The sequence below is a fragment of the Coturnix japonica genome, chromosome 2 (genome assembly GCF_001577835.2).
Source record: "Coturnix japonica isolate 7356 chromosome 2, Coturnix japonica 2.1, whole genome shotgun sequence".
In the NCBI taxonomy this organism is placed as follows: Eukaryota; Metazoa; Chordata; class Aves; order Galliformes; family Phasianidae; genus Coturnix; species Coturnix japonica.
In genome coordinates, this window is record NC_029517.1 from 83,307,054 (window position 1) to 83,451,232 (window position 144,179).

The window sequence follows — 144,179 nt, forward strand, 5'->3', positions numbered from 1 at the left end:
AGATCATCAAGTTTGAACCCCAGTGTCACAGGCAGAGTTGCCAACTGCTAGATCAAGTACTAGATCAGGCTGCCCAGGGCACTCCCCACCCAACCTGTCCATGAACACCTCCAGGGATGGGGCATCCACAGCCTCTCTGGGCAAGCTGCTCCAATATCTCACTGCCCTTACAGTGAAAATCTTCCCCCTAATCTAATCTAAACCTTCCCTCCTTGAGCTTAAAATCATTCCCCCTTTTCCTGTCACTCTCTGCCAGTGTAAGAAGTTGATTTTCCTCCTGTTTCTAATCTCCCTTTAAATACTAGGTCTCCCCACAGCCCTCTCTAGTCCAGGCTGAACAAGCCCAACTCCTTTAGCCTGTCTTCATAGAAGAGTTGTTTCGGCCCTCTGATCATCTTCATGGTCCTCAAGATTTTTTCCCAAAGCTCAACAACTTTCCTGTGTTGCAGGCCCAAGATCTGGAAGCAGTATTCCAGATGGGACCTTGTGAGACCAGGGTAGAGAAGAACAGTCACGTCCCTCACCTTGTTGGTCACCCATGCAGCCCAGGATTTCAGCAGCCTGCTGGACCGCAAGTACTGCTGGCTTACATTAAGTTTTTTATCTGATAGGACTTGTAAGTCCTTCTCAGCAAGGCTATTGTTGGTTTGTTGTCCACTTCTGTAAAGGAAAATACATTTAAGAAGAATATACTGAAGGCAAATATATATATATACATATATATATATATTAAAAAAAAAAATAAAAATGCCCAAGATGCATTTGCCATGTAGTTGGCATTGATGTTACATCTTGATTGCCACTGTTAATAAGGCTGCTTTTGTAGTTTAACACTTATATAAGTCCAGATGGTGGTATGTTTATGTTACTAGGCAATGTTAGATAAAAGTACATAAGGTGAAGGGGAAAGATCTCCACTTACTGTTATGCCCCATACATTCTGTTGGATTCTTTGTCAAATGACACAGAGTTGGTTTGAACATGACTATATTTGATTATTTGATGATAACTCATTTGATTTTCTTTTTAGTTAAGAGAGATAAGTTGGGCATTTGCTGAAGTTTGTTTTACTTTCCCGTGTTTTCAGTTTGCACAATTTTCAGGATTTTTAATGTAAGGCTCATCTAAACAATGTATTCCAAAGCTGCTACTGTATTTTATTTTTTTCTTTTGACAATAAAATAGGATATTTTGATATGGAAATGCTGACCATGGATTTTTTTATTTTTTTATTTTTTTTGTTCAAATGCTATATATTTTTTTGGCAGTCTGTTTGTAATAAAAACAATCAATAAAAAAGACGATCCACTGGAAGATAGCTAAACAATAGATTGAAATATTACTCATACATATATTGTTATTTAAATTCTTGGTTGCTAACAGTATTTTACAAGGTGCATTCATTTTATCTTGGCAGAAATTTAATTCTAGAATACTGTGCTTTCAGAAACCTCATATCTACATGGAAAATTAAAAATACTGAATCTAAAACCTGAATTACTGGAATGAATCAATCTACTACATAAAAGTCACAGTTCCATGTAGTTTTACAATAGGCTAGTTCCTGTGTTACTCAAACTTCTGGCTTTTTGTTCAGAGACTACTACCAAGAGCTCACACCATTTACTCAATGACATAATGAAAAGCATTTCTCTCTTCATTGACTCTCCTGTCTTTATAATGTCTTCTCTTCTTCATTTCTTCTTTTTAAATGTTTTTTCCATGTTTTATTAATAATATTTATTACTCTTTTTCCCTTTGTGGGGTTCTATTGGTCCTATTGATTTCCTATATTCACTTTAAACTTGGAATCATTTTTGTATGCCCCTTTCAATGATTATTTAACCTATTTTCCAGGATTTTACATATTTTCTAGTAAATTTAATAGCTATCTTGTGAAAAAGTATGACCACAGAATTTACATGTCATTGCACCCTCTTAAGGCTGTAGCTCATTTTATTTCTTCCTATATCTAATCCCTACATAACTGATTAGACATGGCTCTCCAGCGTTATCTGTTCCACATTCTTCAATGTTGGAAATTCCCATTTCCCATTTCTATTCTTTTTCCTCCTTCTAGTATACTTGGATGTGTTGTTTCTTTGCTGACACTTGCCAAAAAACATTTTGGTATTCAAATTCTATTATGTACTGTATTGGAGTAATTCCAAGTATCAAATTTTTCTTTTTTTTTTTTTTTTTTTTTTTTGTCTTGTGTAATGCTGTATATACTCTGTGGAAAGAAAAATGCTGCCATGTTTGCACAGTCCATAGGACCTCTTATAATCTCTTGTTTGGGGACTCTATTCTCTTCCTGGAAAAGAAACAGTGAATCAATAAATAGAATAGTATGGGTTTATTTATTTACTTATGAATTACATCTTGATCAGCATGTTTAATTTATTCCTTCTCTGCTGGCCTGTGTCAAGGTTGGCAGGGGTGTAATTTCTTCTGTCTTTACAACTTCATAGGTAGCTGAAACAACATATTTAAGGCACGACCCATTTTTTGGTCTTCACTTGCAGCATATGCCTAAATGCTGAATATTCCCAACCTGCATATTTGCATTTCTCTTAATATATATCTCAGTTTTTAAAATGTGTTCTTCTTCAAAACATAGGTGATTTGCTGACAAACATTCTTGGGGGTGATTTTTGTTGTTGTTGTTGTTAGATTGTTTTTTTCCTCTTTATTTTTCTTGTGGATAAAATTGGCTTAATGCAAAATTATGCTTCAGAATTTAGTTTTAGTACACTGTCACTGCTGTCATTTTCAGCTTCAGAATTTGAGTATTTTCTTTTTGTCATTCTTACTAAAAAGTGTTTTTAACACAGTTGTGGGACTGGCTGTGCATACTGTCAAGTTTCACAGAAAACTTACTGATACATGCTCAGTATTTGTATTGATACTGCAATTTTATTAGCTTTTGCAGTGACAAAAATTAAGCTATTGTGTTGGGGTTTTTTTGTTTTTGTTTTTTTCCCTCACAGCATCTCAAGTATACATATAACTTTTAACACCTATATCTTCTTATATGTTCATCCTTTTTCCAGTATGGTTACCATATACTAAAAAATAGATGCATAACATCTTGGTGTTTTACATTTTTATGGTTGTTTTGTTAATGGTCTGCATCCACTTTCCATGTGCAGGAGTTAGTGTTCTACTTTCAGGAAGTTATTGAGTTCCTTTGGAGGACAGATTAGAGAGACTCAGTTGCATAATATAACAGCATAATATAATATAACAGCATAAGAACAAGGTTTCATCTAAAACGATCTTTATTTTTGTACTGTTAATTTATTGTGATAGAAAGCTTTGAAAATTGTCTTAATTTAAGTAATGAATAATGAATAGTGTAATTACATAGAAATAGCACTTAATTATGATTTTTTCCATGCACAGTATGAACTATTAACAATAGTTACTGAGGCTCATTAGACTGACAAAAGCATTCACATAGTATATCGTGGTTGTGCCAGAAACATTTTGTACTATTCTGTACTGCTTGACATTGCTTTATTATGCTTGAATGACTGCAATGAAATATGAACTCTATTGTAGCTGAAATTAAAAATTCAAAACCAATTAATATTTGAAATAAATCTTTGTAATCCTAACATTGATCCAGAATGTTATTTCAATATAACTTTCCAATGTATCAAAACAAAAGGAGTAATAATTTATTAATGGAAAAGCATATGGAAAATTAAACACTAATCATAGGCAAAAAAACACCCTTTGCCCCAAATTAGGACAATCCATGAAAAATGTATGGGACAGCAGATAGTTAATGAAATCTCAAAATATGAATATTTAAATGAATGACTATCCATTCAGAGTCACAGGTATCAAATTTAGAAAATTAAAAGGCTTTTATGTACAGAGGAAGCAACCATATGTAGTGCAAGGATGAGTAAGGAACCTTCTTGAATTGGTAAGTAAGAATTCATTCAGTCATATTAATGAAAAATGCTGAAGAATTAAAAAGAAAAGAAAAAACAACCAAACCTTCAAATGAACTGCAGAGCTGAAATATAATAAATGGCCAATCTACAGAAAGTCAATGCCAGTGAAGTGCTATGAGTAATACTCTTCACTGTCTGCCTGAGAGAATCTGATTTGATTTCTGGATTTGTTCTTTTTCCATATCAGGCCACCAAGTAAATGCAGGATTCTAGCCAACATCCCCTTTGACTAAATCAGCCTATGTCTTTGGATGCTGTCCAGCCTTTGCTGAAAGCATAATGACTGCTTTATTTTTCCATACAGTTTATGTCCGATCAGGACTTAACCCGTAGTTGGTAAAAAACCTCTGACTATCATGAGTATGAGAAGAGCTACTTATGAGTCTATCTCTTCCCTTTGGTTGCTTATGGGAAAGGAGGCTGCTCTATGTGGTATAATTCCAGGGTGTGAATACTCAATAAAAATGAATGCAGAAAATCATAGCCTGATTTTATTGAGAGCAGGAAATGTCATGTATAGCTTCCATAATAAATGCTGTGATACAAACTATAAGGCTGCTATCACAAAAGTATGTTCAACTGTAACTGTACCCCACAGCTGAGTTGGCATGCCAAGCTTCACAATGTTTTATTTATTGAGGGTACAAAGAAGCTAATACACAACAATAATGTGAATAAGATTACACACTGTCCTCAGCACCTCATCTCACTCCACCTCTTTGAAGGCCTGATGCTGCAAGCCTGGCTGACACAAACAGCCTTTTTAATTATGGCTAGCCCCATCCTTTGCAGTGAATGTCAAGCACAGAGGAGGAACAATTATTTCTGTGAGTAGGGTGCACAAATGTTTAAATCTCTCATTGAGACACAGTTGCTCAAAGTGAGCTGAAAATACATGGAAACCTTTAAATGTGGTCATTAAAATAAGTAAAAAAAATGCAGAGATAGAAAAATCAACTTAGAGGCAACTTTGCAAGGTGCTGGAACCATACCAAGTATCTTAAGGATGAGCTACCTACTTGAAGTGAAATAAACCAATGACAACAAATATGTACATATCTTAAGCAGTGCAGCCACATTATTCCAGTCTTGTTTGACATACAGGGAAGAATTAAGAGCCTGAACTTTGATTAGAGTATCAATTAAGTTATCTTTATTTTTGTTATTAAAAAGTAAAAAAGAAAAAAAAAACAAAAAACAACAACAAAAAACACCCTAGTTATATTGGAATGTAATCTTCAGATTGGTCAGTGGCAGACTAATATCTTTCATTTGCAACTTAATTTTTCCACTGCATACTATTGTGCTGGAGGTAAAGCAGAATGTTCAGCAGGAAATAGTATTTATGCTAATATGAAACAATGGATTAGCACTGCTGCCTCCAGCAGCACATGCAGCTGTCTGGAGAACTACTGTTCTCCAGTGTAGTGCTGAGGATATGAAGGTTGAATGAGGATAAGAATTTCCTCTCTTTCAACAAATGTGCAAGTATTGAATCAGAATTATTTTTAGGGTATCAGTATGTTCTTGAGAAATAATAGTTCGAAAGAGTAAGATTGTCGCACTTGCCAGTTAATTTTAGGAAAAAGCACTTTAAAAAGTCTGGGAGAATCTCTCGTCTGATTATCTTTTCATTTGAAGAGCAACAAACCAAAGTCACTTGTAAAAATGTTTGGCAGCAATATCAGCTGGGATCATTAGAAGCTTTAAAATCCCAATGAATTCTTGCTGCTTGGCAAGCTGCCAGTATGACTTTCCAAACTCGGAAGCTTAATGCAGGTTATGTAAGACAAGATACAGACAGAAGACTAGATAATTCCAACTGTTTGACACAATTTACTTATAGAATATGCGGCGATACTGTACATGACATTTAACATTTGGGACACATTTAGTATGCTGCAGGTGCTTCAGTTTAAAGTACAACCTTCAAATAACAACAGCTATGATGCAATCTGGTATGCAGCAGCTGCTAATGTGTATTAATACTGCACAGGAAAAGCAATTGTTTTTCTTGGCCTGTCAAGCTGGCTTTGAGTAGAGAAATGTAGCAGAAATACTCAGTTAAATGATTCTGTCAGAAAAAACTGCTTCTATATCACATTCTTTGCTCTGCTGATGAGTGTTTCCAGTGTGCAACTGAACCTCTATAATTTCTTGTCAGACTTCTTAAGTCCTGTTCAGTTTTAGTTTTTTACCATTCTTTCCTTAAATATTTCTCTTTTATTAGCTTTCTAATAAACTGAATTACTGTGTCATTGCTGTTGAGTGAATGCAGTCACATCACAAGGACTACAGTAGAGGGTAAGGAAACTGTGCTAGCAGCTATTGCAAGGAGCTATGTGTTTTTAGTCAAATCAGTCTTGTCCAAATTCAGTTTTGTTTATTTTTATAAACAGTGGATGAAATGCCTTGTTTTAAGATGTAGAAATTATGACAGTATAAATATTTCTCTTACCTCACCTTCACTATTCCATTGTCTTACATTTCCTCTAAAGTGAGAAACTCTCATTTAAGGATCTGACATATGACTGACACAAGAAGCCAGTAAAAATGTTAAAAGGTAGACACAGCAGCTGCTGTCAGGAACAATAAGCAGCCCCTTGCTAGTCCCTGCTTGCCTTGCTAAAAGATTTGAAAGCTAAATTCAGAGCAACAATATTTCACCAGTTTCTGTTATCAATGACTGTGAATTTACAAGGATTACTGAACTGCAGCTCAGTGCCTCGGTTACAGAAAGATTTTGAACAGAGATGAAACAAAACTCAGACCCTTTCCATGTTCCTGCATGGCACATTTCTCTTCAGATGTTAACAGAGATAAAGAGAATCAGCTGCTACCTGTGATCCATGACCCCTTCCTGTAAGCTGTCATTCCTTGTATCGGGGAAAGCATGGGAAAAGGCAAAGAGCAAGACTTTACTCCTTCACCTTGGTGAAAAGCTCACATCACAGTCACTGGCAAACTGGCACTAAACCTGCTGACCTAACTTGTAATACAAAGGCCTGAGCTTTTAGAAGTGTGTGCTTTATACAAATTGTACAAATAATTGTCTGTTTTCATTCTCATCCATCATACCCAGAATGAGTAACTAGTGGATGCCAAATTCAGAGGAATGAGAGCAAAGTGTGGCTGTAGCGCTGTGGATTTGCAATGGATAGCAGTTTTATTTCTTGAACTTGTTAATTTATTTGGAAATCTCTATTTATTTATTTATTTACTTATTTATTTCTACCAGACATTGGAAAAGTCTGGTAAATGGAAAGTATCCCCAAGCTGCGGTGGTCTGAAGAAATCCTATGCCAGTTACCACGGCCATTTCTTTCTGAGTCTGAATTTTCTTTGAGGTATGTTTTTAACTCTTTTATTTCTTAAATAATACCTCTACTCAAATCACATGAACTGTGGAGACATTTACATTTATTTTATCCAGCTTTGATAAATTTGATGAGCAAGATGGGGTGAAGGATGCTAATTCTGGGAGAGATCAGCTGATGAACTCTGTTATTCCTGAATAAAATTGGTCATGTGCTTAAGCCCATGAAAAGCACAGGAAGTGATGTTAAATAAATAAATAAATAAATAAATAAATAAATAAATAAATAAAATAATCTTGTTTGTGAATTTGTGGCAGTAGATATACCATTTTTTTTTTAGAGCAGCCCAAATCTTTCTGCTAACAACTCTTTTCATTTCCTTTATTTACCAGTCATGTAAATCAAGGAAAAAGAATTCGAATCACATCTGTATTGCGTAGATTCCCCCCTGCTACTTAACATATGTGGAGCACAACCTTGTTCAGAGCACCACAGTATATTTGCTAGTATGCATATAGAAAGGGTAGAACTGGCTGAAGTCTCATTTCTTTTGGTCCCCTTCTAATTTACACGTGCTAAGGAGAATACAAATCTCTTGAGGCATAAATTTTTCAAACCCTTTTCTCACCAGTATGGTATAAAACTGAAAAGTGTTCTTTTTCATTTTTTTCAGTTACCAAAAGGCTTAGGAAATTTTAGATTCATTTACAGTGAATCTCTCAGACAGGAGTGAGTCCTAATGAACCATAAAAACTGGAGGCTTGATGTCTTTATGTGAAAAGGTGCCAAGCCATTTATTTGAAAATTTTGTTCAGTAAAAATCCTAAACTCTGTATTAAAAAAGAGTTAAGATGTACTTCCTTAAAGTCTTTAAATTCAGCTGTCTGTCATGAAATGTATTTGCTGCTAAAACCTGAATCACTTTGAGCCTATGCAGACACTCAAGATGATATCTGAAATAGTCTCTATAGAGTCATTATCTGTAGATCTCAGTTTCTGATTTTTACATGGGTTTTAAGGCAAGTATTGAAAGGAGGTGCACTTTTTCCTGGAGCTGGTCATGGGCTGTTGCATTTGGAAGGATTTTACAAAGTATTCTATTATTGGTTGGTCAGTGTTATTATCTGAAGTATATCTTAGCCTTAAGTTGATGTACTTCAGTCTTTCCCATCTAATAAACAGTGCCAATATTCCCAAAATGTTTGCAGATATGAAAAGATCTCAGTAGTAGAAAGAGTGCTGTAGAGAAAGCAGAGCAAATACTGCTAACTTAAAATGAGGCTTTCTTGAATCAAGATTTAACCTTACTAGTTGTAGAAGTGAAACTAATTTCATTCTAATTTTGCTTCTGGCATCACAGTTTTGGAATGCAACCTGAACAAAGAGAATTGGACAAAATACTTCTTTTAGATTTTTCAAGTGTTCCTAAAATCCTTGTATTTTTAATTATTAGTTCATTCAAAGTCTCATCAGTCTGGTTACCAAGAGACTGTGCTTTTTGTTCTCTCATCCTAAGAAACAATTTCTTGTAATTTTCTTCATTTCTTTATATATATATATATTTAATATTAGTATTCCAACACATTGATCAGAATCAGAGTCATCTAGGTTGGAAAACACCTTGAAGATTATGTAGTAGTTCCTTACATTCTTTCTTATACACCCAAACAGTCAATTTCTGTGAAGGATTTCTGCAAAATATTTATGTAAGAAATCCATGAAGTGTTTACTGTCAGCTTCTGTAATCGTATCTCTGCTGTCAGGCTTCAGTTAGCAGTAGAGATCATTGAAGAAGTTGTACAGAACAAAAAGCGAAAGCCTTTGTTAATGCAGATTTGAAATAAAATTCTGGTCATTGAAATCCCACAAATTGATGTAGAGATTCAAACTGACCAATGGCACTGAACTATGATTCCCTATGTAAATCTTTAATACTGAACTGATGTACCCTGCATATTTCTATTAAATTATTAGAAATTAACCTTAACAAAACCTATACTACAACATAGAATTTATAATTTTGGTTCCCTGGTTATGTTTTGTTTTGTTTTGTTTTTCTTAGGAGGATCTAAAATCTAAGTAAAGACACAAGCAGCTTTAAATTTTGAGGGTACTGAAGTATAAGTCTATAACTAGACTTCTCTGAATTCCAAGCATTTCACAGAATCACAGAATTGTAGGGGTTGCCATACTTATAGCTCTGGACATTAATATAGCTGCTTGAACTGATTTCTGTTTCACTGAAATTTGTTGATGAGTATAATTATTTAAGTTCTCTCTCTCTTATATTTTCTTCATCCATCTTGTCTTTGTCATTGACCATTCCTCATGGAAATGGAAAGAGCAAAATGTAGAAAAATAAGACAATCTGTTTGTCAGTACCTGATTTTTCTTTTCTTTTCTTTTCTTTTCTTTTCTTTTTTTTTTTTTTTTTTTTTTTTTTTTTTTTTTTTTTTTTTTTTTTTTTTTTTTTTTTTTTTTTCCCCCGCGAAGCTTAGATCTGTAGAAGAGGGTTAGTCAAAGAATTCTGTATAACATGGGAGCTGCCATGAAATTTTAAGTTGCATCACATATTTGAAGGTATATTTTAATTTTAAATTTTCAATTTTATGGATGCAAAGTGTGCTTTGTGTTATGATGTTCCTCATCTCCACTGTGTTCTATAGGAGGAAAAGTGTTTTATCACCCCTCCAGAATTCATTAACAGAACAATACCTTAATAAAGTTATAGTCCTCAATGTTGTTGTTTTTTTGTTTGTTTGTTTGTTTTTGTTTTGTTTTGTTTTGTTTTGTTAAAGAAGCAAGAAGAAAAGCTGATGTGACCTGCTGCATCATCACAACTGAAAGCTTCCTAAAGAATTGAGTTTGATCATTAAAGAGAAGTTACCTCTGGGCTAAGATCAGAGAAGTACAAAGTATTTAACTTGTTCTTTGTATGCAAGCAGAGGTCAGTCTGTTGCTGCCTGTTCTTTTGGGAAGCTTGGTGCTGCCAATTTTGTTCTGTATGACAAATACAAGTGAAGATAAATGACCTTCATTTCCAGAGTTTAACTGAAGTGGTTTTTCCAGCAAACTAAACTTCAATTAAAGAAAAACAAAAGTCTGGTTCACAGCTCTCTGCTGTGTTATAGCAATTGATCTGAATAATCATTACCTGTTTTATTTCTACTGATTCAGACAGATTTCCAGAAGTACAACACACAAAAACAAGAAGTCTTATCTACTTGTGAAATTGTTTGTTAGGCCATTAGACAAGACAAAAATTGCATTAATTGCCACAGATAAACAGATAAGCAGGATTGAGTAAGAAGGAAATTAATGTTTTTGAGATTTTAGGAAGGAAGGAAGGAAGGAAGGAAGGAAGGAAGGAAGGAAGGAAGGAAGGAAGGAAGGAGAAGAAGGAAGGAGGAAGGAAGGAAGGAAGGAAGGAAGGAAGGAAGGAAGCGAAGGGAAGAAGGAAGGAGAAAGAAAGAAAGAAAGAAAGAAAGAAAGAAAGAAAGAAAGAAAGAAAGAAAGAAAGAAAGAAAGAAAGAAAGAAAGAAAGAAACAACTACTACAACGAACCACTAAACTTGTTTGTTGGTTTGTTTCTTTGTTGTTTTCACAAGGAAGGACCTAAATATTCACAGCTTCCAGGAATAAAATTCCCATTCTACTCAAGCCACAAACAAAACTACAATTCTGGTATTCTAGGAAGGGCTCTAAATTTTAAGTTTGGTGGCTGTTCTGGTTCATTATGTGTAAATAATTACTCTGAACAAATGGGCAAAAGTCACATGTCCCTGTCTAATGTATTTGGCTTAATGAGTCAGCAGTACATCTTTTATGAGTCTTGCCTTGTCAGCTTCCCTTACTTTGTCTAGAAGTACATGAGGGAACAATTTATTTTCCTGTTAGCTACACTGTTGACCTTTGCTAAGTGAACTCAGAAGGTATTTCCTAATTTTGAACACTGTAATAATATTTTCAATCTTGATTTACCCCCTAGCTGGATCAGTTTTACATTCACATTATTGGACAGTATTTTCAATGAACAACTTTTATTTATAATTAATCTCAAACAGACTGTAAAAGATGCATTGTTATCTCTTCACAGAAGATGTGTTAGGATATTCCAAAGTTATTATGGGTTAGTGCTTTGATTACATTAATTAAATTACATTAAACTAATATGTAGAGATGCTTATTCAGAACCACAGGGTTTTAATTCAGATTAATGTGTTTTGAAGTGAATTGCACCAAATCAATTATGCCATTTGAATTCAGAATGAACATGTTCATGTGGGTTGTACATAAGTTGAAGTAATCTACTTTAAAATCATATATTTAGTTAACTTCTTTGAACATGTCCACACAGCATGGTAAATGTCATGGTCTCTAAGTCAATTTCAGCATTTATACAAGCACAAGCACACTTTTATCCAGGCCAATATTTGAGAATAACTAGAGAAACTATAGATTTGTTTTTGAATGAAAACCCTTTCTCCCTCTAACATCTTGATTAAATCAGATCAAAGAGTCATTGAGCATATTTCACAAGTTAAGTATTACAGTAATTATCTCTTAGGTGCTTAATCTTAAAATAACTAAAGAAGTTTGCCTACTTAGCAAGTGATATTCATTTAAGTTGATAGTCAAGGCAAAAGCCCTTCTTAATAGTCTCTACACTCTTCAAAGAAACTTTAAGTGCAGAATCTTCTCTCAGTAATTCTCTCCTAGTCAGTTTAGAGCCAAGGAAATTCAACCAATATATATAATAATATATTGCCAATTAACATTACTGATTATCCCACTGAAAAATAAAAACAAACAAACATTTAGGGATATCACTTCAGGTTCTCTCCAGGCCCTTCTCCTCCCCTCTTCCTGGCTGCCCACTTCCTTGCTGCAGGCCCGTCAGAGAGCTGATGAAGATCAGCACCTTGTGGTTCCTGCTGCTCCAGTGTGGTTCCTCCACCTGGGTTTCCAATTTGTCTCCACTCATCTGGCTGTCCTGCCCTGCTTGGGGCTGTTAGCTTTCCTTCAGTGATGCTCCTGTTCTGCTGTCCTTCCTGCCTTGGTTTACTTCTTATTTGTCTTGCACCTGCTCTGATGGTGTTTTTTGCTCTGTTTTGCAGTGTCCTTCCTGCTCTGATCCCTCCATTGTGTGTCTCCCTATCTATCCCTCCTGCTCTGGGATTGTTTTCTCAGCATTTGATGTCATTACTTAAATGCCTTCACAGAGACACAATAAGCTTATCTAATTGTTTCAGTTCTGCTGCACAGTGTATCTAGGCTGTCTGAAGGCAGACAGAAGCTTCTGTGTTCAGCATAGTTCAGCCCTTGATTGTACTCATGTGCAGTTCTTTCCTATTCCTTCTTCATAACCAACACCCTGCCAGTTACGCCTTATTCTATAATGGGCTCCTAAATTTCTTGTTTGGTCAGACTCAGACAATAAACTTGTCAAGATTTTTCCTGTGAAAGACCTTTAGAGATCCAAAAGGTGCACAATATAAATGACAGATATCCTGTTATTTATTTTACACCCTTGTAAGCCTGAAGTGATTTTGCTCCTGTCAATGACCAGTTTAATAACCCACTGACCATTTTTTATAGTCTTCACCAAGACAAAATTTTCTTGGCTGCTGGCAGGTTGGTGTTTCCAAAGGGACACAGCAGTACCTCCTGCAATACAGGCAAATAATGAAGGCCTTGCCATGTTTGTGACATTTGCTTGCAAAAATGGTATCAACTCGTAAAACTTGATCTGTCAAGAGCAACATGTTCATTGATTCCAATGTAGAAATCACTTCATAATATATATATATTGAGTTTTAGTTAGATCTTGACAGTCCCTACATAAATTAAAAGAACAAACATTTCTTGAGAGGTCTGCTATTCTTCACATCAGGCTTTCATCATGTGTTGGTAGGTAACTGATGAACTGATAGAAAATACAATATATATCCCAATCAGTACCTACATTGACTTTAGTGTTGTACAAAGGCATAAATGAGTTGCTAAAATGAAGAAAGTGCATAACTTTTCATGGAGATAGTAAAAACCCATATTGACTAATGCTTTCATGAAATCTGGAGCTAAATCTTCCTGCTGATCCTTGGCACATTTTCATTTTTTCTTGCATTTTCAACAGTAGATTGAGGCTCTGTAAAGCTCCTCAAAGCAGCCCATTTGGTACAGGAGGAAACTTCTTTGCTCAGTATTTTTGTTAGGAAATGTATTTCTATCCTGTTTACTCATCCACAAAGACCACAATATTTTCTCACAAGATAAGAATTTGGAAACAAAAGCTCTTGTAATAAAATCTGATCGTGAATCTAGAGCAAAGCATAGTTGAGGCAAAAGGAGAGAATAGATGTGTTTGAAAAAGTATGCCCAGAGGGCTTCAGCTTGCTTTAAAACTTCAGAAATGGAAATTAGTTATATGTTACTGAATGTAAAATTAGAGCTAGACAACCAGAGTTGAACCACTTGAAACTGTCTGGTGGTGCTTCAATCCATATATATATATATTTTGCATCTCATACTTAAGTTAAATCACTTGAAAGTAATGTTCCCATATTAAAAGGCTGAAGATTACAAAATTAAATTTTGGTCTACCGGTCCCAGAATATCTGAATGAAATGTCAGAGAAACATTCCTTAATTATTGGCTGTCACTACCTGACTAATGTTCTAAAATATGACAGGTCAATAACTTCCTTTGTTTCTTCATTCATAAAATCCATTCAAGGACATCTTAGGTCATTTTTTTATTGAAGTTAAACAATTCTAGAATCTGCAAATACTACTCCTGCTTAATTTAGATATAAACACTTTTTTTTGTATTAACTATAACAGTTCACGTAACTATGATCTTGAAAGTCTTAATTCAAGTGAAAAAAATATGGCTTCTTAGTTTTTTCACTACTATGTGAATGATTAAATATAGGTTAGATTAACTGTATTATATATTCATTATTTTTTCACAGCTTTTAAAAGTGTTTACAAAATCAATTTTAAAAGTTTTCTCAGCTCTTCTCAAAGAGTGACTACTAGTTTATAGAGCTGCAACCAAAAAGGGTTTTGTAAGGAAAGTTTACAACATGTGAAAGAAGCAGTAAGTGTCATTATGCAGATCATCATTCAGCAGCCACTCATGTCTGAACAGATGGTGAAATCAATTCAAGTGAATGTGTGAACATGTTTTCAAAGATCACCGCACCCTAAAGGAGAGTGATAGAATTTATTTATCTTTAACATTTCAGATATCTTAAAATAAGACAGAGATAAGACTACTGAGGCAAATATTTTCACTGATGTTCAGCATTTTCAATGTTTAAATACAAAGTTTAGATACTGGTCCTTCACTTTTTTTCATAGCTTCAGAGGTTTCAGAATTTCCTAAGTGCCATTTTTGTAATGTCACATTACAACTAAATTTGTTGGGGTATATCCATTAAATTTTATCATTTAATGCTTGATTTGCACTAAGGGTCAAGGGACATTCACAGATTGAGTATGTATATCTCTTTTCTGATGTTAAAGACATGACTAGATATACCCCCTCTATTCCTTCATAGACCCAAATTTTGAGAGGATGCATGCTTTTCTTACAACCTACAGTCCACCTGGAGAGTTTACCTGGAATATGAGAGACACAGACCTTGCCTTTTTCTTATCTATATTTCATATGTCTTCCCTACCCTTTCTTTCCTTTCTGTTTTCTAAAATTTTATTCCCTGATTTTAAAAGCCATTTATGACTGACTGGAATCATAAAGCTGTTTCTTTCTTAGGATGATAGGCTTTAAGTGTTACACTTTGTCATTTTGTAGCACAGCAAGACTCTGGCCCTGTTAAGAACACTCAGTTGTCTGAATCCACCCTATCTTTTTTTTTTTTCTTCTTTTTTTTTTTTTTTTTAAATCCTTTATGGTAGAAATACAATGAAACTGTATCGTTTTGTATGGCAGTGATTCATCTGAATATCCAAAGCTTATCTGGTCCCTGAAATATCCAAGCACATGCAATCATTGATCCAGAGATTCCTAATCATAATAAAACTGGTTTTGATACTCACTGAGTCTGAAGGACCAACAACTATTTTAAGTTTGCTTGTGTACACTTAACAAACTATTTACATCATGAAAAATACCTGTGATACCTCAATATTTTCACAGAACTATTGTTTTTTAATTATAAAACAAGGATATCTACCTTGTTACTTTCTCTTTCTAGGCTGCAATGTAAACCTTTTGACTCATATGTCTAGATGTTTGTGTGAGAATTGATTCCATTTTTTGTTTGCATATGAGCTCTTAGATTCTTTAGAGTCTTGTGGCCATGACGTATTTTGCCAGTCAGATTAAGGAGCCCTTTCTTCCTCCCCCTCCCTTACCTAATCCCTATTTACTTCTACAGGGCTCCTGAGAAGAAATCAAGTACCCAACTTGTTGTATATCAAAATGCACATACAATCATGCACAGTCTTTGTGTGAGTTGCTAACAGTCAGAACAGATAATTTAACCACTATGGTAACCTTTTAAAGTGTAACTGACTCATATATCTTTTCCATCTCCTCTGTGATTTCAGTCTTATCTAAAACACGTCTAGTCAACAGGAACAAAGAGTATCCTTAAATCCATCTTGTCATATTCTTTTCATCTCCCAGTGAAACAAGAGTTCCAATGCTAATTTAGTGCATCTTTTTTTTTTTTCTTTTTCTTTTTTATTTATTTATTTTTTTTTTCCAAATCCATGTGCTCCTTCCCCCCCTAAAACATTGCAGCTGCAAGCACAGCAATTCAGCAGAAGCTGGTCATAGAATTTTTATATGGAAAGACAATAGTAGTCAAAGAAAATTGCTTGAAATTATTATTTTTTTTTTCTTTGCAGTGGTCTTTGCATCTACTTTTGGCTGAAATGTTTCACTCTTAAGTGTTCCTGTGCAACAAGAAGCTAGAAATTCTGATCACAATGACAAACTGTATTTATGAAAACACTAACACACACATGTTTATATAAATGGGCACCAAATATATATCCTAGATTGAAATAATAATTGCTATTAATCATCAACTATAAAAGAGCATGATCCTCATGACAATTTACCTTTAGAACATCTTATAGAATACTTGACTGGGGGGAAAATAAACAAACAAAAACCAACCAGGAAATTAAGTTTTTTTCCTACTCTTCCACTATAATTAAGATTTTAATCAAGCCATTCAGGTTCATCATTTCATTTGTTAATGTATGTTTCTGCAATAGTCCTCACAGTAGACAGAAAAGTGTCTGGAGATCTGCTGTGTAACTTGACAGAGTAATTGTCTCAGGTTATGGAAAGCTCAAATGACCAAAATTGTAGATTGCAAAGGCTGAAGTATTTTGGAATTCTAGAAAAAAAATATTAAGTAAAATAACTCGAGGGAATAAATCAAGGAGAATACATTCACCATTTATATCTTAGCAATCATAATAAAGAAACAGATATTTTTAAAGTATACTTTTTCACTCTTCTCTTTGTTGCCTTCTCACAACTTTCTTTTGTATCTGATGGAAAAAAGGCAAATCTCTCATATCTTGTAAGGCTGCTGTATCTGTAGCAAAGCACTATTGAAGCTCATCAAAGAACAAGAAAATCTGAAATGGAGAAAGATATACATCATAAAAAAGAGAACTTCTTTATTGCTTGAAACTGTGCAGAACGTATATTGTGTGTTAAAGGATGATACTACAGAAATATCTTTGGCTTATGCACCCAGCTGGTGATCCAATTTATGAAATATTATTGGGGAAAAAAAATAAGCATTTTTTTTCTCATGCAAGCCTAAGATATTTATTTTTTAGTCTGGTCCATAACGTCAAGGCAGAGAAATACCACTGTAAGATTATATTCATTGCTAAAGGCCTAAAAAAAATAAGATTATAAAAAAATTGTCAGTGGCTGTGATTATATATACTAGTATGTCTTTTTGTTAGATCTATATTTGATTGGTTTGATACATCCTTTTCCAGATTATGGTAGATGCTTTATATGGTAGAGAGAACTTTGCAGTAATATATTACCATTTTCCACTGAAGTAATCCTAGTAACCTTTAATCTAAAAAAAAGTTGTAGAATCTTTAGGAGATTCCACTTGCTTATTGTCAGTGTGTACTCAGCTTCTGTATTAGCCAAGGAAAGAGGAGGACATTTGGATGACAGCACTGCTTTGCATTGGCTCACAAAGAGTAGAAATTAAAGAAGTTTTAGTATGTCTCACCTCACCACATACAGTGGAATGAAATTATTTTTGCAACTTCTGCACTGCAGCTGGAAATAGGGTACTGAATTTATACTGACTGAAAATATACTAAAAGTGAAACAAACTGTGTTGAAAACACACTTTTTTGTGTGTGTGTTGTTTATTTTTTCTTCATTTAAGTATTTCCATCATACCTATCTTTTTACTTAAAACAGTATAAATTTTATTGGTAAATTCTGAAACTTCCTTTATTTGTCACTGGAAAATTCCTGGACATTGTCTTAGCTGTAATCCCATTCCTGACTGTCTTTCAACAGAGACAGTAATTTCAATAATTTCTATAAATGCCTTAAGGAAAATACCTGCACAACCTTGTTCCTATTTCAAACTATTGAAGACTATGGTAGTTTCAAACAATTTCCAAAATGTGTTTCTTTAATAGCATAGTGTCTTCATGTCCCTTGATTTAATGTTGGTTTTCCCTTAAGACTGCAAATATTCAGCTGGCAAACACAGAATAGGCTACTTAGTTATTCTTCAGCTTAAATATACTTATCATCCAAACTAAGTCTACCAAGTGAAATGTGTAGCTGCTTTGGAAGATCAGACAAAAGATCATTAAATAGTTCATAAAATTTTCACCTTTCATTTTCACAGTGTGTTCCAGAACAGAACTGCATCCACAGGTAATAAATTATGCATGAATTAAGATCAAATTATGGTACATGGGAACAGGGAAGTTGGATGTGTTGATCTTCTTTGGTAGCTTCAGCTCCGGAGATGTTTTGACAATAAAGTTGCTACCCCATCATCAATAAACACAGGATGCTTTTTTAATCACAAGGACATATAATCAGAAATGTTTCATACAGCATTTTGAAAGCATTACTAGAAGAAAATCATATAGCTTTGTTTCTTGATTCCCTCCAAATTGATTCAGTGACCTGATTAAACAAAATTTAAATGAATGGAGGTATAACCACCTTGCTTGTAATAAATATGTTCAGAGTTGTTTCTGTCTGGACTCTGAGTTCATGTGATAGGGAACTCTTGCTTTATATCATTTGAAAGAAAATAGTTCTTGCCAGGAAACATATATTATCTATCTGTAACTTTTAGAGGTCTTCTAAAACTGTCTTGGTAAAAATACATTTGAGTGGAGACACAAAAAATATACTCAGAAAGAAATAATTGTGACCTCATCCTGTGTCAGAACATTTTTTGTTGTTTTGCGTTGTTTCTCGTGTTGGTGGAAATCTCAGGCTACTTGCTCAAGGTTCTGGCCTGCAGATAGGAGAAATTTTGATTGAGAATTTTCAGTGTTGTCTGAAAACTTTTTTGAATTCTCTCATCCAAGTGAATATCCTAACCTTTAAACATAAAGGGCACACAACATCCTTTAAGCAGTCAAAGGTTTTTATTTTATTTTGAATGAGAAGATGGGCATAAATCTTAAGAAGAACAAAACTATTCTCTTTCACTGTGTTCTATTAACAGATCCTGCAGCTTAAGGCAATGATCTATATCAGCTTTACAGAGGATTACAGCAGTCACTTGGTAGTTCATAAGACACCAGAAATTCAAGTGTTTGCTTATTTTCAACTTGTAATAAAAAAGGGCCCAAGGACTTGCTATTAATATCACTGTATCATTCATGTCACCATCATGAGAGTGCCTTTAGCAACTTTCTAAGTGGTATTTACCCTCAAACTGGTACTTGAACAGCTTGTGTAATATTTGCCTCCCTCAAAAATAAATCACTATCAAAACTTTCATATCCCCAGACATGTGACTATACCATTAGCACTGTCTGTTTTCCTACATGACCTTTTTCAATATATTTAGAACTGTCTTATTATTCTTGACACCAACATCATTTCACACCATGTGAAAGACTTCAAAAAAAGTGTCTGCAGGTGGAATTGCTAAATGAAATCTTGTCTGACTTTTCATTACCTACTGGAATAACTATATTTTCTTTTTTGCAATGTTTTTCCTGTAGGAATAGTAGAATGTATTGCTCAAGGGCATTTTGTAGACAAGCATTTACTGCAATGAATGTTTTTGTATCATGGAATACCCTGATGATTTTGAAACTTTAACATTATGTTAATAAATCTGACAATGTAAGATATTCTTGTGTCTACATCCACATTAGTCGTGAACCTAGATATGTCTTTTTAAAGCTACTAAAGAGTGCAGAGATAAATGGCTACACATTGCTTGCCCCAAGGACAGTGAACTGTAGGTGTCAACGTGGAAAAGACTAATTAGTTACCATCCACTACCTCAAGGTCAAAGAATGAGGTTTTTTCTAGCTTGCATAAAGTGATCACCTACTCTGTCCTGTGGTCAGAGTGTTCCTCTCCATTTTTTCTCTCTCTGCACCTTCTATCTGGGCAGCCATGAGGAAAAACTTCCAGAATTCAAGTCCTATTTTTGCAAAGTGCTTTGTTCATCACCAAGTCTTTGAATAATACATAATTTATTTTCCTCATAGAATCAATTGATCACACTGTCACCTTGGCTGTACTTCAATAACTGAGGAGACTGGCATTGAAGTCTGTTTATCTTCACATGCATTCTCATGTGTTTTGGGTCTTTTTGATGCATGCCAGGTTTGTGCAACTTTGAACACTAAAGCCATATTGTATTTCTGTGTGTTCAGTGTGCATGCATGGTAAACAATTGTCCAACCTCATTCATATTTTTCTCTTTATAATGTCTTTGAAATAGTTTTTTTCTATATTAATACTGAAAATAAGTTAATCATCATTTCTAATGCACTATCATACAAATTCATTCACTGCCATTTAAAATTTCAGCCAAGTAAGATCTTTTCCATTTAAAAGTATTTTCTTTAAAGCATACTGAACGTGTTGCATTTTACACCATCTGTATGTGTCTAGCTAAAGCCATTAAATTAAAAACAAACAACAAATTAAAATAATAATTAACATCTCTCTGTATTCTTGTAATTAATGGCATGCAATTGCAACAAAGAAGCACATATTCTTTTATAAATTGGCTTATTAAGTAAGACAACTCTTCTGACCTAACTGTGTGATTCCAGTCTGATAGTCTGCTACCATATTATTATAATATTTTAAGAGGAGTAGAAAGGATGGACACATTTGATTTTCAGGAGAGAAGGATCTTCTCTCTGTGGGAAAATCATGTAACAGCATCATATAGGAGAATAGTGGCAGATGCTCCATATTCTGAAATATGACCAAATATTATTAAAGCTGTTCTAAAATAATTTATATTCTCCATGAAGCAAACACTCCCTTTCATTTATGACATCTTTGAGGTGTATAACAAAATTAACCAATCAGCAGGCAACTTCGTTGTGCTTCTGTTTCTGTTCTGTTTTTCATCCATTTAATCAATCACATGAACAGAACATTTGCTCTCCAAACTGCACTGTTCAGACCTTAAATCAGTTAAATTTCTTTTCCATTATGTCTGTAAGAAATCAGAAGGGAAACTGCAAATACCAGTTACAAGTTTGTGTTAAGTAAAAAAAATAAAGAAAATTCAGATGATGATTAAGAATGAGAGCTTTTAAACCAGGCCAAGTTGTTTTCTCCAAATGTTTAGGCAGGAATATGACATGTATTGAGGATATATCAAGATTTTCAGATGTCATTCCTCCAGTGCTTTCAAAGCATCTGAAGTTGTGTTAATAATGTTAAGAAAGACCAAAACTTCTGAATGAATTGAATTTCTTTCCATTTGTACCTCAAGTCATATGATGAAAGTGAATCTCATCTTTTTCTCTTTGAAAGATAACTTCTCTATATAGTATTATGAAAAGGAAAAAAAGTTGAACAAATTATTTCACTCATGACTGGGAAACAGATAGCAGAAGATTTTTCCATAAATGCAGCTTTTATTTAAACAAACTGCTAACATTTCTGTAAATTTCTGCAAAAAAACAAAAACAAAAACAAAACATGTAAGAGTCTGAGTTCTAGCCAAGTTGTTTATTTTGCTCTTTCTTCATGCCTAATCACTGACAAAACCCGTTTTGTCTTTTTGCTTGCTGCAAATTCTAGTTGATATCATTAAAGATGTCCCCACAAAAAATTCTAGACCTCTTCAATGCATCATAGTAAAGTATAGTTTATTATTGCATGTCACCTGGTGATTTCCTTTTTAAATGTTACCTGGTATTACATTTTTGAATTAATCTGCCACTTGCTTTCTATATTTTGGTGCATCATCCAAGTATTATAAAGCTCTGTAATACATTCAGCTTTGACTGTTCTGCTTTATTTTTGTATTCTCGGCAAGCTATATTGCATTGTTTCCCATAAAATTTTCAGATTTAGATATAAAGATGTTCTTAACAACAAAGGCTTGAATCTGTTTCATTGAAAAGTCCCTACAACTGTGAAAGCTGCTCATTTATTTCAATGTTTTGTTTCTTCCCACAGCAGAATCATCCCTATCATCATTGAATGTTTGTGCACATAATACTGAAGAGCCAAGAATGGTCTATTAGCTAAATAGCCTTTCACTTTCTCACATGTTTATTAGTATCTGAGAGAGCTAGCACAAATACATCAGCAATTACTTTCTTCTGCAAAAGCCATGTTAATACTTTGTACCATGGCATATTTACCCTTAGGTGACCCTTAACTCTTATTTCTACCATTTTGCCTGCTTTTAAGCTCATACTGATCAATGCTCATGCAGATAATTACCTGGCTTTCTTTTACAAGCAGACATTATTACTTTCACCTTTTATTCCTCAACCAGCAGTTTCAGTATTATTATATACTCATCCATAAAAAATAGTTACAAATAGGAAATATCCTCACCCCTGGGATGAAAATACAATGCAGAATTTATCTTCTTTTATTATTTTTCTTATAGAACTTCATCTTTCTTGCATATTATATGTATAATTTCTTTACCTCCCTTATATATCTGCTTTAAGTATCTACCCTGACAGATTTCCATTGAACTATGAAGCAATGGATGCCATATGACTGCATTCTATTTTCTGCTGTATCGTATTTCTGATTCTGAATAGTAACACAAAATCCAGTGCTAATCCTATTGAAGTTTTCATTTTATGACTCAGAAAGTGAATGTGGTTTGCGGTCGGCTGTAGCAAATAGAGCATTTATTTAAATAAAACAAGAGCACTATGTTTATTTGTTTCAAATCTGTCATGAAAATTCACTCATTAAGCCTGATCGATAGGGTTGGGGCATTTTTTGTATGTTTTTTGTGGGTTTTTTTTTTTGTTTTTAATAATTTATTTTACAGAGGTAAAGGCCCTTGCAAACAGTGCAGTTATGGTGAATTTGTGGTCATTTTTCTAAATTGCACTTCAAGAAAAGTTAGGGACATACATTTTTTGTAACACCCTAAGTCACTGTACAAAATCATGAGTGGATTGTAAAACCATTAAAACCATTTTTCAATTTACTTTTGAATGATCTTATAAATGTTATCACCAATAATTTCTCATTTTCTGCATGGTAGCTGATTTCTGAATATTTTCAAGACACTGGTATGATTCATGAAGATTACTGCTTTGTTATTTTCACAAATGCAAATATCTGCTTGTCCTTGAGATTTATTAGAAAACTTAGGGACTGTCTGGGAATTACTTATATTCTAGCAAGCATGGTCTTGTATGAGAATCTGCTTTCACATTATATGTTACAGATAAAGCATAAGGACTTCATCGTTTTTCTCTTTTCTTGCTTCTGAAAGGCTTATGCAGAAACAGGATGTGATAAAACAAACTGTGATTTGTAGGATCAACCAAAACAAGCAAGTTGAACAGTAGTGATGGACTTGTACTGTATTAAGTAGATGGGAGAGAAATGAGGGAGGAATATTTGGCATTCCAAATGTCTCAGGCAGGTGGTGCCATATTATATCCCATACCATGTGTTTAAATGGTGTAAAAAAACTAAAACTGAAATGCTTTCCATAAATTGCTTAGGAATCACTTAAAAAAATCCATATATAGTTTGCTCGAGCAGTAGAAATTTGGCAGAGAGCTCCTTTGCAGCCCATCTGGAGGTATTATAAGTGTTAAACCTGTGGTTTATGTTTTGGTGAACCTGGTTTGATATCCTCTTGTGAATTCTGTTTGAGCCAAAGACTAAACTAATCAAACAGTTTAAGTACAAAATCCAACAACCTTAATGGGGGAAGTAAGCTTCCAGTGAGTGACACCATGATATTCAGAGTAGTATAAGCTCATACTCTTGAAATGCTTAGACGTGTTCTGTTGGACAGTGCACTTTGTCAATATATGGTTAATCTGCATACAGAGATTCAGGTTAGATATTATCATAACTATTCGAATAACAAGGTCACTGAAGCATGGAAAGAAATCGCCCATCTAGACTTTCTTATCTCCTACACTAAGTATTTTTAAGGGTTGGCTTCACAAGCATGCATCAGGAATGACAAAGATGTAGTAGTTGTTCCTGCCTTGTGCCAGAGAACTCAGTGACCTCTTGAAGTCCCTTTCAGCTTTATTTTCCTATGATTCTACGAAGATTTGAAAATGAATATAATAAAAGCTCTGAGATGCTCACAGACTTCAATAATGGAGCCATATAATGTTTTGAATAGATGACACAAGTGCTCTGTTCCTGGGACTTCTGCCAGCTAAAGGGTTTTGAACTACGGCTTTCCTGAATACTTATACTGCTGAATCCCCCAATTTATCTCTAGTGAAGCCTTTATTCTTAAATCTGTATAAATAAATTAGGCATCTGAACAGAAGGGAACACATTCTGATTGTTAGGAATTGATTAGTATGCTGCAAGTGCTAATAAATGTAAATACATACCTACATATAGATAACATTTCTCTGATTTAGACCATTTCCCCTCCTTGACCCTTGATCTCTGTGTAGGTCATCTGATCAATTACAAGCACATGCAGATGTAATGATGTAAAAATTTGCCTGTTAAAAGTTTGAAAATTGCCTTAAAAAGTACATGGAAATGTCACTATAATGTACAGTCAAAAGTTAGGTAATGCTATCTGTGAATTCTTTTGTTATCTTATTATGATACCTTGTTTTTATAAGTCATATGGACTTTAATTTATCACAATCTAATACTTTTCTAAAAAGATTTTTTTCCGCAAGAGCTAAGCAATAGCACCATCTAGAAGAAGTATTGTTTCATTTATGTGTTAGTCCCTTTGAATCTATTGTTCCCATCCCCTTTTCCTTCTGGATTGAAGACAACTCTAATAAGCTTCTGAAATTAATTCTTGTTAAGCCTTTTAATTTAGTCAAATTTTGGTGGGCATTTATTAATTTACACAAGGCATTAGAAATTTAAAGTAAATTCATATTCCTCTATGTAAAATGAGGAATCTGTAATAATTTTCAGTTAAATAATTATAATAAAGAATTAATGAAGAGAAATTTTTCCTGGGCATCAGGCTGAGAAATGGCTGATCCTTTGTTAGCATTTTTCTAAAGTATAGAGATAGAATCAGATACGTGGCAGAAGGGATAAAGCTTAGAAAAGTATAAGAAACTGAGATTGGACCTTAAAATTGAAAATGCTGAAAACTCAAGATAAGCCTTGATACACTATATGGGATATATGTTCATATAAATAACATTGGGCCAGTGCTAACATGACACATGACAATGTAGCTTAGTCAGATAATACCATGATAGCCCTGAGCAACTTTCTTCCAGGGAAAAAAAAAAAAAAAAAAAAGACAAAATTTTATCTGTAGGCAAAATCTGGGGCTTTGGATTTAGCACACCCAAAAAAGTTTCACTGATCCTGAAACACTGCATGGGTGAAGAAGTGAATGGTTGAACTCCAGAGAATGAATGATTGAACATCCGTATCTGTGTATTTATGCTGGTACCGTACATTCATGGAGCCAAGTTCAATAATATTAGTGGTATGGATATTTATGCGTTAGATTTGGAGATTCAGTGTCTCTCAGATTTCTCATCTAACCATATTTGACACTTCAACTATAGAAGCCTCATGTCCAAAACAGCTGATGTAAATCAGCAGCCAGTGGATCTAGCACCACTCATGTCTTTGATGTATTTTAGAAGGTGTACTTTTTGTATTTTTTTTCAGGGAGACATATGGAAGAATTTATTTATTTATTTATCTTTAAATCCTTTTTCATATTAAAAAAGAACTTCTTGAAGTAAAACTTTTAATTTCAGTGTGCTAGTGTTTGGGAAACTGCTGATCACAGCCTGAACCTCTGATTAACCATCTGAGATGAGCAATGAGTCATCTGCAGGAGCACAGGTGAAGATAATTCAGCTGTGCTCCCAGAAGGGGTTGAGCTTGGCTGCACCTCTCCTAGATCTCATTTAAGGGCTGACCACCATTAAGGTAGGATCTTTTTTTAGAGATTGCTCCTGTGTGGAGTTTTGCAGTGAGTCTCAACACTGGTGAGCACTTATCATTTGTTCTTTCTATTCCATAACCTCTGTTTATCCATTGACATTATAATTGTCCAATTGCAACCATTCAGCTAGTTTCAAGAAAACATATTTTAGCTTCTTTCATCCAGCATGGGATTATCCACAAACAAAAAGGCCTGTGGTCAAGATGTTGATAAATCATTAGAATACAGCATCTGTACCCTGAATTATGGAGGGAAAAATAAATAAATAAATAAAAATCAAAGAGATAAATGTTGTAACTGGGAGGAAAGGGAAGTATCTTTTTTCCCTTTTGCTTCCTCGTGGTTGTTAAAACTTAGCACAAGTTCCATGTTTACCTGATGAAGTTTTTCTAGACTTAGCTTACAATGTCCATTAAACTTCTCTTTTATTTTTTTTTTTTAATAATGGAACGAATAAGCTTGTTACTTATGTCTACCTCAACAAATTCTGAATTGATACATTTTGCTAATCTCTGACCATAAAGAAATAACTCAACTAAAAGTGCTAGGGGAAAACAAGTACCGTGGATAGGAAGGGACAAGCCTAGTCCTTCCAGTTCCTGCAAAAAAAGGTGTGATTCTTGTATGTTCCTGTACAAGCTGTAATTTTTTTCTGTGTAGGAAGTTTAATCCTGACATTAATTGAATTACTGTGATTCAGCTAAGAAGTAAGTATGTCAGGCATATGTAATAAGGCAGATTTATGTTGAGCTAGCACCAAGCAGTGGTCATGCAATCACAGGCTAAAGTGAGAACTCTTTTCTAGAAAATAGGCCATGTTTCCCATGGATGCCTTGTAGCTCAAGCTCCTTCAGGTCATGGTCATTATCTTGATGGAAGTTCTCATCTGGCTGTGAGTGAAACCAAAGCTAGAGCTAGTTTAGGAGCTCACATGCTATGCTTCTTGGCACACTGTAGGCAACCCACTGAGGCTCTCATTGCTCTTCACGAGGAGATGAAATCACCAAAAAGGAGACGGCAAAATTGTAGTACAAACTGAATTGCCTAAAACTCACATTTCTTCAGAGGTGGAGTGCCTCCCTTGTGTATAACATAAAAGATGGGTAACGTGGAGAAGTTGTAAATTTAAAGAGAATAGAAACCACAACTCCGTGGTTTCACATGAAAAGTGTTGTGGACCTTAATTTTTTTTTATTTATTTTATTTTTTATTTTTATATTTTTTACCTATACATGGTTATTGCCATAATGTCACAACTAAGATCTGTTATTTTATTGAAAATGAATATGGTGAGAAGATCTACTACATACCTGTTGCTTTTCCTATTTAGAATGATTTGGAAGAGAATAAAAAGAAAAATGTAATAGCCAAGAAATATGATATATATATATACATATCAAAAGTTAGAAGATTATACTTTTTTTTTTTTTTTTTTTTGAGGGGGCAGTCAGTTTATAAATATCAGGAATGTGACATATGTCTTTAACATGTTTCAACTTACATTTAAAATGCATTAAACATAACTGATTTAGACTGTTTTTTATGTTCTAAGTACGAAGAAGCAAGACATTAGTATTTAGTGCGCTTTTAATTAAAATAGCAGTTTACTCTAAGCCCTGGAATTAATTACTTTTTGAACTGCTTCTCTGCTTTGCTAATAATGTTTGGCAGTTTTAAAACAGAGTAGCTAAACTTCAGGCTATTCATTTTAGAAAGCTAGTGCGGAATACATTGGATAAGCAGAACTGTAATTAAAAAAACTGTCATGTGCAAGTTCATACAATTAATTTAACCATTAAGACCTCTGTGAAAAACTGCATATGTGAACTGTGAATGAAAAGCTGCTCAGAAAATGGAAATCAAAGCCAATTGTAGCATTATTGACCTAATGACGTGAAATGCTGCCCTACTGAGGATTTTAAACAAAGATGATTACCCTTCCACAAGCTTTGCCCTTAGAAAGAAACCATGCATTTTGCAAGTAATGTGTACTACAAATACCATGATACTGTTTTTTACTATATTTAACTATGAAGAAATACTATAGAGATGAAATAACAGGACACGCATTTTAAAGTAAAAATTGAGAATTGTTTTCACCTGGTAATGAAGTACTGGTGTTAAGAGTAGTCATGGAAGGATTCTGTATTTATGATTAGATTCTGAAAATCACTACCTTGATACCTACTACCATTATCCTTCATTTAGACTATTTTGATGCCAGTCTCCTAAAAACAAAGCTTCCTCAGACATCTTCAGTCATAAATGAAATATGTTTCCACATAAGGTAGATAAGTTTAGAAGCAGTAAAAAGACCCAAGGATGGACAGGTGTGGCATTAGTGTGTCTGTTACAAGCAGGGACTGGTAGCATGATTCACATGTGGTATATAAAAATATAAAACAATCTCATCCAGTTGCCAGTCCCACTTGTAAGTGATGCTGTGTCTGTGGCTCTCTGGAGTGCTTTTCATACTTTTCCTAGGTCAACTATGTCTTGGATTTGCTCATATATCTGAGAGCCTCTACATGATTTTGTTTTTACTCAGGGTCATTGTGTTTAAACTTAGACACCTGTTGAGGGGTGAAACTGGATGGTGTGATCCCAAGTAAATCCATCAAAGGTCATGGTGAGTACCTGAATTCAGATCCTCAGAAGAATTTAATTTGCACTGCCAGATGTTGTTTTAATATTTAATAGTGAAAATTCCTGTATTCTGACGTATTTGTAATTAAGCAGTTTTACCTCAGAAGATTTGTTTGCAATGGTATACATTAGGAGCATGTTTGCTTGTCACTACATATCTAGTTTTTCCATCCCCTTCCAACCTTCCTTCTTCTCTCCACCTCAAAATTTAGAGTAGAAAAGTATAAGTCCAGCATAAACCATTTGCTAATCTAGAAGTTGGTAATTAAAACTGAACTTCATCTAGACTGATAAATGTGTTTCCAACAGCCTCAGTGAAATTTTGTTGATTTACACCTGCTGACCCAGCTGGGCATCTACTTGTAATTCAGTGTTCCCATATAACTCTTCCTCTTTTACTGTCATCTCAATCTAGTTACCAGTACATCATTTATTTACTTGTAGCTTTGTTGTATATGCTACATATATAACCCTTGTGATGGATATCACAAAGACACTGATTTGGCAGTGAAAAAGTAACATGCAACATTCAAATTCTTTTTCTCTAAGACATTATAATGAAGTGTCTTTTTTGAATGAGGTTTACAGTAATGAGCATTTTCATACAATCTAACAATATTTCTGTCCAAAATGTGTGACCTGCCACTACCTCCCTTATTCTCTCACAAGGATAAAATGTTTGACTAGACAGCAAGATTCATGCTCTTCTTTCCACTGCATGAGATTACTAGCATTCCATTTAAATAATGAAACAGAACCACTCTGCCTATCTACTGTAAAAAAAAAAAAAAAGAATTTGTCTTTAAATGTAAATGTAAATTGAGTCCTATTAACAATTCCCTGGAAATATCAACTAAAGATGTTCCAATTGAACATTAATGAAATAAGAATTAGTTTAACTTTCCAATTCTTTTAAGGTTCTATGCTGTCAGAAGAAACCATGCTGTTCAGTCTTAATAAAGATTTCATTTCCATTGTCAGTGCTTCAAGGAAAATCCAAGTATCTTGATAACAAAATTAAACTTTGTTATAACATGCAGTAGAAAGCAAGTTGTGTTTCTTCACACAATCCCTATGTAAATCATTTTTTTTAAATAAAAATGTTCAGGTGGGATGCACATTTTCTATTGGATATATTTCTCCTAAATACAGTTGGAGGAAGAACAGTTCAGGCAAAGCTGTAATGAGATGGCTCAGAATTAACTAAGATGAATCAGCTAATATCTATTAAACCACTGAAACAAGGATATTCACCGTGGTGCATAGTCTACCTGTACATTGTGCCAAGATCCCAATAGCATCAGTCATTAGGCTATAATTCATTACCACAGTGGCCATTTCTGAACATTTTCCATTCACACGTGGCAAAACAATATGCAAACAAATGCTCTGCTAGAGCATCTGCAAATAATTAGTTAAAGAGGATTGATATAGGAGAAATTTTCAGTTCCCCTGTGAACTGATGGGGGGGGGGGGGGGGGGGGGGTGTATTTCAAAACACCAATAAAAGCAGTGTCCAGAACTTTATTACTTATACTAGTAGAAAGTTCCTGCAGTCCATCAGCAGCTAGTGTTGGCTGCCTGCAGGCATTGGAGTCCTCATGAGGATGAAGTAACTTGAATATTTTGAGAAGATCATCCTACAGTTTACATTTTACTCCTCCACTTGGGAGCCTCATGGTTTTACCTGGTGCTTTCATTTTGCATTAACATTTTCCACAGCTGGTATCTTATCAAGATTCTTCCTCCCAGACTCCCACCAATTATCCTTGCTCTTCTCCCACATAATGTTTTTTTTGTTTGTTTGTTTGTTTTTTGTTTTTTTTTTTTTAAATGTTAAGATTGAGCAAGATTCAAGAAAGAATTCATTTTAATTCATGTAAATATGGAAATGAAGTATTTAAATATGTTCTGCCTTATATGAGTGTTCCTATTTGAATTGGCATAGTTCAAATAAAATGAAGTAAAAAACCTCAAGGTTGACTTACTTGTAGTCTTCATTATACAAGATAAAGCAGTTCTACTAGGAATACCTAATTCCAAAATTCTGCATATGCATATGACTGTGTTTATGCAGATATGTAACATTTGATTTTTAGCAAGATTTCTAAATCTTAAACAAAGTTTAGGATATGAAATGAAAGATGGCCTACATGTTTTGCAAGTTTGAAAATCTCTCAGAATATATTTTTTGTGTGTATGTAAATATGAATCACAGAAGAGCATTATTTTTCCACTCAAAGGATTATTTTATAGATTTAAAAATGGACATGTATCTGTCTAAATCCTTTGTATGACCCTGAATTATTCTTTACTATAGGATCCTGAATCGTTTATTACCTCATATCGTCCTTGAATCTAGAAGTCTTCCATAGTATTAATCAGCAGTTATAATAATAAAGTAATTAGAGAAGAGTTGATAAAATATTTGCAATTAATATATAGTAATATATTTGTAATTTATTATTTCATAATAAAAATCAAATAGTTCTTTAATATACTTACCCAACATAACTTTTGCTGAAAACACAAAGGAAAAAGTGTTGCATGTAATTTTTGCAGTTGGTCTTTTTAACATACAAAATCAGTTTTTGGATACATGGTGGTTATTAGGTTAAAGAGTCAGTGTTAACGCTAACTAATGAGTCAATTAATGTGACATGGTCCCAAAAGATAACAAAGTGTTTTTAGTGCCATATGAGTAAGACTGATCTTTGTAAAAGAGATTTTCACAATCACATAATATGCCTGATGTTTGGCAACCAGATAGAAAAAATACTTGGGGAAAAGTGCAAGTAGCAGTTTTAAATTATGTTTTCATTGTGTTGTAAGTTAAAGATGTATATTTTTTTAAGGAAGAAAATATGTATTTCAAAATTAGTTTTAGCTTATGGCATTTTAGTTTCCAAATTCTTAGTCTGTGATAGATGACTCAGAATATAATCTTGGGAAAGTTTTGACGTAAGATTCCTGCACGCTTAAAATGCCTTATTTGGAAACTGATTACATATGATTTTTCATTTTCACTTTTTTTTTTTTCTAAAACTTTATTTTGATCACATTGATAGTCACAAAACTCCTGCAGAATGAACTGGAAAGGAGCGCTTTCCAACATTTCTATTTAACAACTTTCTTCCACATTATGTCAATAATAAGCATGGAATTTCAAGAGATCTTTCATATACCAGTTTATCTATACTTAATGATAAAACAATTTACCAACATGTGAATATGTGAATTACCAAAACAAATAAACAAAACATCAAAACCCAAAAGCAAACAAACAAAAAGAATAAGAAAAAATAATAATAATAAAAAAAATAACAACCTAAATAAACAAAGAAAAAGCCCTGACATCTCATATGCTGTACTAAAAATTCTGTTAGGAATGACTCTTACTGAGTCAAAGTCAAAAGACCTTGAAACTCTTGTATCAAAAATATCAGCCTCAACAATTGAATCCTGGCTAGCACTTTTGCAACTATTGTTACTTCAGAGATAACAGTTGGCAGTGGTTTTCTAGGTCAGTGGTCCCTATCTCTAAAATCTGGAGTATGTACTTTTTACTTATACAATTATACATATATACAACTGCACTAATATTTTATGTACATTATGAAATATATATATATATATATATATAAGAAATAAAAAGGTGAAATAAACACTAAAAAAACACAATTTTAAAATTATTGTTTAATTTATTTTCATTTTCTAGTGATACAAAACATTTTCTTCCTCTTCTCCAATGGATTGTCTCATGCACCCACAGGTGTGCATTCTACTTAGAGACAACCATTCTAGTTAAAGACTGAGTGCAAAAGCAGCCTTGTCAATTCCTGTGTCACACAACAAATACCTTTCAATTAATACAGTTTCTGAGGTCTCCAATGCTAATACTACTACTACCGTTACCACTACCACCACCACTACTACTTCTACTACTATTGCTGCTGAAGTAAGAATCTTGTAGAAAGGTGTCTGTTGCCTCACTAAAATAGTGAGCTATCATGTAATATAAGATGCATAGACCAATTGCTAATTATGAGCAACTCCGCAGATAAAAAGCACCAGATCTTTATTCTGTTCTTCTTTAGATTACACTGCTTTTATATATATTATATATATAAATTATATATATATTTAAGTGTTAAGCTTAAAGCTTAACAAGCTGCCCGTAAGAGGGTAAACAAGAAAAGTTTCCCAAAAAATCTAGTGAAAGAGGTGTTCTAAATGTGCTGTGTTCAGGATGTTTGATTGTAAGCATGGAGCCCCAGAATCCTTCTGCACTTACAGGAGAGAGGTCTGTGAATGCATAGAAAATGGGTAATAAGAGAACAGGTTTCAAGTGACCAGAAGATGCCATTATCCTGACATCAAACATGGACTAGTTTCCATTGTTTCAGTTTCTGTCCTAATTGAAAGAAATATTGGGCAACTCCAGGCTAATGAGTAATTCAGTGCAAAAAGATCTCACTCAAAAGGTGAAATGGGTGTTACTGAGATCTTCTCATCAGTATCTGTTTTGAGGGGTGTTACTTAAGTTTAGCATAATTTTATTCTTGTGTACTGCATTCCCTTCAGGTACTGGCAAAAAAAAAAAAAAACAAAAACAAAAAAACCTGTTCCTAAAGCATCTTTCAGTTTAGTTTCATCCATAAATAGTACAACTCACACACTAATAGACTGCTCCAATTTGCAATCCAAAATGCAGTAAGTGGGTGCAATTGAGAGATTTAGTTCAAAAACACCCTCCTAATCTGAACCGAAGCACAGATGTAGATGTGCTGATTGGCTTGGTGATTCATTTTAGCATTTCCAAATGTCAGGTTGTGCATAGTTGTATTATTACGAGCCCGTGATTTAGAATCTAGCAACAACAACAAGAAAAAAATAAAACAAACAAAAAACATTTGTGAAGAGATCATAACGAAAAGTACATCTGCAATTATATACATCAGCAAAGAATTCACACTATTTTAAGTGGAGAGAAGTGAAATATATCATTCTTATTTCTTCTTTCTCACCCTCAGAAGGGTAGATTGCTATCCATAGAACTGTAAAATAGACTCTCCTCCATTTCAGAACTTAGCTGTTTCTTGCAGTTCGAGGCATTTTCTGTATAAGAGTGTGGGAGTAACTCATGACTACTTGGAATCCTTTACGGTTTTTTTTTTGTTTTTTTTTTTTTTTTTGTCTATGGCAAGGGGAATTAATTCACTTAGTTCTTAAAGGACATAGTAATCAATGGCAAAGTAGGGCTGAGATCAGACAACGTGAAATGGCCCAGAAAATTATAAATGCTGGACTAATTGTTTCTTCATAAGAAAGATTTTGACTGAGAAATTTTCAGGGGCAATTCACCTTAAGTACTTCAGTGTTGGGAAATTTTTTGACTGAGACTGAATAATTTTCCGAAAGATTTCTTCTGGCTCAAGGAGGAAATCATTCACATATAGTATCTAATTCTTCTACATGTTATAAATAAAAACAAGCTAATTCCATCGTGATCTTTAAAGAAATTCTTCTTCTCCTTTATGATAGAAAGGAGAAAATGCTTTTTATCCCTTTCCTCATGCTTCTTCTTCCCCCAGTGCTTAATTCTGCTATTTATTGTACAAACACAGAGATTAACTACAGAAGGAGAAAGCAAGACAGAAATCATAATTTTATCTTTTCCTGTGATTGAAACACTATTAAACATAGTTCCAGAGGAAAGGATTTTTATCTGCCTATTAAGTGTCCAATCCTTGACATAGCTCTAAATGAGAGACTGCACACTACTGTTTCTGACAGACCTGTCAGAAATATTTTCATACTTGTTTGTCTTTTCTTTCATTTTGCAGATCTCAGCTAAAAAAAATAAATTCATATTGCCTAAATTTGTGTCCATATGGTTGATCTTCTTTCTGCCGTCTTATCCATTCTCACACTGATTGGCGCCTAAGGAATTTAGACTACAGGAAGGAAGTGCTTCGTATCTTGCTGAACAAAATCTTCTGAGTCCAAACAAACCCTCATAAAAATCAATAGAAAAACTCAACTGTGAAAGTGAAAGGAGGAAGCTGGCAGAATGTGCTATATAGAGAGATTGGCGCGTAATGGACGGTAAAAACTGAAAAGAACAACATTGCACTGTATGTACTGCATCAAGAAACACAACTGCATTTGGGTGTCCTTCTTATTTTTAAGAATAAGATTTCAACTGACAGCCAATAAAGATCTAAAAAAAGATGTTGCTGCCATTTCTTGTAATAATATAAGGTGATGTTAGTAATCTAAGGAAAATACGAAACTTAAATTAAACCTTGAAAAAAAAAACCAAAACACCCCACCACCCAATATCTTAAAAGCAATTTAAGATCAATTGGAGTTTTACAAAAAAAATATAAATAAATAAATAAAAAAAAATCCAGAGAATTCCAAACAATAAGATGTCATTTGAGAAAATTGCTTATGGTCAGTATTCTTTCCTATTTAAAAATAATAATAATAAGTCTTTAAACACCTCATCCTTTATTAAATGTGAATACCTTACTTATTATTTTTAGTTTACTGCTCAATAGAAATGTAGGGCATGATTACTGTCTCATTAAAGGTAAAAAAAAGAGCCCCCACTAATTATATGAATATTTACCCACACAAAACCAGTGCAGTGAAAAATGTTGACGAGCTGCCACTTTTTCAGGAGGAGTATTCACCAAAGCTGATACAAACAGATTCTGTGATAAAATGAAACATAAACCCTCCAGAATGTGCTGGTTGTATGAAGTTCAAAATTTTGTGCTCTATAACAAAGGGCTCTATATAACTGGAAAGTGGTTTCGGTCAGTATCTAATTTGCAAACCCTATGTACTGGATGAACTGTAATGGTCCCTTCCTACTTGAACAATTCTATGATTCTATGAATGCGTTTGAAGAAGCTTTTTCATACCCAGTTATGTAGATCCTGATATGTCCTGTATCTTTAATAGAACAGATAATGGTCACTATGGCCATTCCTCAGCTTTTCTGTGGATATCTTACTCTGTTGTGACAATTGCTGATTACATTTTGCTATAATTTAAGCTTACCTGCAATGTACCAATGAAGAGTGCCAATCTGAGATATCTGAAGATGTAAACCCCCAACTCAGAAAAGGAAAAACGTTGAGGCTTGCTGTTATACAGTGTGACACAGCACATTTCCTCAGAAGAGCAAAATCAGCGGTTTTGTGCCTACTTGTTCTATAACCTTCTTTTAAATAACTATAACTTGAAACTTAGCCATATGGATGGCTGCATCACCCTGCCAAAAAAACATCTGAGTGCCTATAAATGCTCCTCTGACTGTTCTCAGCACTGTTCTTTTTCAGTTACCCTACTGTTGCTTGACTAGGGCATGCTGCACATCTGTAGTACAGAAGTTTATCCTATGGATAAATCAGATGACTTTCAATTACAGAACAAATGAAGTTCGGTAACTTGAGGTGGGAGAGAATAGGGAAGGTCAGAGAAAGCGCTGAGATGGCTGGAAAGCAGAGCAGGACAGTTTATTAAGATTAACAGCTGCAGACTTGATGTTGCTAATGGCAAGATGGATTGCACAAAACACAGGTGAATCTTTTCAGAGTCTTATTTTTGCTACACTTCTTATTGTAGAGAGCTTGCTGCAGAATCCTGTGGCTGTGCCCTTCTCATCCCACATAGTTTGTGAATGCTCAAGGCTGGGCTGACAGTGTGATGGCTAATGGCCATGTTAGCAATTGGTTCTGCCAGCCAGGATCCCCTCTACTTCACCACCAGGTGTACAGTGCTGCACTGACTGCCTGCATTCTTAAGCGCCAGTGGAAAATATTTCCTTGATTTCAGAGTACAGAACAGACAATCCACAGAGTGAGAATAAAAGTGATGTTTTTTTGTTATAGCATGGCGATTTAATGGGAAAAGCACAACAACAAAACGACCTGAGTGTTTCCCATGCTTCCTCTCCTGGATTCCTGGATTCCCTCCTGAATCCTGTGCCGTCCCAAAGGCGGCAAATAAACCCTCGGCTCGTTAAAAATCTACCCTAACACAGTGGTTCCGCAGCTCGCGCTCTCCCCTCCCCCAAGCATAGGCATTCCCGCTCCGCGGGCGCGCATCGCCCCTCCGCGCCTGACCGCGGGCACGCACCGTGCCGTCTGCTTGCGCTCTGCGCGTAGATGCGGATCCCGGGCCGGATTTTATCTTCTCTCCCTTCTCAGCCCCTTCCCCGGCAGCTCCCCGCCCCCAGACGCACTTTTTCCTGTAGAGCACAGTGCATCAGGTGCGGGTGTGGTGCAGCGGTTACCCGCTTCCCCCGCACCCCGGTGGCACAGATCCCCCTTCCTCTCACCCCCTCGTGCTGTGCACCCCCTCCGTTCGCCGCCCACTCCTGCGGGTGTCTGTTCTGCGTCTCAGCGCTCTCATTATGTTTGCCCCACTCTTCTCCCTCCGCAGCCAAAGGGATGGGGGACCGAGGGTGGAGGGAATATAGCCGAGGAAGCGGATAAGCCTGGGAGAGGGAGGGGGGAAGCAAACGGGAGAGATTTTGCTGTCGTCTAAAGGCTGATTGGAAGAGGCAATCATTGTATCTGCGGTTGGAGGATTAGCGGAGAAACTTTTATAGCTCCCTTTAGTGAGTGCGTGCGTGCAAACGGAGAAGTCTCTTCTCCAAGGGGAGCATCCTTTCGGTTGGCATCAGGTGCAGCTCAGGGAGGGACTTCGATCATTTCCCTCATCTGTGAGCTGAGGGGCGAGGGGAAACGACCCCTCTCCTCTCACTCTTCCTTCCTCAGTTCTGAAATCGTTCCTTCCCCACCACTGCCGCCTCCCCGTCCCTCCCCTCTCCTTCCCTTCCCCTGCTCTGGATGAATGGAAGAGTCTCCGGGGTTTCCTCCTGCACCTCGCTCCGGACCGGAGCAGTGAGGGGACATCGCTAACCCTCATCCGTCTCTGTCTCGCTCCATCCGTTCCCGAGAGGACCTCAGACGGTGCCATGTGTTTTCAGCCTCTCGCCGCTGCGACCACTTGATACCACGCAACGCGCAGGGAGAGAGAGGCTTTTGCAAAATGGATTTGTTCGATTTTAAAGGATTTTTTCTCTAATAAGGATCGCATTGCACACAAATATGACTAAATCCCCTATTTGGTAAATCTTTCTTCCCCCCACCCCTCCTCTTTGGATTCTCTCCCGCCCACCCCCACCCCTTCAGAGGAGCAAGCACGGGGAGCTGATGACGGACCCATTAATCCCTTCTTCAATGCATCAAAAGAAGCCGAAGGGCTGGAAGTCGCTGGGCGCGGAGTCCTGCAGGAGATGTTTCCCTCCGCTCTGGGTTCTGTATGAAGCTGGGGACTAAGGCTTGGCTCACCCCGCCGCCGCCCGCCGGCACCCGGAGGCGCGGGTCGCCGCCGTACCCGCTGCCGCGATGCTCCGCTGCCGGCAGTGCTGCCGGGAGCTCGCCGTGATGGGATCGAGCCGGCCGTGATCGGTGGAAGGCGGCGAGGGAGAGAGCGAGCGGGAGGAAGGGCTGCTCCGCTCCGCTGTGTGTGGGCTCCGCGTTTTGGTGTTGTTTTGTTGTTTGTTATTTTTTCTTTTTTTTTTTTTCTTTTTTTTTTTTTTTTTTTTTTTTTTTTCTTTTTCTTTTCCTACTTCCATCCTCTCCCTGCCACTGGAAGTCCTCCCGTATCTAAATGGAATTAGAGACCGAAGCCCCTTGTGTAAGGCACAGACATGACCCATGGGCGCAGCTTCCTTCACAGTGAGTATCTCCTATAGCCCAGCCTTACCTTCCGCTGCCCCCACAACTCCTCCAACAGGACCCCACGGCAAACTCCCCCCACCCCAAAACACCCCCTTCGCCCCTTTCCCAGCACCACACTGCGGTGCGGTGGGGGGAGGTTTGTGTCTCAACGCCGCGCTCCCGCTCGCGCTGTCTGTTGGTTTTCACCTGGGCGCGACGAGTCTAAATGGCTTTCGGCGTGCCGTGGGGAGAGGGGAAGCGGCCCCCCTGCTGCCCCACTCGGGACTCGAACCATCAGTACGAGGCTCCAGGAGCGCTGCCAGCGCCCACCGCCCGCGGGCTCCGCTCTGGCGGTCCCCCCCACCCCCCCAGAGGGGTCCTCCCCGAGCAGCGGGGGGCACTGAAATGCACCGAGACCTAGGGCTACGTTGTGGGAGTCTCTCCTCCCGGCACAGTTTCGGAGGACCCTCACTGCTGGAGGGGCACAGTTCCTTTACCACCTCCCTGTGTGCCCACACCTGTAAAACAGCAGTGCTATGGCCGGGTATGGCTTTTCCAAAAACTCTTCGCTAGGCTAAACCACGTTCATGGCAAATCATAGCCTCCAAAAAGCTTCCTGGCAGAGAGATAAACCTCTTAATGTGAGGCTTGCAATGGGAAAATGCACAAATCCATAAAGATTCAAAGATGCGCAATCAGTGGAAGTAGAAAGTATGATTATAATTACAGTAATGATTATAAGAGGAAAGAGAGGAAGAAGGCAGAGAGAATGCAACAAGAAATTTGGTGGAAACTCTTTGAAATATTTCCCAAACCTGGATAATGCCAATGTTGTTGGTTATCCCGAGGGATAGCTTTGAATGTGTAAAGACAGTGTGGTTGGACTCTTTGGGAAGGGGGCTGGGGGGGTGTCTTTTCTCTCTCTCTCTCTCTCTCTCTCTCTCCTTTTTTTTTTTCCCCTGAAAAAAATGTTCTTTTCGGATGGTTTGAAAAAGGGAAAATTCAAGAAATCGTAGCATAGAATGGACTATGATGAGTGCTTGAGGGAAAGGTATCACATTATCTTTCCCTGTAAATGCCACAATTTTAATTACTTTCTGGCACCATATATATTTTGGCAATGCTGGTGTTAATGCCAATAAGAGAGAAAAAGTCTCTCTTATTATTATTATTATTATTATGTTTTTGTTTTTGTTTTTTAACATGGGAGATATATTTCCCTCCAAATGATGGATCTGATATGTGCAGAAAAATGTTTGCATCTCTCCATTTCTCTCTCTCTCTCTCTTTTTTTTTTTTTTTTTTTGTTACATCTTCCATTTTATTAACAAATTTATTTTGACTCCTCGTGATGATAAGTGAGTGAAGCTCCTGGCTTTGGAATAACACAGCTCTGCAACTTGGAAGCTCTCTTTCTAGCGGTTAGCTGGAATTGAAAAGACCTGTGTTCTTCTATCATATCTGTAATTATATTTCAGTGACTTGGACCAATTCTCTCTAATTTTCTGGACTTCAATTTTCAACATTTAGAAAAGGAGAGCCAATAGATAAAGGTGATTGAAAGGACCCTGTAAGAAAAAGACATGAATTGTGATTAATAGCCTCAGAAGAAACATTTCTCACATAGGGTTTGTTTAGCTACTGTTCTGCCTATTCTAGCTGTGTATTATATTCTATAAATAATAGTCTCCACATTCTAACACCAAACCACCTTCAATAAGGAGAAATTCGGTTTCGACTGGTGAGAATTATGGGCATAGATGGGATGTGTTCACTGCATGAAACACAACTAAGTAAATGAGCAACTTAGTGAATGCGCAAAACCTTCATTGCCTCCAGATTCTGACATAGCCTATGGTCAGAATCCCAGCAAGAATGCATTTCCAGAATCCATCCCTGAGGAGGATAAGGGCATGAATGGTTGGGTAGCATCCAGATCTGAGCAGAAGATGCAATGTTCTCACTGAATACCCATGACACAGAAGAGTTTTTAACTACCAGCCCTGCCAACATCCGTCTCTGTTAGCCGGGGGATTCAAAAAGACACAGGGACTGTGAGCCTGACCAGGAAACAGAGAATGTGCTGCCAAAACTTCATTTTCCCAGCACCTCAACCTTTCCCTGCTTAATAGGGTAGCCATCATCCACACCTAGAGCCCTCTGTCACACAGGAAGTGTCAAAGGCATAGAAATAGATGTCAAAGCTATTTTCAGAACCACTGGGGGTAATAAGAGGAAAGCAAACCACTCAATTATATGTGTTAAAGACCACCAATTCCTCCATATAATCAATGACAAAAGTAGAAGCTAGTGGATCCAAAATACTTGGGATAAACGGACAAGTTCATCTTCACTTTAACTTTATCTTTGCCTGGGCACTAAATCTGGGCTTTATGCCAAACTTACTGGGGTCAAAATCCCTAGTGCTCCAGGAACTCATGCTCTTGCTATCTCACTTTCTCCTGTAAATATCTGGAGAAGACCAGGGACGTGGGAAAAAATCATAGAACTATGGAATGGCTTAAGTTGGAAGGGTCCTCAAAGCCCACCCAGCCCCACTCCCTGCCATGGCAGGGAGCTCAGCTGCCTAGGGCCCCATCCAGCCTGGCCTTGGGGATGGGGTACCACAGCTTCTCTGGGCAGCTGTGTCAGCACCTCAGCACTGCCATAATCACTGCATGATTTCTTCATCAGAGAGCTGGCTAGTTAATTTGGTTTTCTGAAGCAAAAATATCTGAAGAACTACTGATCTTAACATTTCTCTCTTAGTTTTTTTCTAGTTGAAACATTATATTCTGTAACATCCAAAACTCAAGAGTTGGCTCCAAGTTGAATTCCATATTTGTTCCCAAGAGCCTCATGTGTCCTACCATGGTTGGAGATTTTTATTTATAAAACAGACTGCAGCTTAACTGCTGCATAAAGCAACATACTCTGATCAAGTCAAACAAACTAGATTAATGAGGCTATTAAACACACACGATAATTTATTTCACTGAGGATTTGCATATGAAAACCTCAACCCTCACTTCCTTCATAGTCCCAGTACTTATTTTTTAATTTTATTATGCCTGGATAAGAAACCAAAGTGTTTCAGTGGTACTGGAACTTAATAGGTCTTTGTCTACTTCGGTTGAATACAGCTTTATTAGTTTTTGTTTTTTTAATACTGGACCAAACTATGATTATATAACTAAATATGGGTAAAATGTTTTGCTTTTATATTAAAAAAGGGAAAATAAGAGGCAAACATTAATGCTTGGAAATTGCATTTAAGCCACATATTTCTCCACTTTATTTGAGTACATTTGCAAAGATAAACACTTTCGTAGACAGGTTACAAGCAAATGAGTTCATATAAAAAGTGGAACTTAAGGATAAAAACCACAAAATATTGAATTTTTTACAGTAATTCTATTTAAATTGTGTTCTTTTCAGATGGTTACATTTGATTGAATTGCAGGCACTATTACACTATTGTATCTAATGCAAATCTCTCTTTCAGTCGTAGCAAGTCTAATCATCCTACATTTGTCTGGGGCAACCAAAAAAGGAACAGGTATGTAAACTTCAGACTTGCTTTTCAGATATCATATTAAAGTCTTAAGTTTGGACCTGAGTTGTTAATATGGATCTAGAAATTGTTTGTAGTCCACTTACTTCCAGTGCCTGTAGTAGGTTCATTTGTTTTCAGTCTGTAAACTGCCAAAAATCCAGTAGTGATTTTTTAACAAGTTTGCGACCTTATCCATGGCTAATGCTAACTAAAGGCTCAGCCTGGCCTTATCTAATGGCTGCAAAGTGCCCTCTCTTTCAGACTGGATGTTCATATTTGGTCCCAAGCAATTTTGTCTCAAAATCTTTTTGATTGCTGACATACAATTCAAAATGTGAAATTAGGTGTCCTGGCTTCTTGTGCAGTATGGGGATAGAAAAATGGTCTTTGAAATCCCTCATACTAAGTGAGGTGATGGCCAAGCAGGGTGGGATGCTCAGCACAGTATGTGCCTGAATGCATGTCTGAATGCTCACTCCCTGCAAACCTGAATTAATTTCAGGATATCAAGATCCATTTCATCCTTAGCTTGGATACAGACCATGAAGAAAGAGAAATGCATGCAGAATCTAAGGCAGATCCAAGGTGGTTAAAATTATCCTTGGAAGGTGCCCGTCTCCTATTGATCTTAAGAACCTCAAACAACTCAGCTCTGAACATGAGAGGCTTGGCGAGGCAGACTTTGGATACAGGCACCTGGCTGGGAGCAAAGCACAGGAGGCCATTTGTGATTCCTGTGAACTCTAAGAACTGGTGTTTTTCCTAGAACCTGCAATCCCTTCAAGTCTAAATATTTTTCCTCCATTAAATCTATCTCACTTTGGCCTACTAGTTAAAGCACAATGCCCAGGAAGAGATTCTTCATCTCCTTCAGCCTGAAAAGATTAAAATCTTTGCAAGCTATCCTCCAACATGCAGAAAGGGAACACAGGAGTTTCAGGACTTGCAAACGAGGACTGACCTTGCTCTCTGATGACTCACCCTGGAGGAGGAGAGTTCTGGGCTGTGGTTTGTAACCCCGGAGCTATTTATTCATTTTACAACAAACAGAAAAATAAAAATAAAGCAAATCTTTGAATAAGAAACTAGGAATTCCCCCATCCATCTCTGTCAGGTGAATCTAGATTCACAGCACTGTGAATTAAAAACAGTTCTGTCAGAATTCTGGAGTGCTTTTCATTGGTTTGTTTGCTTGTTTGTTTCCTTGATTTTGTGTCTTGTTGAGAAGGAACACACTTGAATTTTTTGTATGCAAGTGAGAAACTCATATCTTCTATTCTTGAGCAGGTAATTTAAAAGGTGATGTAAGTATGACTTCACTCAAATATTCAAGCCTCTTCTCTGCTTTGAAAACATATTTTGAGTGAGAACACCCTCAAAGAACAGTCTAATTTCCCTCCAGGTCAATGATTATACCTAGACTAAACTGCAAAAGCTGAGACCACCATCAGAAGGGACTGTTTTGTTCTGTGGGGGAGTTCAAAGTGTCACAAAGACACCACAATTTGTAAGCTAACCATGTGATTTTTAATGTGATAATTTCACAGAAAAGCAGACTACTGCCGAAGGACAGAAACCAGTGCAGTGTGGAACTTGGACAAAATATGCAGAAGGAGGCATCTTCACTTCTCCCAATTATCCCAACAAGTATCCTCCTGACAGAGAGTGTGTCTACATTATAGAAGGTGATCAGCCAGTGAATCTTTGTAGTCTATCAACTGTCAAAAAAGTATTTTACCTTGCCGTATGTTAAGAGTAGATAAAGCTTGTAAGTTCATGATAAATCTTTTCAAGAAGAAAGATTTAGAAAAGTTCTATCTATCTCAGCAATTTTTTTTTTATTTTTTTTTAAACAAAAAATTAAAATACTTTGTACAGTATACTAGGAAATACTGGAAAATGCTAGATTTCCTAACGGACTATTAACATAATTTAGGTGTCAAGTCACTTAGGAATAAACAGTATTATTTATTTTGGAGAATGGATAGAACCTAAAATGCTGAAACATGACAGAAATCAGAATATTTAACATGAATAAAAGGCATAAACACAGGAAAGTAAAATGCTTTTGACTTCTCATATAAAATTTTTAAACTTATAACTGAATCAGGGATGACAAGTATAGCTAGGTGAAGTACAGTAAAGAAGGTTATGCAGAAAACATCCATACAGTGAGCATAAAAATATTTTCTACCCCAGTGTTCATGAGAAATGAAAAATAAGCAGATTAACAAAATGAAACAACAAGAAGAAAAAATAACAACACAGAAAATACTATATGTAAGATACAGTTCTCAATGAGTAGATAGATGAAGGTCAGGAGTTGATGTGAAAAAGTCTTATTACATACTTGTAATTTCTTTTCACGAATCTTAGCAAAATGGATGTGAAGGGATTCTTGTAAAAAGGTATCTGCAGAAGGTAACAAAAGATTAGATGCTGTTGAAAGTTGGTAACAGAAAAGATGAATCAGGAACAGGAATGATAAGGCCCTGAAACTAAAATGATTCATGCATGAGTTGTGATTACATGCAAAATACAACACTGATGATTGCTCTATTCATGCTGAGTTGGACAGAATTATTAACTTCACGTTCTGGAAACAGGAATTATAGAAATATTAAAGATGCTGATTGTTCCAAGAGAGATTTTGAAAGCTGTATAGATCATTCTAACTGAATTAGCTGCTTTAGAACCCTCCAAAAAACACTTAGAGAAAACAGTTTGTCTTTCCAAACCTAGTGCTGAGTTACTAATAAAAACATAATTCATAAAAATCTTTCAGGGAAATGATGGATGGTAAATGTTGTATGTACTAGTTTGAAAATAAATAAATAAATAAATAAATAAGATTTCTGAATTGCACTTTAGTGATAGGTAAATTGACTGAAATCAGAAGTAAAGAGATGGTTATAAATCAGGGAGTGAACAAGACCTTTAAGATAAATTTATGCTTCTCCAGTCTTCCAGTCTTCTTCCAATATGAGTCTGGAATTTAAGCAGATGTATGGTGTGTCATTTCTTTCATAGTTCAGAAATACTTTTAAAACAGCAATGAAAATGAATAATAATAATGCATATATAGGTTCCATATTCTCTACTTAGTATTATATTGTGATATTTTTGTATCATTTATGTTGATAAATCCAGGTCTTTTTGCACACTGCATTGAAATGATCTCAGCAATCCCCTAGGGAGGGAAGGGAACATCCCTGTTTTATTTTTTAGGAACTGAGGCACAGAGACAAAGAGAAGAGTGTTAGAAAACAAACAAAACCCAACAACAATAACAACAACAACAAAATATCAATTCTGTAAACCCTAATCCAGTCTCTTAAGTCACGAGGAATTCCTTCTGTTAGTAAGAAGGTGCCTGGAATATACTTATTGTAAGGACCTGTCTTTATTATTTTAAGTACTTATGAAAAGATAATTAATAAAATGAAAAGTGATAAAATCTGCTATTGAAATAAACTGTTTTAGAATAGCTCAAATTGGAAATATCGAAGTATAGGAAGGAAATATTTAATCATCTGTGTTATAGACAATGAAATTCCATGTTGACAATTTTGTAGTAATATGCAGTGCAGGAAATAATCTGAATCCAATAGACATCTTTATATGCTATGGGATAAATCAATTTTAGGCTCTTTACTTCTTGTCCAACTGTGTTGGACAGTCTGGATTCCAAGTGGGTAGTTTAAAACCTATGATGTCTGCTGTATCGTATGCAATTTGATAGGAACCATGCATACTACACAGAATAGAATGCTTTTAAAAAGTCACCAAAGTAAGTAGAGATGTCTGTGGAATCATACTTTCAGAAGTACCAGTTTTGGAAAAGGGCAAAAGGAGACACACTGGTACAAAAAATAATCTTTTGTAGTAAAAATAATCTTTTGTAGTTAAAGTAGCATATCTGTTGCAATTTATTCTTTTTACAATAGATACAGCACAAAATGACTAAGAAGGCTAGCCAATCAAAAAATTTTCACGTATCTTCTATATATTATAATATTTTCTAATCCAAAACATAAATATCCATAAACATCTCTCTTTACATTTTATTCTTATGTTTATTATTGAGATTCCAGCATGGTTGGAATAGCTTCTGTCTTCTGTTATATACCAAGTAGCAAACCACAGAGACTGTTGATGTGATCCAGACTAGCATTTCCACACTGAAGTCTCCTCTTTGTAGCTCAATGTGCCAGTACCATGGAGTATTGACTACTGTGTAACCCAACTTTAAATATGTGTATGGCTCAGCAGGTTCCTTCCTGCATGCTTGCTTCCTCTCCTTCACTTTTTTTGCTATCAAACACTATCAAGGGTAAATTCTGATGGCTTTCCACAAATGCGATTCCGACTGACTTTAAAGGATTAAAGTGAGCATGGCAGCAGATAGTCTGTTATAATAAATTTGATTCTCATCTCACATTGCAAGTGATATTATATATATATTAGGTCATCTTAAATGTATGCAAGCCTTTTATCATTTCAAAATTACCTTAGTGAAGTAAAAGAGCTGGCAAAAACAGCCATGATCATAGACTTTTAAAGGTGAGGATTTTTGATTATAGAGTCTGTACTAGCAGTCAAAGTTGTAAACAGATCAAACAGCTAGAACTTTCTTTTTCCTTTCTTTTTCTTTTTCTTTTTATCCATTTTTTCCCCCCCTTCTATTTTGGTTGTAATGACAACTTTTAGAACAACCAGAATTTTTTGAAGTCCAGTTTGAATGCCTTCTTAAAAGAAGTGCTTTAGGTCATCCAGAAGTTACAGACTCAGTACAAAAAATATTATGCTACAGAACAGTTTCTGGGGAGTCCCATCTACCTTTCAAAATGAATCAAGTTTTTTTTCTTCTTTTTGTTGTTGTTTGTTCTGTCATACTGAGCATATAGAGAACATAGGAAATAGCTGAATGTGCTCATTAAGTTCTCTGTTGGGACTAATTTTACCCGTTTCACATATTCATGACTCTTACCTGGCAAAATTTGCAGCTGCTTGGAACCAACCACAGCAGCAGCATTAGACTTAGCAGAAAAATTGGACGCACATAGTCTAGAGGGAAACCAAATAGGAGTTTTTGTAGGAACAGTCTTTTGTTGGTTTCAAAAATATGTGGGCAGTAGGACCATCATAGTTTACACAGTATATTTTAAGAGCTGTTTTGGAAATAAATAATCTTAATACTTATATGCTTTTTTATCAGATCTTATTTACTAAATAAGTGTTTATGCATAAATACAGTTATGGACCAGAATTGCTTCTGAAGAAAATTATTGCTTCAGTTATGAAGTAAATCTTACACTTTATTTCCTTGTGGAAATTTATAGTTGAATTTTTTGAAAATCTTCCATGTTTTTTTGTTTGTTTGTTTGTTTTTTTGTTTGTTTTCCTAATGAAACAGTTTACTCCTAGATATTTACCTGTATAAAAATTATCTCTGCTCAAAATCCTTTTGTATTTCAGGTTGATTTTTTGTGTTCAAAAATATTCATCAAAACTAAGAAAAAATCATCTTTCAAAGGAGGTTATAAGTGTATTTCCTATCAATAATAGCTGTACAACCAGAAATCATTCAAAACTGTTAGTACTGTAGTATCCCAGATAGATAAAGTTTGATGTCTCATTTCTATGCAGTCTGGTAAATTGAAACATTTTTTCTTAACTTCTGCTGTCACTTACACAGTCTCAGAGACTGATCAGAATCTAAATCTTAATTTTGTGTTTTGTTGCAAACGTTCTTCTTCCGTAGCTGGAACGCAAATGATTTTTTTGTTCATTGAATGTAAAGTCTTAATATAGCTCTTGTAAAAGATAATTAGATGAAAAAGATGGCAGACATGAGCATTAAATAACTTTTCTACCATATTAAATGTCTTTGAAGAAACATAATTGGAAGCTAAATATGGAAGATTTTTATGATTTGAAATGCAGTCTTTTTCTGAGATAGCTTCAATATATTTCATTTGGACACAGCAAAAACTTCCTGACACTGTAGTCACAAAATAAGCTTTGAAGATGTAAGATGTGAATGTGATTTACCTGTGAATGAGGACCATTTTATGAGGGCATCCACTGATTAGGCAGTGGTTTCCAATCTAGTATGGAATTTATTTTATTTTTTTCTTTTTTATACTTTTTTTTTTTTTGTGTGTGTGTGTGTGTGTACTTATGTATACTTTATTATTAGTCAATATTCTAGTCACTGTATTTATGTGAAGTTTACAGAGATTATACTTGCACATGCTGTTGCAGAAAGAAAGCTGTGACAAAATACATATATTCACATATTCACAGAGTACCTGCTTGCTTTAGTTTACTTATAGCAAGGAAACTTTTTACTGAAGTCAGAGTAAAATTATGAGAAAATACTTTTTTTTTTTTTTTTCCTAAATTGTAGATAAAGTTGGGAGTTTGAATTATGTTTTCATCTCTTGTTCTCATTTTCTGGAAGATCTCAATCACTTTCTTTGGTAGATTATTGCAACAAAATGTTTAACTTTTTGGTCTAGGTTGGATGTTAGGGGGAAGTTTTTTACAAGGAGAGTGGTGAGGTCCTGCAACAGGTTGCCCAGGGAGGTTGTGGATGTCCCGTCCCTGGAGGTGTTCAAGGCCAGGCTGGATGGGGCCCTGGGGAACCTGATCTAGTAAAAGCGAAAGTTTGGTAGTCCTTCCAGGCAGGGGGGCTGGAGCTTCATGATCCTTGAGGTCCCTTCCAACCCGGGTAATTCTGTGATTCTGTGAAGCAGAGAAGTACATATAAAAGTCTGTAGAGGAAAGCTAGCATGAATGCTTATCTAGTATCCCTCCCAATCTCTGCTCAGTTTTCTGTAATCACCCCAGTCACTTTAATTATGGAAACAGAAAGCGTTGCATTTCTGAGAAGAGTTAGGAGAAAAGAACCATCCTCCTTTGAGCTAGTGCACGGACCAGTTTGTGACGCAGACTAAAATGAACTGGGAAGATTTCACTGGGTTTAAGACTGGTTGGTGTAATTGTGCATAAACAGATAAGCTCCTTTCACCTTCCCAGTGACCAGTACAGATCCAAACCATTTGTTGTGAGAGACCCTTGACTGATGAGGAAGACCATATTATACCTAAGAAGGCTTTTTGAATTTCTGACTGGCATGGGCCAAAATCATTCTAGGAGGTGGTTTTAGTGATTAAGAAGTGAGAACTATGAGTTGCCAGCTTCTAGACTCACTTCCTGGCTTTCTTTTATTTAGCAGTGAAGAAGCAGTGCTGATGAATGGTCAGTGCTCCATTCCTAAAACAGAGCAGCCTCTAAGCATGGGAGACATGGTGGAAAGATGAGAACTCTTCCTTGGGCACTCTATGAGTTAAATGTGATTTTCTCTGATCCTTCAGCAAGTACTGAAACTGACTAGAAAGAAAGCTTGTCTTGGCTTTGTTGGAAAATTAACAAAAGCAGAGGAGCGTAAGCTACAGCAACATTTTAATAATAAAATTAGTTTGCCATGTGAAATTCAGAGTACTGTATGGAGACTGTGGAAATGGTGTGGTTTTTTTCTCAGGCCAAACTTCCACTGAGCCCATTTACAATGTGCAAGTCTGTAGGCCTCAGTCCCATTTACCTCCAAGGTCTCATGTTGCAGTGAGGATATAACTGACTTAAAGCTATATTTTCAGTGTCAAAAATAATATGAATGGGCTCAGAGGGGAACTTACGCCCATTTTTACCATATGGGAAATGAGTCTTGGATTCAGTGAAGTCTGCTGAGTATTTAAGTTTGGAACGACTGACCCTTAATACGAAACAGTTTGCAACAGCGTAAAACATTAAAATAAAGCTTTTCATATATTGATTGTGTTGTATTTTGGTTAGTGAGTATGTAAGTTTTATAGAGCATTTCCAAGATCATCCATAATGTTGTCATCTTTTATTTCCTGATACTTAACTCTTTATTCCATTGATGAGAAACAAATAGTTCTCAACAAATCTCCTTGAATAAAAATACAAAAGATGTTTGTAGACAGAAAAATGATGATTGCTTTCTTCTTCCAAAGTCTTACTTAGTTATGTTTATATCATAAAATGAAGAGTTGAAAAATGTGAACAAAAGAATCAATGATGATATCTTCCAATAATTCAGTCTGTCATTATTACCTAAAAGACCTCCTTCTGTCTTCAAACTTCACTCAGAATAGCATTAGTTGTCTTTCCAAGGTTTTTGTTGTTGTTGTTATTGTTTTTTCCCCTTTTCTGGTTTTGTTTTTCTTTCTCATTTTCATTTTTTCAGGAGTTCTGAATTTCATGCAATTCTATGTAAAGAAATTTTATGTTTTGATTTTACTATTGAATTTTTGTGGACACAAAGATCACAGGATGACAGTATTGCAGAGAACATGTACAAGTCAACTTCCTACAACTTTTATGTAAACAAGCCAATAGTAAATACATTCATAATCTTGAATTCCTTCAAATGTGTAGCAATTAGTAAGGTTTATTTTCTGCTTTAAATATTTCATTAAATAAGTCATCCCAATATATTAAAAAGTAAAGCTATTAAAAAGCCCTTTAATCTCATATAGTCTGTGTTATTAACTTTTTTCTTCAGAGTCTTACAAAATGAACCCATGCATGAGGTAGTTGTAAATGTTTTTTTTTGTTGTTTGTTTGTTTTTCTGTAATCTTATGTAAAGTGAGTAAGATTTATGTCTACATCTTTAGCTTATTTCAATTATTCTCAGTTCTTAATCTGAAAAGTTCCTGTTTCAAATTTCAAAATACATTCATGGTCTAGCTTCTTGTCACAATGATAATTGTCTTATTATCTCTAAGGAAATAAGTGTAAAGATATTGACTGCCAGAGTGGCAGCGTTTGCCTTGTTAAGCATGTATCCTAGACTTGGAGTTTGATCTTGCATATTTCAATATGAAGTGAATGGCAAAAATTGGGCAAATTTCTCTACTAACATGTAAAATGTAGGACATGATCCCATGAGAGGCATAGGATGTGGCAACAAGAAATCTTTGTCTTTGCAAAAGATGGTATAGCAAAAAGTTTCACTACTACACCAAGACCTGAACACGTTATTAATCCTGTATACCTTTTTAACTATGAATTGGATTAAGCCTAGAAGCAGCACATCTCAGGGATCCTACATCTTTAGAACTATTTAAAACTATGAATATTTTCCTTTTAACCAAGTACTATAGTTGAACTGCAACTGAATTGTGTTCCATAGGAAATGACAGGGAAATTTTATATTGATGTCACTGTGATTGCTACTGGTTTTAGTATCTGACACTAAAGCGTTTTTTTAAAAAAGAATATTCTTTTACTCTTTAGTAAGTTACTTTTGCTTCTTAATTCTTAAATATGAATTAACTTCACTTTTTCTTGTTTTAATGAGAAAATTTATATGAATTGTACTCAGATCTGCATATAACTACTTTATGTGTGGGAAAAGTATTTGTTCGTATAATAATTTGTTGTATAATAATTTTCAAACTTAGAAAGTTTTGTGGTTTTTTTTATGGACAATGTTAACATATGCTAAGATGTATAAAAATTGTTTACTTGGTTCTCTTAATTTTATATGAAGTTTGAAGGATTTTGCTTTAGAAAATAATATGATAATTTTCTTTTCATCTCCAGCTGCCCCTAGACAATGCATTGAACTACACTTTGATGAAAAATATTCCATAGAGCCTTCTTGGGAATGTAAATTTGACCACATTGAAGTACGAGATGGACCTTTTGGCTTTTCTCCAATCATTGGACGTTTTTGTGGACAGCAAAATCCACCTATGATAAAATCCAGTGGCAGATTTCTGTGGATTAAATTTTTTGCTGATGGTGAGCTGGAATCTATGGGGTTTTCTGCTCGATACAATTTTACACCTGGTAAGTAGAAAACATCACACCTTTTGATAGAGAAAGCTAAGTATATTAATTTTGCTTATTATGTATAATGTATAATGATATGTTATTTAATATCCTTAATGGGGTCTATCTTCAGTATCAAAGAAAATATTAATAGATAGGAAATAACACAAGATATACATATTTCACATAATAAGTTGGGTTTATTCAAGGAAAAAATATTCAGTACAGTTCTGTCCAATACGCAAATGCTCTGTCTCTGTAGTTTTGATAAGAATTGTTTTCAATAGAATTCTATTACAGTAAATCATTCAAAATATGTCATGGGAAATGTTGTGCTTTATGCCTGATTTTTACACTGTGCAGCATATCCTTCAAAATTATTATTGATAAAATATTCTAATAAAATAATCTAATTATCTTAGGAAATTCCATCTTTGCATCTCCACTTCACCAATTATTTCACCAGCTGAGGAGTGGACAAGTTCTCCCTTTTCAATAAAGAAAACTCACATGTTTTGCCAGGGAAGTGTGAAATTCAAATACTAAAATGTACTAATCAAATTGTGATTGTAATTGTACAGCTATTCATTTGTCACTTTTAAAACTTAATTCATCAAAATGAAATAAAATTCATGGTCATACTTCTCAACTGTTTCTTATCAACAAAAGATTGCTGCTCTTAAATTTTATTTTTGGCTGAACCTACAGTATGTTGCACTGAACTGCTGGATTTTACGTAGTTCTGTACCTTTTTTATGTATTGACTGATGAGTCATACCTTAATATAGCCTGCCTTAAAGCACTATAATTACTATGTAATTTTATCAATTATGACACTGTTATTTCAATTAAATTGCTGTATTAGGCAGAAAAACATACTTTTATAGGTATATATGTATCTGCTAAGAATAAAGAGCCTCAGATTCAGTTTGCTTAATTATTCCAGCAACATTACAGAAAATACCAGGGCTGCTTGAGTGTTCCTCTATGTAGCTTTAGTTCTCTAATGCAAAGAAAATAGTTATAAACTCAATCAGAGTAGTTCAGTCCTCTTTTAAGTCAAAGATACTGGCTTCTAGAGGGAAAGATACTTAGACAATTCAAAGAACAACATAACACAGAATTTCTGTAGGAAATAACTCAATAAAGAGGTAGATGCAGGTATTGTAAATGCAAGAATATACATGAAATTGCATTATACCCTTACACACTTATCTCTGAAAAGTGAGTTAAATTTGTATATCTCAGTTACCATGGCTCTCTGGACTTTTGCCATTTTCCTTTCCATCTTTCCCAAAAGTTCTTTGCCTCAGATTTCCTTCTTTTTCAAAGGGATTTGCATTATGGTTGAAAATATGTTTGTAGCATGACCTGCGGTTTAGTCTGTCCAAAAAAATTCTCAAGTGATAATTTCATGGATAATGTTTTATTCTCATTTTGTTTCTACCAATGTAAGGTGGATTTCTACACAGAGATCAATGCTGTTGAATTTCTGTAACAGCATAGATAATTCCAGGCTTCAGATGGAAGCCTTTTATAGGAAGCTTTACAAATGATAAAGGGTTTATATGAATATTGGCCAAATTGAGAATAGGATTAATTTTACAAGTGCAAAACTTAAAAAACCTTGTAAAAAATCCACTGCTGCCTTCTTAATCCTCAGTAACAGGATCCAGTTCACATTCTGGATGAATTGCTTGACGAGATATAAGAACAGATTAGGCCTCATATTTTGAGATGTGCTGTCTAAGTATTTGCAGTTAAAGGTTTCACTGTCATCTCATCAAAGATTGACAGCATTCAAGAGGGTGTAAAAGAGAGGCATTGACTCTAGAAAGTGTCATCTAAATCCATTCCTGACTACTTCTGCAATTAAACTATTTACAAAGATCAGAAGAAAAAAATTAATAATCAGCTGACTTCTTTTTAAAGAACAAGAATAAGATTTAAAGTAATTTGACAGTCATTGGTATCTGAAGCAGCTGAACTCTTGGGTCTGATAGTTTGTTTCCTCTAACTGTATGGGTGCAAAAAGGGCCCACTTGCAGCCCTCTGTAGGAGGTTTCCTTCACTCATGTGGTAAGCATAACAGAGTTGTCTCTTTGGTACCAGCAGTCTTTGATGTTTCTCCCTGAATTATCCCCAAAAACTCCCCAAAAGTTTCTGAGCTGCCATCTTTGCTGTTTTGGACGTTTTGCTTTGTTGATGAAAGAAATATAGTGCTGAGTACGTGGGTGTTTGTGGGGGTGTGTATGATAAGATATAAAAAATACGTAAGTAAATTTCGCTAGATTGAAGTTGTAACCATTTATTATTATTTGACTAGTACATGGAAAAGTAGAGAAAGAGATTATTTACTATGACTCCAGGGTGTACAGAAACAGCTAAATAGATTAAGTTGAAAACATATCAATAAGGGTATCTAGACAAATGTTCCAGTAAAGATCTATTAGTCTGTGTAAAAGAAAAAAGCTCTGAGGCATTTTAAAACTAGTTTAGATTACGTCCTAAAAAAAAATAATTTGTGTAGAAAAATCCTAAGGAATAGAGTAGTATTTTGCATTTACTAAACCTTTCCTGTTTAATAATTTCCTTGATTTTTTGGACTTGAAATGATTGGAGCCCTAAACTGTGTACATAGATAGAGCTCCTTCCACCAAAGTGAAATGCCAGTGTAATTTCAGCAGTCTCTCAACAGGTTGGGGTTTCAGGCATCTTAGAAAATAAACATAACAATAAACATTGTCTTGCCATATACTCTATTTAAGTTAGACTGTACTTACATTCCTCAGATTACTTTTCAGCACTCTGAAAGATGAACTCTAAGAGGACAAATGACTTTTATGACAAAAAACATTTAAGAAGTCCATATAGAAACAACATAAACATAACAACTAAGTGATTAAAAAAAAAAAAAAAAAAAAAAGTAGGCTTCTGTTTTTTGTGATTTTATAAACTATAGGATTAAGAAAGATTATGTTGAATGGTATAATTCTTGAATATTTTTAATGTTAAATCTCTGGGTTAAAGGAAAGAGCTGCCTTTTTATTTTGTTATATCTGAGTACCGGATGCAATTTGGATATAAAATAACATTTCAAACATGTTGTATGCATGAGTTTTTAAAAGTAAAATAAAGTTTATTCATTCATTTTGTACTAGTTTGATTTTATATTCATTGTTAAGAAAAATTACTTTCAAACAAAGATTAACTTAAATCATTTCTAAATGAAACTATCTGAACCTAGTAGATCTTTCTAAATACATAAAACCTTTTACATTTACTTTCAAATCTCAAGTAGGAAAAAAATGACACCTGGGTCTATAATATTTTGAAGTTGCTCTTTGTTTCATTCTGAATGCAAAACATATCAGTTAGTGAAGGACACAAAAAGTCCCTTATTCTTGTTTCGTCATTCTCTGGATCAGTGAAACACCTACAGGTTTCAAACACATTACATTTCTGGGTCCTTGTACTTCATCTCTTGTCCTCATTTCTCCCCCAAAAAGTTATGTCTCATGAGCATTTTCTCAAATGATGTTAAATGTTTTTGTCTAGTCTAATCTTGCTGTTTCAAGCATTACTTCAAAACGACTTATTCTTGACAACCATTCTTTAAAATGACTCATTTTTTCAGTGTAGACAGGGATTCAGATAGAGAGAGGACATATTTATTCCATCTCTGCTACTCAGCTAGAATAATCAGATTTTTGTTTATCCTGGTCTCTGATTTTGCAGGACAGTGGCTTAAGATATAACATCATTACTTTCAGTTCCATCACTTAGTAGAAACCATCTGTGTTTTTATTTAGTCTAGTTAATATAAAGGTCAGACTGTTCAGCTGCCTGATAACAGAAAACTAAAAAAGCTTTATACTCTTATACACCCAAAAATGGACTGTAAAACTCTGTCTATTCAGAACAACAGTACTTTTACATTCACATTGCATTGGTACGAGTAGCTCTAGAAAGACATGAGAATATAATGATAACATCATATATCTTGAGGAAAACAAAAAGCAACCCCAAAAAACAACCAAAAAAAGCCTTCTTGACAGGGTAGGTCTGTACGTTAGGAATTATGAAAAATGCTTGATAGATAAACTAAATTCAACTGTAACTCTAGAGAAAAGTCATTTTAACACCTAATAACCTTGTCCTGCCTTGTGTGATTTTAGACATTCCAGACACCCATGACAGGTGAAGAGTGCTTGGGAGAGCTTACTCACTTTTATTTTATTTTAATTTATTTTAATTTAATTTAATTTAATTTAATTTAATTTTGTTTTGTTTTGTTTCATTTTGTTTGTTTTGTTTTGTTTTATTTTGTTTCAGTTTGATTTTAATTGCCAGTTCCCTTCAGCAATTGGTCTAATTGCTTCTATGTTAAAATTATCCACAACAATTTTTAACCAACTTGTAATCCATTTAAGTTTTCTGGGAAGTAATTAACTGTCTCACACTACATGAGAATATGTGTTTGCCTTTTCCTCTAGGAAATTGTCTAACACTGTGAGAGATGAGTCATTTTAACCCTTCCTTTATGCTTTTGAGCCAGAACAAGATTTCTAATCTTTTTATTTTATTTTTTATGTGTGAGTTTGTTGTATTTATTCTGTATTTATTCTATTCTTCAGCACATTACATTGTTATAAAGTGCTTCTTTGAATTATGAATTTTTAATGCGTTCATGCAACTGTGCAGCAGACAGCACTGCATTACCTTGTATAATGCATTTATTAGGACTGAAGGTCTTCAGAATGCAAATGGATTGCATGTAGTATCTAGCATGATGCATTTGCTTATTGGAATGAAAGCCGTGATTAGCTACATAAATGTCTTTTCAAGGGAATTTGTTTTGCACTCTGCTGTTCTACAGACTCCATTAATTTCCATGGACTGTAGGCTAGGCCCAGAGTACTTCAGTACCATACAAATTAGAAGGTAATGGGATAATAAGTTTGTTTTAAATATCTAGAAAAGAAGAATACCTTGAGTGGAACAAATGAGTATATGGAAGCTCTCAAAGGAATCTGAGGTCCTATAATACATCTTTTTATCTTTTTTTTTTCTTTTTTTCTTTTTTTTTCCCTAATAATATCTTGCAGAACTTCCTGCTATAGAAATCCCTGCATGCTGAAAATATTTTATTACTAGCAGAAAGAAGCTGTACACTGAAGTTCCTACTTTGATGAACTTTGCTGTAAAAATAAAAGTAATAGAAATAGATGACATAGCTTTAAGTATTCTAATATTGAAAAAGAGAAAAATCCTATTGCAGGTTGGTAACAACTGCATTAACTGGGGGCATAAGAGTTGCATTTGTTTTGACTGTGTATGAACATAGGGGTGAAGGGACTTTCCAAGATGTGTAGCATTGTCTAACACTGGAATGGCAAGCAATATGTTTCCAATTTGATATTTTATTTTCTGCCTCAGGCATTCCTATGGAAGTCCATATTTCCTATGGAAGGATCCATATTATTATGATTTCTCACCTAAAATTATTCATGGCTAGTTTATGTCCTTTTTTTCTTACAACAATGTTATTTGTTGTTTTTTAATTTTTTTTTTTAAATTTTTTTTTTATTCCCCTCCCACCAGGTGTATGAGCCATTGAGGCTTAGAGATGGTAGTCATATAGAATCACAGAATCATAGAATTACTCATGTTGGAAAAGATCTTAAAGATCATCCAGTCAACCTGCAACCTTACCATACTACCCTAATTCTAACAATACATCGCTAAATCATGTCCCTGAGCACCACACCCATATACTTTTTAAGATGTCAGTTTTCTTAGTTACCTAAACTAAATTCTTCTACTTCCTTAATGCCATGTTTCTCCTGACATCACAACCATCCCACCTCCCTTCACAAGTCTCTTCTCTGTCTGTTCCATGACTACTGAACACAGAATTCTAGAGGAGGTTGAGCAGGACATTTTGCAGTAATATATGTGCAAATAATTATTCTTTATCTCCACTGCTAAATTTGCACTGCTAAATGTTTTTAACAAAAGAACCATGTTTCCCTGACAGTCTGTCTTTTCAGAATCACCTACAAGGAAACTTTAAAAAAACTTATATGTACATTCAAAAATAATCCAAGCAAACATTTTTTATTATTATTATTTTTTCATATTAACCTGTATTTTTACAACACCATCTTCTCATTCTCAATATAGTTTATATTATTACTTGTTACAGAACTATTAAAATGAAATCTCAGAGTCAGAGGAGGATTTTCTTTGAATATTATCATTGTTACGCATTTCCCCTAGAGATACACTTCTGTCTTTGCATACTTACTACATTGAGTTGGCAAGCCTTAGGTCTGATTTAGAGAGGTCATCCTCTGCTTTAAAATGTAGAAATAACTAGTGGGCCCTAGACATTTATTTTCTATTTTAATTCTTAATCTGACTGTAATATTTGTGGAACACTTGGAAATGATAGAATAGAGGACACAATATAGAATTTGTACTGAACGGAAGACTGGGTATTCTTCTTCCACAAGTGCTTGGGAGAAACTAGTCCACTATGAGCATTTTCACTACTAGCATATATTTTAAGCATATTACTTCCAAAATTTATATGACATCTTACTTCATAATTCTTCTTCAAATACTTTCACACCTATTTTATCAGGTGAAAAAATGAAATCCTTACCTAAGTACCGTAGCTATTTTTGTTCATTATTGTTCATCTGATTTTTTTATCTGGCAAATTTTCAGACTGTTTTTACTGGGATGCATTTCTGGATAATTATGTTGTGACCCCACCCTGGAAACACGTTTGTTTGTAACAGTTTCTCTTGGTGATCTTCGCAATGTGGTTGTTCAATTCCTTTTTAATATCCATTCCTTAAGTGGTTGAATTTTTATCTTTATGTGTTGTATCTACAAGTTTCTGAGGTGTATAGCCAATAACCCTTGACAGTGACCTCTGTCCTTTTGTGTAATCAGCATGACAACAACTCTACTGTTAGGCAGAGAATCTATTTCCTATTCTAGCCACAGACCTGCAAGTGGTCTGATTCCTTAGTTGTCCATATGGAGTAACCATATTTTTATGCTAGGTGCAAAAGCATTTTTATATCTTTTGTTTTCATTTATTAATTATCATTTGTTGTTAATTTGACATTTGCATAGGTAATTGTTGATTTCATCTGTTCTTTATTGACCTATTTCACAAATCTTGCAGCCATAAGTAAGGCTCCTCATTGGCATATTTAGCTTTTCTTACCAAATTTCTGCCTTCTTTGTATAGTTCCTCTACTTAACTCTCCTTAAGAAATTGACTTTGTCGTAAAGTTCTCTACACACTATACATGAGAAAAAGTGTTCACATCCAGTAACTAGGAATTCTTATTCTGCATAGCATAGTCTTTGAAAAAGCCAGTCTTGTTTCTGTTTCTAGAATTTAGTATTTTTGCAATATGAAATAGTAAATTAGTAAATGCATAAAATTCAAATATATCATCTAAAAGACTTTGCTATAATCATCAGTTGTTTGGCACTCAGTTCATTTTCTTGAGTAATATTTATATTGTTTCATCAAGAGATCAATCTATAGTCCCTCACAACTACTGAGGTGACTGCTACTGAATACTGTTTCATATACTATCAAATTTAGTAGTTATGTATTATCACATCACAGAATCACAGAATCACAGAATTATCAAGGTTGGAAAAGACCTAGAAGATCATCTAGTCCAACCATTACCAATACTTCCCAGCTAAATCATATTCCTCAATACAACATCCAAACATTTCTTGAACACTCCTATGGTTGGTGACTCCACCACCTCCCTGGGCAGTGCATTTCAATGCCTGACTACTCTTTCTGAAAAGTAATAATTCCTATTCTCCAGCCTGAATCTCCCCTGACACAGCTTAAAACCATTCCCTCTAGTTCTATCACTGATTACACGAGAGAAGAGGCCAACCCCCAGCTCACTACAACCCCCCTTCAGGAAGTTATAGAGAGCAATAAGGTCTCCCCTGATCCTCCTCTTCTCCAGGCTGAACAATCCCAGCTCCCTCAGCCGCTCCTCGTAAGGCCTGTGCTCCAGACCCCTCACCAGCTTTGTAGCCCTCCTCTGAATGCATTCCAGGGCCTCAATGTCTTTCTTGCAGTGAGGGGCCCAAAACTGAGCACAGTACTCAAGGTGCGGCCTCACCAGTGCCGAGTACAGGGGGACAATTACCTCCCTGTTCCTGCTAGTAATACTGTTTTTGATGCAAGCCAGGATGCCCATGACAGCTGTTGGCCTTGTTGGCCACCCGGGCACACTGTTGGCTCATGTTCAGCTGAGCATCAATCAGTACACCCAGGTCCGTTTCCTCAACACAGTCCTCTAGCCACTCTGCCCCAAGCCTATAGCGCTGCCTGGGGTTGTTGTGGCCAAAGTGCAGGACCTGGCATTTGGTCTTGTTGAACCTCATCCCGTTGGCTTCGGCCCAGTTCTCCAGCCTATCCAGATCCCTCTGCAGGGCCTCTCTACCCTCAGGCAGATCGACACTCCCTGCCAATTTGGTGTCATCCACGAACTTACTGAGGGTGCACTCAATGCCTTCATCCAAGTCATGACCTGACTTTCAACCACATGAAACTGGTGGAAAATAAAGAGCTTGAATATGTTTCTAAACACAGAGATTATTCTCAGCTGTATTTTTCCTTTTCTCTCTCCCAAACTCTTTGTAATTACTAAATTCTGACAATTTAGAATTACTAACTTAAGCTGCTTACAAGCTCTTTTTATCATATTCATCTTTACCTGCACTAAGGTTTTATGAACAAGCCCCATCTCAGTAACTTTAACTTAGGCATATAGTAAAAGTAGACATACTGTTCTAAACATCATCATGAAAGACAGAGAAAGTGAAAAGTTGAACTTTTTAAAGTGAAATCTTAAAGGAATCTAAACTTTTAAATCTGAAATTTTATAGGGAATATGTATACAGTGATAATAGTAGGTTGATGCAAGAGTCAGTTGATTATTGTGAGTCCTGTTCAATATTTGTGTATGCTGGCTAGGTTAAAAATTTTATTTCTTCTAATGTTAATTTCCTTTGCATAGTGATACTCTTTTATAATCTCCTATATAGCTTATTCTCTAGGTCCAAAGTCTAAGGCAGACAAAAAGATCGGTTGCCAAATATAGGATACTGCAGGTCTCACTGGTAGTTCTCCACTTCTGCTTAAAATGTGTAGTAGATACATATCTGTAAGGGAAACGGTTGATCACAGCCTGAACCTCTGATTAACCATCTGAGGCAAGCAATGAGTCAGTTGCGGGAGCACAGGTGACAGTAATTCAGCTGTGTTGTCGGAAGAGGTGGAGCTTGACTCCACCTTTCCCAGATCCCATGTAAGGGCTGACCACCACTAAGGTAGCATTTCTCTCTGGAGACTGCTCTTTTGTGGAGTTCTTGTGGTGAGCTTTGAAATTGGTAAACTCCTATCTTGAAGGCCTCAGAGTTGGTGAGTGCTTTTCCTTAGTTACCCTCTAGCTATTCATTTCCATCTATATTTGTACTATTCCAACTGTACAAATACCATACTTGTATTATTTCCACTGTACAATATCAATTTAGTAACTGTCAATTTAATTATTACCATAAACCTGATATACCTTAAGAATGCTGTTTATTTATTCTCTTTTTTCTGTTTTTTTTCTTCTGGTGCAGTAAGTTAAGTTTTGTTGGTGTTATAGCATCACAATTAGTGATTTGTCTGTTTTCCTCAAAATCAACTGAAATGACAGTACTTTATTCAAAAGTGTATCATTTATTTTTCAACTGTGGTTATTAGTTAGTTCAAACACATTTTTTATTTCAGTTCCATTCATCAATCGGTTTTACTGCTTGTAAAATGAAGCAATAGACGTTCTGCAATCAGTTGCAATTATTACTGGTTCCTCTCCTTGGATTTTATGTTTTGAATATAAAGCAAGTAGATTTTTGCTACATTTCTGCTACTGCCAATTGGGCTTTCTGAAATGAAAGTATCTGAGAATATTTTTTTGAGGTGAATAATTACTGATAACAAAAGAGGCCTGTGACTTTTGCTTTCAAACTTTAATTATTTTGTGTTTGAGTTATTATGTGTTCCTTTCTCTAAAACTGGAAATTAAGTTCCCAGACAAAATCTCCACTAACTAGAGGGACCAAGCAAAAGCTATAATGACCTTTATTGTCTTGAGCTTTTTATAGAATCTCATCTCGTTACCCAATCTGGTTTTAGAATTCAGTAGAAGTCAGGATTGAGAAGTTATGTCTATTGCATGTCTTCCAAAAATGAAGAAATAAAATTCTTGAGCTGGAGCTAGCTCAACTACGGATTTTCTTTTGGTGCCTATCTTTCACTTTGATGATTTGCAATCACAGCTGCATACAATTTATTTATTCCTTAGTAACTTCATCCATTTATCCAGCATTCTGCAGACATCTAAAATCTCTGTTCACTTTTTTCTCAACTCATCTAGGAACCAGTATGAAGACATTTTGATGCTGAGATATCTATTGAAAGAAACAGAATTTAAGTAAAATTGGGTTTAGGAATATGTAAATTAAAAAAGATTATTTTCTTTATGGGTCTGGCAATTAATTATCTTCCAATTACGTTACATACCTTAGTCTACAACTCAGTAGGTAAATGAGGGTTTGACACAATTGTTTCCTCAAATAGATTTGTAAAGATTTCAACTAAGACGAGAAAATAATATTTTGGTCTGTGCTACATAGTCTAAAATGTCAAAATTACAAAAATAAATAAATAAATAAATTTTAAAAAAAAATCGATATATGAAGTCTACCACATAAATGAAAATACTACATGATTGGAAGGAAAATAATGGCAGATTTCCAGAAATAAGTTAGCAAATGCTTTTCAACAGCACTCAAAAAATATTACTTCAGAGACCATTACATGTTAGAAATACAGAAAGATTATTTGAATACTTTGATATCAAAAGAGTATTTTGTGTTTTGTATTAAGAAAGACTGCTCAAATAATGAAAAATATGATGAGAGCAGAATTGCCAAATATTTTTTTTTGAGAATTCATATCCAATTAAATTATTGCCATGGAACATCCATTATTAAAAATCTGTGGTAGCATGACAAAAGCAGGCAACATGAAATGTGCTATTCTAGTCACATATCAGTCCCCTAGTTGACAGTGAGAAGCCAGAAGTTGTTGTGTAACCGGACTTACAAACATCATTTGCCAGATGTTATCTGATAGTTGAAGCTCAAGAGACAATGTTATCAAATCTGCTGGTTGCAGTATGTGGGTTAATAAAAGATTGTATGATACCACTTCTGGTTTGCTTTTGCTTTTTTTTTTTTTTTTTGTCTTTTCCTTTCTTTCCTGTAGTTCATTTCTAAACTTTAAGTTAAAATTAACATTACATGAGAATTGAGCAAATTATTCACAAAATTATTTTGCTGTTTAATGCTGATTTTATTTTATGGATTGAACACTTGGTCATTAACTGCCACCAACTACAAAGTTCATGATAAAATTATTTGAAATAAATAATATTATTTATTTATTTTGGAAAATACATACTGGTATAGCAGTTTAAAAATCAAGGTTTAGGTAACTTTGAATCTCTTTGTTTCTATGTGCTTGCTTGCTCTCTATGATGATCATTTTTAGCAGTGATAGATGTTTATATGAAAGTTTTATTCATGTTTGTTTTTCTTTTTTATTACTACAGCTTTAAATGACTTTTAAATCAAGCTAGGAAAAATCCTGCTGTTTGGCAGCCAGAAACCTGGTCTAGTCAAATGAAATTTAATTATTGCCTGCTTGTCGGATAAGCAGCTGACCTATACTTAAAAATCCTGGGTACTATGACTGACCAATTTTCACTCTTTCTAAGACACTGAACCAGAAAATTGCTGTAGCAATACACCTATTGCTAAATTCAGGTCAGACTGTGAACATAATTATCCATATTGATTAATTACTTGAATAATATTAAGTATGTCATCAAATCCAGTGGAAGCCAAATTGTTGTTTTGTAGTGGTAGTTTTTGAATAGAACAGAAAACCTCCAGATCTGTTAAATTACAGAATCAGAGAATTGTAGGGACCTCTGGAGGTCATCTGGTCCAACCCCCTGCTAAAGCAGGTTCCCTACAGTTGCAAAGGTAACCATTCAGGTGGGGACTGAATGTCTCCTGAGGAGACTCCACAGCCTCCCTGAGTAGCCTGTCACAAGGAAAGGTACATGTAACTATGTTGCTATTAGACATCAGTCTAAGTCTTTTCAACCTCTGGATTACGGATCTCCAGCTCTCCACTGATCCATATTTTTCTAATTTCCATGATAAGCCAGTTTCAGAATCATTTAATGAATACTGAGCATGTGTCATGAATGATACATAAAATTACTGTCAATTAGTTAAAATTTTCTTGTTTAAAGAAAAGGTTTAAAAATTTGAAGACCCTAAGATTTAGAATTTATTATCTTCTCGATTTTTTTCGTGTAGGTATGTAACAAAACATGTCTTACTGCTCTTGATTAACTTCTTAACACTTGACACTTTCTACATGGAAATCATTTGTAGGTAGGACTTGTATGAATTATGTTTAGTCATATGTAGGGATGTAGTCAGGATTTCCTCATCAAAATAATAGATGTCCAAGATTAGCTAGCGTCTTTTTTCCAACAGATTGTCTGTAGTATATCAGTATTAGCAATTAATTGTGGTTTGGATTTTACTTTGTCACTTTTAATTGCCTGAAGTTGGACCAAAATGATCTACTCAAAGAAAAGGAAGTGTTACTTCCATGAAGTCATAAAAAACAGGAAGCAACAGGCTTGTAAGGCAAAATTCTAGCTGTAAATATTTAGGTAAACCATGAATTCAAAATCTGCACAGACCTCTCTTCTCCTTCATTTCTTTATGTTTTTTGGTTCTTCCTTGGGTGCCTCAGGAACCAGGATGACCTTTCCAATGTTCTTCTTCTCTTGCATCTGCCAACTGATAAAAGGCCACACAGAGTCTTGCTGGGGCTTGAAGTTACCTTTTTCTAAGTGTTTTTTGTCCCAAAATCTCAGAAGTTCCATCATGAAATAAGGAAGAGTTACGGTTCCCTTATATTTTATGTGTGTCCTTTCTGTATCTTGATTGCATCTTGAATAATGAAATATAAAATTCATAACTATTTGTGAAATTTAAGTAGAAATTCACAGGAGTCAGTTTTTGAGTTCTGGAATATATTGAAACTCTTCCACATAGAGAGAACTTTTACACCCTGCTGTTAAAAGATGAAGTAAAAAAGGAGAGTGAAAGTAAGGCTATCTCCAAAGCAGCTCCACAGTATAGCCTACATCTCAAGCTGATATAAACCCATCTTCATAGGCTGTAGTACATTTGAGAAAACTGCTATGGTCAGCAGCTTAGTGCACTCGAAGGAACATTATTTCTAACCAAGAAAACTCCAAAAAGTAGCAGAAAGAAAAATGAAAACTGGAAGACTGAGAGTTATAGGGCTGGAAAGACAGGACAGATGACTTATTTTTCCCTGCAGATGTTTCATTTACTTACTGTTGAGCTCAGCAGTTCCTTATGTTATAGGACCTTCACAGCTCTTCTTCTTGCTTACTGAAAGTGAATATTTAAGCTGCCACATCTCTTGTGGTAGGCACATGTAATGTCAACTGGAGTTAACAATCTGGTTTAATTTCCTTACATTTTCCTTCAGAAACAGTGCATTCAGACTACAGTGAGAGGGGGTGAAGACCTGAAATTTTCTCTCAGGTGCTTAAAAAAAACTACAGATTTCTGCTTTGGATATTAAATACATTTTTAAAACATTCTGCAGCTCTACAATACCGTTCATTCATTAACTTTCAAAAGTCTAGCAGCTGCAGAGTAAATTAATGAAAGGCTCTTGTTCTGTTTATTTTACTTCTTTCCACTCTCGTTTTCAAGATCACATATTCAAGAGTATTGTCTGTTTCATCTTCCTAGTATCTTATACAGACAGCTGATTAAGCAATCAATTGTTTTTGCAAATAAGAGCTAGACTTCTTATAAGGCTGTTCACTTTAGAAAAGTACACCTGGTTCTAGGTGGTAAGAGAAAAATATTTGAAAATGGCAAGAAATCTGCTCTTAAAGTGGAAGATGAACTATTCATGCATGAGAATTAGAATGTGTTTAAAAACTGTTTGGATGTGGTGTTTAGGGACGTGATTTAGCAGAGGGTTTTTAGTTAGGATAGTATGGTTAGGTTGTGGTTGGTCTTGATGATCTTTAAGGTCTTTTCCAACCTGAGCAGTTCTGTGATTATATGATTTCTCCTGGAAAATGAAGTTATCTTCAGGACAGTGATACAGCTTACATAACATGGCCGGCTACAGTGAAGGGGTATCAGTTGATGTAAACACCATGCTGATATTTCTATTTGTATTAAAACATTTTTTTTCAATGTGTGGTCAGCTACAGGTTATTCAGTACTACTTGAACTAGCACAATTAATTTCTCTTGAATACAATAGCTGAAAACAATGTATCTCTTCAAAACAATTGGGAGTTCTCTTGAATGTTCTGGTTATTATGGGGGGGGAAAAAAAAACAAAAAACAAAAAAAACCCTATATCCGGAATGTAAATAAGAGAAAGCCTTTCCACTACAATAAAATCACAGCAGCTACTTTAGATTGATGTACTGTTCCAATACATTTCTTCCATCCTGGTAAATCTGCTCTATGGACTAGTATATCATGAACAGCCTCTCTGAAAAGACAATGTGAGTTTTCACACAATGGTAGCAAGCAAAAAACCATGTGTAAATTGATTCAATCTGAAGAATGCCCAGCAACCATTTGTAGTTGTAAACCCACTGAGTCATTTTTCCCTGAACTTCTACAGTGAAGAGAAGGTATTATTTCCTTGGACTACGCTACTTGTCATCTCTAACAAACCAAAAAAACAATTCCTGAGCCTTGGTAGTATTGTATTGAAATTACATAAATAGGCCATGCTTAATATTCAGCATCACTGAGGAAAGGTTCTGTAACACTTTCTTTCTGCCTAGTGAGGTTCAGGCACCATTAATCAATCACAAGATACCACTTAGATATTATCTTGGGGACATATATGCAATGCTGCCCTTGATGATTGGCAGCCAAATCAACTGTGCTGTCACAGGAGAGATTGCTTGGCTGCAGTTCTTAGATAGAGTGGGCTCCTAAGCTTGTTCAGTCTTTTTTCACACATTTTTGGGCAACTGGCAGACAAAGGTATATGCAGACCATGAGATATTATGGGATGATCTTTTCCCTATGTTTCTAAATATACTGTGCTGCATAAGGGGAGTCTGATTTCTGATAGGGACATCCAGCATCTAATATAAATGTTCAATATAATAAAAATTATCTGCCAAACAATCTCACCCAAATAATCAAGGCTCCCAAACCTGATGTTTCCACTAAGCAGTAAGTAATTGTTGACATTCCTGCTCTCCTTTCTAAGTCTATCTTGCAGTACCAAGGACTACTTCTCACTTTTGGGATTTAGGTACAAATATCAAGTCGTCCAAACACTTTTGGACGATTTCTGCTCATACAAAATTTATACTGGAGAAATAACTTACTCTGAAGAGGTGACAGAGTAGGACAGAAGCAGGCTAAGATCCCAAAGTCCACTATTGTTTACATAATGAGAAATCTAGACACAGTCTCTGTATTCTTGTATCCTGTTCCAGTGGAGTTCATTCAAGCCACTTCTTGTCTACACAGTTTTATTAAGCTTAATAAGTGGCTAAGATTGGATTTTCTTTTTCTGATGGCACTGCCCTTACATTTCCAAACTGATGTCAAAGACACAAGTATTAATTTTTGGCATACAAATGCCTGTCTGTTGCTAATATATGCAGTATATCTCATCTCACTGATGTCACCACTGCTGTGCAGGTTGTACATTGGTGTAACGTACCAATTACAACATACAGATAATATGATTGTGAGTGAGCTGAGAACAGTAAATGTGACATCAGAATTATATATATAATAATTAGAAATCCAACTTCTGGGAAGCAGTCTTTGTTATTTCAGCAATGTTATATGGAGTCTTGGTAAATTAGCTGGAGCAAGTAGGCTGTATACTTCAATGTTTTTTGTTTTCTTAATATGATTTTACTTTCCCTGCAACTTGCATCATTTACATATAAAATTTCCTAAGAAAAATAGTGGCTGTATACATTAATGGGGTACTGATCACCAAGCACAAGGCAGAGGAGTGCCTTTGTGTAGAACTACATCTTCAAAAACAGGATTTCTCAAACTGGTCACAGCTGAAACAGCGCTAATAGCATAACCACTGTCTTGGCTGTTGATGAGAATTGGGAGTACACTCAGGACAGCACCACACAATCAGGGAGAGACACAGCCATTATGTTCCAGCAGTAGATTGTGGGGTGGGACCACAACAGGTGACCTGGATTGCTAAGGGGTTATTCCACACCCTGTGACAAGCAGAAGGCTACAAAGCTCTGGGGGATTTGGCTGAAGGGTAGGTTTCTTGGAGGGATGCTGAGTGTTGGGTGAGATATATTAGTACAGGGGCATTGGCTAATTGAAAGAATGGGTGTGTGGTGTGGGGCTGCTGCAGAGTTAAATTCCAGTAACAGAGTTGTCTTCAAGTGAATCCCTGTTGATCTGGAATGTCAAGGTGAAATGCTGAGTTGTAGTCACTTCTGTTTGTACTTGCTGCAGTTAAGAGTTCTTCTGTGACTGTGCTGAGACATGAACAATTTGAGAAGCATTGTTCTACATGCAGCCTCAAAAAGATATCTGTTGTTGCTCACAGTGTTTTCTTTAAAAGTTGGTATATAAAATACCAAGGCCTAATCCAGCTTATGCTAGTTAAAATTATTACAGATCTGTTTTTCAGGGTGTCTAGTAAATTGTTTTACTTGAAGATCCTGTTGTACAGATATAGAAATATTTGAGTTTCAGTAAGATACAGAGCTGTAAATATTCACTGAACAAATTTCCATTTGCTATCAAGGCAGTAATTCCTATATTTCTGTGCATCTAGTTCCCTTAGACCGTTTTTGTTCCCTAGAACTTTTCAACCACTCTTGTAGCAGAGTAGCTAAGTCCCCTTGCTCATACATTTCACAGAATATTTATTTCTGGAACTTTTTTCTCCTCCTTTAGATTTTCTTTTGTGATTCTTTATCACATTTTTATGCTTTTAAAATATATCTGTCATTTTCCTGTTTGCTATTTGCATCATCAAATACTAGGAGAAAAAAAAATCGTGTTCTGTACAGAGTTCTGCAAGTGCCACTTTTGCAGAGAAGTGTTATAGTTCACATTTTGAGAATGCAGAACTTGTTTAGGCTCCCATAAATAACTGTAAAAGATACTTAATTTTGTAAACTTGAAAATAAGTAGATGATGGTTTGATGAAAATTGCAATTCTGTTTACGTTTCCAAGAATATTTACATGAAACCTGTTCTCTGATAAATTCTGTGATAGCGAAAGATATGCATACACTAGAATTCCTTAAATATTCATAGTTTGAAACTTGAATGACTGTTTCTAGTTATTTAAGTACAGGAAAATGAAAAGATATATCTGTAGTTGTGTATTCAATAAGTGAAATTGAACATGCGTATTTTATCATTAGCAAATTTAGCTTCCACATGCTGTGATTTTTGCTTATATACACAAAATGTATTTTTCTATGTAAAAAAGCATTAACATATCTGTTTCAAAAATCAGCTGTCTATACTAAATAGTTTAATCAAATAATTTCATTTCTAAGTAATTGGAAAAAAAAATTGCATAATAGGCCTCATATATGCACTAGGAATTTGTGGCTGACATGTCCTTCGTCTTGACCTCTAACCATACTTTAATGGTTCATATTCTTCAACATGTGTACTTTATTCACATATAAATGATTCTGAGAAATTAGATGGATTCTAGATCTAAGATATTCTAGATAATGCCAGTTCAATTGTACCATGATTTGAAGCAAATTCCACCACAGTGGACAGTGTACTCTTTATGAGACCTCACCAATGCTAAGTAGAGGAAAGGATTGCCTGTTGGTGATTCTTTGCCTAACATAGCCCAGGTCCTGTTGGCCGTCTGAGCAGCTGGGGCATATTGCTGGCTCATGTTCCACTTGGTGCCTAGATTATTTTCTGCACATTTGCTTTCTAGTTGGGTAGCTCCCGGCGTGTCCTCCTGCTTGGAGTAGTTTCTTCCAGGTGCATGGCTTTGTATGTGGGCATCACAGGGTTCCTGCTAGTCCATTTTTCCCAATTTAAGATTCCTCAAGATGGCAGCAAGACTTTCTGTTGTGTCTACAACCCCAGTTTTGTGTTCTTTAAAAACTTGCTGAGGCAGCATTCTGCTGTATCATCCAGATCATTAATGAAGATACTAAACAAAACAGAACTGCAGCCAGCATGTTCCTCTGTTGTACATCATCAGTTAATGTTCTCTAATTGGATCCTGGGCCCATCTATTCAGCCACCACTGTCTCATTACCCAGCCCATTTCTTACAGGCTAAGAAAGCCTACAGATATCATCAGTGTCTTCCTGGACATTATCTAATTCTGTTTGTTTGCCAGTAACAATAAATAACCTGGTGCATATTTTATATCTCACAATATTTTTCAAATGTAGTTCTGTGCTTTACAGGGATTTTATAGTAAAGCTTGTGTTAACAAAACAACAATCTGTTATTTATGAAACTGATAGTAATATATCACCAAAGGAAATTCTTGGATACCCTTTTTGGTTTGCTTGTTTCTTTTTAAAGGAGACGTTTAAAGAAGCATTGAATTTATTTTGGCTGCAAGGTCTCCTATTTGCATACCCTTTGCATATTTTCACATATTCTATGTAAATACCATGTTTCTCATATTTTATTTAATGAGAGAGTTCCCCATAAGAAATAAAACAAGAAGTCCATGTATTGAAGTTCTCTCAAGACTTATTGCACAATTTTCTTTCTAGTTGTAGGTGATCAATCTTGTTTTTCGCAGCACTGTTTTTTCTAACTTGGGAATTTTCCCTGATGGAACTTGATTTTCATTAGTTGCAAAAGAAATGACTACCTGGCTATCAGAAGATCTAGTCAGTCAGTGTTCGGATATAATTAAAAGAGTTCTGACTCAGCCAGACAGATAATAACAATTTAATTGAATTGCATACAGAAGGGGTGCTGAAGTATAATCTATTTAATGGTAGATTATTTTAAAAACAAAATTTTGCTGGATAAATATGCTTCAACATTGTTGAAATTTTAGGATCTCTGATAATGCCTCACTTCCAGACTGTTGTATCAGCCAATAAACTATTAATATATTACTTCAAGTGTCACACATTTTATTTCACTCTTACTCTTAAGCTGCAGAAAGATAATTTTTCACTGTGTGTCCAATTCAAGACTGAACATATCTCTAGAATTTTAAGAGTTTGAACTTTGGTGTGACTTTGTAATAACTGTATTGCTAAAAAATGAGATCTAACTCAGAGTTCTTTTATGCATTAAAATGTATGATCTGGATTATACTTTAGCTTTATTAAGTTTACTCAAGAAAGATGCTTTGGAAATCGATAATAAACACTGAGACAGCAGGTAGAATGAGTTTTACATCTTGAAAACAAAGGGGTTTTTCTGTTTGTTGGTTTTAATAAAGATGTATGAATTCTTTTTATCTTCACTTTACTATCATTTTGAAAAAAATAATTTTATTACCATAATACTAATACTTATGGAGAGCAGATAACTTGCTTCTCTGCTTTTGTCATGACCTAGCAAAACTGGACCTAAAAGCCTTCTAAAGCAAAGCGTATTAGCTACCTGGGGGGCATGACTGAACAGACACATTTCCTCTTGGACTATTAGACTTGCATCCGAAAGTGCTGCATAGTAAGCCAGATCTGTCTGTCCTACGCAACTTGGCAAAAGGTTAATGTTTGCTTACTCTTGGATGTGATCAGACTTTGAAACCTGAAGAGCAAAAAGTTTTCCACATTTTCTTTCTGGCATATAATCTGTGTCCAACACTCTCCAGCTATTTCTACTATGGTTAACTGATGCAGCTAGATGTTTGGATTTTTGCTACCGTGACTCCTTTCTATGAAAATCCCTTCAGATAAGAGAACTTCTATCAAGATCTTTTTCTTCCTCTTTGTTTCTCTGTGTCTTGTAAATGTGTTGGAGTGTTTGCAGACCAGTCCTTGTGAACTCAGAAGAAATGTGATGGTTGCACTAGGCAGGGTTTGGATGTTAATTTGAAACAAGAGTTAAATTATATTTCCTTTAAGTGTTTTGTTTTCAGTAGTGGATATCAGCATCTGAGCATGTTAACTGAAATGTTTAACTGAAATTACTGTTGTTTGTTATCATGTGTATGTGCTAATCTAAAAAACTGCTTAACAATTAATACTAATTGCCTACTCAATTATATCTCCAGTCTCTTAAGTTCATGAGTATTTAATCGAGATTTATGTTATGCCACAGTAAAAGAAAACTGGGAAGAATAGTGGCAGCCTGGTTATAATAAGACAGTTTTAAAAGGTGATTTTACAACTCCAGTTCTGACAGAATATCCTCACTGTTCAGATTTAAATGGCTGCTCTAGATCACAGAGTACTAGATTTTGTTTTTCATATTATTTGCCAAATTTTCTCCTCCTTGTTTGTATAACTTTTGATACCTTGAGTAGCAGGCATATTAGACTTATTACCTTATTAACATGATGAATTCCATAATAAATTCAAATTATGTTTATTTATGTAATACCAAGTGGGTGCTTCTGAGAAAGAAGAGAAATCCTCACTGTTGATAGGGATGGTAGAGTATTCGTAAACACAGAATAAAGTTAAGTTGGGCGTTATAATCACATTGAAAATATGCAGAATAGGCAAAAGGATTCTGAAAGGATTTGTACATTTATCTTCTTTCATTAGACTGTATTAAAATATCTTGGGATTAACTGTAATGTTCTTGCTTGCCAGGATATACAGATTTTTATTTTATATATATTTTTTTAACTCTCACTCATGACACAGTAAGTGTGATTTTGACTGAAGTAGAAATAGGATAAGAACTTTGCTCAAGATTATCAATAGTTTCTGCAGTAATAATTACTATGTTGACATAGTTTTTAAACCTCTTGTATAAGCAAGTCATGATCCTAAGAAATGTATGTATATCACTGTGGTTAAATTTTAGCACACTGACATTGCAGTTAAAATGCTGAACAAAACTAATTTTTTCTTTCTCAATTTTTAAGATCCAGATTTTAAGGACCTTGGAGTTTTGAAACCATTACCAGGTTGGTATGTTGGCTTTTCCTAAGTGTTGGAGGCCTTTGTGCTGTGCTGTAGAAAATATTTTTGTTTGCTGTTCAGGATTCATTTTTCTGGTATTTTGTTATTTAGTTTGTGAGTTTGAAATGGGAGGACCTGAAGGAATTGTGGAATCTGTACAAATTGTCAAAGAAGGAAAAGCTTCTGAAACTGAAGCAGTAGACTGTAAATGGTACATCCGAGCACCACCCCGATCCAAGGTCAGTCCTTCATCCACTTGCTAATTTGCCTCTTAATTTAAGAAATTGACTTTTCTAATATGCTGTGCATTGCTTAGTGCAGACAGATCTTGTTTAATAACTTTACAGCTTGAACCTGTAAACTTTTTTTTTTTTATTCTGTAGAAAGGTAATTTATCACCTCAATCAAAATAACCTTCTTTCTCTATAAATAATGATGTGGGCAGCATTAATGTGCTTTTTGTGCCATAAGTAATTTTCTTAAATTCATCTTTAATTTTGATCATACTTTTAAGGTATCAGTTTGTTTAGTTAAGTGGGAGGCAATCTTATCTAACATAGGGACTATTAAGGGAACACTGCCGGATCCCTAAGATCATTACTGTTTTTCATCTGGGAACAGTAAAAATGGAGCCAAGGTGAATTAACCTTTTTGTGTATGAGCGCTTTTTCTATTATTTTAGAGCCACTGACAAAAAGAGATATCATTTTCCTTTTCCTGTCCCACCATAAATAGCAAGCCATGTCTTCCTAACAAGCAGGAAAGGAACACAATTAATTAATGATTCCTTTCTTGGATTCTGTTTCTTTCTTATCCATGGCTTATCTGTTAGTATTCATATTAATTTTTGCTGGCTACCATGCTGTTTCTTGTCAAGCATGTCCATACCCCCAACCTACTTTACCCCTTCTGCTAAAGGCAAGTTCTCCACATATTCTTATTAGGTGTCTCCTAACAGCTAATAAGATGACATCATCTCCGTGTCCTTCTGGAAATCCCATATTTAGTTATCTGTTGGATTTATCCAGAAATCAGTTCGATTTTGCAGCCATATAACTGTAACAACAATGTATAACAGAAGTATGCCAAACCATGTCATTAGAGGATAAAAAGTACATTAGTTATTTGTGAATTTTTATATATCTGGGTTTAGTTTTGCTTCATTTCATAAAGTGTAGACCAGTCTGAAGGGGAGAGCAATGAGAAAATTTTATAAAATGTGAGAAAACACTAAAAGCTATTTGATATTACATAGATGCTTTTGTGAAGGAGGTTGTTACAAGACTATCCATAAGTCTCTAGTGAGGAGGAAAGGCTGCTCAGATGTCATCTCCTTTGCAGATGACACCAAGTTAGCAGGAAATGTCTATCTGTTTGGGGATAGGAAGGCCCTACAGAGAGAGATCTGAGCAGGCTGAAGCTGAGCTGAGACCAATGGGATGATGTTCAACATGACCAAGTGCTGGTCCCAGGCAACCCTGCAGGCTTGGGGCAGAGTGGCTGGAAGACTGTGTAGAGGAAATGAACCTGGTGGTATTGGTTGATGCTTGGCTGAACATGAGCCAGCAGTGTGCCCAGGCAGCCAAGGACAGTGCTATCTTGGCTTATATCAGAAACAGTACAGCCAGCAGATGCAGGGAAGTGATCACCACAGGGAAGTACTGTGTTCAGTTATGGGCCCCTCACTACAAGGAAGATATTGAAGCCCTGCAGTGTGTTCAGAGAAGGGCAACAAAACTGGGAGGAACTGTGGGAACACAAGTATTAAGGGGAGCTGCTGAGAGAGCTTGGATTGTTCAATCTGGAGAAGAGGAGGCTCAGAGGTGACCTCATCACTCTCTACAACTGCCTGAAGGGAGGCTGTGGTGAGGTGGGGTTAGGCTTCTTCTCCCATGTGACTAGTAATAAGACTAGAAGGTATGGCCTCAAGTTGCTCCAGGGGGAGATTCGGGCTGGATGTTAGGAAATACTACTTCTCTGAAAGAGTAGCCAGGCACTGGAATGGGTCGCCCAGGGAGGTGGTGGAGTCACCAATCCTGGAGGTGTTCAAGAAACATATAGACATTGTAGTGAGGGACATGGTTTAGAGGGAAATATTGGTAACAGGGGAGCGGTCGGGCTGATGATCTCGGTGATCTTTTCCAAACTTGGTGATTCTGTGTCTATTGGATAAGTCGCAGTATTGCATGGGCAAACAAAAGATTCAGGTTAGATATGAGGTAAGAAAAATTCAAACAGTAGAAAATGAATTATATGGCTGAAGGAAGTTTGTTCAGCTGACATTGCTAGCAACCTTAAAGTGCAAGTACAGCAAAACAAGCAAACAAACAACTGGAGGGAAAAAAAAAAAAAAGAAAAAAAAAGAGGAAAATGTGAGAAACATCACTGGTCTTATTTTTTGTCTGAGTAGTGGACTAGCTTATCCCTTGATGAATCATGTTTCTCCCATCTTATCTCTTCAGCCAGGTAATTCTATAGGACAGTATAGAAACATTTAAATCGGTGTTTCTAAAGGTGAAAGATTTTTCAGCAAGCTAGGAAAAAAATATTTTCAAGAGGGCTTTGTTCTGGTTTTCTTGCACGCATACACAGATGTCTGAGTGTGTATGTGTGCATATGCATTTATATTCATGCATCTATGGTCATGGTATTACTGTACTGGGAAAGTCTGGAAATTTTCAGATGTTGAGGGAGGAATTAGAACATAAACTTTAAAAAGGTATGAAGGAAGATCTATGGTAATGTTGTTTTTGGACCAGGATTCTATTGTCCATATTTTACAGTCAGCTTCCTTTGTGCCTATCTAACCTTGAGTTAATGACATATTCAGTACAATGTCAGTGATATCATTCTAATTTATGACAGGTTGCACCTATGAAAACAGGCTTTCCAGCTAGGAACAGTAAGAACTCAACAACTGTCTTTAAATCTACATGCTTATGTGTTCTGGGCTGCACAGTTTGTTACTGGGAACTATGCCTAAAAGGCCAGAGTTTCTCAGACAGATTTTGAGTTGGATCTTTACATCTTTAGTTTCTCAGTCTTTGCCAGTTTGTGGGCAATTTCATTTGGCTTATGCTCATCCAATCTAGTAAGATGCAAGTCTCTTCCCCGGTTTGCAATTCCAGATTCAAGCCAAGTCTGAGCTCAACATATATGCAATGAGATCAATTGGGGTGTATGAACTTGAGTGGACTCTTAAGTCTGGGCTTCAACCTAACAGCCTGGATGTAACTGTTCTCAGCAAGCTAGAATGATAGAGAACACTGAGTTTCTTTCACACACTTAAAATACTGAGTCATCACTGATTACCTTGTAGTGTGAAAAGTAGAATGCTGAAAAGGAGTGTAGAACCGGAGCTTCCTGGATGTCCAGAAGACAGCAGAAGGCAGTTGAAGTATGTCTCACTCCAATTTAGAAGTGAGGCAAGGTTCTTTTGATATGTTATGCCCGGCGTGAGATTAAGAAGAAAAAAATTCAAATGTTGATATGACCAGTTTATTAGAAATAATAGACAGCTGAGGGGATGGGGAAGGGAGAGCAGCTAATAACACAATTAGGGTGATGAGGACGGGAAAGTGGGTGATAGAAAAGGTAGGAAAAAGGGCAAGAATTGCGTGAAAGCGGGGAATAGTCACCACCTGGATGCAGCAGCATCCCGTTGCACATTGTTTCATTGATCCGGGGCAAAATAGGCATAGGGGAGAGCAGCAGCAGAGTGGCTGGCCACAAGCAGCAGATCGGTGGAAAGGAACAACGGGGTCTCAAGGAGTAGTGAGGTCTCACAAAGTAGTGAGATCTCACGAAGCAGAATCTCAATCAGTAGACCCAGTAGAGTCCATTGGCAACAGTAGGAGAACAACCGAGGAATCTGATGTCAGAAACCTAAAGTTCTTCAGCATGCAGACATCTTCTTCAGCATGCAGGCATTCACATAGTGAGGCATCTGATGTCAGAAAACCTCCTTGTTCTGGTAGTGAGGCATCTGATGTCAGAAAACCTAATTTCGTGGTTTGACTGTGCTCTTTTTATCCTACTTCTTTCCAGCCTTCGATACATTCCTGGAAGCTTCAGTGTGAGTACCACACTGCCATCTTCCTTGAGATAAGCCCACACAAAAGGACCACTTTAGGGCCATTCATCAGCATCTTATCTCCTTTTCATAGCTCCTGGACATGTCCACCTCTCACCCTTAAACAAAGGGATTTCTAGGGATTTCTGGAACCTCGTCTAAGGCTTGCCTTCTGTGTGTCTGAGACAAAGGAATTTCTGGAACCTTGGTCAGGACTTGCCTGAACTTGTCCATTTCAGCAAAATTTTGAGGTAATAGTGTAAAAAGCATGGCCTCTTAAAAAGTACAACTGAAACTTTGTTTTTATTGCAAATTATGTCATTTGTGTAATCACTTGGAGGCTATTTCTGCTGCGTAAGATGGCTGTGAATCTGAAGTTCAGAAATACTGGGGGTTCTCAGCTACATGTGCGAGTACTAGTGGATGAGGAACTCAGTGTGAGCCAATTGTGTACTTGCCACTCAGAAAGCCAGGGCAGATGTAGTTAGCAGGCTGAAGGAGGTGGGTCTCCCTCAGTGCTCTCATGAGACTGTACCTAGAGTACTGTGTTCAGCTCTGGGGCCCTGATCATAAGATATGAACCTTTTAGAGTGAGTCCAGATGGGGGCCACAGGGATGTTCAGAGGCCTGGAGTACCTCTCCTGTGAAGAAAGACTGACAGAATCAGAGGTTATTGAGCTTGGAGAAGGATCCAGGGAGATCTTAGTGCAGCCTTCCATTACCTAAAGCAGGCCTACAGAAAAAATGGGGAGAGGTGGTTTGTCAAGGGGTGTAGTAACAGAGCAAGAGGTAATAGCTTTAAGCTAAAAGATATTTGGATTAGACACTACAAAGAAATTACTCAAAGTGTGGGGAGGCACTGGAACAAGTTTTTCCAAGAAGTTCAAGACAAGGTTGGATGGGCTTTGAGGCAACATGGTCTAGTGGAAAGTATCCGTGCCTATGGCAGAGGGGTTGTGGAACTATATGGTCTTTTAAGATCCCTTTCAATCTTAACTCTTTGTGTTATGGTTCTGTTGACAATGGTGAGAGGGTGTGACTCAGCTTGATCGAGGGTCGCTGCTTGATGTGATTAGGACAGGGCAGTGAGATTGGGCATGAGCTAAAATATCCTGTGTGGGCTTCAGAGGATCCATGCTCAGTCAGAGCCACTGACCCATCAGCATAACACACTGCTCTGCCATGTTCATCTAATTGAGCATAGTAAAAACAAATCCAAGCTGAGCCTGCTCTTATACCCAGGGTCCTGGTCGGAGTAATCAGAGCAGGACACTATTGCTTGACCATTCAGGCATGCCATCAAAATATTGCCGTGGAAGAAAGGTACCTTCAAGACACTGACATGTTTAGAAAGACGGATTTTAATCACTTCTCACTGTTTTCACAGTTACCTAATAAAAAACAGATGATGCTTTCAGTTCCAAGAGCCTGACTCCAGTTTGAATGCAATCTTGAGAGAGACTTTGTTGTTGCCCATGTTTTTCCTGTACACATAGGAAGAAGTAGGCAGTGAAACAAACTCTGGAGCTACAATCTGACTTGCACTTTTTCTGTTCTCATTCACAAATGGCAATTTATGCTCTGAGATGCGACCTACAAGTGATAGTTTAAACTGTCAGCTCTAATAAACCAGCATGATCCTGATTTTTAAAGGATTTTTTACCAGGACACTAAAATTATAGAGTCAAAGAAACATCAAGATTGGAAAAAACCTCTAAGATAATCTACTCCAACCATCTCCCTACCACCAATATTTCCCCCACCAAATTATGTCCCTTAGTACAACATCTAAATGTCTCTCGAGTATCTCCAGTGATAGTGACCTCACCACCTCTCTGGGCAGCCCATTCCAGTGCCTAGTTACTCTTTTAGAGAATAGACTTTTCCTAATAAATTAAGAGCGATTCTTGAAAAGTTACAGAGAAACAGAATTTAGAGACTGAAAAACCTAAGAAACAGATGTATTGTTAATGGCTTCAGATGGGCTCCATCTACGGAAAACTGTGAAGCCTGCTAGTATGCAAATAATATGAATGAAAAATCCTTTCCATTTTGCTGGCATATCAAAAGCTTTCTCCCTGGAACAAGAGGGGCAAATTCTGTTTGAACAAGTAGAAAATGTTGTTTACCTATGCTAAAATATGAAAATTACTTTTCTGCAACAGTTTTGTCAGATGACATTGCAAGACAGTGTGTGTGTGTATGTAATATTTTTCTAGCTGATGTGATAATACACGGGGCAGAGTAGCACTGGCAGAAAGATGCTGTTAAGTTAGCATGAATATATTCTGTTCAGGTATAACTAGCCTCAGCATCCTCAATCCAAACAATTGTTAAAAAATACAATTTAAAAAGCTACTGATGAAGGTAATAATAAAAAAAAAAATATGTACCAAAGAGAACAGCAGAATCAAAATCTGTCTATGGTTTTCACTGTAAAAAGCATAACAGTATCAAGGAACTTTAGTTCTCCCTTGCTATCATTTTTACATTGAACAAGAGAGAAAATGCAAGTGATGATGGCTAGAATAAATGTCAGTTACTGGAAACTTGTGGAAGTCTGAAGAAATAAACAGAACAAAAAGGATTCCAAAGAGCTTCACTTCTCTGAGACATCAACAAGCAGTATTTTTCAAGTGACAGGAGAGAGGAAAGTATGAGGTATAGAGTTCTGTCTTTCCATAGCATTATACCAGACAAGAAACACCATTAACAATTTTTGGTTTATGATTATTAAGAGAAAGGTTTAGAATCCAAGCAACAAGATGGAAGATTTTTAAAAGAAAAAAATCAGTATTTTAGTAACTTAAGGTATTTCTTTTAGCTGTTACATTTGTCATCTTTTTTGCCTCAAAGGAGAATAATCAATGAGCAAAAATCTGCTTTAGATAAAACTGAGCTTGCTAGGCCAAAATAATTGAGATATTATGTCAAAACTCCATTGCTGATTGCATAGAGCTGAACAAGATGCAGAATAAAGCAAACATTTTAAATAGTCAATAAGCAGTGGGGAAAGACAGGACTTTTTATCCTAACCCTGTGCTTGCAAGAGAATTGACTGAATTTTGAAGTGGAACATAAAAAATTTGGAATTTAGGACCTAATGAAGAGGAAGTTTTTCTCTCACTTCTGAAGTATGTTTGGCAGTTGAATGAAGGCTTTTTCTTCTTTACTCTCTTTCTCTCTCTCTCTCTCTCTCTTTTTTAATGGCATTATAAGGGGCTGAATGTTTGTGCACATATAATAAGTCTGATATGCTGGGATATGGTTTGAACCTTTTCATGACTTTCTTTTCATGACTGGTCTGATCAGTTGTGTTGTCAACCCTAACCTTCAGTGATTGATTAAAAAGCAGAACTCAGCAAAAATGATTCACTATGAAGAGATTATAATCTGACTATTTTACTGAAGTGATATATTATTCATAGTTGACAATCATTCTTTTTTTTTTTTTTTTTTAATATATGTAATGAAAGATTTCTGTTGTTTTCAAATTTAAATAAAAAACAGTAAAACTTGTCCAGCATTTCATTTAAAAGTTACAAGACAGTTATTTAAACCATAATGTGGCTGTTAATTATATATACCACAGTACAATGAAGATTTATCAGTTTTGTTTCTAATGACATTAGCATTTGCAGTGTCATCTCAAAGCTCAGTAAAAGCTAATACTTGCGGACTAGCAACCTGCTTTTTTAAATAATGTGGGTTTGACTGTGTGAGGAAAATATCTTATTAAAACATTACAAGAAAAATATGAAAGGACAAGATATGGCAGTTATGCTTCTTTCAGGTACAGTGTTCTCTTTAACATGAAAATCCTCATTATGCTAAAATAACATGACAGTTCCTGCAGAAATATTAATATTCCAAAAGCTTCCATTGGTATCAATGGAAGAAGGCTTAATGAAGACAGAAGATGGTATTTCAGTTTGTGACCTCCTTTTTCTTCATTTATTTGCTTCTTAAGGGACAAATTCTTATCTACTATTGGTAGAAGTAATAACTGAAATCACAGCAAATGAAATAACCAGAAATATTTATATTTTTTCTCTCCATCTGCTTAATTCACCATAGTGTGATCCACATATTGATAAAAATAATCTCACCACTGATTTCAGTGTTCTTTTGTTCTTTCTTTGGGGATCTCAATTTATTAGTCTTTTTTTTTTTTTTCTGTCAGTGTGGACCTTACACCCAGTGACAGCAAAAATGGCAAATGTGTTGAATAAGACTATAAAAATTGGCAGAAGTATGCAGATGCAATTAAATTACTTTCATCTCTTTAAAATAAAATTGGATTCAATATTAGATTGTTAGTTTGTATGAATTTACAATATTAAAAAAATTTATTCCAGTCTTATTCCATAGATCTGATCCAAATAAACTTAAGCAAATAGATTTCAGGTAGCTCTGGATCAAATCCTCATTGCTTAATATAAAGTTCTAGGCATAGTTATCTCCAAAAGAGAATATAAGAATTAAATTCCAGCTCACTTCAGAATATTATGATTTTTTTTTTTTCTCTAATTTATCAATCTTCATGCCATTGTAGAAGGTGCCATCTTTCTTCTGAAGGATAGGCGTAGATTTTTAAGCCAAATATTTACTTCCGGTGGTGCCAGCACCTATCAAATCTCTCTCTATATGTGTATCATAGCTGAATTTATCTCATATGGGAATTAACTGAAGTGACTGAAAGCAGAAATCAGCCTTTGAAAAAGGTTAGTGTTGGCTTCCTCACAGAAAGAATCAAAGCAGAATGCTAAACTGCTGTTCTCCTGATTCCTTTTCAGCATTTATAACTGTCTGCTCTGAGATATATTTTACCATTTTAGAAGGCTAGCACGATATCAGAAACTAGAAAATGTCACAGCATCACATAGAATTACAGAATTCTGGGGGTTGAAAGGGACCTCCAGAGATCATTGAGTCCAACCCATCTGCCAAAGCGGTTTCCCTACACCAGGTCACACAGGTTGGCATTCAAGCAGATTGAATATCTCCAAAGAAGGAGACTCCACAACCTCCTGGGCATGTCAAATGATAAGCCTATAGAAAAAAAGACATTGGCCATACTGTTATAGGAGTAGTCTCTTTGAGCAGGTCAAGAATAATGGATGAATGCTGGAAATTGCTGTGAGTGCTATTTTTTAATAATAATATTGAGAATTTATTGTAAGAATGGAAACTTATATTTCATTTCAGTACTGAAATACAGATATATATATATATGTATATGTGCTTTAATATGTACGTGAACAGATATATATAAATAAGGCATCAGGGTAGGAAGAGAAGACAAACAAACAAATGGTAGTGATCCTTGCCCCATTAAGTCAATTACAGTTTTATTGGTGTTCTGCAGTCAGGCTAAGATATTTTTCTTCTGGAGTTCGTAAGAGGTTTCCTGAAGACTGCAATAAGACAGAAATATAATCTGTGCACACTGCATTATGTATGGTCTTATTATGTCTATATGGTCTGTTATATATGTATATATAGTGATAAGTGGAACATTATAAAGAATATGGACTATATCAGCAGTTTTACAGGAAGGCTGAATGCCAGGGTTTCACAGTGCCTGTTAGACTCGTGTTTGAACAGTGACTGGTCTCTAGGCCACAGGAAGCTGCTTTCCAGACCCGTCCCTGTTATAGCCATTTTCAGATGTGGGTATTCTAGGCCATACTTCCCTTGCAAAATCTTGCTCTGGTGGTACAATGGTGACCCTAGGAGTTTTTAATACAGGAGGGCCTTGTCTGAGTTCTACATGGCTGCATCTGAATCTTTCACGGATCCAAAACTTGTGCCTAAACCTCTTTTGCTGGACTTTTGCTGCTCATTCAAGTTTGTTTTCCAGTTGACTTCTGCATGTTTTCAGACCCTTTCTTTTAAAGGTGTAACACTTTTTAGGAAGTAACTGAAAGTGGATTCCAGCCATGGAATTGTAGAATCATTAAGGGTGGAAAAGACCACTAAGATCATCTAGCACAACCACCAACCCATCCCCACCATGTCCACTGACCGCATCCCTCAGTACCACATTCAAACGTATCCTGAACACCTCCAAGGTCAGTGACTTGATCACCTTCCTGGGCAGTCTGTGCCACTGTCTCACTCCTTCTGAGAAGATATTCTTCCTAATATCCAGCTTGAACCTTCATCTGTTTGGTGGCCATGGAAGAGGCTGAAAAGAACAAGATACACACTGAAATCTGGGATTAACCTGAGGAATTAAAGTTGTCTGGCATCAGCAAGATGTATATGCTCTAAATAGCTGGAGAACAGCAAGAGCAAGGTTTTGGAGGGAAGAAGAAAAGGTTTATATGCCTCAGCACCTGGTGAGGGAAGAAAGTTGGAGGGAATGAAAGAGAGATTGTAAAGTGATACAGCCAGTGCAGAGAAACTTCAGAAATACATTTCCTGCACTCAAGAGATTTAAGAGTTCAGAAGAAGCTTTTAAGTATGACTCTGCCAAGGAAGTTGGTGACCCATTTTAACTGAAATAGAACTGTATGCCCCTTGTAGAAGACAAAACTGCAAGACAATTCCAGACAATATATTAATAAAATCAGTGGATGACTGAATTCAAGTAATTTTTCATTTCACTACAGGAATGGAACAAGGGCAAATGAAATTAAAAGCAAAACTATTAAAAAGACCAACATTACAATAACAATTTCTTCACATAGAATTTTGCCATCTGAAAATTATTACTTTTTGTGTTGCTGTTAAATGTTCAGTTTTATAGAGATCAGTACAGCTTCTTTAATTTGTTCAAAAATAGTAATATAAAAAGATGCTGAAAGAAAGATTCATTTAACTACAATTTAATTGAAATGTATTCCTCACAGTTCTTCTGGAGGATGGCTGTGTTGGAAAAGAATTAGAGCGTGATCTAAGAAATGACTTATTGGAAAAAGTGAAATGAAATTCATATACTGAATTTCACGTGCAAGTAAAAAGTGTCTAGATAATATTTGCTTCAAAGAGACCAGTTGCAAAGAATAACAAGGAAAGGAAATGTGACATAATATTGTATCATTCTCTTGAAGTCTCCCAGGTACCCTTAGTTGTTTGATTATGTATCATATAACTATTGGAAATTTTACTTAGTTTCTGTTGCTGGAATATTTTATGTTGCTTTTTTTAGCAATTGCCTTTAAAATGAGATTGTTTCCCTGTTCAAAATCTGTATAGAGGTGAGTATCAGAAAGTAGAATTTTATTCTCACTCCTTCTGTTGGGTAGATTTATAGACACCTTTGCAAAGGTGAGACATATATATTACATTTGTGAGATAACTTGTATGCAAGTTATATTTTCTGAGGAAAATTTCAAAGTTTCTTCCAGTTTCCATGGAATTATCTTGATTTCATCTCTGCAATATTATGAAGACATGTACTGTAAAGGCTTTGTTTAGTAAAGCTGAGATGGTGGCCAAATTGCTTGAGGAAACACAAAAAGAGTAATGGTTGAGTTCTGCCTGGCTCCTGGATTCTCACTTCCTGAATCAGTGTAGCTGAGACATATCACAAAGATGACACATATTGACTCTGGGGAGAGAGTAGCAATTATTTGCCTTATTATTTTCCATGTCAGGCAATAATAGAGCAATACCATGCCAGTGAAAAGAAGAAATTTCCAGCTTGTCTGTCCTTCAGCTTCAAGGACTATTGTACATACTTCTAGTGGAGGGGCATATATTTGGAAATTAGGACCTTAATTGAAAGAGGAAAAATCTGTCTTCTGCTGAATTCTATTTTGGAGTAAGACAAAAGAATTATAAATAGTTTGTACTTTCTGTATTAATGCCCACCCAAGGAAATTATTTGTGAATCACCAGCTCTAGAAAAATGTTTAATGCTTTTTCAGTCATTCTAAAATGTTTCTATATGTTGCCTTTTTTTTTTTTCTAACAGATCTATTTACGATTTCTGGACTATCAAATGGAGCATTCCAATGAATGCAAAAGAAACTTTGTTGCTGTATATGATGGAAGCAGCTCTGTGGAGGATTTAAAAGCAAAGTTTTGCAGCACTGTTGCAAATGATGTAATGCTGCGGACAGGTCTTGGAGTAATCCGTATGTGGGCAGATGAAGGCAGTCGAAGCAGCCGATTCCAGATGCTCTTCACATCTTTTCAAGAACGTAAGACCTTAATCAATGTATCTGCCTTTCAGTTTGTTAAACGATACCAGTTCCACAAACTGCTAATGTTTCCTTCACGTAGAGTATATACCAAAGGATGTTCCTGAACAAGCAATGTGAACCAGCAGAACAGTTTTAATTCTTTGTATTTTTCAAACTGTTCATTGTAACACAATAAGGAGAGCACAGGGTTCAGAGGCAGGAAGTCAAGTACCACTTGCCACTGTAACCGTAACTTTTTCCTGATTCTCAGTCTACTGGGCTACTTTCAACTTTCTCTTGCAGAATTGGAAAACAGTACAACCCTGAACATTTTTATCAAGTCTCATGTTTATGTGAATTTGATCTTTTAGATCTTACAAAGATGGTACTTGAAAAACACCTCATGATTATTTAATAATAGATAATGTGTACATTCGTTCATATACCAGAATTTCAACAAACATGTATCAGATAGTGTTAAACAAATAATGAAGGATTTGGTGGTTTTAATATCTTCTCTATGCAGCTACGGGATTCCTGGGCTCAGGTAACAGGAAAAGCAGCCTGTGAAAAGAACAAAAAGTACTTCTTGCCAGTCTGAAAATCACAGAACTCAATAATCCCATTCACTGAAAACTATTAATTCAGTTAATCACCTGTGAAAGATATTGCTTTGTTTTCTTTAACATAAAAATGGTACATATAGTCCCTTGAGGAAGGAGTGTATGTATTTGTTTTCTTTTTCTTATTCATGTTCATTTTTAGCTTATTTTTTGGCTTGTGCTTCACATTTTTCACAGGAAGATTTCTATGTGACTGTCAGTGATTGAAATGAAGGTGAAACTCTACCAAACATATCCTTCATCTGTATTCTGTGTGTGTGTATACCCCGCAATGAGACTGTTGAAAGCGGCCTCCGTAATTTTTTAATTATGGCACTGATTAAAAATTTCTGGCAGTTTACATGCTTGAAACTGCATATGCCACTGTACTTGGACCCTGCAGCTTTAGGGTAGATTATATATCTATTTTTTACCTAAATCAGGCCAGGGTCTAAAAGACACTGAGAGGCCTCGGTTGAGATGACTCTGCCCTTTTCTCATTTCGGCAACTGGAGATGTCTTGAATATTCAAGACATGATTCTTTTTTTTTTTTTTTTTTTTTTTTTCCACAAGACATCCTGATCTGTTACCTTAGAAACAACTGCATAGACACTGGAGGTTCAGAACATAAAAGGAAGTAAAGAGTGAAGCTCTGTGATGACTAACTTGAGATGAGGCTTTGAATAACTGTGGGTTTGCAACATTTCCACATTTTAAAGGAGAATAAGGAAAGATTTTGTTAGTCGTTATTTTTGTTTTTTGTTTATTTTTCCTCCATTCCTAATACTACAAAATATAAACTCCTCTGTTCTTGTGAACAGCTAATGTTTTATAATGAATGATTTTCTGACTGGGAGTTTGAAAATAATAACATGATGTGCCTTCCATAAATTTATTCTGAACAGGTGTTGCAGACTAAAAGCTGAAAATTTATAAAGGGCTAAATTATGCTTTGAGATATGTGTACACAGCCTGATCATAAATATTGAAAGAAACTGCATCTGTGTTTTTAATGCTGGAGGCTGACTTAAAAGATATAAAGGTGACACTGACTGTACTCTTTGTGCCATGTCAGTTGTGCATAGTGCTGCCCCATACTGCAGATTGGTTCTGCTGTGTGAAGTCGGGTTGAGCAGATGCCCATTCTGTGTGTGATGTGATGCAACACACAGTGTGCAAATGGCTCAGTCTTTCATTGTGGGAATAATTAGATCATCTGCATGGAAGAGGAGGAATGTCAGATCTCATTCAGGGAGATAAGTATCACGAAACAGACACCTGTGTCTCTATGCACGGAAAACAAAAGAAGAAAAAAAAAGCATTTTTGTTCACATAGAGCTGGGGGAAAATAATAAAAAGGGGATGAAATTTTTACTGCGGTTAACATGCATGTGAAAGAGTGACAAAGTATTCTATTGACTGTTGCTGTGGGAATGACCAAGTGATGCTATTATATGGTACTCCTTGAGTTCTCCAGTGTGTGGAGTTGCTGACTGTAAGTTAAATTGTTGAGACTGTGAGCTCTCTGTTAGGCAAGGCTCCATGAACTGTATGTGGTTTTGTATTTTGTGGAAACAGAACACTTAGCCTGAGAAATGTTTTCTTTCTGAGTCTGTTTATTGTTAATTCTTGTTACAGTGCTGTTTCTGGGGAGTTGATATTTGTGTAGAAAGAAGAAATCTTAAAGGGATTTCTTAAATGATTATTTTCATACTATTTCATCAGTGTGTTCCAATTATATTTGTAATATATACAAGTCTGCTTTTTTTTTTTTTTTTTTGGCTTCTGAAAGTGGTCTTACGGGTTTCCAAGCCTCTAACAGTGGTGCTCTACAGAACAGTAGTGCTGTTAATCTTTCAAGAAAGAACAGGCATGAGATGCAAAAATTTTTAAAGTTTACTACTCCAGAAAATCAGTAGTGATTCTCACATCACTCTAAGCTCTAAGCTCACTGGGTTTTATTTTTATTTAAGTCCTTACCTTTTCAATCTTTTATACTATATTTTGTGCCCTATTAGCACATACATTTACCACTTTTTGTGTTTGTTTTTTGTTTGTTTGTTTGTTTGTTTGTTTTGTTTTTTTTAATGGCCTAAAATAGATTTCAAATATCAAACAAAGTTAAGATGCAGAAAAGGGGGGGGGGGAGGGGGGGGGGAAGAAACAAAAAGAAAGAAAGCTTGTATCATCAAAAGGTTTATGGTGGCATTGAGTGACATGGTTTAGTGAACATAGGAGTGATGGGTCGACATTTGGACTAGATACTCTTAGTGATGTTTTCCGATCTTAATGAACCTATGATTCTGAGTGTTCATTTGTTAAGAAGACTAGAAAAATGAATCTTTGTTTTTTCCTCCACTAGCTGTTCATTTCATTTTCCATTACTGTGATGTAGATCAATGACAGACATGCTATGCCTACAGCTTTGACAAAGACATGCTCCCAAGCAGACACACCTACACTTTAACCTAAAAGCAGATCTGTAAAACCAGGGCATAAGGGATAAAAGAAGAAACCTTTTATATGCAGAACAAATAAGGTGCATATTCTCTCACCTCTGACAGCCATTTGGTAGCATTGCTTGTCTCTACGTCCATAACCCTGCATAAGAAACCCCACGTCAGAAAAAAAATATCATTTCTGTTATATTTTTTTTTGCTGCTTTGAGCTTTTAGACTGTTTTAAAGGCTCTGTCACGTGTGATTTTTTTTAAAGAATAAACTGCCATTATCACTTTATTTTTATTAACAAAACCTATGTTTATATAGAGATCTTTATATTTATAGCTGTCTTTTTAAAAGAGTAGTGCACTGATTTATGGAGTAACAGCAGTCAAGTCATTTGCAGACAGAATCCTTGAGTATGATCATCTCAGCATGAGCAGGTCTCTAATGGGGAGAGGGCACTGCAGGTATTTGGTATTAATGGCTGTGTTTATTGTGATAATGCAAAAGGAACAACCAAGAAAGGGAACAGAAATACAGTAAGTGCAATGCATGCAAAGAGAGAGTTTCCACTTGAGAGGACTTAGGGATGTAAATAGATTACAGTCTTGCTGGTTTTCTCCCTGCTTTGACAATGATATATAAAAAACAAATCATTGGGATTGCCTCCTTAATAATGAGCACTCATCTGTGATTATTCTGCCCCTCTATGCTATCTGCATCTGTCTGTAGTCACTAACCCCCACCAGTTAAGCTTCCCAATGGTTTTCTACCCCTGAAAAAAACAGGTGTCCATGGTGCCTGTAGTGTATAACTGCACTGAATGGAGCTCTTAGCACATGCTTCTGAGCTACCAGTCTCTGATGGACACATATTGACGTGTGTCTGGTATTAACTCTCAGAATAGTTTCCATTTATTTCAAGTGGAGCTCTCTGAAGGTGGATGGGAAGAAAATTAAGAATTAAAAGCATTTTATTTTTAAGCTCCTAATAGATGCATATTAATAAGGTTGGGTGTTTTTTTCTTTGTTTGTTTTTGGGTGTTTTTTGTTTGTTTGTTTTGTTTTTTGTTTTTTTTTTCATTTGCGGAAAATGAAAAAGTAATTTAAAAAAACTTCAAAGAATACTTCTAAATTTGTCTTTATTTTATAATTTTAATAAAATAAGTGAACCCGTGTATCAAGTAGGGCTGATGGACTTTTCCCTGGGGTTGCTGAGAGAGTTCCTCTGTTTCCAGGATGAGTTGAGGATCATCTGAAGAATTTCTTTTTTCTTTCCCCTGTGAGGAAAAGAAAGCTCTATTTTTCAGTAACAAGCAATAAGAAATTCTAAATGATCTATGCCTAAAGAATGGATGTGCAAAACATGACGCAATGAGCTATCTTGAGAACATTAAGAGTAGGTGTGAAATGTGTAATGAGTTCAGCGGAAAATATTTTTCACATCTAACCATTATTCAGATTTCAGAATTTTCTCATTTGCCCTCAGGAGACAGCAAGTCCACTAAAAGAATGTTGTGACAGGAATGGAAGGGGAGAAGCTGGTAAACAGTAAGTAGGATGAGGCAGTCATCTAAGATTACAGAGTACTGGATTGAAAACCCTGTCCTGAAACAGACTCAAAGGATAAATCCTTAAGTTTCAATGAAATAATGAAATGAAGTTTCAATGAAATAGCACCCAAGATAGCTTGCTCAGAGATACTATCAATGCAGGAATAATGGTGTTAAAACTAGCTCCATACGGTGGTGAGAAATAGAGTAAATACACTGGGGAAACAACTGCATTGGACCAGGCAGGCATTACACCAGATCTGTAAGAAGTCAGCTTTTGATTTCATCATGTAAAAATATTCTGACCCTACTACATCTGCATTTTGTACCCAAAGTATCCTGTAACCCTTCTAAAAATCATGCTCAACACACAGATTTTGTTACTTTTTGTTAGTTATATTTTTTATACTTTGTATAAAGTATAAAATATATAAATATAATGTATATTATACTTTTTTATATTTTGTTACTTTTAGTACTATACCTCTATGCGATAACAATTATTAATAGCACAAAGAATATGTTATACTTCTATATAAGTATTATGTGTTTTTTACAATGGGTGAATACTATTTGTGATTACTTATTTTGCTGCCCAAGTGAAAGCAATATTTTTCGAAAAAAAATATATGAAATATGACTGCTTCTATTTTATTTACTTTGTAAACATGGCATATGGACGTACTACTATTGCTTTTTATGTTTCTTTGCCTTAGGGCTATTCAGGATTAAAAGAATTTGTGATTGTTTGGTGTTAGTAAATGAAAAAGTATGAATTATTAGCTCCATGTGCATTCCAAGAACCTTTTAACAGTAAGAAGATGTAGACCATTTGATTGGCTCAATTTTTATATCTTTTGAAATTGTACTTCAAATTCTAAACTTGGCTTTTCTGAGTACTGGGATGGTAACCTTCTGGAAATGTGATGGTTGTAATAATCTTCCAATCTTCCAACTCATCCCCGCTAGGAATAAAATTATACTTATTACTCAGGTAACAGTAGTAGATTTATTATTCTATGATTTTTTTAAAGTATATGTTTTACATAACTAAAAAACTCTCATATACCATCTCTATCTTTTTATAACACTTGCTTATGTATCTTCTAGGGTAAGTGCTCCATCTTGTGTTCAATGTAAATACTTCTTGCAAAAGAGATAACACTACATTAAGTTTATATGTGTATATATATATAATTTCCTATAAAAAGAATGCGTGGTTCAACTGTAAAACACAAAAAGAATTCTGAGTAATTTTTTTAATTGAATTTTTAAATTACAGTGTTTTTATACTTTACAAATTCAGTGTTTTAGGAAAGGCATTTCTAAATTAATAATTAAAGTTATTAAAAATAGATCAGTTTGAGATATATGAATAATTCCAATTTGCTTACTTGTGCTGTCATCATTATGAATTGTTCGTTGTGCTGAAGATGTTACTAATTTCTAGGCCAGTATCTTGGCTGCTTTTGATTTAAGGTTGCATTGGGATACAGTAAAAATAAATGCAACTTTGTGATCTGAGCTGGAATTTTTAATCTTATTATCAAGCCATGTCTTTTCAGAGAGAGTGAGAATGATTGAGGCTGGAAGAGACTTTGGGGTTTGAACCCTGCTTTAGAGCTGCTCAAAACAGGTTCAACAGCCAGCTACAGGGTGTGGTTGGGCAGTATCCAGTTCGGTTTTCAATATCCCCTACAAAGGAGACTGCAGAAACTCATGTTAAAACAGATCTTGCCCAATGTATGACAAGTCACAAAGCAAAAACTTTGTTCTTGTGTTTAGGAGGAATGTCTTATGTTTCATTTAGTGCTCATTATGTCTTGTCCTGCCACTAGGCACCACTGAGAAGGTCCCAGCTCTGTCATCTTTATTCTGCCACATTAATTATTTGTATATATTGTCAATATTTCCCCAGTGCCTTCCCTTTTCCAGACTGATTCAGTTCCAGCTCACCCAGACTTCCCTCATACGTCAGATTACACAAGACTATAATCATCTTTACAGCATTCTGTTGAACTCAGTCCAGATTGTTCATGTCTGTCTTAAGCAAGGGAGACCAGAACTGAACACAGCAGTGTAGATGTGAATCATAGCTTCTGGGCAGGGGGTCACTTCTCTTTACCTGCTGGCAGTGTTCTTTCTAATGCAACTTAGGACATGATTGACTTTCTCTGAAATAAGGGCACAGTGTTGGTTCTTACTGCACAGCAGCACCTTTTCTTCAAACTTGCTTTCCAGTCTGTCATCCTTTCACCAGAACCTGGGGTTTATTCCTCCACTGTTGTGCCCTTCAGTGCTGCCCTCCACAGGCAGTTAAAAGCCTGCCATGCCAGTGAATATGTGGCTACTTTCAGTTGTCTAAAGATGTCATCCATTTCTTCTTGTTCCAGGTAGACTGTAGCAGACAGACACTTATTGCAGTTTACTCTGTTGGGGTTCTCATTTGTCTGCTCACTAATTCTGGGCTGGAAACCAGCAGCTAGCACAACCCAAGGCAGAGCTGTGTTTATTCCCACTGCTCACTCATGCAAGGGCATTTAGGGAGTCATGGGGAAGACTTCAGACTGATGGATCAGGACTCCTGTTCAGTACAGAAGCTTTCTATCTGGAGCTCTTGATAGTAGTTACTTCCTTTTGTAAAAACAAAAACAAAGCAAAACAAGCAAACAAACAAAAAAAAGTCACACACATACATTCACCCTCTTTCCTCATATCTTCATTGGCTAAACAATGCACTCAGCTCTTCCCTAGCTATTCCAGCAGTGTGGCTTCCCTGAGCCTTTCTTCCAGGTACTATGCAGCCATGAAACTGTAGCTGAAATTTAGGCAGAAGGAAAATATAAAGTAGTAAGCATTAAAATTAAAATAGATCTTTTGCTATGGAACTGTAACTATTGCCACTAAGGGATATTATGATGTGTTATATATATTTTAATACTACTTTTTTTTTTTTTTTTTTTTTTTTTAAACTTTTTAAAAGCAGTGCAGATGGTGGAAACAAAAAAGATGTTATGTTTTATATCTTGAAAACATAAAACTAACCAAGGTCCCTCCCAAACTAAATCTTTTATGTACATAACGATCTGTGTTTAAAAATGTGTTACTTATATAATAGATCAATAACTCTTTAAGCCTCTGACAATACTGGGCTTCACTGAAGTCAATAGAAGTGTTGATTAAGTAGATTTGAAAATATATGCTATTTAAAAAAATGTAAACCTTTATGCATGCCATAATACATATATTTATAGTATGTGATTTGATGGGTCTGTATAAGGGCTACTCTGAGAACCACGCCTATATAGTAGAGGTAGATGATGGTAGTATGGGAGTAGAGGTTGAATCTCTTCACTGATATCCCACTACTTCTTGTTACTGTGTGACAGATAGCAGCAGAGGGGCAGTCAGACAAAATGGTGTTTGATGTGGAAGTGTATATGAAGCAAAGATATGCCACTCAATTCTTCCAAATAGAAACAATTGCATCCATTGATATTCATATACACTTTCTGAGTGGCTATGGAAACCAAACAGTGGATGTGACCACAGTGAGGCAGAGGTGACAGCAACATAATAGACAAGCCAATACGGCCTTGAATAGCTGTTACACCATGAGAAGAGGGGCATCTCAATCAGCTCATCTGTGTGAACTGGTAGATTACTGGCAGGGAACTGTGTGTAGAACTAAATATCAGCGTCATTGTATTGGAAATGATGGTTGCTGCATTGGAATATTGCAGTTTGCAACAGGTGGGTCCCATGAATTCTCATAGAGGAACTAGAAGAACACTGCTAGTTTATCAGGACCTAATGAGCAAATACAAGGCTAAAGTTGACAGTTTCCTGGACCACATCATTACTGTGGTAATGATCACCACTACAAGCCGTCAAAATGTCAGTCCATGTAGTGGGGACAAAGAATTCCTCATAGAATAAAAAATTCCAGGTTAAGCTCTCAGAGGATAAAACAATGTATGCTGGCTTTTGGGACAGGAGAGATTCTTCTGGATTTCGTGAAACCTGGACAAGCCATCAACTCTGACAGCTGCACTGAGATGTTGACTAAGCTGATGGCTCTAATTTCCAGAAACAGGTCAGAGGAGAATACAGCCTTTCTCTTGCAACATGATGATACCATGTCCCCTACCAGTTTGAAACTGTGGAGCACACTGCCAATCTTGGCTGGAATGTCCTACCACACCCACTGTATAGTCTGAATTTGGCACCTTCTGACTTCCATCTGTTTGGGCTTATGAAAGAGGAAATGTGTGGGCAACATTTTCCCACTAATGATACCATCACAGCAGCTGTGAAACAACAGGTCATCTCTGCTGGTACAGATATTTACAAGCTCATCATTCAGGCTCTTGTTCATCAGTGAAAATGCATAGCTGATGGTGATGACTGTCAAAAATAGTGTTGTGTAGCTGAGAATTACTTTCAGTCCAACCTCATAACTAGGAACATATACAAGTTTTTATATGGCTTTTATTATTTCTTTAACAGAATGTAACTGATATGGAGAAGCTGTTACAGTCAGTTATGCATATCTGAACTTATATAGTTACAGAAAAGGGAATTTACTGATATGATATATGGAGTCATTAAGTTCTAAAATACAAAACCTTTGTACTGTCCTTAGTTAGCAAACCACTGAAGCAGTCTTCTGCTCTCAACCAGTCTACACGGTGTAAGCATCTTTTATCATAGGAAGCGCTTTTAAAATTGCAGAAGAGAAAAATTGCCATGAAGCATCGAATTCTAAGTACCAAAATTTAATTAGTGCCAACATCATAGCTGCTTTTTGATTAGTAGATTCTTAAGTTGTTTTTTTTAAAAACAAAACAAAACAAAACAAAACAAAAAACTTTTCTATAGAAAGTATAATAATGGTTTGTGGTTGAGCTAAAATAAAATTGCATAGAGTTCATTTTTGTTGATTTCACACTGATAAATTGTGTAGCTTTTTCCATATTGAGCAAGTTCTTCTGGCCTTTTAAATTATTATTATGTAATTAAAAGAAATACGAGAAGTGAGATATCTTTGCTACATTTAATGATTTTGGAGTAGTATCTTTATAATCCCAATACCTGATAAGCAGGACCAATTCCTATTGATGACCTCCAGGCTGCTGCCATTTTAAAAGTTTATGTTCTTCAGTAAAGCTTTAATTCTGAATGATTCTATTAAAATATGGGCCCTAAGGATGCTGATGGATGTTGCTGTTTTTAATCTTTACATGTGATTAATAGGGTACTTCTTTTCACTGCAGACTTTTTTATTAGTTTCCTTTTTATTAGTTTTATTTTCTCTGGATATAAGTGTTCAGATATAATTGTTTTGAGCACTAAAGTATTTATCTTTATCCAGTCATGCAAGGTTTCTTCTAAAACTGGAGTTTCAGCAACAAACTGAAGCAAATTACTTGATGTGTACTGGATCTAGCTGTGGTACAGTCAACATTCTCCTTATCAGATCATAAAGCACTGTGTTTTGCATCTGTGCCTAAAACTATGTTGATAATGACCCCCCACCAATATGTGCGATGTCAACCTGCTACATCCATCTGAGTTAAACTGTGGTGAAGAAGTCCATCTGTCTTAGACAAAAGTGGAAATTTGTTGCTCCAGAGTAATAAATGGTGTGTGACTTGAGTGCTGCTGATGGTGCATGTCATTTATTAAATATGTTCAAGGAACCTGTGTTGTACAGCTTTCTCCCAGTATAGGTGGTTATGGTACTGCCTTGATGTATTTGCTGTAAATAACTGAATGATTTACTATTTAATGTCAGCTTTTTATTTTTGTTTTTAGCCCCTTGTGAAGCCAACACTTTCTTTTGCCACAGTAATATGTGTATTAATAATACATTGGTCTGCAATGGACTCCAGAACTGTGTGTATCCTTGGGACGAAAACCACTGCAAAGGTAATGTGTAGGATTGAAACTATCAGTTTATCAGACCACATGGAATACAGCCCACTATCCTTAGTTTCTTGTTAAGTATGTATTGGATTGACTATTGGATTAAGACTCATGAAATGTAATTCAAGGGGAGCATGCATCAGACAACAGATTAAAATGGAGAGGTGAAAATCCTTGTGGATTTTGCTTTCAGTGTTTACATCTGTTTTTCTTGGTGCTTGTTTGTGTTGGTTATATCCTTCTGGCAGGCTTTCTGACCATTTGATTTCTGTACAACATAAAGTTCATTAATAGTAATGTTTTGGTTCCTTTGGTACAGTTACCTTTGCAGTGGACTAGCATATGCATAGCAGGTGTCTGCTACTTGCATGCTGTGCCTATAATAGCCCAGGTGGTCTGAAAGAAAACAGTACAGGTGGATTGAAACTAGCACCATTAAAAAGCATCCAGATCCATTTATCATTGTCTAGTGAAATTGAAGTCCAAGGATAAGTGTGGGAAATCAGGCATCATGTCTCTTCCGTAGACAGAAACTGATGTTCCCAATCAGGTATTGACAAAGTTTCTAAATATGGCTGTATATTTCTATAAAAGTCAGCATCTGAGTAAAGAGCGTAATTAACTTGCATCATAGACCAGGGAGATGGTCTTCTGCTTCTTTTCTTTTTTCCTCTTCTGCTACAGCAGATTTGTTTCTGAAAACATGGATAATGCCAAATTTACGAACCAATCAAGAAAAATTTCAGAATGATGGGGATTAGCCATCAGCTTGTGAGTCTGCTGAAGTCTGTAAAAGCCTGACAAGCAGTGCAACAGGGTAAAAAATAAATCGTATTTCAAAGGAACACAACAAAATTGTGACATGAAAAAAAATATTCTTCAAAGAAATAAAACAAACAACCAAAGAAGAACTTTGCTTCTTCAGCACAGATAAAAATAGAAAACCTTCCCCTCTCTAATTTCCAGAAATATTTTCATCTTTCACATACCAAATGTTTTTTTGTTGGGCCCTGTGCTTGTATCTGTTCCTGTTTGATGGTTCCAGTAAAAATAACTGTTTGCTGTTCTGTTGCTTTCTCTAAATCTGTTCTTTCCCTGTAGACTTTGTCAGTTGGTTAGACAAACCCCAAATGAGTCTACAAGAGAAGGCAATGAGGGGTCCTGAAAAGTTCATTTAGGGTATCAAGATTATAAAGAGCTGGCTTTTATTATTTTAGTACCAGTGAGTTTCATTTCAAAGGCTTTTTATTATGTTCTTTGGTATGTTTTAAGTTGATAGAAAAATAACACCAGATTGGGTATTGAAACTTAATCACAGTTGTCAAGTTTGTTGTGCCTGTGAGAATCTGATGTGCCTGCTTTCAGCTTGGCTCTGTCACCATCTCAGGTGTTGTCAGCCATTTGAAATTAAATCACAGAAAAACATGCAGAACCCTAGAGTGAATTTTTTTTCTCTGTACTATTTTATTGCACATTTTTCTTCATTCTCAACACTGAATTTTCTGGCCAGCTTCTTGGCAGCCCCTGAGTAAAGCATTGTAGCTCTGATAAGCGTTGAATGTTTACACATCTTCTGTAAAGTTCTGGAAATTAATAGGTCACAAACTAAATAAATAATCTGCACCCTTTCCTTTCTGGAAGTTCAGTTTAAATAACTTTTCTATTTTCTCCTGATAGAGCTTTTCACTGAGTACTATAAGCAGTCCCAGTTAGCTCATAAATAACAGTAGTTCAAAGAAGTTCCCAGTACACAGAATTTATTTCTAGAACCTGAAAAGCCTTGCTGTTTCATTAATCTTAATGTTCCACTTGCATGTATTTACTGGAATAGACAGTAAATAACAGAACTTTCGCATCTGATTTGGAGGATTTAGCAGGTGAACAGAGTTTAGAGTTGGCACTAAATCCATCTGTTTCTTATTGTGGTTTCTTTTTTATAAAACAAACATACATATTTTTTTTTAGGTAGCTAACCTTATAATATACCCTGAATAAACCACTAAACAAGTATGGAGCCAATCAGAGGACCTATGTTATTTATTTGGTTTCCATGGGCACATGATTTCTTCCTTTTTACTCTTTCCCAGTAAGATTGATCACGTGAACTTAGATATAGACTAGACATGGCTTTGCAGTACTCCATGAATACATCATGGCTCTTTTTAATCTTGAAATGAAATTAATTCTGTGTTTTGTTTCTTTTTTCAATTGCATGCAGAGAAAAGAAAAGCTAATCTATTGGACCAACTCACCAATACCAGTGGAACTATAATTGGGGTGACCTCTTGCATTGTCATCATCCTCATTGTTATCTCTGTGATAGTACAGATCAAGCAGCCTCGTAAAAAATTTGTCCAAAGGAAAACAGACTTTGATCAAACAGTGTTCCAGGAGGTGTTTGAGCCTCCTCATTATGAGTTATGCACCCTCAGAGGGACAGGGACTACAGCTGACCTTGCTGATGTTGCAGATGACTTTGAAAATTATCATAAACTACGGAGATCATCTTCAAAATGCATTCATGACCATCACTGTGGATCACAACTGTCTAGCACTAAAGGCAGCCGTAGTAACCTCAGCACAAGAGATGCTTCTGTCTTGACAGAAATACAACCCCAGCCTGTAAAACCCCTCATTCAGCCCGTGAACAGGAGAAATATCCTTGTCATGAAGCATAGCTACTCACAAGATGCTGCAGATGCGTGTGAGATAGATGAAATTGAAGAGGTACCAACCACAAGCCACAGGCTGTCAAGACATGATAAAGCTGTTCAGCGGTCAGTATCAATAAATTTTTGATGAAGACTATTGTGTAAGGACTTGATGCCCAAACATATTCACATTTTTTTTTTTTTTTTTTTTTTTTTCTTCTCAGTAAAGACATACTCTTTTCCTACTTTTTTTCTTGCTTAAATTTCTGTTTCTTGACAGTACATGTCATTTTATTATCACTCTCTGTCTCTCATCTCTGCTCCAGTTTCCTGGAGGCCTCTGTATCTCAGTTTCACCTTTTATCCAGTGTCTTTCTTTTACTGTTTTATTTACATGCACACATACATGCACACACAAGCCAACAGAGAACAGGCACACTTTTAAAAAAAAAACCAAAGATTTTGCCTGAATTTAGCTTCTGAAAGAGCCACATACATATAGTTTCCTTGAAACTGAGGTGGCCTTGAATTTTGTCCGCTACTGGTCTAACATTTCTGAATCAATAAGAAAAATACATCTGTTCATTATAACATATGACAGAACAAGAAGACATGCTATCTTGCACTAAGGAAGCTTGTAAAATATTATATTTTATGAAATGAATGACAGTATTTACATAATGTTAATGTATCTGTCCCACTATCACACTGTGGTTTTTTATATAAACATATATAAAATATAATATGAGACAGTGTAGGGAATAGAGAATGCTCATATATTTACATATAAGAATGTAGTTTAGAAAAATCTTTTTAATCAATGAAAATGTTGAGCATGATATTTTTAATAAAAAGGCTAATTTATTGTATATTGCACTCTAAATGACTGTGAATATAAATGATTAAAAGTTTACAAGTAGAGAAAAAATTAAAAACAGATATGAACTATTTATTTGGAAAAGCAGAGACTTTTTATGAATATTTGTGTTTTCTCTTGCATACATTATTTATGCACTTCCTGTGACTGTTTACATCTACTCCATATTTTCTTTGCACATTAAGGCACTTTTTTCTTTTAAAAAGAAGTTATTTATCTTAATCTAATAGCATGCTAATGTAAATTACTTCATGAATATTTAACAGCTTATCAATATGTACTCTCTATTAAGTATCTATATGCATATATTTCTTTTTTTTCTATGCAAACATTATTATTTTGAATGAAATAGCCATAACATTCCAGGTTCTGCCTCATTGGGTCTCTAAGCAAACATGAGTCTGAGTACAACACAACTAGGGTCTAAGAGACAAACCTGAGGTAAGTAAACATACCTGTACAACAAATGAACCATCTGTTGCATTCCATTGTATTTGTTATATTGTTAAAATGTCTGTTAGTTCCCAGTTTATACATGACCTCATAGAAGTCTTTGCATAGAAAGGGACATAGATTTGAATACAGAGAAAACTAAACATCAAATACATGATTAGTTTAGCACCGTGAACTTAAGCAATATCTATTAAATTCTTATTCTTGACTGTAGAATCAGCTAAGTGTAATCTTTGATGTAAATATGACTTGGATTCTAAACAAATCATAAAAAGAGATGTTTAACATGGCTCCAGTGTTTTATTGTTTGTTTTTTTTTTTTTATTTACGAAAATAAAATTTAGAGTATTGATATGTGAATCTGTGAAATTTATCAGTCTAACCCAAGCCATGAAGATATGTAACAACTGGTTTTCAGTTCTTACTCTTCAATCTTGTTAAGTGTCAGGGGAAAATTTTATAGGAGTGAAGATAAATTTAGAAATTCTGTAGAATTAATTCTATATTTCTATTATATATAGAAATAGAAATTATATATATTATATATTTCATTTTAATTCTAAATTCTGTATCATCTCATTTCTTCTATATTAAAGTTTCTCATTTTTTCTATATTAAAGTTATAGATAGTTGTTAGTCAGTTAACATATGAATATATATATAGACATATATATGCATATACAAGTTTACATGTACGTACATCTATACAGCAATTTCACTGAGAGCTTCCATTAATGCTTTTTTTTTTTTTTTTTTTTTTTTAAAATCTAGATAGTTTAATAAATACTTGTCTGTAGTCTTCCTAGAGAGAACATATTTTAACTTTCTTTTGCTTTCAGAGAAGAAATACGTATAAAGTCGTGAACTGAATGGAAAAATCTGTAGTGAATTATTTCAGCTGTTGGAAAGACAGAGTGGACATGTTCCTAATTTCATTGCACTGCCTTTATCCAAACCCAAGACATTTCTTACTTCTTTAGCAAGATATTCCCATTGCACAATAATATGTTTCTTTTCTAATTTGGTTGCTGGCCACCAAGTGCTCTTTAGTTTTTAAATACATTTTAAGTTTTGCTACAAACTTGAAGAAGTTAGCTCCTGGCTGAGACTGTCCCTGCTTTATTTATTATTTTTTTTTCTTAGATTTATTTTGTTTTATGTATTTTATGTCTGTTATTTACATTTATGTTGTGTGATATGTGGAAGAAGAGTTACACTGAACTTCTGTTGTATGTACATTGTTTTCATTACATAGAGTTCTTGAGAATAGTGCGCTCCTGGGTGATTTTGAACATGCTACAATGAAATGTGAAACTATGGACCTTGGAAACACCAGCTAGAGGTTTTGTGGACTCTGACCAGCTATTCTCATATCATGAAAAAATTCAGCAAACAGTGTTGAGTAAAATCACTAGAAGGCAATAAGACTTTCATCATTATGCTTATCAGTCCTTTATCTTTTTCTATTTTTCTCTTCTTTTCATTGCAAGTAAAATTCCCAATTTCAGGAACAATTTATTAAAATCAGGTATTTAGCCGCTCATAATCACTTCAATAGAAATGTTTGTTGGTAAGCATCTAGCAATATGACTGAATTTGACATTGAGAAAATAATCTGCATGTATGTTACTGAATATTTGAGTTGGCAAAAATCTCTTTATTAGACACACTGTAAAAAGCATGCATTCACAACTGTTGCTGTTACTGTTCCATTTCTGTGTCATATGCTTGCTACTTGTAACTTTTTATATAAAGATACATAAAAAAATGTATAATAATTTCCTACCTTGAGTTTTATGGCAATGTTTTTCTTTTTACTAAATTTACAAATCTTTTAGCATTCATGAGTTTAAACTCAAAGCTTAGCTCTTAGGAACATGAAACTCCGATACATCAGAATCAGCTGCCTCTCATCCCTTACTTATTTTGTCTCAATCTCTTCAGGGTTGAGAATTCATAATACATAAAGGTGAAAAGGTTTGTGACAAAATTTTGTTCAGTTCTGCTCTCTTTAACTAATTTATTTTTTCTGGCTGTTATTAGAGAGTTTGCTTCAGTGCAGAATAACACTTGATTTTTACCAGTTATGCAAATATTATGGCTGCACTTCAATTTTAGAGATGCAGAGAAGGCAAAACACTATCTGTAATTCAAGCCATAAACGTTAATAACCAACACTGGAATCAAACCTTTGACGTTAATTGATTAAGGAAATATTGTATACTGAAAGTTCAAAATTAGGTGTACTTGAAAAAAAAAAAAAATCAAATCTGCTGAAGAACTGAATAACCATGCATAAAATCATACTATGATTATCATTTTAAATAGTTACCTTCTAAATTCTGTCTAAAAAAAGAAATCTCTTCCTTTAAACATTTTGCCATGCATAGTTGTTTACCAGCTTTTATTACTATTATTATGTATTTCTGATAAATATTTCTATTGGGTTTTATTGAGTTTCATTTTGTTTTCTTTTCAACTGGGAAGAGTTCCTTGGGTCTTCCCAAAGTATAAAAGGATGAGAAAAAGAAAACCTAAGGCCTGAGGCTGACCAAAAAAAAAGAAAAAAAAGAAAAAAAAAAAAAAAGAAAGAAAAAAGTTTTTGTTATAATCTGTTTATATATATGCTACATCCTTTATATAACAGCCAACAGAAAAATTGTTTTCTTCAAAACAGATTATTTTTTACAGATATATTTTAGGAATTATATGTGATGAAGATTTCCTGTATTTTCATGTATATTCAACATATTATACAGAATCTAATTTTAGCTTGATTTATTTGTTTGTTATCCTATATTAGTTTGAAAAACACTCCCCCTCCACTGCAAGTCATTGAAAGTCACTGAGCAATTTGTAAATGACATATATCCTAAGCATGTGTTCATGGTACATTTTGAGGGTATTTTAATTCTTTTTTCCTAACATTCCAAACTCTTTTTCATGATAATGATTTTTGTCAGTTCTGTGCTTAAAATGGATGCATATATGCATCCATTGTAAAACCATGGAAGTAGGAAAGACTTGCTGAAAAAAATGTATATACATGCACACACATTTTTGTACATTTATAAATATTTGCTAATGAGATAATGTATAAATAAATATATAAGGAGAAATCTAAATATGTGAATTTAGCTTTGAATGAATTAAATCTGCCACCTAGAAAAATACTGAAGATATAGGTTTCAAAGCTGCTATACATTTAAGTGCCTAAATCCCACTGAAACACAGAGCTGGTCTGCTCTCCACTGGACATGAGCACAGGAAGATCCAACTGACTGGCTGGGAGAACAAGGCTGAGAGAACATATTTATGTAGCAAGCACATCTCTACTTTCCTGAAGAAAAAATGGTTTCATCGGGGAAAATGAATGCAAAATGTTAAAATTTGTGATAATACAGCAGTTTAAGCAAACTGAGAATGGTAACATTAACTTCTTTACTTGATCTTGGAAAATCCTCCCCAAATTTGTTTCCAAAGAGCTAGGAATATATTTTAACAAAAATACCTTTATAAATTACAAACTATATCTTTACTGAGGAAACAGTCAAATTATAAAATTACTTACTAAAGAAATAAATAATTCTGATATCAAAGCCAGCTTAAATATTTAAATAGAAAGACTTATTTTGAGAGATTTTATTCTGCATATAGTCTGTGTAAATAATAGCCTGATCCACTACATTACAAACAATAATGATAGATTTTGTTTTTTATCACATAACAGTAGGATATCTTAATGTGATCTATAAAACTCATCACATTAAAACAAAGGGTGTATATTGTTGTTGGAGGTAAAGTTTATCTTTCCTTTGAGTATTTTTTGCTATCCCGAGGCCAATTCTTTAAAGAACAGAAAGCAGGTCAAGATTTTCGATTTCAAATAAAATTAATGCTCACAACTGGTATTCAAACACAGATTACAGTAAATTTTTACTGGCTCCATACCTTCTCCATTCTATGGAAAGTTTTGTTTTATTGCATTAGCATAGCTAATGTACTTTGTCTGACAACTCAGTTTAAAAGTAAAGTTAATAATAACTGAATTAGATGAGTTGGGCATGATATTATGCATTTTACCTCATGTTTGCCTAATGCTAAAACCAAGACCAGAAGTCACTAGAACATTTTGGTTTGACTGGTGGATACAATTTGTGTGATGTATAGCCATGCTCACAGTTTGCTCATTCCTCACACTTCTTTTTTAAAGATGAGATTTTTTTTTTAAACCATGGTGCGTTGCCACATTACTTTCATCTTTTTTGTTCTCTCTTTCCTAGCCTGCATTTTTAGGTATTTACTTTTCTTTTAAGATCATGTGTGAAGTACTCCTACTCATTTTTCTCCAAAGCAGGAAATATGTTTTTTTTAGTTTGCGAATACTTCTCTGCATCAATATTAAAAAAATCCGAAAAATTCCTTTTTATAAACCATCCCATTGTAAACACTTTTAATCTTTTCCTAATATTAACAACAGCCGGGGAAAAATAATAATAATAATAAAGGATATATGGATCTGAGAAGTTTGAGTAGCTTACTCTTCTGTTTTTATCCATTTTTTTCTTCAGGAGATACTTCTTGAACCAAGCAAGTATGATTTCCCTTTGGAAAAGGTTTCCTTCTCAAAAGAGATTACTAGCACCCAGTTAAGACAGAAACAAGGAAAAATAACAGAGTAAGGAATACAAATAAAGGATCGTATTTTACAACCACTAACAAATTTGCAGACATAACACAGATAAATTGCATAGCCACCCAGTAAACATACTGTCCATGTTCAGATCCAAAGGGGAACTGTAATACTTAATAATAGTTAATAATTTTCTGGTCTTCTACTTTCTTTATGTGGACTCTCCTACCACAGAGAGGCACTTGAGTCAAGGGAGCATAGATGAAGACCTAAATGGTAAAAAGATGGAAAACTGAACTATTCAGGACTGTTTGAAATATGAAAATTTGTATCTGATCTTGGAGTCTCTTATGTCCTTACTCCTGACTCAGCATTTAATGTGAAGTTTTGGACTTCAGTAAGTATTGAAAATACTGAAATCCTGTTAGCTCATTGGACTTATTATGTTCATTCATCCACCTGGCTTTTCCTCCTTTATCTCTTCCAGAGCCATCTTCACCTTCTCTTGTCCAGAAACAGCAAAATGAAAATGTATATCTTAATTACCTTTACTCTGTACAGAACAACATAATCTGTTAAGATGTATTATGAAGGACTTGGATAAAGTTTTACTAGGAATACTGTATTTTTATCTTAATGATTATGCATCAGTGTTGTCTGGGCTGTATACCTCTGGGCTGGCATGCATGCTTCTGTGAAAGCCATACTTCAGTGTGCTGGGAAAAAGAATCTCATCTATCTCCACCCATTCTCTTCTCCCAAAGACATCTGTACCATTGTTGAACCAAATTTTGCTTAAAGCATTTCTGTATTTTCTCCCATTCTGTATTTGTAAGAGTTTGTCCCTCCGCACATCATAAATCACCATTCTAGCTTCCTTCACATGTATAGTAAAACACATTTGTGCTGCATAGCCTTGCAAACATGTGGCATGGCGGAGCTGTCAGCAGCAAGGCAAGAACATCAGCTACCAGGAGAAGCAAAAACTGCTGCTTCCCCTTCATTTTCTTCTTTCTCAGAAAAAGAAGTCATGTTTACCTGGAATCTCTCAGTGTCATCACAGGAAAAAGGGAATGTAGCAACCCCTCTAAACAACGAACCACAACAAGAACAATCCAGCTGCTCATGATAAAAAATGGAATTAACAACACTATTCTGATTTCATTATCAAAGTGACAGACCTGACCAACAGCATGTAGAAATATTGCATCTCTTCATTCTCAGATAATGGAAGACTGCAGTGCAATACTTTTCTATTCCAAGCAGCAGGACACCACAACTGTGAGTACTGACTACGCAGTGCTCTGGAAAGGACTTAGTAGCAGCTTGCACATGTATAGGAAGGCATGAACTTTCTGTGTCTATAGGAAAATTATCATGCTGCCATATGCAGACTATTGATTGTTCAGTATCTAATTATTCTGCTGTTTCATGTTTACTTTTCTTCAATACATCCTCCTCAGCTCCAGTGAGAGATAAACATATTCCACTATTTATAAAGAGATGGTTTCACTGGAAAGTGGCTCTTTGAAATTTAGCAGTTATTGGATGTGAAATGGAGCAATGGTGCTTGTTGAACTGATTGTAACACAAAAATTTTTGGTGGGGGGGAGGGGTGGGTGGGTCGGAGGGTTTGCACAAATTCTCAATAATGATATCTGGTTAAATGAACATCCAGCTGTAACAACTGAATTGGCAAATGAAGATACCTTGCATGTAAGGTTTTGCTAATACAACTGCAGGCTCTAATCCACACCCTATTCACATCATAACACTCGATCCTGCTTTGCTTTTTTTTTTTTTTCAATCAACATTTTCGGTCTGTTGGAAGTGAATGGCTTTCACTGCCCTTAGTAATGAAGAGAATGCAATTTACATGGGGGGATAAACAACTTCAGTCCTCAAATTTTTGCTAAGTGATAAAGGACTTTTCAAAGTCAGTGAGGATAGAGGTGAGCTGCACTTTAACAAATCAGTTATTCAAAGAACCCTCTATGAGTAATTTACCCTTGTAAACTAGAAAATAAAGTAAAACAATGAAAGAGAGCATAATAAACAAAAGCAAGTGATTTTCCCAATGATTAATGCAGAAATGACAAGTTTAACAGTTACAAGACTAAGAGATAGAACAGCTCATTACCCCAAATAAAATCCTAACCCCCCATCTGTGTAATCAATTTAACCAAAAGGAATTATGGTTTTCTTTGATTCAAAGGTAGGTCCTTATCTTTTGAGTATTCCTTGCCGAAGGAGGAAAGTTTTAATTCTTTTACAACTTTTTCACTCCCAAATTCTGCTGACTGTTTTGGTATAAAAAAATATCTTTGGGATGACTAGGTTTGATAATCTGAGTTTATCTGGCACCTTCTTCATAATGAAATGGTACATTACAGCTTTCTTGGAAGGAGGAATGTATTTAAATGTGGCCTAAGTTTCATGGTAGTGTTCCAAGCCCAGAGACTTGTATTATCATATAGAGGGTTACTTTAGTAACATAACAGGTCTTGCTAACTTTTAGTGTACAACAGCATAGGCAAATACTGAGCATTTTGAGTTAGTTGTTAGTAAAGAGTACTAATGCACTGTGGCATCTCTGTTGCTAAGATCATCATCACATTGGTGACTGAAAAAGAGAGTAACCGGGAAAACTTTCAGTTCTTGTCAGAAAGGAGAAAAGTTAATGTGACCTTAATATTGTAAGAGTGTATTTGTTAAAATCTGTGATTTTTCTCCCAAAATTTATCTAGAATTCCTAGTTTTACATCTCTTCCACTTTTTTTAATGCAAATATGCTTCTGTCAAATGGATGGCTCAAATGAAAAAAATACTTGTTGTGATATGATATAATACATGGCTTTTTTAAACAGTGCTATCAGATTTCATTAGTGTTTAGCTGAGTCACTTAATATACTGCTGGAAAATGATTAGATCCAAGGTGCATAAAAACAAACATAAGAAAGTATTGCAGAAGATCTGCATGATTTTGCTTCTCTCAGATTTTATTATTCAACTAGCTTTGATGAAAAGACAGAAATCTCTACAGCACAAGCTTTTCTGGAAATCTCTTTAATAACATAAACTTTATAGAGTATGGTATTTTAAACACATTTGTTTGGAGTATCTGGAGAAAAGAAAGAACATTTAGGAAATTTTTCATGGTTTGAGAACTTGAATGTTTCTTCTGCCTCTCAGAATTAGTCAAACAGACTTTGCACAGGCTCTTTCTGTTCAACTGGTTGCATTATGATGAAAAATATATCTAAACATGAAATTGTTATTATTATTATTTAACTGCAAGTAATGTGGTCTCAGGCTACTACATGTTGAGGGGAAAGTATCTAGTAAAGTTACTAACAAAGTTCTTAATATCATGGCTAATTTCTGAATCAGAGTCTTGTCATATAGTCTGAGGTGGTGAGCTCACCACTCCTTGTTGCTAATGACACTAAATGAGGTAATGATACAGATCTGGTGGTCTTTGTCATTGTTGCTGATTTTGGTGGCAATGTAAATCCTACCTCTAGTGATGGTGATAATAACAGAAGTTAGAGAGCATTGGAGATCAATACTCTAGTCTAGTTAAGCCTTATCTATAAAGATATTTATATTGTCTGCATATGTCTGTAAATTTTAACAGTTAAATTTGAAATGTTAATTAAATTTAAAATGAAATATTTTTAATTCTATTTTTTAAATTTTATTTCTATTCTAAGTTAATTTATTTCTAGTATTTTAAAAAATAAATTCAAATTACATTCTAACAACCTGTTTGGATCGTCTTCTGCATTCTTCAGAAAAATTCATATCTCAACTATTGCTTTCTGAATGCCATGACTCAAAGGACACTGAAATTGAGCATGAAGCTTTAAGGAGAACTTATTTTTCTCCCCCCTAAGATTTACGAATATTTTTAGGCTCTCTAGGCCTCTCAGTAACTGCTATACTGTTTGGGACTGACTTTTCAATGATAAGATCACCTGGGTTAAAAGGGACTCCAAACTCTGCATGTGAAGAATGTTAGAATATTTTCTTATTGTGAAGAATGACACAAGTACTGAAGCTGCATGGCTCCTCCTAATACTAGGGGATTTAAAAACCCCAATTTTTTAATTACCTCGGTTTACATTATAGTTGTATTTCCTCCATATGAATGTAGTGCTAATTATCCTCATTTGTAAAGTAGAGACAGGAAAAGTGAAAAACAAAGAAGGTTTCCAAGAAAAAAGCATCAAAGAATCCAACTATGGTAAGTAAATAAATTATTGTACGCTGTGCTTGCAAATATTGTGTTATATCATCAAATTGAGATGCTTCTGTTTCTGTTGCACAGTTTGCAAATTCTCTAATGCATTTTCTTTTTTTTTTTTTTTTTTTTTTTTAAGATTTTGACTGGCACTGACTGATTTTTAATTATGTTTTTTTTCATACAGTTCTAATAATTATAAACTCTCTGCATTACCGAGTACTCTTGAAAGCTCTTATTCTGAGAGCTCAGACACTTTCTGCTCTACATTTTCAGTAAATCCTTTGGAAAAAGAAACTATGCAATGGAATTCTTGTTGTGCCAAGCAAAAAAAATTGTGGCATCTAGCCAGTACTATTGACATAATACATTGTTTGAAGGTGAAAACTGCAATGACATAATACAAGGTCACATTAAAGGACGCAATCCACAGAACTTTGAAAAGAACCTTTAAGTGAAAAGGCAGTGTAGAATCACTTCTGAAGAGCAGGGATGTCTAAAGTGACAAAATACATCATGAATGAGAAAGGAAGAATCAAAGCATAATCTAGATTGTTTCTTTCATGATAACAGTAATGAATATAGTTAAATCTGCTGCTGGTGTTGTTTTTAGTGGAGAATTTTGTGCTGATACAAGCTTGTGATCATGATGTGTAACAATAATGATTATGTAAGCCTCTGCCAAGCTTGTTATTTAATTTTCATAAAGTTCCTAAAGTCAGTGAACATGGCATGAGAATATTACAATATTTTACCTTTGCTGTTTTCATCAGGAAATAAATTCCAGATTAAAAATTTGCAAGAATTACAAGTTTGAAGAAAAGGCATGAATTCCTCCTGTATCATGCATGAAGTGGAGCATAACACAGACTAATTTGTAAAATGCAGTACATGTGCTGACACATGAAGTAAATTTTATAATATGACATGATGTCCATCATTTAGTATGTATACCTTACAGGTATGTGCACACAGGGGGCTTATGTGTCCCCAGATAGCAATAAACAGTGATGAGATTGATGAAAACTGCAAATGTTCCCAAGTTAGTGCTGTACGTATTTGGACTGATATTGTACAGAGAAGTTGGACTGAGAAATACAAAAGAAGGCTTTAATCCATTTCCAGAACATTTCACGCTTGGCATTAGAAAATGTATTTCAATTCCTATGAGGATGAACATCAATTTAAAAGATTTATTGGTTAGTGTCTTGAGGATGCATGTAGTGTTTTATTTTAGGGGGAAAAAAATAAGTGGTTAAAATGCCATGGTTCTTATAAAACAACTGTTCTACCAGACCATGACTAAATCATTTTATTTGTGTTTTGCTAATTTTTTTATGCCTTTTGATCACTCTTGCTGAATGTCAAAAGCTGTTAGTCAAAGATATGTAATATCTTGAAGCTGAATCTCACTTCAGGAAGATCTAATATCGGTACTCACTGGGACTCCAAAGGGAGCTATGGGTACTTGGAACTGCTCGAAGTCAGAGCTACTGCAGTGAAAGCAGTGAAGGAAATGGCTTCATTTAAAAGTTTCTACACATCTGTTGTACCCTTTAATCTCACAGTATACTGGAAACTTAAGAATTTTAAATAAAGCCCCTCTTCTGTAAAAAGTACTTCTTTTATTGTCATCAAAAAGAGGTAAACTGGCATTCTCTAGTTGACATTCTTTTGTTTTCTCAAATTTTTCTCTCACTGCATCAGTTTTTATAAGTCAGTCTCTCCTGAAATTGAAGAATAATTCTTTATTCCTGTTATTTGAATTGACAGCTTTAGGTAGCTATATCTGAAACCCTCCGGTTGAAAGGAAGCTGTGATATTGCATCCTTCCATGTTTCAGTTCTGTTATTGTAATTGAATTTGGAAGCTCCTGCTTCTGAGCCATGGAACATAATCACTACAGAAAATGGACTGTTCCCCAATAAATTGAACAGCCTTATAGAGTCATTCCCTCTGCCAGCTCAGTCACTCTTACTGGTGAAAAAGGTCAAATACTTGTCAACACCAGTGGCAGCTGGAGGAAGGAGACCCTGAGGTAATGTTTTTGGTAAGAGAAAAATGTGTTCTGTCTCTAGTCTATTAGTACTAGTGCTTCAGTATGAAGAGCTAATAAGTTCTCATGCATGCAGAAAAAGGGAGTGAATGTTTCTTTGAGCAGGTCCTCCTGTGAATTTACAAAAAATGCTAACTGGAAAAGCCAATTTCAACAGTCACTATTAAATCAATAAATTCATACTCAAAAGTTACTCTCTCCTGAAGTAATTATTTCCTTTGATCCAGGTCAAGATAAACTCAATAATATGCCTCTGTGACAGGTCTCTACCAGTCTTGGCTATTTTTGTTTCTGCTACAGTTTGAAGATGGAGGGAATAAAATATCATTTCATCTGAAGTAATTTCTTCACTCACTTAGAACTTCATCTTGGCCCAATTGAACTCACTGGGCTTTTTGCCACTGACTTTAATAAGGTTAGAATAAGTAGAATCATAAAGTTTCTTATTTCTTCCAAATAGCCAATTAAAATATTAAGTATCTCAGGATGAATGCTTCCTTCTATTCTGACTCTCCTTTTAATATTGTTACTCCTTTTTCTTCTGCCTTTCATAAAGTTTTAATTAAGATTTTCTTTGTTTGTATGTAAAAGGAGGTTATTTTATTTTTAAGCTTTTCAGGGTATGATTCAGTGTTGATTGTTTTCTAAAGAGAGAAAAACACAATTGTGAACATTACTTTTCTAGTGGAAGTTTAATCTACCAAATGTGTTTTGCCTGAGGATGAACTGAGAAAATAAGGAATATGAGAGCAAGAGTGCATTCTCTCTCCTCTTTTAATTAAAAAATAAAATACATTTAGTTAATAAAAATTCTGTTTCACTTCAGTTCTCCCTAGAGAAAAAAAAGGCTCTTTCTCTTCCCAGTGCGAAAGCAAGATTAATAGTACTGCTACTCCAGTTTATTTCTGAAGCCTCATTACATTTTTTTATCCATTTATTATTCTTTATAAACCTGTGAGATTACCGCTTATTATTTTCATCAGTGTCAATTGTGAGTTGTGACTTTTGATCCAGTTTGTGGTGTTGTTGTGGGTGACAATACAGGTGGAAAGGATGTGATAGAAAGGACCACAGACTCAGGTAAGAGAGTGAAGGAGGAGATCTGGGCCAAGCAATACTTCTGACAACATTATTGAATGTTCTAGCATGAAAAAAGATAGATAACTACCTGAGTGATGGAACATAAAAAGGAAAGGGAACAATTTTGTACATTTTTCATTTGGATTTGTTCCAGTGACTGTACTTGCAAGGTTCTTGTGTTTGTACCAGCAGTATTGCCTGGATGATATATGAATTAATTTGTATTGCATTCATTTTAGGTACATATATGAAAATCATAACTTTGGTTTACATGAAGATTTTGCGCTGCAATTAATGACTTAGACTTCATGTGCAAGGCCAAAGGATCAGTAGTTGTCTCCTGTGTATTTTGTTAGCAGTACCGTTAGAAATTGATTAAAAAATGAAAATGTTTCAAATTTTGAGCCATTCCTGTCTGTATGCATAAGCAAGGTAAATTAATAAATACTGCTAGTGTTAATCAAATGAAATGCTAGCAATGGATAACACTAGGGTTCCTTTGGAACATCCAATTCATCCAGTGGTTTAACATAAAAACAAATTTTAAGCAGGAAAAACACAAAAGACCTTTATTTCAGATATTTATTTTCTATAAAACTGATCCTAATGTAGACATATTTTTGTATCTAATTTAATGACTGTAGTAATTCTGTTCATTTGCTGTTTGTCAAACCCTGTTATAATATGACATTTCACAATGCACATATGCAAGCTCAAAGAACTTAACGGTGTTATTACTTTTTGTAATGCTAATATCTTTCTGCTCATCTCATTATGAACTGGTTGTGCTTTGTTGTGCAAACTGAGAAAACACTATGACAATCTTGGTATCATATATTGTCTGTTAATTCAAAAAGAAATGAAACTAAAGCCCTTTTGTGGTTAATGTACAACAGTTCTTTTAACTTGTCTTGTATCGTGAGACTCTATACTTATCTCTCCTTACATCTGTTCCTTGATCAAATCAGAGTCTATACTATATTTCTGAAGCAGATACGGTTGGAAAAATATTTTTTTATTTGGTTTCACTTGTTTTCTCAGGATGCCTAAGGATTTTGACTGATCTGATGAATTTGACTGTAACTAGGAAATCAAAATACCTCAGTTAATGTTTTCTTTTCACCCAAATAAGACCTCAGTTTCATTTTTCAAATTTCAGCAGACTGCAGTCTAAAGTGAAGTTGTTCAGCTGAAATTGCCGGGACTTTAGGTTCTCCAGGGTACTAGAAAGTCACCTTATTATTAATCCTGCATTAATGAAGAGATTGGACTTAGGGCATGATCCAGAGCCCATTGTAGTCAATGGGAGTCTTTTTCCATTGACTTCAGCGGGGTTTGGATCAGGCCTTTACTTCCTGAAAGGATAGACTCCCAGGAAAAAGTCTGCTGTAATCAAGAGGCATTCTAAGATGCTGAAGACCTAACAGTTGTTACTGGGTATGGGTATGGCTCACTGTTCATGGGGAAGTGTATCTTAAATACTAAGCTTTGCTATTCACATTCAGAACACAGAATTTATGTTCATATAATAAACTGGTAAATTATGAGAAACAATGAAGATACATTTCTAAGTATTTCCCAAGAGTGAGGGGAGAATTTAGTTTTAAAACTGCCAGAAATCTAGTTTGTGAATCCTTGATATTCTGAAATAAAAAGAAAACTAACAGTACTAACATAAAATTGCAGATCATTCACAAAATCTCAGTCCCTCATTTCAGAATGCCTACTCTATAAAAAAGATCTAGACATGCTGCAAAACTGAAAACTGAAGGAAATTTAAGGATTTGCTTAAAAACAAATATTAGGGAGTTCTTGTTTTTTGTTTTTGCTGTTGTTTTGTTTATTTGTTTGTTTTTGTTTTTTCCCTTGAATAAGTTTAAAAAATTTTCTTGGAGTGAAGAGAAAAAATTAAATGCTCCCCTACCTCTTGAACAGATATCTATTGAAAGGAAGAGTAAAAGCCGTGTAAATGTGTGAAGTCTGGAATGCCTCAGATAAAAGACTGAGCTAATGGATTCAGGGCTTTTTGGCTTTTTATTGTTGTTTAGTTATGTAATATCTCATTTGTACATCTTCAGAACTGTCTTAACATCTGAGCTAGTTGCTCAGGATTTTCCCTACAGATGCTGTAGGTACTTTTGTGGCAAAAAGTCTTTTCATTTTTTTAAAGTGGATGTGTTGAACTATGCCCCAAAACCACATTTCTCTCTCTACTGATTGTGAAAGAAATATGACAAGTGAAAAATACATGTTTACATATGAGCACGTGATTTACTTCTGCCTCTGTCTCCATATGATATTAGGAGCAACAAAATCCTGTACTAAAGGCTAGAAGTTCAAGAGCCATGTGGTTGAGAAAGCCTTTGGACTTGCAAAAGTCATTATAAAGGTGAGAGGGCTTGGACACTGCCAGTTACAATTTACATGGCTGTAAAACAAGTGAGTTGCAAAGAGGGAGCTCACAAGATCTCTGCTAGATCTGTCCTATGTCAAACACTTCTTATTTCTCTCCTTTTTCTCCTTCCACGGGAGTTTCTGGCCAACAGTCTGAACCAATCACTTTCTGGTACTTTTCAGAAAAGTGGAATAAAATTTGTCTCTTTTTTAATAGAAAGTTCAGTCTTTCTCACCTATGCATGTTGAAATGCAGGGAAAGGAATAACATGAATCTGAAATACTTGTTCTATCTGACACCTCTGAAAGGAGTCATCTGTAATGTTTGAATAGTGTACTCTTAATAATAATAATTAATAATTTACACTGAAAAGATTTTTAAAGGGAGGATTCTTGGTACATCTGGGGTGTTTCCATTTTCCACAATACTTCCATAAAGTGGGAGTCCTCTGACTGACTACAGTGAGACTTTAAGTGAAATTAAACTGTTTGAAATACCTCTTTTGGAAATAGAATTATACAGTGGAACTCTGAAATAATTCTTGTCTTTTCCTATTAAAAACAGAATATGTTAATCTTATCATTTAACATGAAGTTCACAGAAATCTTCATAGTCAAATAATGCATCTTAAGTGGCATCTGATATTTTGTCTGCTAATTTGTTTGCTCATTTTTTGCGACATTTCATCTCTCTCTTGGTTGATGTGAAAATATTTGATCCCATTTATAGTTTTAACACTATTTCATATGTCTAAAAGACCCTCTAAATGTTGGAAAAGTGCACCATTAAGATTTGAAAAGTTATATCCTGTGAGGTAGGTATTGCTGGTATTATTAATGATTATAACACGATGAAACTGTAAATCTGTATACACAAATTGTAAATACAATCTTGAGGTTTACTTTGGACTGCCGTATTTTTGAAGTTTACTTTTAAATTGTAGTTTTCCAATAAAACAATGCACTTTTTAAAATTTTTATTTTAGATATTATCTTCACTCTGGTTTCTTATTTTATTTTGTCTAGTATTACACTTCATGAAAGAACACAAAATATTGTGTTTGTTAATGTTATGCCTGCTGTAATGGATCTCTTTTCCTAATTTGCAAGAGAATATTGATTGTATGCTACTATGCCAAAGTACATTCTTTAAAAAAAAAAAAAATTAAAAAAAAATTGTCAAGCTGATTAAAATATTTTTATATTTTTTCATTAAACTGTGTAAATTATTTCTGACATACATATTAATAAATTTTTAATAAAGCCAGGCTAAAATACAGAGAGTACAGACTATAAGATTTTCATCAGCTTTGGCAAGAAATTATGCAAGAAAACCATTTTTGCATGCATGAATGGGGATTAGGAGGATCGTCTATGTGAATGGCATTATAAAAGAAGGGTTGTATTGAAAATTATATGCGATAATTTACATCTTCAGCATAAAAAAAAGAATCAGCATATTTTTTACTTAGTGCAACAATTAAATAGTGACCAAATTATAGGGATGACAACAAACTTCCTTTTTTGATGTCTTCCTAAAACAAATCATTTTTTCTTGCCTTACTTCCTCTTCTCTTTCCTATATTATTCTTCCCTTTCTCCTGATTGCTTTTATAATTTTTCTCCTTCCCTTTCCCCTTTTTCTTTGAGGTAAAATACAAGCACATAATGTGCCCCGGTGGCGCAGTGGTAGGAATGCCGCCTTGCAACACTGGGGCCCGGAGTTCGAATCCCCACTGTGGCGCAAGTGGTAGAAGTGCTGCTCTGCTACACAGAGGCTCGAATCCCGGGGGTTGGACTTGATGATCTCTAAGGTCCCTTCCAACTCGCACGAGGCTATGATACTATGATAATGCTATAATTCATTCAAATATGCTGTAGGGGATCTGTTTTGTCATGGCCTGAACTGATGACTGAGCATCTGGTGAAGGGGGTGGCTGGCCCAGGAAGCACAGGTACAAGCAATTTACCTGTGCTTCTCAAACGACCCTGGGTCCACCCCTTCCATGTTCATCTAATGGCTAGCCTTTGAAGGGAGAATGTCCCTTGGATGGAGCTTGCTTTCTGATAAAGAGCATTCTACTGTAAGAGAACTACACAAACTACAGAGTGAGTCAGCTTTTCTCTTTTTTATGATTATCAGTATTCCAAAGGTTACTTTGCCGTTATTGGAAATAACTTCTCAGAAGCAGTTTTGTTGCTTCCTAGGATAGACGTATGCTATTGATGGTGTAGTGCTTTGTGTATTGTTCCAGGTTAGATAGAAAGTTCTACAGAAGCTTTACATGTTATCTGGAATGTCATTATATTTTCACAGAGGCAAGTTGTCTTAATAGAGTCAAGTTGTCATGTTCTTACTTTTAATAGTCTTTGGAAGTTCTCTGTGTATGTGTTTATAAGACCATGACTGTTTCAGGTGCATCAGGATAATCTTACTGCTTTTTTCTTGTATTAAATTAATGTTTCTGAGAATAGAGATGCAATGGTTTAAAACTATAAAATTGTTATAGATATCAAGTGAGCAGATGCAATTTGCTTAGACTATGAAGAACTGAATGATTATACAGGTTTATTATCTTACTGATTAAAGTTTACTCATGAAAGTAAATCAAACATATAGGAAAATAATATAAATTCTCACCGACAAGAAGTAGAACAAATGGGTGTTGACAGGAAATTAATTATTTAAATAATGATTATATGCTGGGGTATTGTATGAAGCGTGGTCATTGGCAAACATTACTGATTTCTCTGTATTGCTATGTATGTTTGACATAATGCTACAGAACAATTCAGTCATGTTAGGATGTATCTTTTGAGTACTAAAGTGACAAGGTTATTTACTCACACAGGCATGCAACTTAATAAAGAAGCCAAATCAAGACTTCTTGTTTCATGTAAGATTAAGAAGAATAATCATTGTGATTCATATGTGATTGTCTCAAACTGTAAATTTGTTTCATTTTTCAGAGCTGGTATATATATCCCAGCCTATGCCTGTGGGGGATTCTGAGTCTTGACAGCCTGAAAGAAACCTCAGTTGCCATGGTCATTCTTCATGCAACAAAAAAAAAAAAATACCCCTCCTTAATTGAGCTGTGTAAATATGATACACAGATAGAAAGGCACAGACCTCCACACTCCCACATGCAGTTGGTGCTTCTGCAATTCATTGTATTCAAACAGTGACTTAGCTTTGGTATTACTGGTGCTTTTGTTGGTGGTGGTGGTGGTTTTTTTGTTGTTGTTGTTTGTTTGTTTGTTTGTTTTAAAAAATCTTTTTGAAAGATATTTTGCTGCGATGAAATGTCTTTCACTACAAGAAATACACTGAGGCCCTGGAATGTGTTCAAAGGAAGGCAACAAAGCTGGTGAGGGGTCTGGAGCACAGGCCATGTGAAGAGAGGATGAAGGAGCTGGGAATGTTCAGCCTGGAGAAGAGGAGGCTCAGGGGAGACCTCATTGCTCTCCATAACTTCCTGAAAGGAGGTTGTAGTGAGCTGGGGGTTGGCCTCTTCTCTCATGTCATTAGTGATAGAACTAGAGGGAATGGTTTCAAGCTACGACAGGGGATATTCAAGCTGGACATTAGGAAATATTACTTCTCAGAAAGGGTGGTCAGGCACTGGAATGGACTGCCCAGGGAGGTGGTGGAGTCACCGACCCTGGAGGTGTTCAAGGAAAGACTGGATGTTGTGTTGAGGGACATGGTTTAGTGGGAGCTACTGATAATAGGTGAACAGTTGGACTGGATGACCTTTAGGTCTTTTCCAACCTTGGTGATTCTATGATTCGATGATATTTGATGAATTACCCAAACAGCAAATTAGAGAGATAATTTTGGCACATCTAAAAATTAGAGATGGGAATAACTTCAGTTTCTGAAGCCCCAGAAGCAGTTGTATAATGGTATAGGATATGACATCACTTGCAGATGATGTTTAACTAGCCTGAAAGCCTGCATTGTTGGCTCAGTTGGACTTTTGTCCTATGCAGGCTGATAGATCTACTACTGCCTCTTTATTTCAATGCTTAAAAAAGCACAAATCTGAATGTTTCAGGAATTTCACTTCACATAAAAACTGCCTCCTGTAAATCACAATAAGCAGCTCCTATTGTTCTTGTAAGTATTGAAACTATGAAAGTGAAAAATCTTAATAAAAGTTTCTTCAGCCTCCTTAGTAAATGCCTCTAATAAATTTGGCACTGAAGGTATGTACTTTTCTCAGCTGTCACAAATTAACAAATTAAGGTGAAAATTATAAATGTGATATGAATATGATCTTGAATTTGATGTTTTATGAAGTAGATGACTAATGTAATTGTTAATTTAAATTTATATAGTTGTTTTCAGTCAGCTTTAAACTCTCTCTTAATCTCCCTGATGAGCACTGAAGCTATGGTGTTATTACTTTTTTCAATACAGAACAATCTCATCAGTTACTCTGTAGGATATATTAGCTTGGAAACAAACAGGTTTAGATTAACAGACTAGAATATTTTTATTTCAATGTTTGCAAACCTAAAATGAGCCAGAGAAGAGAAACGCTTTTGATAAGTTACTTTAACTTAATATTCACTCTGTGTATCTCACATTAAAAATCAAGGGTATGATTTTATAGGATTTAAGAGTTCAGGTACCAACCTTATATTTTCCTTTACATCTTTCATAGTTTTACCAGGTAAAAAAGGAGATAAAGGTTTCAAAAAGGCTCCTTCCCTCTGCCAGGTATTTATCCGATTTCTTTTTTTAGTTTATGTCAGTCTTTCTTCTATACTTCTCATTCATTTATTTTCCAGGAGCAACTTGGGGAAAAAATAAAAATAAAAAAATAGGAAGGTGGATCAGGTTTTGCATATAAATTATCAGAGCTCTTACATAAAAATATAGGTGTTTCTACTATTGTAAGAGATCAAGTGCATCCTTTTGGCTTGTGGGTATACTGACAGTATTATATTCTTTCATGATACCAGATGGTTTCTAATTACTAAGACAGTTGCCTGGAAGACTATTTTTAGTCACTGACAAACAGCTTGCACCTATTTAAATTTAAATGGTATTCTCAGATGTACCTAATAGCTTCTGAATATGGTGTCAGTAGAGACGCAATTCTACACTGCAGTTCTATGCAATAGGTACAATGAAATAGACAGGTAGCAAGGTGGTAGCTAAAACATGAACATTTCTGCTTGAGGTGAAGACCTGTACCTGTAGTATAATGAGCAGTTACCTGTTACTTTATTATTCAGAACAGCCTTCTTGTATAATAAGCAAACTTCTATCTTTAACATAAAATACTCTTCAGACAACCTTTTACATATTTCATTATAACTTTCAGAGCTAATATGAATTTCCCTAATGAAGTGAATGACTCCCAACTACTAAAGGTACCGTGCCAGAGAATCTTCCCTTTACTTTGAAACAGGAAAAGCAAAAACAAAACAAACAAAAAATCCCCTCAATTTATTTATGTAAATCTTTCATCGTAGCATTTTCACTGTTCAAAGATTCTTTACTGCATTTCATTTACAAAACAGTTCAGAAATAAATTCTCTTCTATGCATGTTAGCTTCATAGAGCACTTACAAAACTGAACTTTGCTTCAAAGGCAACAACTCTTCTCTGTTGCTTGCAAATCCTCTATAGATGAGGATTCTAATTTCTGAAAGTTAACGTGGGTGGCAAGTAATCTATAAAGAGACCATGTGACTATGTTTTCAAGATAAATGCTCAGAAAGAATTCATATGATTTTTCCATTGTATGGGAAATTGGTAATCATAGCCTGAACCTCTGGTTAATCAGATAAGGCAAGTGTCAGGTCAGCTGTGAGAACACAGTTGAGAGTAATTTAGCTGTGCTCCTGGAAGGGGTGGAGCTTGACTCCACCTCCTCTAGACCTCATTTAAGGGCTGACCACCACTGAGGGAGCATCTCTTGGAGATTGTTCCTTGGTGGAGGTTGCCTCAGTGTTTCCCAGCAAAGGCATCCATATCAGTGAGTTTTCCCTATAAATAACCTTTTGAATATCTATTACCATCTTTGTATTATTCCACCTTACATCCACATTCAGAAATTGCACTACAGTTTAAAAAGTATTTAAGCTTATGATTTTTTCTTCATCTACATGAATTCTGTACTAAATTTTGTTTGTTCCACTCTATGAGCTAGTGGCTTGTATTAACTTCTGCAAGCTCTTCTGAATTTCTGTTTCACTGATAGCTCAACGTATCTTTATTTTGCTGTAACAGCTTTACATACGGTTGCAGTTGAACAACTGCAAAACTATCTTCCTCCACCTTGAACCTAACTGAAAGCCCATGTTGATGTTGGAGCAATTATAAGATGGGCATGTAATTGTTTGCATATGATGTATTGTTATTCAATTTACTCTTTGAAATTTGAGGCTTTATCCCATAAAAAGAGGGCCTTTTCTAAGGCAAAACATCTGTTCTACTGATGTCAATATTAAAGGGCTTGCTGAACTCAACTAGACCAGACTTCACCTCTGATACTTACACTCACTATAGACTGAAATAAACGTGAAAACTCTTAAGTGTAGTTCTGTGTTTTGGGGTTTTTGTTTGTTTGTTTGTTTGTTTTTCAGGGTTGAATTAGCCAGATATGATTGCTGATAGGAATGGAATGATCAGAAATCATATTCTTGATCAGGAAAGTCTGCTTATAGATTTTCTAGAACCTGAAGCTTTAAAAGAAATATATACTTTGCTGAGGTATATTATTACTGTTTAATCATTGTCCATAGTTCTACAGGTGACAGCTGGAGGCCCAGTACAACTTTCAGCAGCAGGAATTTTTTATTTCTATATCAGTCTGGAATGGATTTTTGGTTCTGCATATTGTTTATGTACATTTTCTTTTGAGTTCCCTTTGCAGTCAGTAGAAAGACATTGGCCTCTCTGGAGAGTGAGTAATTTCATTCAAAAGCAAGAGTGAAGAAGTACATGGAGGATGATTCACCTGAGTTATTTCTATCCATCTAATTGGAAGGAAATGATGGACATGACTAATATAGACCAGACAAATATTCACATGACATTAGTAAATGTGCTCTTTAATATATAATATATATATATATATATATATATATATATATAAGATCTTGATGTAACTAAACACTTTAAAAATGTTTAAGATTCAGGACCCACACTCACAGAACTGTATCATGGCTGAGGCTAGAATTCATCATTTGTTTCAACCTCTGTTCCAGTAGGGCCACCCAGAGCAGGGTGCCCAGGCCTATGGCCAGGTGAGTTGTGAGGATCTTGGAGAATGAGACTCCACAGATTCTGGGCAACCTGTGTTAGTACTCCATCAATCATGCAGCACAAAACCTCTTCGTGGTGCTCAGAAGAAACCTCCTGTGTTGCAGTTGGTAACCCCTGGTAGATGCTAAACTCAGCTCTCCTCTTATAATCTTCATTTCTGCCTTTTTCCTAGAGTTAGGAGAGCAACTAAGGAATATTAGGATATCTAAAGCTATAAATCATTTGCAAAACTTTACAGGATGTCAAGATTTCTGCCTTGCCTACTCTTCAGAAATTAGAATTTAAAGGAAAAAAAAGAAACCAAACAAAAAAAAAAACACAGAAGTGTGTGTCTGCTGAACCATTCTTCTGCATTTCTTTGCAAAGAAAATGACTGTCATTCTTAAATCCTTTAATATCAGGCACTCTGGTGTATTTAAAAAAAAAAGAAAAAAAGAAAAAAAGAAAAGAAAATTGCATTTACCAAAAGGATTTTGCTATTCTAAAACAAGCTTATGGAGCAGTGTTACAATGTGAATCTATTCATTTCTCTTTTATTATGTCAATCTATCTGAACCTGTATTTTTCTATGTTGTCATTTTTCCTATTCAACACTTAATGCTTTCAAAACTCTTGCAATTTCTGCTAGCCAGCAGAAAAATATTGCATTTATTTTATTTTATTTTATTTTATTTTTTAATAATTAACTAAGAAATATGTTTCTAAATGAAGTATAGAAAGCTGTGGCTGGTGTACAAACTCACTAACAAGCTGACCGCAGCCTTATCAATCAAATGCTATTCAATCAAGTACCATTCACTTTTGGACTTTGCATCAAAAGCAGTTGCCACTGTCTTAGTGTCATGGTTTTGTAATTTTGTAATTTTGCTATCAGTATTCCACATCATAACATCATGTAAAGTATGGATACTTCTATTGAATGTGCAGTCCACAGAAGAAGACTACATATCCCAGAGAACAACAGGGATAATGATAAAGTCACGAGACGCCAGCGTCGCCCTATATAATCCTTTCCCAGGCTGGAGTGCCTCCTTCTTCTCTCGAACTTCTCGGAGTGGAAGTGTTCCAGCCGTGTCGCTCAGAGTTCACAGTAGGCCTCTCGTTTTCGGGAACTCTCTCTCTCTGTTTGTTTCGATTTGTTAGCCTCCAATTATATATATAGTGTTATCTTGTATTTCGATACATCATATTAGTAAAATAAGTTTTTCCTCCTTAGATTGCCTATGTTTTATCCACCCCTTTTCCCCCTCCTTTCCGGGCCCCGCGGGGGGGCCCACGGTGTTTACCCTGCACGCATAGGTAAATCTAAGTAACCCGTGACACTTAGATAATTAAATAAATATTTTATAGCATTGTTCACTAAATTCAAGGACTCTTTCAAAGATTAAGGGTGACTTCATTCTATTTAAGGAGTTACTTCCCAGCAGAATGCATGTGCATGCATGGATATTTAAACTAGTATAGTTGCAGAATGTCTCTGTGGTCTTCTCATAGTTAGCACTGTAGAGAGATATGTCTTGACACAACCCTCTGGCCTGGAAAAAAGACCAAGAAAACCCTGTGCCTATCTGAAAACTGTAAATCTATGAGAAGTCCTCTGCTAATCATTTTAAAGACCTTTTTGAACACAATGCTAACACCAAAATTACTATTTCTAATTCACTCACCCCTGAGAAATTATATCTGTGCAAAACACAAGTTTTACATTCATCCCTGGTTATCAGCTAAAGAAACTGCCTTTGCTCAGAAGCATAATGCCTTAACTTTTATTATCTAAAGCAACAGCAGCTCCTGAAAAACATCTACATGTTTGATTTTTAAACTAACACAGAATCCAGGTAACACAAATAGAATTCTGGACAGATTGCTTTTTCTTTTAGGTTATTTGATTTGTTTTCCTTTTGGTATAGTGTTGTCATGCTGTACTAATAAAACACTGCAAGGAGCTAATGGGCTATGGTCACTGTCATTGCTGACAGCAGGATTTATGATGATACACTGGTGCATAAGATACCATCCTCTTGTTAATTGCCTGAAGTTACTGTCTCTGTAAATGTCTATATATGGATATAGGGAAGAAAAAAAAAAACAAACCAAAAACAAAAACAAACAAGTATTACTGAGTTCCATTTTTTTATTATTTACATTATGCTTTGCTATGCTTTCCACTGGGAATTTCATTATCCCTCGCTCTATAAGCAGAAACAGTTTTATTAACAGCATATCTGCTGAAGATGTTACAGAGCTCTTTAGTATTCTATTTAGGGAAGAGCAGTTTGCTCAGTACTTTGGGAACTCAGAACTCCATTAAAGTAAGGCAAGATTGGACAGAGCACATCTTAAATAGACATATCTGAAGTTTCAAGAATGATTCTCTTGAGATATCAATCTTTTTATGTGTAAATTCACTACTTACGTTCTGTAGGCCAGGTACAAGTGGCCTACATATGGTAGGTGAAAATAGATTATCTAAAATGCATTTATATGACTTTTCATAGGTCTTCTAATACTCTACTTATAGATGAACAAATTCAAGCTTTATACTTAAATACAGTACTAACTCAGTTGATCTTATTTGTGATTCACACTTCGACTCATGTTTTAAAGCATACAACAATAGAAGAAAAATATAAAGGAAATCCAAGAGTTATTCTACATTATTTAAATTCTGTGATACAATCTCGCATCTTCTGAAAATTCTGATAACATATTTGATCTACACTAGCTTAAACATGTAGTTTATATTTATTACTGACCAATGTTCAGCATAGGTACTGAGAAGCAACTGGGTCAGAATGTGATACAGCTCTAGTTAACTACAGTAAAATTGTTCATGGGTAAGAAATGCAGCAGGATACTAAAGCTTGTGAGAGAAAAGTATCTACTATGTGTACTAGATGAATTAAAAAAAAAAAAAAAATCTAGCAAAATTTCCTCATCCCAAATGTTAGACATTAGAAGACACTGTTAAAAGGTTTCAGCAACTTGTTCTCTATCAAGAAGCACTTTCTTGGTTCATTTAAAACCTTCAGGTTGAGGGGAAAAAGATATCACAGAAACAAAAAACAATAAAAGAGCTGTTCACAGAAGGAGGAAATATAGGTGATTATTAATGGCTGTAGGCTAATTACACTTAATATATCGTAGTCTTGATCTTCCAAAGATGAGAAATATGAATATTACAGAGAGTGCATAATCTTAAATATAAAAATATGGGATAATAAATACAAATTAATTCCTTCGTAATTCAACACTGAGCTTGTCCACAGGAGCTGTAATATAGATTGTCAATGCCATGTCTCAGAGCAAAACCAAGGAATAAGTTATTACTGCATTCAGTGCAGCATCATGAGTATCTGGAGTGCTATATTCAGCTCTGGGACCCCTAGTATAAAACAGGGATATGTGGGAACAGATGTGGTGGAGGGCCATAGAGATGATCAGATGGCTGGAGCACCTCTCCTATGAAGGCATGCTGACAGTTGGGGTTGTTCCTCCTGGAGGCTGTGAGGAGATGCTGTAGTGGCTTTCCTACACCTAGAGGCCAGGTTGGATGGGGCCTTGGGAAACCTAAGCTAGTGAAAAGTCAGCCTGTTCACAATAGGGATGTTGGAAAAAAATTATCTTCAAGGCCTCTTTCAACCCAAACCATTCTTTAGTTCTACAGTTCTATGATCTTATATTAGGCACAGAATGAGAAGAGCTATATGGATTTCTATTCTGAACATCTCCATGAGAACTATAATCAACTTCTCCCTAGAGTCTCTTCTAAAGATATATACACTCATGAGGATATTTTCATACTTGTCTGGTGTGACAAATCTGTATAAGATGTAATTATTGCCCTTAAATTTGAGGTTTTTGAAGAACTGAATTGGTCATCCTACATGTGATTTACATAGGAAATACTTCTTCCATCATCTTGTGGGTTGGTGAAGTGAGCTTGCATTTGACTGGCTCAAGGTTTGTTAAAATTCTGGTGTTGCCTTATCTTTTAAGAACAGCTGGCTGGTAAAAGTTGCATATTGGATTGTTTGAGCTCATTCGTATTTCAAAGCATGTTTATATCTTTCAGTGAATGGCTTTATAACATCCCTCTTATATTTTACATCAACAGTATTAACTACAACTAGTCTTGTTTGTTTGCTATTAAAAGTAACAGATGGTACACTAAGCTGTTTTTTCTTCAACATAAAACATGCACTAATTTGACATTAAAATATGGTTCGGCTTGGAAATGTGGTTTTCATAAAAACATATCATGTGGGTTCTACATTTATTGTTTCTCAGTTATCGCTGAATGTGATTTCTGTTTTACAAATTAGAAATTGGATTTTCTGGATGCTTGCAAGTTTGTGTGGTTTTGGGGGGCGGGGATGGAAAGCTGTTTTTAATTGCAGCAGAATCAACTGAGAAAAAGACTGGAATGAATATTCAAGTAATAATTTTGTTTATGTTATCTCACACAGGTAAAGATTCTAGCTCAGTCATCAAATCATAGAATGGGTTGGATACGACTTTTAAGATCACCTAGTTCCAGCCTCCCTGCTACAGGCAGGAACACATCCCTATAGACCAGGTTCCTCAGAGCCCCATGCTGCCTGGCCTTCAATGTTTCCTGGGAGTGGACATTCACAAACTCTCTGAGAAACTTGTTCCAGTGTCTCATCACCCTCACAGCAAAGAATTTCTTCCTGATATCTAGTCTAAATCTACCCTCTTCCAGTTTAAAAAAAAAACAATTTCCTTATAAAAAGTTCCTCCCCAGCTTTCCTGTAGGCCCCTTCTAGGTACTGGAAGGCTGCTATAAGGTCTCAAAGCCTTCTCTTCACCAGGATGAACAGCCCCAGTTCTCTCAGCCTGTACTCATAGGGAAGGTACTCTCTCTGATCATCTTCATGGCGTTCCTCTGGACTTGCTCCAACAAATCCATGTTTTTCTTGTGTTGGAGCTCCAGAACTGGACTCTATATTCCAGGTGGAATCTTGTCAAAGCAGAGTAGAGGGACAGAATCACCTCCTTCAACCCATTGCCCACACTTCTCTTGATCCAGGACATGGTTGGCCTTTCAGCTGCAAGCAGATGTTGCTAACTCATGTTGAATCTCTCATCAGTTGATATTCCCTAATGCTTCACTCAAGCTGTTCTTTATTCAAGCTCTATTTGTACTTAAGAGTGCTCTGACCCTAATGCAGGACTTTGCATTTGGCCTTACTGTACTTCATGAGGTTGGCATGGGTACCTCCCTCTGGCCTGTCCAGGTGTCTCTGGATGGCATCCCTTCCCTCTACTGTGTCAACTACACCACTCAGCTTGGTATCACCTGCAAGTGCACTTGATTCCAGTGTCAATGTTGCCTACAAAGATCTGTATTAGCCCTGCAAAACAAGAAGGACTAAAATAAATACATGTAGGACAGCATGTAATTCACCCTTCTCTTTGAGAATGGCCTTCTGAAAGCACCATAGATTGTTGGCACGTGCAAGTATATAATACTTACGCCGTTCATGTGCCTTTGGCTAATTAGGCATAGAAGGTTTCCATACTACCTGGACGATACGTATTACTATGGAAAATTCTGGTGTCTCTTTTCTCCCCATGACAGTACTATTTTCAAAGGTTCCTCTTTTGATTATATAGCTTTGATTAAGCTCTTGATGCAAGACAACAGACATTGCTGTGAGTTTTTAACGTTCTTCCTGTTTCTCATTTATCTTAACTCTTTTTCTCTGAAATGCATGCTGCTGTAGGGACATCTGGCATGGAGTTATGAGTAGTTTGCATAACAGAAAAGCTCAGAACACTTGGAGATCTATAAAGTGGGGAAAACTAGAATTTTCTACATTCTAGTTAGAAGTCTAGTCCACAGTTAAATGACAGTTCAGAGGTAGTTAGGGTATAGAGATTCAAGAGATAATTAATACCTTATCACTGTAAGAACTTATCTCCCACTTCTGCTCCACTCAAGAAAGACTGAGAGAAGACGTCCATAAAATTGCTGCGGGGGGAAAAACAAAGACAAAACCAAAAAAACATCTTCATAGTTGCTTTTAGTGATGACTTGAATTTCTTTTTGACTACAATAAATTAGCATTTAGAAAGTTCTTTATCTTTGTTGGGAGGCAAATTTTTAGTTAAATTCACCCATCTCATTAGTTGAGCTGTGCATTTTAATAATAACACCTTTGAAATCAGTAATATATAAGCTCCCTCTCACTAATAAAAGCATAAGCAAGAGGAATAAACAGACTTCTTTGAGCACGATTAGGAAACACTGAAAAAATCATGCTACACTGGTGTTTTATAAAGGATAACAGAGACACCTAATGGCAATGAACTGGAACTTGTTCTAAGACTAATTCTGAATACAACATTCCTTTTGTTGTTTTAAAGTAAAAGGAACTGTTCTCCAAAGGAAATCTTCCTTTTGATATTCTGGTCTAGTTGTAACATAGATGGATGCAGAAAATATATATTTATGCAATTGGAAAATAGTCATAGTTATTACCTGACAATTTCTTTGGTTCAAAGTTTTCACCTCCAAATAATTCTAATTTTCAAACACCTTTCTTCTGAGCAAATATCACTACAAAAATGCTCTCCTAGTCATAAGAGAAATATATATTTGATTTATGTTCCCTTTCAAAAAGACCATTTCTCAGAATGTAGTGCTTTGATGAAATTTCAACTTCATTGAATAGAATTTTTAACCCGACCTCAAACAGTTAGTAAGATATAAAGGAGTTTTGTTTGTTTGTTTGTTTGTTTGTTTTTTGTTTTTTTTTCTTCCCCCCATAAAAAGAAAAACCAACAGTTGAAACGGACATCCTCTATTCCTCCTCTCCCTGTCTCCTTTCTAAAACTGTGGTGGAAACATAACTGAAGTGAGAATTGAAATTCTGTTTTCAACAGGTCTTGTGTAGGCAAAGCAATTAAGCAGATTAGGTAGACAGTACCTGAAACTCAGTATATTTGTGTATTAGCTGCCTCCCTAGGCAAACGCTATTCTGCTGGCATCTGCTTGCAAAAAAACATAGTGATAACATGAGAGACTGGCAGTCTATGCCCTTTATAACAAATCCCATGAATTCATAGATGTTCTTAAAACATGGTGAACTCTCACATTATATGATAGTGTATGGACAGTCTTCAATATATTCAAGATATTAAATCATATGTGAGAAGAAAAATATGTGGTTGTTTGCTGCTATTTCTTTGACTAATCACCGAAGGAACAAGGGTAAGTGAGATTTTTCTCTTTGCTCAAGCACCAGCACTACAAAGGGTTAGAAATTAGCAGAAAAGATAATTGCAAATTACTCATGCCACTAGCATGAGTAAAGTGAGACTCCTCTTCTGCTCACCTGTTCACCACTGAGATCATAAGACAGTTACTTAATTAGGCTGGATTATGGTTATGGTAGAGCCTAAGGTGAAAGTATCAACCTTACTCATAAAATATTTAAAGACACGCATAAAATTGCATGCTTACAATTCTCTTCTGATTTTTCTGCATTTAGATTAATTCCTGTAGCACACCACTGATTTTCTAGCTTGTGAAATGAACATTTTTCTGTAACTCATCTAAGGAACGTTATAAAAGGTAGTTCATTTCAAAGGGCTTCAGAATATATAGACTTGTCTTTCTATAAACAATCCTCTACTTTAAAAATATTCTGCATTAGCTGGCTTTGTTTCTCAATTCTATCTTTTCCAAACTAAGGGTGAGAAAGGAGAAAATCTAAGGAAAAGAAAAAATAAAGGATCCTATTTCCTTTCTCCTCTCTCTCAGTAATACAAGATCTCCCTCTTACAATGTATATATTTAAGAAAGTGTGGAAGTTTTGAACTCTTCACTAAACAACTCTTCAAAAGTTAGGATATTTCCATACTTTTCACAGTTTTGCTCATATATGCCAATCCCTGTATTATGCTTTTAGATAAACACTCTAACTACATTTTTCTTCTTTGCTTTCAGTGTCAGCAATTAGAAACTTTGGGAAATTTTTTTGTAATATGCAGTAAACTATATATATTTTTCCAAGTCACAATTCCTTTAAAAGTCATTCTCTTTATCATGGAATCTGCTAGTGAAAACTGTATTCACAGAGTGGCAATAGGTGACCTTATGTATTTTCTTGCTTTCTCTCCTAAAAAAATACTTAACAACCGATGAATCTATCCCAGACTACAATTCTGTGTTTGATCTAACCCCAAGCCTTCCCCAGTGCTTGCAACACGTCTCTACAATGACCTTTTTAAGTTTCTAGTTTGCCAAGAACAGTTTTAAATCTGATTTATATAAAACAGGATCAAGCCCTATGCTGTCATCCTGCGAAAATGCTTGTGCCAAGAGGCAATTGAAATAAAAACTTGATCAGGGAACTTTGCCTGGGTAAATCCTAAATTTACCTAATCCTAAAATTATGTTGCTTTCAGTTTCTGTAACCTATAGGCTCACCTGTGCCCAGAGGTGTCTACTGACATCATCTATATTCTTAATCCCTATGTCACCCTTAGCTTTAATCATAGCTGCTGTTAGTTGCAAATCAGTACAAACCTTGCTGGCACTGCAGATGTTTGAGCTAAATTTATACTAGTGCCCCTTCTATAGCCAGCTACAATCTAAATTGTTAGGCACCTAAAACAGTCGTTCATCCTGCATCTACTGTTAAATCCACAAACAAAACAAACAAAAAGAAGCAATGAAACCAAACCAACATCCAGGTTTTCCGTTATTATTTTATTTCTCTTGCAGACCCTATCTTAGGCTGTGGCTCTTCAAACTGTCAGTCCAAACAGCCAAACTGTCATTGACAAACTCAGAGCAAACTTAGCAAGGTGACAACTAGAAGTGTCTATTCAAAACAGGCAGCTATAGATAGCTGTCATTGTTGAGCAGGTTTTCCAACCCTTGCTGCTTGCAGCATTAGTACTGAACCAGCTGTTCTCTCTAGACACAGTCCTTAATGTAGTTTACAGTTCTCTGCTCATTTTACCTTTAATTACGTTGGGAGTCATTAACTATTTCAGAGTAACATAAATCAAACAAATCTCTGATATGTGTAATGGTAATATACAGATGACATTAAAAACGTGTAAATATGCCCTTACAAAATTTGTTCTCTGTCTGTGAAATTGCTCTGGTGTAGTAATCTGCTAAACATAGACCTAATTCTTGGCTTTTGCCTGGAAAGCAGCAGACTCACAATTTACAACATCAAGCAACCTTTTCTCATCTAGAAATAGCTGCATTTTGATGGCTTGGGGTATTCCATAATTCTTCAGGTGTCATGGGATTCTCTAGGTTTAAAGGCAGTTTTCATAACCTCCCCATTTGGGTGGGGTTGGGGGGGCAGCGGAGGGGAAGATTATCTTGATTGGGAATATTTTGTTTTCACGTTGAGATAAAAGACGAATTGCTAGGCTTTCAGGGGAAGGTAAAGTAGGTGACCTGTCCTTGTGATACTGAGTGTCTTCCAGAAAATAGTTTTTACATCTACATTCCTTAAAAGTGCAAGAATGCAATACCTCAAATACGGCAAATGACAACATGACATATATGTCCTCTGTTTAAAGATTTGTATTAGCATTTCTTCTAAATCTATCAGCTGCCTAAAAGATTACTTTATTAACGTGTCTACAAAAAAGAATTAAATGTGTTATGAATATAAAGATTTCATGTTTTGTCCTGTGTGCACTGATCATTATTTCTGAGCCATTCAGTTTCATATACTCAAATCTAAATACAGTAGGTAATAGGTAAAAATGATGGACCCGAGGTATATTTCTAAATAATTATAACTACAGATGGTGTCAGCATTAAGCATATTTATTATGATAAAAGTCTCAAATAGAAAGCAAAAATATATGACTAACAGTATACTGAATTTTCTTTATTGGTTAAGCTAAAGTAATCACATATTTTCATTAGAAAACAAGAAAAAGACTTCAAAACAAGTGACAGACATTAGAAAATAATATTGTCTATACTGGAAGTCTTAACTTACTTTTCTGGAGTGCTTCCTCTTAACCTAATTGATTCAACACCCCTTAATGAAGCGGCACATAAACTAATATTTTAAGAAAATTTCTGTACATCGGTGTAAGCATCAGTGCAGAACAAGTGAAAGCTTCCCAATCCAAGAAACACTGTTGCAAGTATGAGGTTAATATTGCAATAGCATTTTTACATTTACATTGCTAGTGATTAAATTATGTCATGGATTTTTAAACGAATACCAATATATTTTTTTAGAATTAGATTGTGGTGGAAGCATAACCATCTTTGAACTCTTGAAATCAATAATTAATTATTACCTTGCTAAACAAAGTCTGCTTTCCATTTCCTCCTCCTCCTGAGGTGAAAGGGGACAAGATTAAACCTATTTCACCCATAAACTGTATACTAATTGCATACTGCTAACCACCAGGGAGGCTGACATAATCTTTGTGAATAAAAATTGGAGAGCTCAGTTGAAAACACTGTGTGAGGATATTCACATCATATCGTCATGAAAACAAGATTTTTTTTTAATTTATTTTTTTTTTCCCCTCTGTTTAAAATTATTTGTGAAGCATTCATCGAATATATCTGATATGGAAGTAGATCTGTTATTGCATCATACTTTGCTGGAATTTGTGGCTCTGTGTAACCCTGCAGATGCTCCTTAGTCAAAACTTTCAATTTTGTTCTTCAAGCAAATCTCACCACTGGAACAGGGCAAGAAAGAAAGTAAAGAATTCCCTGGTTGTTTCTAAAAAAATGTGGTTGTTTCTAAAATGTGGTTATTTCTAAAAAAAGCTAAACATGGTGAGTTTTCAGATATTGTTCTAAGACAATATCTTCCAAAGGGAACAGTGTTAATGAAGAGGAAAGAGAATAATTTTTTATGAATCAGGACATTAATTTTATATGTTATAATATACCATTTAATTGATCGACTTGATCAGCTACAAATCCTTAACAACTTTGATGTTGGCTCTGCTTTGAACAGGAAAATGGTCTATGTAATTGACATCCTGTGATCATCCATGACTTTTTCTGTGGTAAGGGGTTTCAGAAAACAAATTGGAGAGTGTTACTGTTAATGTATTCAAGACCCTTATTTATCAGAGTAGATTCCAGAATTTAGTGGGAGATATTTGTGTTCATAGAAAATAAGCTTATCTGCATAAAATTCCTACTGCTATATGGTTATGTGATGTTGCATAAGTCTGTTTGTATCAGTTCTGCTTATGCTGAGGTGGAGGCAGAAGTCTTCTTCTCTTTGTAGAAGTCTTCACCGCGTCTTGTTAAAGGTGATCGTACAGTATTGTGATACAAGTACTTGAGACAGAACTAAATATTGGTCCATTTGTGAAAATGTCCAAAATATGGATCTTTCTACTGAGGAGTAAATAGCTCTCTCTCCATTTGCTTCCTTGCTTACGAGAAATTGTGAAGCATTACATGATGAACTTCCAACAGTTGGCAGGTACTATGGTAATTCTTTCAATTGAACATGTCCTCTGAATTCTATAGTATACAGGCAAGCTATATTTTTTTAGCAAGATCTTTTTAGCAAGTTGCTCAATTTATTACCACAGATATTACCAAGCAGCTGAGATAGATGCTGGGAGAGCACAGAATAAACTACATCTCCTACCCTTACAGATAAGAAACGCTGGCTGTAAAATACATGATTCTGCAAAATCAGTCACCTCTAATCCTTAAGTTCCTATTCTGTAATGGTCACAACATTCTCAGTCTTGTCAGTAATAACGCTCCATTGGCATAAAGAAAAGAATGAGGGCACATGCGGCCCCAGGTCTGATAATATTTGCCTTTTTGCTCTTCATAGCATGACATGTGATGTGTACTGTTCTGTGTGTTGCCCTTTCTATAAATGAGTGCTTTGAGGAAGCTTATATAATCTTCTGCATGACTGGGTAGGCACCAGTAAACCTGGTTTCCTTGTTCCTACATGTCAATCAAACCAATGTGGAATTTGAATTAGACTAGACCTGTCATTGAAATTATATTTGCAACTGTCAAGTCGTCGTCCCCTCCCACCCCCCTCCCAATCAATAAATAACTAAATAAAATTAAAAACATGTTTAAATTCTACCTTAATGCTTCCCATACAAAAAGATGGAAAAGATGCATGGGTATGGAAGTTACCCATATAAATTTTGTTGCAGTTATATTCCTGTTCAATTTAATTCTAATTGCCAAAAATGTCGTGCAAACTTGCAACATATTAAAACCAAATAAAACTTCATGAGTTCCCTATTTTATTTTTTATTTTTATTTTTTAAAACATCTTTGGCTCTGGAGTGCATGGTGTCTGAAGTCTAAGTAGTTTAATGTAGTATAGTTACCTTCAGATTTGAGAGTTTCTGGCATTTCTCCCAGGATCTGTGAGTGCCATTACTACAGAAACTGGTACCTTACTTCTGGCGTTACATATGACAAGCAGTAAGACCGACAAACCACCAGAGGGCGGCAATTGCTTTCATAAGCAGGATATCAGAAATATTCATGTCAGTAAATGCTGCATTATCTACAGCATGAACAATTTCAGAAGGTTGGTCTGGGTGCTTTGCTGACTACCCGAAGTCTCTGGCTGATGCTTCTTATACGCATAGGGTGAAGCCCTGGACACTGAACTGAAGCATGCAGTGAGCAGCCCTACAGTTGAGGGGCATGTGGTGAATGCCTCTGGGCCTGTTTGCGGAGATGGATGTGGTCAGGTATTTGATTTTAATGTCTGCCTGCAAGAGCTATTTTAAAGCATGTGATGTGCCACAGCCAGAAATGCTGCAGGTGCGTGAGTGATTAACAAGGTGTGAGGGTGCAGTGACAAATAAAGACCAGTATCCTTAACGAGCAGGCAGTGAACTGTAGCTTTTATACTGTGATATGTGCAATGAGATTGGTTATTTTTGCATGTGTTTAACCAGACCAAGGATGGAATTTAAAGGAGTATGACGGCACAGGAGGTTTCCTGGCTACAAGACAATGTGTTCAAGAAGGATCTTATCTCCCTTTACCCATCACTCTGTGTTTCTGCAACTGTTATCTTCTGCAAATGCTCCCATTACAGACAGTACTTAACCGAGCTGCCAAGCCAGCCATTAGGTAGCAGACACAGAGCAAGGAAGATAGATCTGGAGGTAATTTTATAGAAGGAACAACAATGAATTATGAGCAATTTAAATTGATAGTAATCTCTTAGAGTTCTACAGTTATAGAATATTAAAGCAGTTTGTGTTCCAACAATTAGTATTTTTGTTTTGTTTACATAAGATTTACTCTGAGCTTAACAATTATACAGTGCATAAACAGAGCAAAAGAAAAATACAGTGGTGATCCCATTTTGATTTTTGTTCTTTTTTTTTTTTTTTTGGAGGGATGAGGTGGGGGGGTAGTGATGTGGCAAGATGACCCTGAACCCAGTGACTCTCACTCCCTTTCATAGCAGGCAGAAAAGAAGACAAGAAAAGCTCACCAGACTGCATAAAGACAGTTAGATTACTATTCAGTTACTATCACATGCAAAACAAACTTGAACACATTTAACTGGGGGAAGATTAATTTCATGTTTTGCCATTTAAAAGTAGAGCAGGATGGTGAGACACAAAGTTAAGTTACATTTTTCCCCATTCTTTCCAGGATCAACTTTATCCCTTCAAACCCAGCTTTTCTTCCTCCTCTCTACCTCCAGGCAGGGCTGGTGGAAGGGGAATGGTGCTAAAACCTATCCTGTCCTCTGCTGATGCTCCTCACACTATTTCCCTGCTCCAACAAGAGCTCTCAATGGGCTACAGCCCATAGAGCCTCACTGCAGCCTTTCAGTGTTTAAATGGGAATTATAAAAAGGAGGGGAATCCACTTTTTACTCCCGGTATATAGTGACAGGACAAAGGGGGAATGGTTTTAAGCTCAAGGAGGGAAGGTTTAGATTGGATGTCAGAGGGAAGTTCTTCACAGAGAGAGTGGTGAGGTGCTGGAACAGGCTGCTCAGAGAAGTTGTGGATGCTGCATCCCTGGAGGTGTTCAAGGCCAGACTGGATGGGGCCTAATCTAGTACCAGATCTAGAGGTTGGTGGCCCTGCCTGTGGCAGGGGAATTGGAGCTTGATGATCCTTGAGATCCCTTCCAATCCAAGTCACTCTATGGTTTATGTTCTGCAGCAGTGAATAAGGCAATCCTATCATAAATGTACTAGTTTTACAGTTTCTCTGTAAGATACTTCTGTGTTTTATCTGTATGTGCATAAATTAATTTATGTCCAGTCACATGCCATGCCCAGCTGCTGTCTGACCCAAGGTAATGTTATTGACATATTTTCTACTTTCCAGCAATTAAGTTTCTTCCTGGACAACACTGATAAAATCAATTAATTGTCTGGTGATTTAGTTTTAGAATGGTTAAGAGCTGCAGGTAAACAAATGTATCTTGGTAAGTAAGAAATCTCATTTCTGGCTACCAAGACTGTTGATTAGCTTTCACCATAACCAGAATGCAGCAGGAGAAGATTTTCATCACTGCCTTCTATGAAACTGTGAAACATATCCTATTTTCACTGCGTTAGGTCTCTTTACAAGCTTAAAGTTCAGCTTATGTCTCTGTTAAATCTATGTCAAAAAATAACAAACAAAAAAACTAGGAAGGATTTTGCATACCTAATGTGTTTGTACCACATTCTCCTCTACCTCCAGCTTCAGGAAAGGTGTCAGGTGTTTCCACACAGCTGCCTTTGCTCCAAGCTGACCACGCAGAGGGAGGAAATACATTAGAAATGAATAGTCTGCATGTGGGGAAATGTTAACTCTTATGTCTCTTTGAAGCATTTTAAGTGTCCATTAGTGAGGAAGTCAAGGAGTCAGTTGTTCTCAGGAGGAATATATCAGCATTTGCTGAAGTGTTTGTGTTGCAGACCTTGACCTTGTAATGTTATTTGTCCCTCAATTTCTTACAAAACCTGATCAGTTCTGGAGCTTGTAATTGGGAATGTCACCAGAAATCATATAACAGCTTAGATCTGCAAGCACAGTAAGACACTTGGTGTCCTGGTTCTTCTTGTTAAGTAGACAGAGGATCCTCTATTGAAAATCTGCAACTTTGTCAATGCATGCAATGACAATATTTCATCAGTTTGAGGCTATTTGTACTGCACATGGAAATGTCTTTTTCTACTTTTCCTAATTGTCATTGGTAAGACCAGAAATGGATCTGAAAGATTGTGTCAGGATTTGCATGGGATTCCTGTGTCTGTCTATAGATTCTTGGAGACAAAAAGGCCATATGAATGATGAGAGAGAAACAAAAGATGGTATTTGATATCAATGAGGAATAAAGATGTTGAAGATGTTTTGGGAGGTGGAAAGTAATTTTGATTAGATCACCCATGATTTCTGACCTGGCAAGAGTGTTCGAAACATTACAGGGAGGAGTTACAAATTGAATTTGACTGATTGTATGTTTGGCTGTGAGTAGAACTACACATGGAAAAGGATGCTACTCCTGAGTGTTAATGAAATTCTGGTGCTCCTGGAAAATGGGGATGCTGGCTAAGGGTAGTATCTGACTTACATATTCTAAGAAAATAATAAGTATTATATAAGTATAATAATATATAAGTATATTGTTATAAGATAAGTATGGTGTCTTATTTCTGAAGCCTCTTTGCTATAAAATGTATTTCTTAATAAGATGGCTATCAGGAGAGATGCTATTTGGACTTTTCCATCTTTATATATAACAATACTGTGTCAATTCCTTAGAAACTGGGTCAAGTAAAGCTACATAAAGATTGTTGCTTGCTTTATGCTACAAGTCTTGGTCAAATACATTATAGAAAGGAAATTGCAGGTGGCAGGAATAAGCATGAGGGAAAGTTAGCAGCATTTCAGATAGTGAGACTAAAAGGCTGCTGAAAGGAGCAGGAGGAGGCAAGTTTTGGTGGAGAAGGAGGACTTCTATATGCCCCTTCTTGAAGCTGTGCAGCTCAGAAAGTTATTGAGTGATTCAAATAATGGCAGGAGGCAGGCCTCACTTGCAGGGACATGTGAGGCAATGGATGAGGTAGATAAGAACCCTTTTATCCATGTTATCCTTGTCCAAATCACTTTGAATTTTCTTTGCTGAGGTTCATTATCTTGTTATATAGCATAATTGGACTATCAGTTTAAGTCTTTCACTCCTTTCAGGGAGCTTGCTACAGAAAAGGACCTGAACATCTGGACCTCTCACAAGGTATCCATCACAGACTCTTAGAACAATCGTGGTTTCTGACCTTTCTCTTTGTTACCCAAACTCTTCATCTTCCTATTTTATATCTTTATCTTTCATTTCTTTCATTCTCTCTTCCTTTTTTTTTTTTTTTTTAAATATCTTTAATATGTATTTTTTATATTTATATTTTTTTAAAAAAGGAGAATTTTTCATATTGGTGTTACAGAACAACTGCCAATTACTTCATCAGCATATTGGTTAATACCAGTGTTTTATTATTTTTATTTATTTATTTATTTATTTTTCATAAACCATCAGCACTTGAAACTTAATATCTGAAATTTATGGCAACTTGCAAAGATCTAATCTAGTGAAATATTACTTATTTCTCTGACTTATCTATTGAGTTGTCTACAAACTCACAAAAACTGCATTCTATATACAGTTACATTTGATACTACTTTGTAGTTATGATCTTCCTTTATCAAAAAACCATATATTAAAGGGAAAACTTGAAGTGCTACAGTGATCCTGCTGTGCAGACTGGGCATAATTTCTAAGAACTGGAATGAAAGGAAATTTAAACTCCATTTTCATATCCATATGATCTCAGCCACAAGTGACAAGCTGATAGCTGCTATCATATTTTATTCATATCCCTCTCCAGGTGTTTAGGTAGTTCTGCCTTACTTATTTGAGTTTACAGAATTACATTTATCTGGAGGTACTTAATCATGAAGAAAATTGAAAAAGAAAAATGAAGAAGAGATTGTATGTTATCATGTGACAAATCTTTTTTACCATTTATTTCAAAGTAAAACCATAAAAATTAAAAGCACATTTAGAAACTAGTTTGAAAATTAAACAGTTCATTCTCATTTTATCCAACAGTAACTTCAGTTATCCAACAAATTTGATTTTAGCAAAAGATAATCTAATTTGTCAAACTCCAGTGCTGCATTTTAGGCCAAATGCAAAAAAATGTAGCACAAAATGTAAATATATTTACGTAACGTGCTCATAAATAATTCAGTGTTTAGACAGTAATCTAATTTTATTTAAACTGTAACACTTGTAGGTTAGAAGATTTTGGAGTTTGAATTAAACTAATGCATAACACAGACTTAGCCTGTGGTTGGATATTTTCCTTTATTATTTTTTTTCTGATTTTTCTTATTCTCAATTATTTTCATGGTGAGGGAGGGAAAAAAAAAAGAAAAAGAAAAAAATAAAAAAGAAAAAAGAGAAAAGAAAAAATAAAAAAGAAAGAAGAAAAAAAGAAAAAAGAAAAAAGAAAAAAGAAAAAAGAAAAAAAAAAAACAGAAAGAAAGAAAGAAAACACCAGCTTTTGGAGGGAAGAAAAAATAAAAACAAATAGAGAAAGGTATTTCCGACAAAGCACTTGTTCATTAATTTCTTTATGTTTGACAGTCAATAGACAACAAAGTACATCCCCAATTAGAGCAGATGTTCTTGTTTTCTCTTCTCTCATATTTACCATTTGGGGGAAGAAAGAAGTAGCCATTTGTGAATTCAGCTAAACTTCTCAAAACACTTCACAAATTTCTTTTTGTTCTTTTTGAGTGAAAGCACCTTGCAATGAGAAAATATCTGCAAAGAGGAAGCCAAATGCTGGGATAAAATCATAGAATCATTAGAGTTTGCAGGGACTTTAAAAGATCGTCTTGTCCAATTCCTCTGTAGTGAAGAGGGACACCTACAGATATATGAGGTAGCTCAGAGCCCCATCCAAACTGATCTTGAATGTTGTCAGGGGTGGAGCATCCACCATCTCTCTGGGCAACTTGTTCCAGTGCTTCACCACACTTATCATAAAAGTCTTTTCCCTTATATGCAATCTAAATCTCCCCTGTTTTGGCTTGTAGCCATTTCCCTTTGTCCTGACCATGCTAAAGAGTTTCTCACCTGGATACAGCACTCCAGGTGAAAAGGCACCAGTACAGAGCAGAGGGCAGGATCACCTCCCTTGACCTGCTGACCATGCTTATTTTGATGCAGCCAAGAATATAGTTGGTTTTCTGAACATGCAGCTTGATCATGTCCAGCTTAGAATCCAAGACCTTTTTAGCAGGGCTGGGCTCTGTTCGTTTGTCCCCCTAGTTGTAGTAATAGTGGGAGTTGCTGTGATGCGGCTGCAAGACCTTGCACTTGCCTTTGTTGAAACACATGAGATTCTGCCTGGTCCACTGCTGGATCCTGCCTAGGATGATATCCCATTCCTTAAGTATGTCAACCACACCCTACAGTTTGGTGTCATCCACTGACCTGCTGAGGATGTTCTCAATCCCACTGTTGATGTCATTGATTATGGCACCCAAAAGATTACCTAGTTACAGCCCTCTTACTGTCAGCAGGGCTGCCACCCACTAGGTCAGGCTGCCTGGTTGCCAGGAGTTTACTTCTCTCTAAGCTAAAGAAGTCCAGGCCCCTCAACTTTTATTCAAAAGAGTAAATAGAAAAAGAGCATATGAAAGAGCACGAGGCCCAGTACAGAATTCTGAGTGACACCACTTTTATCACTGATCTGCTAAACAAATATCCACCGGAATACGTCTTTCATTGTGCAAGAGAAAGTTTTTCCTTTTGCAAGTTTTCTCATTAACTGATACACAAAATATTTTAGAGTGCTGTTGGAGTGCAGCCAGAGGAGAGCCACAAAAATGATCTATGGGATGGAATGCTTTCCCTGTGAGGACAGGCTGAGAGAGCTGGGGCTGTTCAGCCTGGAGAAAAGAAGGCTCTGGGGAGACTCAGTATTGACCCTTCTTTATCTAAGGTGGGGTTACAACAAAACAAGGGGACAAAACAGACCAAAGCATGGTCTGTGGTGACAGGAAGCACTGGAACAGGTTACCCAGAGAGATGATGAATGCTCCATATCTGGAGACATTCAAGATCAGGCTGGATGGGGCTCTGAGCAACCTCATATATCTATAGGTGTCCCTCTTCACTGTAGGAGATTTGGATAGGATGACCTTTTAAAGTCCATTCCAACTTTAATGATTCTATAATTCTATGTTTAAATGAAAATAGATAGAGAGGTTTTCGTACCCAGAAAGAAATGTTCCTCAAAAAATAGAAGGCACTTCCAGGGATCAGTTATTCTTTTGCTTTCAAAACCACCTGAGAATAACCTTGTTATTTATGCAGTTTCTTTAGCTCATTACTTAAACCTGCTTTATTACAATTTTAAGAATCCATTTCTTGAAATTGTCTCACAAAAACACTACTCAGCTCAACATTATTACTTTTGCTTGATGTATATGTTGGATAGCTGTATTTAAATGTGTTTAACTTCTGAAGTTCTTCCGTTGTACAAAGGCTTCTTTCTTCCTAATGTTCACTCTTTTTCTGTTTCCACTGTGAAAAGCAAGAGGCACTCTCCATGTGTAACTGTACTGAAGAGATGAACAAAATGCTCTTCTACAGTATTCAGTGAAGTAATGTTTTCTGTGTAATAAAGTCTCAGCAATGGAATAGGACTTTAACTTACATATGAGTAATTTTAATTCAAATACAAGAAATGCCATGCAGAAGAAAGTTTTTTTGTTCCTTTGCTCACTGTTTAAATTAGTCTATCAATTAACTGATTAAGAACACAAAAAGGTTCAAAGGTGTTTCCTATCTGGTTATTTTTAGTTAACATTTTATATTTGTTTTGAAATACCATGAATGTTTCTGAAGGGGAGAGGAAAATCTCAGCAGGGCTTATTCTCTCATCTTCAGGCTTCACTATTTTAGACGGAGATGAATCCTTGTCTTATGGTTTAGGTTGTCTGTGGTGCCTTTCCTCCCAGCTCCTATCCCAGCTTGATCTCCTTTTGTATGCACAACTTTACAGAGCATTTCACTGGAGGTTCCATGGGAGCCTTGTGCAATGGCCATACTACTTCCCTATTTTGACTCTGAGTATTGTATTTGTTTTCATTCCTTTGCCTTTTTCCCAGACCAAAGGAAATACTCCTTGTGATTTCAGTCACTCAGAACCTAATGACAATAGCTTTGTAGATCTCTTTTGTGGATCTGTTTTCCTGAGTTCAGGCTTGAGGTGTTTTTTAACACACTTCTGACAGTATGGAAATTCTCATAAAGAAAGGTTTTGTCCTTTTACATTATTGTTATATTTTGTGTGCTCGGCATTTTAATTACAGTCTGCTTATTGCACCTTTTCCTGTTCCCCAAAATGAAACCTGTGGGATACAAAAATAACTGTAAGCATAATGAATTTGAGAAGAAACTGAAACAGCCTGTGATCTTTCACTTCTTTCTGTAGATCTTAAATCTGATAGACAGCACCTTCAGACTTTAGCATCTGAGTAGTCTGAGTACTCCTGACATTTGAGGACTTCATAAATAACTACTCAGCATAACACAGATTTTTATGATTCCCAAATAAAACTGTAGATGTGTCAAAACTTAATGATGGCTTAACTTACTTGATAGGATTTTTTCTATAATTATAATCTTAATTTCATCGTCAGAGCTAAGGCCAGTATTATTAGTTAGAAAAAAATAACACAGACAATTTTTGGATGGGAGGAAAGAAATCTGCTATTGAAATGAGAGTAAGAATGTTTTGGACGTTGTCATAGAATTTTAATAGTGGTACTCCAGAGATAGTTGAGATCTCGAAATCTGGTTCTCTGGCAAATATGATTGACTTCTATCAGTCTAGACAACATAGGTATATTTATTTAAATTCTATACAGTTAATCTTTTTGTTACAGTAAGTGGTGTGCTAACATTTATATGGTACAATGTTAATGTGTCTTGTCATACAGCTGTCTGAAATCCTATTACGCCATCATTAAAAAAATCTCCTGTCATGATCAAGATAATTACTGTTGAAAAAAACTATAAAAGGGGATGTAGAACATATTGCCAATATCATGTTGGAAGTGATGTATTTTGATACTTCTTTATGTGGAAAAAGAAATAAACACTATCCACAGAGACTTTAATTAATACAATCGTTTTTAAGTGTTGATAGTTAGTGCTAATGATGTTTGTTATAAGGTTTCATTCTTATTCTGTCATAAGCATAACAAGGGGTTTAGAAGATTATCATTTGGGTGCTGACCTGAATTTATTCCACTTCATGACAGAATGGAATGACCATTTTTATTTTTTTCCATTATCTTAACTTATGTAAATTGCCATTATTTGATGTCTGTGCTGCTTTCTGCTACAATTCTTAATGCAACATTTATAAACATTGCTCAATGTTAGTTCATTTCTAGAGAATAAGAAATAGGAGAAATAAAGGGAAACAATGTCCATTTAATTTGTAGTAATTAGTTGTTGTTGTTGTTGTTTTGTTTGTTTGTTTGTTTGTTTTTTAATAATATTCCAGTGAGTTCTTAGTAATTTCTGGAGACAAAAGACAGAATTGTGTGGAATACCTTTTTCAAAAGAAGAGGGAGAAACATCTCAAGCTTCTGCTTCTGCTTTCAACACATTTAAAGCTGGTATCCAAAAGTATATGAAAAGTAAATCCATGTCAGCCTTTCCTAATGTACAACTTCACACCATGCTACAAATATGTGCTATGAAAACAGTATTGACTGGTTTGGTTGTGAAACATGCAAGCTACAACCTATTTCATAATGTTTGTTCTGAAGATATTAAGCCAATTTTTGATTGGTATCCACAAAATGTGAAGGCAAACTCAACAACCTGTAAAATTGCTAGAGTGAGTTGTTGCGGTAAATCATGAATGTCAGTCTCCTGGGTTTTCTTAGGAGCTTATTCCTGAAATGAAGGATAGATAGCAATCTTGTCCATTCCATTTATGTTGCTCTACTAAGCTCTACAATGGCAATTTATAATTAATGAATTATGAAATATGAACTTTCTACCCTGCTTATTTATAGAACTTACTCTCCATTTTTTATAGATATTTTAAATTAATAATGTAAAAATCTATTGATTTTACTTATGTGTTTCATTTAATATACAGGAATACCTGTGGCATTTATGAGATAGTAAAAGTAACTCAAGGGGAGGGATGATGGTTTATGTTTAAAGATTGCTCTGGAAAAGACTTTGGAGTATTGTGACATTAAATTATTATTGGAATTTTTAATCCTCAAGGAACAGCTGCATACTAGGATGTAAAGTAAAGTACTTGAACTAAGGGAGGAGTGGTTGCATCAGCTTAACTAACTACTTTAAAGTTGGTGAGTTAGAATTCCCTGTATAAATTAGATCTTACATTATGGTATACAACACCAGAACACAGTGGATACTGTTATCAGTTCTTGCAAATTTATAAGTCTTGTAGTAGTCTTCTACTTCCTGTATATATTGACTATGGGAACCAAGATATCCTTGAAGAAAACCAGTACCAGATTTATTTTCAATCAAAGGGGAGGTGGGCATTGCTCCATATTTGGAAGGATCATTTCAGATTACGTCAAACACTGTTCTGGCTTTACTAGGTCCTCTGGTTTGTAAGGGTATCAGCCAAAAATGAT

The 144,179-nt window shown here is 35.5% G+C and overlaps 1 protein-coding gene across 1 annotated transcript; it reads left to right on the forward strand.

The window, feature by feature from the left end:
- Window positions 1–37,076: 37,076 nt before the first annotated feature.
- NETO1 (neuropilin and tolloid like 1) lies at window positions 37,077–102,049 on the forward strand. The gene is made up of 11 exons (XM_015855217.2): window positions 37,077–38,314; window positions 41,802–41,855; window positions 43,400–43,537; window positions 51,490–51,738; window positions 73,015–73,056; window positions 73,163–73,290; window positions 85,048–85,276; window positions 95,675–95,788; window positions 98,004–98,562; window positions 99,680–99,754; window positions 101,022–102,049. The coding sequence occupies exons 1-10, from the start codon at window positions 38,287–38,289 to the stop codon at window positions 99,738–99,740; spliced, it is 1,602 nt and encodes a 533-aa protein (XP_015710703.1). The 5' UTR covers window positions 37,077–38,286; the 3' UTR covers window positions 99,741–99,754; window positions 101,022–102,049.
- The last annotated feature ends 42,130 nt before the right edge of the window (window positions 102,050–144,179 follow it).

Bases quoted from the DNA above. Each gene is read 5' to 3' on its own strand.
- NETO1 (XM_015855217.2), top strand. From the start codon at position 38,287: ATGACCCATGGGCGCAGCTTCCTTCACA. The intron at 73,057-73,162 runs GTTGGTATGTTG...TTTGTTATTTAG, and splicing joins AGTTTTGAAACCATTACCAG to TTTGTGAGTTTGAAATGGGA. The intron at 95,789-98,003 runs GTAATGTGTAGG...AATTGCATGCAG, and splicing joins GGACGAAAACCACTGCAAAG to AGAAAAGAAAAGCTAATCTA.